Source organism: Lagenorhynchus albirostris, chromosome 9 (genome assembly GCF_949774975.1).
Source record: "Lagenorhynchus albirostris chromosome 9, mLagAlb1.1, whole genome shotgun sequence".
In the NCBI taxonomy this organism is placed as follows: domain Eukaryota; kingdom Metazoa; phylum Chordata; class Mammalia; order Artiodactyla; family Delphinidae; genus Lagenorhynchus; species Lagenorhynchus albirostris.
This window is the reverse complement of record NC_083103.1, coordinates 98,513,965-98,658,143: the sequence shown is the minus strand read 5'-3', so window position 1 is coordinate 98,658,143 and position 144,179 is coordinate 98,513,965. Positions and strand designations below refer to the sequence as shown.

Sequence of the window (144,179 nt, the reverse complement as noted above, 5' to 3'; positions counted from 1 at the left end):
TAGAGAAGTTCCTTTAGCATTTGTTGTAAAGCTGGTTTGGTGGTGCTGAACTCTCTCAGCTTTTGCTTGTCTGTAAAGGTTTTAATTTCTCCATCAAATCTGAATGAGATCCTTGCTGGGTAGAGTAATCTTGGTTGTAGCTTTTTCTCCTTCATCACTTTAAATATGTCCTGCCAGTCCCTTCTGGCTTGCAGAGTTTCTGCTGAAAGATCAGCTGTTAACATTATGAGGATTCCCTTGTTATTTGTTGTTTTTCCCTTGCTGCTTTTAATATGTTTTCTTTGTATTTAATTTTTGACAGTTTGATTAATATGTGTCTTTGCGTATTTCTCCTTGGATTTATCCTGTATGGGACTCTCTGCGCTTCCTGGACTTGATTAACTATTTCCTTTCCCGCATTAGGGAAGTTTTCAACTATAATCTCTTCAAATATTTTCTCAGTCCCTTTCTTTTTCTCTTCTTCTTCTGGAACCCCTATAATTTGAATGTTGATGCATTTAATGTCGTCCCAGAGGTCTCTGAGACTGTCCTCAGTTCTTTTCATTCTTTATTCTGCTCTGCAGTAGTTATTTCCACTATTTTATCTTCCAGGTCACTTATCCGTTCTTCTGCCTCAGTTATTCTGCTATTGATCCCATCTAGAGTATTTTTAATTTCATTTATTGTGTTGTTCATTGTTGCTTGTTTCATCTTTAGTTCTTCTAGGTCCTTGTTAAATGTTTCTTGCATTTTCTCTATTCTATTTCCAAGGTTTTGGGTCATCTTTACTATCATTATTCTGAATTCTTTTTCAGGTAGACTGCCTATTTCCTCTTCATTTGTTAGGTCTGGTGGGTTTTTATCTTGCTCCTTCATCTGCTGTGTGTTTTTCTGTCTTCTCATTTTGCTTATCTCACTGTGTTTGGGGTCTCGTTTTTGCAGGCTGCAGGTTCATAGTTCCCATTGTTTTTGGTGTCTGTCCCCAGTGGCTAAGGTTGGTTCAGTGGGTTGTGTAGGCTTCCTAGTGGAGGGGACTAGTGCCTGTGTTCTTGTGGATGAGGATGGATCTTGTCTTTCTGGTGGGAAGGTCCATGTCTGGTGGTGTGTTTTGGGGTGTCTGTGAACTTATTATGATTTTAGGCAGCCTCTCTACTAATGGGTGGGGTTGTGTTCCTGTCTTGCTAGTTGTTTGGCATAGGGTGTCCAGCACGGTAGCTTGCTGGTCATTGAGTGAAGCTGGGTGCTGGTGTTGAGATGGAGATCTCTGGGAGATTTTCACCATTTGACATTATGTGGAGCTGGGAGGTCTCTTGTGGACCAGTGTCCTGAAGTTGGTTCTCCCACCTCAGAGACACAGCACTGACTCCTGGCTGCAGCAACAAGAGCCTTTCATCCACATGGCTCAGAATAAAATGGAGAAAAAGTAGAAAGAATTTGTAGAAGAAAGAAAGAAAGGAGGGAGGGAGGGAGGGAGGAAGGAGGGAAGGAAGGAAAAAAAGAAAGAAAGAAAGAAGATAAAGTAAAATAAAATAAAGTAAGATAAAATATAAAGTTATTAAAACAAAAAATAATTATTAAGAGGAAAAAAAAAAAAAAACAGACGGATAGAACCCTAGGACAAATGGTGGAAGCAAAGCTATACAGACAAAATCTCACACAGAAGCATACACATACACACTCACAAAAAGAGGAAAAGGGGAAAAAATCATAAATCTTGCTCTCAAAGTCCACCTCCTCAATTTGGGATGATTGGTTGTCTATTCAGGTATTCCACAGATGCAGGGTACATCAAGTTGATTGTGGAGCTTTAATCCGCTGCTTCTGAGGCTGCTGGGAGAGATTTCCCTTTCTCTTCTTTGTTCTCACAGCTCCCAGGGGCTCAGCTTTGGATTTGGCCCCGCCTCTGCATGTAGGTCGCCAGAGGGCGTCTGCTCTTCGCTCAGACAGGCCTGGGTTAAAGGAGCCGCTGATTCGGGCGCTCTGGCTCACTCAGGCCGGGGGGAGGGGGGGGCACGGAGTGCGGGGCAAGCCTGCAGCGGCAGAGGCCAGCGGGACGTTGCACCAGCCTGAGGCGCAGAGGCCAGCGGGACGTTGCACCAGCCTGAGGCGCGCCGTGCGTTCTCCCAGGGAAGTTGTGCTTGGATCCCGGGACCCTGGCAGTGGCGGGCTGCACAGACTCCCCGGAAGGGGGTTGTGGATAGTGACCTGTGCTCGCACACAGGCTTCCTGGTGGCGGCAGCAGCAGCCTTAGCGTCTCATACCCGTCTTTGGGGTCCGTGATTTTAGCCGCGGCTCGCGCCCGTCTCTGGAGCTCCTTTAAGCAGCGCTCTCAATCCCCTCTCCTCGCGCACCAGGAAACAAAGAGGGAAGAAGTCTCTTGCCTCTTTGGCAGCTCCAGACCTTTTCCTGGACTCCCTCCCGGCCAGCCGTGGTGCACTAACTCCCTGCAGGCTGTGTTCACGCCGCCAACCCCAGTCCTCTCCCTGTGCTCCGACCAAAGCCCCGAGCCTCAGCTCCCAGCCCCGCCCGCCCCGGCGGGTGAGCAGACAAGCCTCTCGGGCTGGTGAGTGCCGGTCGGCACCGATCCTCTGTTAGGGAATCTCTCCGCTTTGCCCTCCGCACCTCTGTTGCTGTGCTCTCCTCCACGGCTCCGAAGCTTTCCCCCTCCGCCACCCGCAGTCTCCGCCCGCGAAGGGGCTTCCTAGTGTGTGGAAACCTTTCCTCCTTAACAGCTCCCTCCCACTGGTGCAGGTCCCATCCCTATCCTTATGTCTCTGTTTATTCTTATTTCTTTTGTCCTACCCAGGTACCTGGGGAGTTTCTTGCCTTTTGGGAGGTCTGAGGTCTTCTGCCAGCGTTCAGTAGGTGTTCTGTAGGAGTTGTTCCATGTGTAGATGTATTTCTGGTGTATCTGTGGGGAGGAAGGTGATCTCCGTGTCTTACTCTTCCACCATCTTCCCCTCGTCCCCCTAGTTTCATTCTTTTACGTGTAGCTGTCCAGTTTTCCCAGCACCACTTATTGAAGAGACTGTCCTTTCTCTATTGTATATTCTTGCCTCCTTTTTCATAGATTAATTGACCAAAGGTGCGTGGGTTTATTTCTGGGCATTCTATCCTATTCCACTGATCTATATTTCTGTTTTTGTGCCAATACCATACTGTTTTGATGACTGTAGGTTTGTAGTATAGTCTGAAATCAGGGAGCCTCAGTCCTCCAGCTCCATTTTTCTTTCTCAAGATTGCTTTGTCTATTTAGAGTCTTTTGTGTTTCCATACAAATTAAAAAATTTTTTTGTTCTAGTTCTGTGGAAAATGCATTGGTAATTTGATAGGGATTGCATTGAATCTGTGGGCTACCTACTCTTCATAGTTGAAGAGTGTGAATATATCAGGGTTACTCTGGAGGTCAGAACCGGCATCTGTGGCTGAGTTGAAGTAACAGGAAGCAATTTGGGGGCTGTCAGTTATGAAGTTATTTTCTCTAGTGCCAAACCAATTCTTTTAGACTCTGCTTTTTTTTTTTTTTTTTGCGGTACACGGACCTCTCACTGTTGTGGCCTCTCCCGTTGCGGAGCACAGGCTCCAGATGTGCAGGCCCAGCGGCCATGGCTCACGGGCCCAGCCACTCCGCAGCATGTGGGATCTTCCCGGACCGGGGCACGAACCCGTGTCCCCTGCATCGGCAGGCGGACTCCCAACCACTGTGCCACCAGGGAAGCCCCCAAGACTCTGCTTTTTGATGTAGGGCCTGGGACTCTGAAAATCATATTTCTCCTTTCCAGCTGGATCATCGTTAAGTTTGCCAGTTAGGGGGCATCAAAGGGAGCCTGGAGAGCAGGAGGAAGGATAAGGGACGTCCATGTTCTGGTTTGCTGCTACTGATAGCGTTACTCAGCAGTGGCCCTCCGCCATGACAGTGGCAATTTGTTCTAGTGTTCAGCTGTTTTTCAGCACACCCGGAGCAAATATCATTGTGGCCCTTCAGAGGTTATCAGCACTGGGTAAAACTGCCCCCTCAGGGGTCTCAGTCACAGCTCCACTGGGCTCCCCTCCAACCTCCTGAGGTCCCAGCAGTAACGAGGCAGTGCCCTTCCTCAGAGGTCTGGGTCCAGCTTTATTGGGGACTCATCTAAGCTTCTAGGCTCCAGTAGCCTCTCCCCGTCCCTTTGTGCCCCAGCCTTGGATGAGGTGACTGAAGTTATTATCTCTGTATTACCTCAGTGTCCCCTTTTAGCTTTGTCAGTTATCCAGTACCTAGTTTCTTACAGGAAATTCTCTCCATTGAAATCACTAGTATGGTTTCTGGTTTCTTCACTGGACCCTGACTTAACTACTGTCAAGAAAGTTCATTTAATACTTATATATAGCACTTACTATATAGAAGACACTGTTCTAAACACTTTGATAAATAGCTCATTTAAACCATAATCACATTCTCCTGTAGGTACTGTTATAAATCCCCCTTTCCTAGGGTGGGAAACCAAAATACAGCCTGGGTAAGTAACTTGCCCAAGATCACACAGATAATAAATTGCAAAGCCGAGGTTTGGACCAAAGATTTCTGGCTTGAGTTCCTACTTTTACCCATTTTCTCTCTGTTGCTGTTAACTAGCAGTAGTGCCCAGATTAGAGTCTAGGACAACTGACTTCATTCTAGCATTCTCCTGCTGCCATGCTGATGGTAGGGCAGGTTGCCACTCTAGGCTGGAATTCCGTTTGGTGAGCCTTCCAACACTCAGATACTAATTTATATTACCTTTTTATAAACTTCCTGTCACGTATCTCAAGAAGTTCTATGTTATATTGGTTCACCACCTATAGTTAAAAGTTCCCTAGGGCCTTGCATGGTGTCCGGCACTGTGCAGAGTAGATACACAAAGATGTATTTAAAGAGAGGCTGGGTATATAATTACTGTTAGTATTCATATTATCAGCAACACCTAATATTTATATTAAATGTTAAAAAAGTTTTTTTTTTAAGATTTAAAATATTTTTAATTGGTGTAAAATACATATAACAAATGTTACCATCTTAACCATTTTTAAGTGTACAGTGCAGTAGTGTTGAGTATATTCACAGTGTTGTACACCCAATCTCCAGAACTTTTCCATCTTATAAAACTGAATCTCTGCACCCGTGAAGCAACAACTCCCCGTTTCCCACTCCCCCCAGCCCCTGGGAAAGTAGAAGTACCATTATATTTTCTAACGGTGACTATTCTAGAAATCTCATATAATATGTAAGACCTTTCTATAGCCAACTAATTTTTACCGTCTTAATCTTATTTGATTACGACAATCTCTTTTTAAAATAAATTTATTTATTTATTTTTGGCAGCATTGCGTCTTCGTTGCTGCACGCAGGCTTTCTCTAGTTTCAGCGAGCAGGGGCTACTCTTCCTTGCGGTGTGCGGGCTTCTTATTGTGGTGGCTTCTCTTGTTTCAGAGTTCAGGCTCTAGGTGCATGGGCTCAGTAGTTGTGGCTCGTGGGTTCTAGAATGCAGGCTCAGTAGTGTGGCTTACGGGCTTAGTTGCTCCATGGCATGTGGGATCTTCCCGGACCAGGGATCGAACCCCTGTCCCCTGCATTGGCAGGCAGATTCTTAACCACTGCGCCACCAGGGAAGTCCTACAACAATAATCTTATAAGCAGGTAGGACAGAGCCTTTTAGAGTCCTGGACCATTTCCATTTTTCTTTTTTAGACTCTGAAGATATTAAGAAACCTGAAACTGAGATTTAAAAAATTGTGATATATTAACATTTTTATTACATGGAATAAATGAATACTTTAAAAAATACAATGCCATATGCTTGTCCCAGACAAAATTGTTTTAAAAAATCCTTTAGAATGTGCCACAGAAGGTGTGGTGAAGCTGTGTGACACATCAGCTTGAAAGTGGAGGATGAACATCTTTCGCTCTCATCAGTATTTCTCTGCAGTTGAATGTACACTCATTTTGAGATAATGTCAAAATGTAAATTTAGGGAGCTTCATTAATGTGAGACTCAGGTGAAATGACTCTTTCTCTCCATCAACACTTCCCATTGGGAAAGTCCATGGGGTAGATGTCATCCCCATTTTTACAAACCAGAAGGGTCTCAGCAAGCATTGTTCCTAGTTGAAGATAGGACAGCAGATTTGGTGGTGGTGTCAAGATCTGAACTCAGGTTTTTGGCTGGAAGTGTAAACACTCCAAGCACCAAGCCCTACTCACCGGGCTGTCCACCTTTGGGTTCACTGCCAACACAAGCAGAATGTTAATAAGGCTGCTGTAAAGGACACTGCTGGGTTCTGCTGAACGTGCTGATTGAAGTGGGCTGCCTCGGAGGTAGTGAGAACCCAGACTCTGGGAGCAGTCAAGAAGAGGTTTGCCGAACATGATTTGGGTTTGCTGCAGAGGAGAATCAAGAGTAGGGGGTGGGAGTGAGGAGGAGGGCGTTGCGTGAGATTATTTCTACTTTCCCTTCAGAGCCCCCAGCATGGAGCTAAGCCCAAACCATCAGCATGTCTGCTCTCTGGGGGGAGGCCGTCTGGGCTGCATGCTCATTCCCCCACCTTTTCATTTGCAGCAACCTGCCGCTGGTTGTTGGGCAGCCGCAGCTTAATTTGCGCAATTGGGCCCTGGTTTCCCTAGGAAAACAGTCCGGGTGCCTGGGCCATCCATCAGTATTCTCTTCAGTCCCCCGACAGCTGCTCACTGCGGGCTGGCTCAACCTGTGCTGACCTCATCTTCTCACACAGAACACAGGAGGGTTTGGAAAAAATTAGTTATATTAGTGACTCCCCGAAACACTCCGTTTACTTGTGATATGACAAATATTTCAGCCATTAGGATCTGTCTCTTATCATCTTAAATGCACTCACTTACATTCCAAATCACTACTTAATTTAAAAGCCTATTTGTCAAGATTGTCGCAGGCCCAGGGAAAAGGAGAGACAGACACTCAGCTCTGGCTGGAATAGAATCAGACTTGGAACCTTGATTGAATCTTTCTCCCCAAGACTTATGCTCAGTCAGGTACGATCTAAACACGCCGGAAGCAAGAGACTTAAAGGGAAACCCACACTGGAGAGATTTATAAACTCTGCTCTGAAGTGGCAGAGTGGCAAATGTCTTTATTGCTGGGTGTCCTTGTGCTCCCCAACCCCTAGACATAGTGACTCATTCAGTGAACATTTATTGTACCCCTAGGATATGCTGAGGGTATCTGAGGGTACAAAGATGAAGGGGCAAGTCCCTGTGCTCAAAGCTGTTTTCAGTTTATTATTAACAGTAAGCATTTATTGAGCACTGTTGGCCAGCTATGCTGTAAGAGCCAACCCTCCCTTGCCGGGGGTTCTGCATCCGCAGGTGTGGAGGGCCAGCTGTACTATGCCATTTTATATAAGGGACTTGAGCATCTGTGAATTTTGGTATCTGTGGGGGTCTTGGAACAAATCCCCTGCAGATGCCGAGGGATGCCTGTACATGCTTTTTTCTTTTAGTCTGCCCCATAATCTTAGGTAATACATTTTATTCCCATTTTACAAATGAGAAGACTAGTCTAATTCTTTAAAATCCATAATATTAAACACTGTGCAATACTGTCTCCCCCCAAAAAACTTCCCCTAGTGGAATTTGTAAATGAAAAGTTTCTGGAATAGACCCACGTTCTACAGACGTGTATTGCATGGTCAAGATATTGATATGCTGTCCGATCTGCAACAGGGACAGAACTGTTCTCAGCATGTGAGATGTAAGGACCAATAGAATTCATCGTGACAGCCATGTGTAGTCTGTACACATCAGACACCTTGTTATTTACATTATTAGATACTTCTCATTTTCCTTTATTTTGGTCTCTTTGGTTCCTCTTGAAGTTTGGGCAATTTTTTTTTTTCTTTTTTTAAGTTTCAGCATTTTTCAGTTGTGCTAAAGTGAAGCGAGGAAGGACACTCATCCTACCTGGGCTTGGGTTTGAAGGTTAAAAGCAGAGATAGCAGCCTCCTTGGGATACAGCATGGAGGTGATGGGAGATTTTCAACTTGGGTGACTCCTGGGCACCCGTCTGTGCCAGGAGACTTGGCCCCTCACCTCCCAGCTGGTTGATTCAGAGGTAGACTCTTGACTCAAACTTGGAGCCAAGAGACCTGGACACCAGGTTTTGGAGCAGTCATATAATGACAACTCAGACTTTGCACAACTCCTGCTGTGGAGAGCCCCTGTAGCAGTTACCTATTGCTGCATAACAAATACTCCAAAGTGTAGTGGCTTCAAATAGACATTTATGGTTTCCCATAACTCTGTGAATTGGCTGGGAAGCTCTTCTTCTGGGCCCACTCATGCAGCTGCATACAGGTGGCAGATTGACTGGGAACTGAGCCTGGGGTGGCTTTCTTTTCATGTGGTCTTGTATCCTCATGAAGTCTAGACCAGGCTTCTTCACATGCTGAGACAGTGTTCCAAGAGGGAAAAGGCAAGACACTGCAGCCCAAGTCTTCCCCGATGTTTTACCATTCAAAACCTGCTGCAAGCTAGTCTGGAGTGAAGGGGTGGAGACATAGACTCCATTTCTTTTTTTCTTTTTTTAAAATATTTATTTATTTTGGCTGTGCCGGGTCTTATTCACGGCACACGGGATCTTAGTTGTGGCATGCATGTGGGATCTAGTTCCCTGACCAGGGATCAAACCCAGGCCCCTGCATTGGGAGTGTGGAGTCTTACCCACTGGGCCACGAGGGAAGTCCCTGAGCTCCATTTCTTTTTTTTTTTTTTTTTTGCGGATGCGCAGGCTCAGCGGCCATGGCTCATGGGCCCAGCCGCTCTGCGGTATGTGGGATCTTCCCGTACCGGGACATGAACCCGTGTCCCCTGCATCAGCAGGCGGACTCTCAACCACAGTGCCACCAGGGAAGCCCTGAACTCCATTTCTTGATGGGAGGAGCTGCAAACAATTGTGGCCCAAGGATGGACTGTGGCAGATTAAAAATGGACACAAATTATTTTGTGGTCTTTCCCATTAAGGGGTGGAGTCTGTTTCCTCAACCCTGGAATCTGGGCTATTCTGGTGAGGTTCTTTGACCAACAGAACATAAGAGAAGTTACAGGCCTTACAGCTCCACTCTCACCCCCTTGAAGCATTTCCCATCACCATGTGAAGAGGCTGGTTTAGCCTCCTTGAAGATAAAAGATCAGTGGAAAGAGAGGGCCAGTCTTCACAGCCTTCCCAGCTGAGCCCAGCCCCAGTCTGTCCACCAGCTAAATGTTGTCACATGAGTGAGTCCAGGAGAAACCAACTGAAGTTATTTCTAGCCAACACATAAGGGGAATGAGAAGTAATATGCTATTATTTTAAGTCACTAAGTTTTGTGCTGGTTTGCTCTGCTGCAATAGAAAAATAAAACAGCTCCCAGCCTGTCCTACTCGAAGGGCTCTCCCCAAAGTGTGACTGGTCAGCACTTCGTTTGATCCTGTGACTATCCTGCTAATAGGTCTTTTTTCCCCTCAAGGCAGTCAGAGGCTATTTCTGTTGCTTGTAATGAATACTCAGTATAAGAGAACCCCAGGCAAAGGGAAGAAACTCCCTGTATTCTGGACCCTTTGGTCCATACCCAATCCAGGTGGAAGGTCTCTTTGCAAAATTAAAAAAAAAAAAAAAAAAGAAGAAGAAGAAATTAGGATTTATTGCATAATCTCTATTTGCCAAGATCTTTACTAGCTTTTAAAAATTTACCCTTTACATCTTTTTTCTTACATTAAAAATCTTGGTTTCTGACAACATTAGTATAATTACTTATTAGCATTGTTCTACAATACATAAAACAGTTTTTAAATAATTGCATTAATATTATTACTAACAATTGAACTACCAAATGAAGTTTAAAGTTTCTCTCCAGCTTTATTTGCCTTTAGAATACATTTCTCTATTACTGTGGTCTAACGTCACTTGGACTAATTCTTCTCTCTGAGTGTTTATTCATCAAATTGATTTATAGTTAATTTTGCTCATTTTAACTTTTATAAATTACTTTTTAACATACATACTGTCATTTTTTAATATATAAACCATTTATATGTTTCCAAAGTCAAATTGATATGTTATATTTAAAGAAATCTTGCTTCCAACTATCATCCTGCCAATCCTCCCTCACTTTTATTAGCTTTTGATCTATTTTTCAGTGTTTCTTTTTGCAAATATAAGCAAATACACATGCATATTTGCACTTGGTTCCTCCTCCCCCTTTTTACACAAAAGGTGACATTCTATATACATATATGTCCCACATCTTGCTTTTTTCACTTAGTATATCCTAGAGATCACTCTACATCAGCATATACGGGTCTATCTCATTACTTTTTACAGCTTCACTGTATCTATTGCATGCATGTACCATACATTCAACTAGACAACCATGGACGTTTGAATTGTGAATTGTTTCCGATTATTTGCAATTACACATAATGCTGCAAAGATTAACTTTATATAAGTTGTTTTGAATGTTTGCTAATGTATCTTTGGGGTAGATTCCTAGTAGTGAGATTTCTGGATCAAAGGGTTAATGCACATGTTTTTCTAGATATTTACAAATCCCCTTCTAATAGAATGATGCCTTTTTGAGTCCCCAACATCGAATGAGTGCCTATTTCCCCACCACTTCATCAATAGAATATACTCTTGAACTTTGGGATTTTTGCCAATCTGATAGATGTAAAGCAGTATCTCAATATAGTTTTATTTTGCATTGCCCTTATTATGAGTGAGGTAGTGAGTCTTCCCATGTATTGGATGACTATGTTCATTTTTCTGCCTGTTCAGATCTTTGCATGGACTTTTAAGTATTATATTGACATACAGTAATAATGTCAGAACAACCAAAGAGGTAGGGGGCTGGTATCATTACTTCCCCTTATAAAGATGAGAAAATGGCCGGTTAGAGAGGTTAAGTCATTTACCCAAGGTTACACAGCTGATATGCGGCTGAAGTCACACTCCTGACACTTAGGCCCTGTGGATTCTCTATGGATCTATTTCCAGGAGTGAAACGTGGAGCTTCAGTGTTTTGCTTTCAATAAAGGATCAGCATGTGGATGTCACATCCCTGACACAGGACTGCTTTAGGAGATTCTGCCATGACTGGGCCTAGTGGAGGGCAGGGGAACCTGTGCTTATAAACAGGAGGGTGGTACCCGACGTGTCACCTAGCAGCACCCAGCACCCTGGGGCCTTTTGAGTCTCATTGGTGGAGGACAGTGGTGAGAGACCTGCAACCTATTTAATTCTGTTAGAGAATCAGTGAGGTGCTTGATGAAGCCATTAACTGGGGTTCGTGTCTCCATTCTACTTATAAGACTCCAGGAGGGCAAATGCTGATGGAAATTTATTGATTTCTTTTTCTGCCTTTACCGAATGGGTCAAATCCATGGTATAACACTGCTGGTTCCAATTAAAATCACCTGTTAGCTTACAAAGGTTGGCCCTTTCCACCCTCCCCCTCCTCCCCCATTTAAAAAGGGTTTAAAAGATTTTCATTTAATTGATTTGCTGTAAAATGCCCTTTACAATTACCCAGATAAACTAGGCATCACCTGTGGAGTAAGAGCCAATTTGAGCTGTTTATCAAGACTTCACCTCTGGCCACTTCTCACCCTGGGGTCTTGATTCTCTGTATTGATAGTTTGCATCTGTCAACATTGGATATTTTTAGTGGGCTGCAGAAAGCTTTTAGGGAGATGGGGATGGTGGGGCTGCATCTTTGAGCAGGTGAAGAAAGCATGATGGTTTTGTGTTTTTTTTTCTATGAAGTGAGAATGCCCTATTGTGCTGAAAACAAGTTCAGAAAATCAGTCCTGGCCCCATATGCCTAAAAATAACCAGAGTGGGCCCCATTTAAAAACCAGGCAGCAGGGCTCAAGGAAATGGGAAGGCAGGCAGTGGATAAAACTGAGTAACAAAATTTGCCCAGTTTCTCCTGGTCTGGGTTTAATGTCAAGCTGTATTTTAATGTTAGGAGAAAGCTGGGGAGCTTTTATAAGAGCTGTCTGTGAAGTGACATTTGTGTTCTTTGAGCTGATGGGGGGCAGGTTATAAGTTATGGAGGATGGGAAGCAAAGAAAGCAGGACATAAGGCTATTTATTCTAGGTCTTGTGTATTTCTGAAGCTATGTTCTTGAATCCACTTAATCACAGAAACAATATCAGTCCTGGCTACAGAATTATGAAAAAAATTGATATCAGAAAGCAAAAAAATAGATAAATGTGGCAGAGGAAAGATATATTCTGCCAACTATAGACCAATAATGAAATTGATCATGGCAAAGTTATAGAATAAATCATGAAAAAGAAATGTTTTCTGCCATTTTTGAAGGAGACGTACCTTTGAAAGAAGAATGAGGTATAATTTCCATTCTGACAAGGCCATGCTCTAGACATAGGGAGTCTTGATGTAATAGGTGGTTGAAGAGAATAAATGACAGAAACTTATGGAAGTTCTTGGCACATAGTAGATGCATGATAAATACTAGTCGTTCTACTTCAGGCTTTCAATCCATCCTTGTCAAACGACTTCAGAGACTTGTCTCCTTCTGCCATCTCTCCTTCCTCCTCGCCTTCATTCTCGACTCTGCTGTGAACCCCACCTTCCACCAACACTGCTCTCTCCTTATTTCCAGTGACCAACTGGTCACTAAAGTCAATGGATATTCTCAGTTCTTATTTTGCTTGAACTCTTTGAGAATTTTGACATTGTTAATGTCTCTCTACGAACTTTTTTCTGCCCTTGGGTTCTCTGACATCACGCTCTCCTGGGTTTTCTCTATTCTATCTATAGAATAACAGAAATGCCAGCATTTCTCTGCTGTTCCTTAACCAATAGTGTTACTCGAGGAACGCTCCTAGCTTCCATTCCCCACTCTTCTTTTTTTTTTTTGGCCGCACTGCGCAGCTTGTGGGATCTTTGTTCCCCGACCAGGGATCGAACCTGAGCCCTCAGCAGTGAAAGCGCAGAGTCCTGACCACAGGACCGCTAGGGAATTCCCTCCCCACTCTTCTTGGAAGTGATTTCAAAACAATGCCTATCAAAATCTCATCAAGGTGGACAACTGAATAGCCATACAAAATAAAGAATTTAGACCCCTACTTCACACCATATACAAAAATTAACTCAAAATTGATCAAAGTTCTAAATGCAACTGCTAAAACTATAAAACTCTTAGAAGAAAACATAGGTGTAAATCTTTGTGAACTTGGATTTGGTCAGTGGTTTCTTAGATATAACACCAAAAACAAAAGCAGCAAGAGAAATATAGACAAACAGGACATCGTCAAAATTAAAAGCTTTTGCATGTTAAAATATATCATCAAGAAAGGGAAGGGGCTTCCCTGGTGGCGCAGTGGTTGAGAGTCCGCCTGCCGATGCAGGGGACACGGGTTCGTGCCCCGGTCTGGGAAGATCCCACATGCCGCGGAGCGGCTGGGCCCGTGAGCCATAGCCGCTGAGCCTGCGCGTCTGGAGCCTGTGCTCCACAACGGGAGAGGCCACAACAGTGAGAGGCCCGCGTACCGCAAAAAAAAAAAAAAAAAAAAGAAAGTGAAAGACAACCAGAACAATGGGAGAGAGATTTTATAAATCATACATATGATAAGAGATTTGTATCAAGAACTCATAAAAAGCTTTTACAGCTCAGTGATTAAAAGAAAAATAGCCCAATTTAAATATGGGGACTAGATCTGAATAGACATTTCTTCAGAGAAGATATACAGATGGCCAAGAAGCACATGGAAAGATGTTCAACACCATTAGCCATCAGAAAAATGCACCTCCAGTCCACAAGATACCATTTCATATTGACTAGGATGTTGAAAAGTTGGAACTCTTATGCACTACTGGTGTGAATGTAAAATGGTGCAGCCATTTTTGTGTGTGTGTTTGTTTGTTTGGGGCCACACCATGAAGCTTGTGAGATCTCAGTTCCCTGGCCAGGGATCAAACCCGGGCCACAGCAGTGAAAGATCCAAATCCTAGCCACTAGAATGCCAGGGAACTCCCATAAAATGGTGTGACCACTTTCGAAAACAGTCTAGCAGTTCCTCAAAAAGGTAAACACAGAGTTACTATATGACTCAGGAATTCCACTCCTACTTATATGCTCAAGAGAAATGAAAACGTATGTCTACACAAAAATCTGTACACAAATGTTCATAGCAGGATTATCGATAATAGCCAGGAAGTGTCAACAACTCAGACATCTATCAACTGATGAATAATGCATAAATAAAATGTGATATATCCATAAATGGAATATTATTCAGCCATAAAAAGGAATGAAGTACTGATACATGCTAAAACATCGATGAACCTTGAACACATTGTGCTAGGTGAAAGAAGCCAGTCACAAAAGACCACATATTATATAATTCTTTTAATGTGAAATATCCAAAATAGGCAAATCTATAGAGACAGAAAGAAGACTGGTGGTTGTCTAGGGTTGGGGGAGGGGTTTGGGGAAGAGGTTTGGGGAGAAACGTGGAATGACTGCTAAAGGGAATGGGATGACAAAAATGTTCTAAAATTGATTGTGGTGGTGGATGCACATCTCTAAAAGTCATTGAACTGTACAGTTTAAATGGGTGAACTGTGTGTATGTGAATTATATCTCAATAAAGATGTTTAAAAAATTCTCCTCTCAGGACTTCCCTGGTGGTCCAGTGGTAAAGAATCTGTCTTCCAATGCAGGGGACGCAGGTTTGATCCCTGGTCGGGGAATTAACATCCCACATGCCGTGGGGCAACTTAGCCTGCATGCCGCAACTACTGAGCCAGCGTGCCTCAACTAGAGAGCCCGCATGCGGCAAACTACAGAGCACACATGCTTTCCAGCCCACGTGCCACAACTAGAAACCATGGGCTCCCGTGCTACTAGAGAGAAAACCTGCACGCCACAACTAGAGAGAAGCCCATGTGCCGCAACAAAGATCCTGTGTGCCATAACTAAGACCCGATGCAGCCAAAAATAAATAAATATTTTAAAAAAATTCTCCTCTCATAGTGTTCATATCTTAGTGAAAAGTAAATTAATTCAGCCTACTTTCAAATCTGTCTAATTCTCTCTGTCCAGCCTGCCACCCTCTCCTATTTGGATCACCACAAAAACCTACTGACTATCCTGGCTCCAGTGTGATCCTCTGTAAATCTCCACTCTGCTGCCTTGGAAATCTTTCTAAAGGGCAAACTGGTCACATTGCCTCTCGCCTCAATCTTGTCCTGGCTTCCCATAGTTTTATTTATTTATTTTCTTTTTTTTTTCTTTCCCATAGTTTTAAAGGTATCAAGTCCAAACTCTTTAACCCAGCATAAAAGGCCCTGCATGATCTAGTCCCTGCTTATTTATCTCCCTATCCTCATTTCTCACTACTCACCACTCATAATTCCAGACAGGTTTGTGAATCTCTTTGCCCTATCTCATTTCTCTACCTTTGCAAAGGCTGGTAGTCATTTTGCTTTTGGGGTCTCAGCTTACATGTCACTTGCTGTGGAACATTTTTTTCTTAAATACTCCCCTTCTTTATGTATTTGGGTTAAATACCCCCTACCCATTTTTCCCATTTATTTTATAAAGCTAACTATGTGCCAGGCACGGTTCTAAGTGCTTTATAAAATTAACTCATTTAATTTTCACAACAACTATAGGATACAGATATAGTACTATCACCTTCATTGTACAGATGAGAAAACAGAGGCACAGAGAAGCTCAGTATCTTTCTCAAAGTCACACAGCTAGTGGTAGAACCAGGATTTCAATCCAGAAAATATAGCCCTAGAGTTTGTGTGTGATGTTACACTGCCACAATTGCTTAATACATCACAGCACCTATTATACAATTCGTAATTGACTGTTTATCTCCATGTGACGTTTAGTTCACTGAAAGTAAGGATTTATGTCAGGCTTACTCATGGTTGTATTCCCAGCGTGAGCCTTAGTCCCTAGTCCTTTAATTTTAAAAATCAATGAATGAACAAAGCAATTAATTAATTTTGATACTTACATGTGAGATGTACAAGAAGAGAGTCATGGGGTTTCTAGCTGGTGGAACGGTGATGCTCTGATAATTGTTTGATATTATGTTAAAAGATCTTTAATTTGCTGGTTACATGTCTCAAGAACTTATGTTCTGGTAAAGTACTTTATACATATCAGATGATCAATAATCTTTGTTTAGTTAGAAGGGGTTTTTTTAAATTTTTTTTTTTTTAATTTTTGGCTGAGTTGAGTCTTTGTTGCTGCACGCGGGCTTTCTTTAGTTGCAGCGAGTAGGGGCTTCTCATTGCGGTGGCTTCTCTTGTTGCAGAGGACCGGTTCTAGGTGTGTGGGCTTCAGTAGTTGTGGCCCACGGGCTCTAGAGCGCAGGCTCAGTAGTTGTGGCCCACGGGCTTAGTTGCTCCGCGGCATGTGGGATCTTCCCGGACCAGGGCTCGAACCCGTGTCCCCTGCCTTGGCAGGTGGATTCTTAACCACTGCACTGCCAGGGAAGCCCTAGAAGTTTTTTTTTCATGTCAAATTAATGTAAGACTTACAAAAATAGTAAAAAAAAATCCTATAGACTCTTTACCTACTGTCCCCAAATGTTAACATATTACATAACCGCAGTACGATGATAAAACCAGGAAATTGACATTGCAGCTATACTATTAACTAATTATACACCTTATTTGATTTTCATTAACTGTTCCACTACTGTCCTGTTTATGGTCTAGGATCCAATCTAGGATCATACATTTCATTTCTTTGTCACATCTCCTTAGTTTCTTGAAGGAAAGGTATCTCAGTTTTTCTTCATCTTTCAAGACCTTGACACTTTTGAAGAGCACTGGTCAGTTAAATTGTACACTGTTCCTCAATTTGTGTTTGTCTGAGTTTCCTGGTGATTAAATTCAGGTTGTGCATTTTGGTAAGGATTCCACCCAAGTGATGCTGTGTCCTTCTTAGCGCGTCACATCAGGAGGAACAGAGTGTCTGTATGTTTCGTTACCTTGACCACTTGCTTAAGGAGATATCTGCTGGGTTTCTTCACTGTGAAGGTATTACGTTTCTCACTGTAATTAATAAGCATCTTGTGGAGAGATACTTTGAGACTATGTAAATATCCTGTTTCCAGCCATATTTTCACAAATTTTAGCATCTAGTGATGATACTTCCTTGAAACAATTACTACTGTGGTGCTTGCAGCTGATGATTCTCCATTTCCATCATCCCTTCTACGTTTATTAATTAGAGTGCTACAGTAAGAAAGAACTTTCCCTTTTCCTCCATTTGTCTATTGATTTATTTATTCAATAATCTATTTATATCAATATAGACTCTTGAATATTGTTTTATTCTGTAGATTATAATGCCTTATTATCACTTCTTACTTTATTGCCCAAATTATCCCAGATTTCGAAGCCCCATCAAGTTAGCTTGTGTCATTTCAATACATCCCCATGATTTTTTGAGTCCTTCCTTACTTGCTGGTCCCACAAGATGTTCCATGTTCACTCTGTACTTTCCCTGCCCCAGTCATGTAATCAGCCATCTCTTGAAGTTGGCCTGATCCCTTTTTATTGGAGAATAATATTTAGAAACAAAGATCTGGACACGAGGTACTTATGGCTCCTGGGGTGTCATTGTTTCTTCACTCAGTGGGCAGAGCTAGGAAATATATGTATGTGTGACATATACACACCTCTACTTATTTTCATATCTGTCTACCTATTAAAAACATGACTTTGGGCTTCCCTGGTGGCGCAGTGGTTGAGAGTCCGCCTGCCGATGCAGGGGACACAGGTTCATGCCCCGGGCCGGGAAGATCCCACATGCCACAGAGCAGCTGGGCCCGTGAGCCATGGCCGCTGAGCCTGCGCGTCCGGAGCCTGTGCTCCACAACGGGAGAGGCCACAACAGTGAGAGGCCCGCATACTGCAAAAAATAAATAAATAAATAAATGACTTTATACTGATACCTCCCGTTTCATTCCAACACTCAGGGTTCATTCTACCCTTTCCCTTTATTTGTGATTACTTTCACTCACAGTACAAAAACCTGGTGCTTATTTTTAACAATATATTTACTTATTTGCTCAACCCTAGATTATACATAAAACAGTTTCGGAATTGCTAACCTATAACCTATTTGAAAAACAAACTTACTAATTAGAGTACAATACTGTGTACTCTTTAGCCTTAGAGTATACATTGTAAATTACTGTCTAAAGTTACTTAGGTTAATTCTTTTTTTCTTCACACCCTTTATTGTGGTTATGTTATTAACTTGTAATAAAGTCAATACATGTTTTTAAAAATGAATAGTATTTGTAAAAATATTTTGAAAAACATAGTGTATATGGACTGTTTCTCTCTCATAACCCGGAAGGCCTGGAGAAATATTCCGAGGCTAGGTACTCCTAGGGAGATCCCTGCAGGTTATTCTGTAGGGAGAGTCAAACCCTGATCACTTCCTGCCCTACTCCTTTCACCAATGCCCTTCTCTGCTCCTGTATCGCCTTTTTTTAAAATTTATTTTTTGACCGTGCCACGCGGCTTGTGGGGTCTTAGTTCCCCGACGAGGAATCAAACCCAGGTCCTCGGCAGTGAGAGTGCAGAGCCCTAACCACTGGACCGCCAGGGAATTCCCTATTTCCTGTTTCTTTAATGCTCTGAGAAGTGCTTTAAAAGTCCTGAATTTCAATCCAGCCCACCTTCACTGAACTCCCCAGTGCTTTGGCCTCAGCCCACGTAAAACCTTTTGATACCTGTCACACCACCTTCATCCATGGGGAGTTCTCCACACCCAGTATCAGTCCTACCTGGATCAACCTCTTAATTCAACCCCCCTTTCCTTTCTCTTGAGTTGAAGGAGGCCACCAGGTGGCGCCTCAGAGTCCACTGCAGTCCCATTTTAAGAGTCAGCTTCTGGAGTGGTGAGTTTGGCAGTAGGAAGTGATTGCATTCCTGAGAAGGGGGAGGGACATTCTCATTGTATTTTTAATTTAGTTAAAAAATTTCTTTCCGTTTAGGTCTTCAGCTCAGCTCTTGGCAAAACAACACAAGAACCACAATTTAGTCTCTGTCCTGTCTCTGCCTAGAAACGGTGGGTTTCTTCCCTTTTCCTTTCATTAAAACTTCCTCCAAGGAAAAACAAACGTTTATCTCTAGTTAACAGCTGTAATGGGTTTACCTGCCGGGGGCCTTCCCAATAAGTGTGACTGAGGGCCTTGGTCTGTCAGCCTCTCTGCAAAAAAATCGTAGCCAGGACATCAAGAGGCTGGAATTCATGCAGGAACTCCACCACTATCAGTGCCTCCTCAAGGGGTCACTGGGCTGTCCTGGACTTCAGTTTTCTTATGTGTAAAACGGAGGGATTACTGAACTCCGTGGTCTTAAACACAAATCCCTCAGGAGCCAGGGGTGGGGGTAGGGATAACATAAATCTAAGTAAAGCTGAATTGGAAAGTGCATGCCCTATTAAAATGCATTCATATTTAAACTTTTAAAGAACATTCAGTAGACCAAACAAAATTACATTTGGACATTGAATGTGTCCAGAAAGCCACCAGTTTGCAGTTTGTGAACTAGAGAATCTTTCATTAAGGTTTCTTTTAGGTCTGAGGTTCTGTGACTACTCTATAATTTATTCATACTCTTCTATCTGCTTGGTAGCCACAGCCATCCTTTTCCATCACCTCTGCGTGTCTAAACCCTAACTCCTTCTTACAAAACCCAGTCAAATACCACCTACTCCCAGAAGTTTTCCCTGGTTTGTCCTCTGTAAATTGGAAAACATTTTCTCTCTTCTCTGAATTCTTCTAGCTTTCTGACATACCCTCTTCATGACTCTTATTGCTTTTTTACTGCGTTGTGTTTATTTATGTGCTGGTCACCAATCTTTCCCTACATATATATTTTTAAGCTCCTTGAGGGACTCCATAAATGTTTGCTGAGTGACTGGTATTAAGCAGGAACCAGAATAATGAAAATAAGAAAGACAGTCAGCATCAAATGTGGGGGAAGACAGAGAGCAGCTCCAGTGCTGCGCTGGCCCCATAACTTTGCCCTCTAGAGTTTCCCTTCATTATCTTAACGTTGCAGGGCAAGAGGGATTTTGCAGATGTAACTAAGATTACTAATCAGCTGACCTTATGACAAAGCTTATCTGAGTGGGTTCAATTTACTCTTGAGTCCTTTAAAAGCAGAGAGTTTTCTTCAGCTGGTGGCAGAAGAGGGTATCAGAGAGATTCAGAGCCTGAGAAGGACTTGATGCGTTGGCGCAACTTTACTGGGCCTGGAATTGGCCTCTGGAAGCTGGGAGCAGCCGTCAGCTGAGAGCCAGCAAGAAAATGGGGAGCTCAGTCCTATATACCTGCAAGGAACAATTCTACCAACAACCTGAATGAGATCGGAAGCAGATTCTTCCCCAGAGCCTCCAGATAGGAGCCCAGACCAGCAGACACCTTGATTTCGGCCTTGTAAGGCCTTAAGCAGAGAACCCAGCCGAGCTTGCCTGGATTTTTGACTACAGAACTGTGAGATAATAAGTGGGTGCTGTTTTAATCCACCTAAGTGTGTGGTAATTTGCTGTGCAGCAATAAAAACCTAATACAGACGCTCAGCCAGCACTGTGGAGAGACCCTCGTGGGGCGGAGCTAAGGCCTCCAGGTAACAATCAGCGTCAGCGTCAACTTGCCACCTGGGGACGAGCCTTCAGGCGCAGCCCCAGCCAACATCCTGACTGCGGCCTCACAGGAGATCCCGAGTGGGAGCACCCAACTAGCGGCTCCCGAATTCCGGGCTTACAGAAATCATGAACTAAGAAATTATTATCATTGCTGTAAGCTACTGAGTTTGGGGGTAGTTTGTTACACAGCAAATGGAGTAAGTGCGCAGCAAATGTCTAGGGACTGCCTGGCCGCCCAAAGAATGGCCACCACGCGGGCCACCTCCGCCCCTTTATTCTCTGGCGTCCCGGAGTTCAGACGAGCAGGCAGCCTCACTCTCTCTAAAGACAGATCCTCTGGGTCTTTTGCCCAATTCCCTGCCCTTCCGCAGCCCCTCCTTGGAATTCCTACCTTGGATTCTCAGGATCTAGAGTTGCCCGAGCCGCTCTGATGAGCGAGCCTAAGAGTAAACTAAGCCAATTTTTTGATTGGGTTGTTTGGTTTTTTTAACAAAATTAATTTATTTATTTTTATTTTTGGCTGCGTTGGGTCTTTGTTGCTGCGTGCGGGCTTTCTCTAGTTGCGCTGAGCTGGGGCTACTCTTCACTGTGGTGCGCGGGCTTCTCATTGCGGTGACTTCTCTTGTTGCGGAGCACGGGCTCTAGGCACGCGGGCTTCAGTAGTTGTGGCACGCGGGCTCAGTAGTTGTGGCTCATGGGCTCTAGAGCACAGGCTCGGTAGTTGTGGCACACAGGCTTAGTTGCTCCGTGGCATGTGGGATCTTCCCAGACCAGGGCTCGAACCCATGTCTCCTGCGTTGGCAGGCGGATTCTTAACCACTGTGCCACCAGGGAAGCCCGGGTTGTTTGTTTTTTTGATATTGAACTTCTCCAAAGAAGACATACAGATGGCCAACAAACACATGAAAAGATGCTCAACTCACTAATTATTAGAGAAATGCAAATCAATACTACAATGTGGTATCACCTCATACCAGTCAGAATGGCCATCATCAAAAAATCTACAAACAGTAAATGGTGGAGAGGGTGTGGAGAAAAGGGGACCTTCATGCACTGCTGGTGGGAATGTAAATTGATGCAGCCACTATGGAGAACAGTATGGAGGTGCCTTAAAAAACTAAAATTAGAATTACCATATGACCCAGCAATCCCACTTCTGGGCATATACCTGGAGAAAACCTTAATTCAAAATGCTGGACTTCCCTGGTGGCGCAGTGGCTAAGAATCTGCCTGCCAATGCAGGGCACATGGGTTCGAGCCCTGGTCCCGGAAGATACCACAGGCTGTGGAGCAACTAAGCCCTTGCACCACAACTACTGAGCCTGCGCTCTCAAGCCACAACTACTGAACCCACGTGCCACAACTACTGAAGCCTGCATGCTTAGAGCCCGTGCACCACAACAAAGATAAGCCACTGCAATGAGAAGCCCGCGCACCACAAAAAGAGTAGCCCCCACTCGCTGCAGCTAGAGAAAACCCACACGCAACAACGAAGAACCAATGCAGCCAAAAATAAACTTTAAAAAAAAAAGACACATGCTCCCCAATGTTCATTGCAGCACTATTTACAATAGCCAGGACATGGAAGCAACCTAAATGTCCATCAACAGAGGAATGGATAAAGAAGATGTAGTACATATGTACAATGGAATATTACTCAGCCATAAAAAGGGATGAAACTGGGTTATTTGTAGAGATGTGGGATGAATCAGGAGATTGAGATTGGGAGGGGTGGGAGGATTAGGGAGATTGAGATTGACACATATACACTATTGATACTTTATATAAAAACAGATAACTAATGAGAACCTATGCTATAGCTGAGGGAGCTCTACTCAGTGTTCTGTGGTGACCTGAATGGGAAGGAAATCCAAAAGAGAGGGGATATATGTAAACGTATAGCTGATTCACTTTGCTGTACAGTAGAAACTAACACAACATTGTAAAGCAACTATACTCCAATAGAAATTAATTTTAAAAAAGAGCAAACTAAGCTTCCTTAGGAGGAAGATGAGAGAAAAATCTATTTTTTTTTAAAGTGGGAAGAAACAGATTTACTTCAGAGGCATATTGGTTTTTTTGTTTGTTTGTTTGTTTTAGATATGGACTGTGCTTTTTGTCCAATTTAGGTTATTTTATTTTTATTGAAATGTAGTTGAGTTATTGCCTTGTGTTAGTTTCAGGTGAACAGTAAAGTGATTCAGTTATATATATATAAATAATGTATATTCTTTTTTTACATTCTCTTCCATTATTATTGGTATTACATAGGTTATTACAAGATATTGAGTATAGTTCCCTGTGCTATACAGTAGGTCCTTGTCAGTTATCTATTTTACATATAGTAGTGTGTATCTGTTAATCCCAAACTCCTAATTTATTCCTCTCCCCCTTCCCCTTTGGTAACCATAAATTTGTTTTCTATGTCTGTGAGTCTATTTCTGTTTTGTAAATAAGTTCATTTGTATCCTTACACAAGCATATTGTTAATCAAGTGATAATAGTATGAAAACAAAACACTATATATAGACATCAGAAAGATAGGAAAAAAATCTCTCTATATAGATGTGGAACACTGACCAATAGTAACAGGCAACAGATCTATTTTTAAAGGAAAAGAGCAAGGTTCAGAACAATGTGTCCACTTAGCTATCACTGTTGTAAATATATACTGTGCAGGCATAGAATATCTCTGGTAACAAAGACTGACTTTGGGGAGGAGAACTGGATGGCTGGGGGCAGGGGTGGGAGGGAGCTCTCCTTTTACTATGTATCTTTTGTACTTTTTAAGTCCATGTCCCTGTATTATCTACTAAAAATAAATTCCTTTCTTGGAAAGAGATGGTAGGAGCTCACCAACAGTATACTATTCCCTACTCCCCTCCCTTAACACACTCACAACTAGAATTCTCTGCACACACACTGCTTCCTTCCACGCGTGCATTTGAACAGTTAACGTAGAGCAAATGCTCTCTCTCGTACCACAGGCCCAGCTAGGCACACGAAGGCAGCCATGCGTCTGTGGTGTGCAAGGAGTCCTCATGCATGTACCCAGCAAGAGTCCCGTGTGTGAATATGTGTGCTTTAATGTACACTTATGTATGTGCATATATGTATATGTGTATGTGTGTATATGCACATGTATATATATGCATGTGTGCCTCTGACCCAGCCCCATTACTTGCTGCCCTCACCTGTGCCTGCTCCCATGTGTGTACACCTGGATGGAGGCCTCCAATGACAAGGCAAAATAGGTTAAAGGTATCCTATTCAGAAGCACTGAAGGGCCCTAATTATAGGTGACGGTAAAAATCTAATTAGATGAGGACGCATTAGCTGCCAAACAGGGAGGAGAACCAGACCTGAAAAGACCTGAATGACAAATGCAGCCTCCCTGACAGTTAGGAGAGAGGGGCTTAAATACCCTTTGAGAAAACCAGGATGGGGTAGACAAGGAGGAGGGCAAGGCCGATAATCAGAGGAGGGGGGATCGTGCAGACAAGTCTTTCCCTGCTTGTTCCTCCAGCATCTGCCGGGAGGCCATTCCACTTGCCTTCCAGTGCTGGTGGATGAAGTAAGAGGAACTTGTGACTTGCATCCGCTCTCTCCTTCCTGCTGTCTGAGCTGCCTCTGGGCTCCCTCAGGAATCCTGGGTCCTTGGTCCCCTCCCACCCGTCTAAATCCATTCTGCGGGCTGCAAGCGTGCCTCGTGAAGATGGCTCACATTCTGATCCTGACTCAGCCACTCCCTAGCTGTGTGACCTTTGTAAGCCACTTACACTAAATGAACCTGTTTCCTCCATTGCAAAATGGACTGATAACATCTATCTTCCAGAGTTGTGAACAAGCACAGAATCGTAAACGAGAAAGTGCTACATAAACTGCAAGTTTCTACATAATTATTAGCTATTATGGACCATATCAACTGGACCACATTGGATGTTCCTGAAGGACAAGAATCATGTCTGAGTCATCTTTGCGTTCAGACTCCAGCTATGGGTATCTGATTGAATGGAAGTGAAGAGTCATTATCACTGTGGGTTCATTAGCAGACCAGAACAAATACGTCCTCTCTGCCCTGGTGTGAACAAATGGACAGAACCACTGGCAATGGGATGGAGCTCTGGTGACTGTACTTGAATTCCAATACTTATTGAGCATTTATTGTGTAGGAGGCATCATCTTAAGTTTACATGTATTTATTTATTTGATCCTCGCAATGTCCTTAAGAGGAAGCACCTTATCAGCATCATCCCAATTTTAAAGATGAAGAAATGGAGTCTCCGATTTGGGAACTTACCCAAAGCTACGCAGCTGGTAATTAGGGGAGCAGGTCTTGAACCAAGGCAGTCTGGCTCCTCAGCCCACGCTCTTTAACAATGTAGAGTTTAGGTACCAGCTAGCATGGGAATTACATTTGGGGTTTGTGACCTTTTTGATGTGCTTGGATTATAGGTAACATTTCCTGAGTAATTATAATACACCAGGTACCATGTTAAGACTTTTACATCTTATCTCCTTTAATCCTTCCAACAACACTATAAGTGCTACTGTTTATTTTCTCGATTTTACAGGTGAAGAAACTGAGGCCCAGAGAGGTGAAACGAATTACCCAAGATCACAGTAAGAGATCAAGGTACAGGTGTACCTCATTTTATTGCAATTGCAGCCGGTGTTTTTCTTCTTTTTTTTTTTCTTAACAAACTGAAGGTTTGTGGCAACCCTGTGTCAAGCAAGTTTAACGGTGCCATTTTTCCAATAGCGTTTGCTCACTTTGTGTCTCTGTGTCACATTTTGGTAATTCTTGCAATATTTCAGACTTTTCCATTATTTATTTATTTATTTATTTGGCTGTACCACACAGCTTGTGGGATCTTAGTTCCCCAACCAGGGATCGAACCTGTGGACTGTCAGGGAAGTCCTGAAACTTTTTCATTATTATTATATTTATTACGGTGATCTGTGATGAGTAATCTTTGATGTTACTATTGCAAAAAATTACAAATCACTGAAGACTCAGATGATGGTTAGCATTTAATAGCAATAATGCATTTTTAAATTGAGGTATATACAGTGTTTTTTTAGATATAATGCTATTGCACACTTAATAGACTACAGTATGGTGTAAACATAACTTTTTAAAAAATTGAAGTATAGTTGATTTACAATATTGTATTAGTTCCAGGGGTACAGCATAGTTATTCAGTTATTTTTTTTCTGATTATATTCCATTATATGGTATTACAAGATATTGAATATTATTCCCTGTGTTATACAGTAAATCTATGTTGCTTATCCATTTTATGTATAGTGGTTTGTATCTGTTAATCCCATACTCCTAATTTGTCCCTCCCCCATCCCCTTTGGTAACCTTTGTTTTCTATGTCTGTGAGTCTGTTTTTGTTTTGTACATAGATTCATTTGTATTATTTTTTAGATTCCACATATAAGTGATATAATATAGTATTTGTCTGACTTACTTCACGAAATATAATATTCTGTAGGTCTATGCATACTGCTGCAAATGGCATTACTTCATTCTTCTTTATGGCTGAGTAATATTCCATTGTATAACTCTACCGCATCTTTTTTATCGATTCATCTGTTGATGGATGTTTAGATCGCTTCCATGTCATGGTTATTGTAAATAGTGCTACTATGAACATTGGGGTGCATGTATGTTTTTGAATTAGAATTTTTGTTTTTTCTGGATGTATACCAAGCAGTGGGGTTGCTGGGTCATATGGTAGCTCTATTTTTAGTTTTTTCAGGAACTGCCATACGGTTTTTCATAATGGCTGCACCAATTTACATTCCCACCAACAGTGTAGGAGGGTTCCCTTTTCTCCGCATCCTCTTCAGCATTTATTATTTGTAGACTTTTTGGTGATGGCTTTTCTGACCAGGGTGAGGTGATACCTCATTGTAGTTTTGATTTGCATTTCTCTAATAATTAGCAGTGTTGAGCATCTTTTCATGTTCCTGTTGGCAATCTGTATGTCTTTGGAGAAATGTCTGTTTAGGTCCTCTGCCTGCCAATTGTTTTGATTGAGTTGTGTTTTTTCTGGATATTGTTTTATTAGCTTTTTGGATATTAACCCCTTTTTGGTCACATCATTTGCAAATATTTTCTCCCATTCTGTAGGTTGTCTTTTTGTTTTGTTGATAGTTTCCTTTCTTGTGCAAAAGCTTTTGATTAGATCCCATTTGTTTATTTTTGCTTTTATTTCTTTTGCCTTGAGAGACTGATTAGGAAGATATTTTTATGATTTATGTCTGAGAATGTTTTGCCTATGTTCTCTTCTAAGAGTTTTATGGTGTTACGTCTTTATTTATTTAAAAAATAAATTTATTTATTTTATTCTATTATTTATTTTTGGCTGCGTTGGGTCTTCATTGCTGCACGCAGGTATTCTCTAGTTGCGGTGAGTGGGGGCTACTCTGTTGTGGTGAGTGGGCTTCTCATTGCGGTGGCTTCTCTTGCTGGGGAGCATGGGCTCTAGGCGCACGGGCTTCAGTAGTTGTGGCATGCTGGCTCTAGAGTGCAGGCTCAGTAGTTGTGGCGCATGGACTCACTTGCTCCACAGCATGTGGGATCTTCCCAGACCAGGGCTCGAACCCATGTCCCCTGCATTGGCAGGTGGATTCTTAACCACTGCACCACCAGGGAAGCCCTCATGTCTTATATTTAGATCTTTGAAACATTTTGAGTTTATTTTTGTAGATGGTGTGAGGGAATGTTCTAATTTCATTGATTTACATGTAGCTCTCCAGCTTTCCCAACACCACTTGGAGATACTGGCTTTCCTCCATTGTATGTTCTTGCCTCCTTTATCATAAACTGATTGATGATAGGTGCATGGGTTTATTTCTGGGCTCTCTATTATGTTCCATTGATCAATATGTCTGTTTTTGTGCAGGTACCACGCTGTTTTGATTACTGTAGCCTTGTAGTATAGTCTGAAGTCTGGAAGGGTTATACCTCCAGCTTTGTTCTTTTTTCCTCAGGATCGCTTTGACAATTCTGGGTCTTTTGTGGGGTATTTTTGTTTTGGTTTTTGGTTTTTTTTGCAGTACGCAGGCCTCTCACTGTTGTGGCTTCTCCTGTTGCGGAGCACAGGCTCTGGACACGCAGGCTCAGCGGCCATGGCTCACAAGCCCAGCCGCTCCGCGGCATGTGGGATCTTCCCGTACCGGGGCACGAACCCCTGTCCCCTGCATCGGCAGGCAGACTCTCAACCACTGCACCACCAGAGAAGCCCTCTTCTGTGGTTTTTTAAATCCCGTATAAATTTTAGGATTCTTTCTTCTCGTTCTGTGAAAAGGGTCATGGGTATTTTGATAGGGATTGCATTAAATCTGTAGATTGCTTTGGGTAGTATGGCCATCTTAACAATATTAATTCTTCCAATCTAAGAGCATAGGAAATCTTTCCATTTCTTGGAATCATCTTCAACTTCCTTTATCAGTGTTTTACAGTTTTCATCATATAGGTCTTTCACCTCTTTGGTTAATAAACGTTAAGTTTTATATGTACCAGGAAACAAAAAATTCATGTGACTCACTTTATTGCAATATTCTCTTTATTGCAGTGGTCTGGAACCAAACTCACAATATCTGAGGTGTGCCTGTAGAGTTAAAGTTGGAACTTCGTTAGTCAGATGCAGAGCCTACATCCTGAACCCCACGATATTTTGCAGTGACTTTGCAAAAGCAGCCACCTCCTTTGTTGAAGCTGTAAGAGTGATTCTATGTGGACTTCTCTCCTCTTGTTCTAAGAAGAGAGAAGTCTGGTTGGGGAGGACCATTATGCATGTAGAGAAGAGACTGAGCAGGTCATGGTGCATGAGGGCAGAAGGAGGGAGAGGGAAAAAGAAAGCTGGTGACAGTGACAATGTGTCTTCTAAAAGCAAAAATATCTTGTTAGTCTCTTTGGGGTGAAAAGATGATATAGGCCTCCAGAGTATTTGTGGCCTGGAGGTGGCACAAAACTAACAGATGATTAGGCTATAAAGCTTACATGTTGAAGAGAGGTACTTTGGAGGTTCATCATGAAGAGATATGCATATGGTGGAAGGAATCAGAAAGGATAAGGAGGTATTTGACCTGGGTCTTTTTTTTTGGTTGTGTGGCATATGGGATCTTAGTTCCCCAACCAGGGATCAAACCCATGCCCCTTGCAGTGGAAGCACAGAGTCTTAACCACTGGACTGCCAGGGAAGTCCCCTTGACCTGGGTCTTGAAGGGAGGAGAGGATATCAGTGAATTAAGAGAGCTGAGAGCGCCTTTCCAGGAACTACAGCTGTGATGCCTAAACTTTCCTTTTTGCAATGGTCCCACATTTGAAAGATTGTGCTATCAAAGTACAATAGATTTATTAAGTAATACATTTTCCTATTTATAATTAAAGCAATAAAGCTGTCGATTAAAGGTCCTGATCATCACTTATTAGCCAACATTTATTCAACAAAACAGGTATTTAGCACCTTCTATGTGTATAGTGCTGTGCCTGGTACTTGAAACACATTGATAGATAAGAGACTGCCCTCCTTCAAGGGACTCACTGAGATTTCTAGTTGAAACCAAAGAAATTAGACATCTCTGTCCCATACTATCTTGGGTACATCTGTTATTAGGCCTTTTGAAATATTTGAAAAGAAAAATGATTACCATTTACTGAGAGACAGCGATCTGCCAGACATGCATTGGGCACTTTGTGTTTTTATTCATTCGTGTCTCCCCTCCACCTACACTCGAATGCAAGCTTCATGTTTTGTTCATTGCTGTGTCTCCAGTCTCACCGTGATGCCTGCCACATACTAAGTGCTCAGCAAACACTAGTCAAAGTGACCAAATTAACTCGAATCTCTCAACAATCCTGCAAGGTAGTGGTGATTTGTGTTCTTTCACTGCTGAGGAATCTAGGACTCAGAGAGACTGAATAAGTTGCTCAAGTTCACGCAACTCTCAGTGACAGGGCGGGGGTTTAAATCTTAGATCTGTCTGACTTTAAAGGTGCTCCTCTCATTCTAGTCTTCTGCCAGAGAGGCCTAAAGAGAGGGACACTAGGTTGGAAAACCCTGAGATGAGAAACGAATATGCAAAAAAGGGTTGGAGCAGGGGGGGTGGCCTGGGCGCAGGGTCAGAAGAGGAGTGGGGATGAGGCTGCCTCGCGTGTTGTGTGGAAGGCCAATGCGCTGGGCAGAGGACTTTGACTGGATTGGGAAGGCACTGTCTAATGCAAATTTCCACTTGATTGGAATTATGTTTTAGAAAGATTAGCAGCAATGCATGGGGTGGTTTGTCTTTTAGAGAGATGGGAGATGAACGGGGTCATTAATTCACCCATCGAGGGAGAGGTAATCAGTAATTGAATGGAGATGGTGACAATAGAATGGGAAGGAAGCATGATGTCAGGGCAGACTCAAATGCCCCAGTGAGGGGTCCAAGATAAAGCTCAGAGATGGATTTGCAGTGACAAGTGGGCGAGGCAGCTGGTATGAATGGTCTTCTCCCTCTTCCTAGAGTAACTCCAGGTGGATGGCAGCCTCTGTCTTAGGGCCACAGCTGTAAACAGTCATTTCGGCAGAGCCTATGGCTAGCCATTTCCTTTGCAAATATTTATGGAGCTCTTAGTGTGATCTGTTCACAGCCTCAGCATCAGCACTTTTTCGCACTTTGGGCTTAGGTCAATAACATGCATTAAGGCTGTGCTACGGTAGAGTTTGGAGATACAATGAGAGCAGACATGTGGGACTCTAGCAAGCTTCCTAGTTCAATCTGTACATAACACCTCCTTTCATGAGAGCAGACATGTGGGACTCTATCAGGCTTCCTAGTTCAATCTGTACATAACACCTCCTTTCACTTTCTTCAGCTGTAAAATAGGGATAATAATTGCACCCATCTTACAGGAGTGCTGTGAGGATTCAATGAGCTAATACAGGTTAAGCAAATAGAACGGTGCCTGATATGTACAGTAGTAAGTGATTAGTATTTGCTAATATGATGTGGAAGACAAAGTCCCTCCCCTCAAGGCCATCATCATGTAACTGTATTCATCCAGTCCAGCAAGACACTGCAATAACAGATACATATACAAGAGACAGAAAGAGTTCTAAAGGGGAGTGATTTTTTTAAAAAAATTTTATTTAAGTATAGTTGATTTACAATGTTGTGTTAGTTTCAGGTGTACAGCAAAGTGATTCAGTTATATCTACGTATCTATTTTTTTTCAGATTCTTTTCCCTTATAGGTTATTAAAAAATATTGAGTATAGTTCCCTGTGCTATATAGTAGGTCCTTGTTGATTATCTATTTTATATATAGTAGTGTATATATGTTAACCCCAAACTTCTAATTTATCTCTCCCCCGCTTTCCCCTTTGGTTTTCTATGTCTGTGGGTCTATTTCTGTTTTGTATATAAGTTCATTTGTATCTTTTTTTTTAAGATTCCACATATAAGTGATATCATATGATAGTTGTCTTTCTCTATCTGGATTATTTCACTTAGTATGATACTCTCTAGGTTCATCCATTTTGCTGCAAATGGAATTATTTCATCCTTTTTTATGGTTGGGTAGTATTCCAGTGTGTGTGTGTGTGTGTGTGTGTGCACGTGTGTGTATCACATCTTTTTCTTTTTTTATTTTAAAGAAGGAAAGGAAACTACAGCTTTATTAAGATATAATTCACATACCCTTTTTCTTTTTGGTTGTGCCGCGGGGCATGCGAGATCTTAATTCCCTGACCAGGGATTGGACCCGTGCCCCCTACAATGGAAGTGAGGAGTTTTAACCGCTGGACTGCTAGGGAAGTCCCCCACATCTTCTTTATCTAGTCATCTGTCGATGGACATTTAGGTTCCTTCCACGTCTTGGCTATTGTAAATAGTGCTGCAATGAACACTGGGGTGCATGTGTCTTTTCGAATTATGGTTTTCTCTGGATATATGCCCAGGAGTGGCATTGCAGGATCATATGGTAGCTCTATTTTTAGTTATTTAAGGAATCTCCATACTGTTCTCCATAGTGGCTGTATCAATTTACATTCCCACCAACAGTGTTGGAGGGTTCCCCTTTCTCCACACCCCCTCCAGCATTTATTATTTGTAGACTTTTTGATGATGGCCATTCTGACTGATGAGGTGATAACCTCATTCCAGTTTTGATTTGCATTTCTCTAATAATTAGCAATGTTGAGCATCTTTTCATGTGCCTTTTGGCCATCTGTATGTCTTCTTTGGAGAAATGTCTATTTAAATCTTCTGCCCATTTTTGAATTGCGTTGTTTGGTTTTTGTTTTGATATTGAAATGCATGAGCTGTTTGTATATTTTTAAAAATATTTATTTGTTTATTTTGGCTGTTAGTTGCAGCATGCAACTAACTAAATTTTTAAAAAAATTAGTTAGTTTATTTTTGGCTATGTTGGGTCTTCGTTGCTGCGCGCAGTCTTTCTTCAGTTGCATCGAGCAGGGGCTACTCTTCGTTGTGGTGCGCGGGCTTCTCATTGCGGTGGCCTCTCTTGTTGCGGAGCATGGGCTCTAGGCACGTGGGCTTCAGCAGTCGTGGCACGTGGGCTTCAGTAGTTGTGGCACACGGGCTCAGTAGTTGTGGCTCACGGACTCTAGAGCGCAGGCTCAGTAGTTGTGGCGCACGGGCCTAGTTGCTCCACAGCGTGTGGGATCTTCCCGGACCAGGGCTCTAAACCATGTCTCCTGCATTGGCAGGCAGATTCTTAGCCACTGCGCCACCAGGGAAGCCCTGTTCGTATATTTTTGAGATCAATTAAAGGAGAGTGATTCTTATGGGTGCCTGTCTATTGTTCAACCTCATCCCAACCACTGACAGCCAAGCTCTCTTTATATCTCCCCAAACTCCTCAGCAATAAAATGACTATAACTCTTTCTAAGCCTCCATGACCCTAGGACTTCCCACAAATGTTCAGGAGTCAGAGCCCCCCATACAGTTTTGGAGTTGATCTTTATCCCCCTCCAGCTCAGCAGATCTGCAGATATTAAGTCCCGGGACAAATGAGATTATGTTCCCTTTGGAGAGAAAAAGAAGACAATCATCTTCACCTCTCCCTGGACACAGATATTCATTTGCCCGATCACCTGCAAAGCAGATGAGCCTCTGAGATGCCCTTTTTCTGTTCACTTAGGGGTGAAAAATTACCAGCAAAAAACCAATTAGTATCTTCTACGAGCAAGTCCCAAGCCTTCTGGAGCCAATTCTTTTACTCCATCCTCTGCACATGAGCAGCATCTACTTTGGGATCTGGTCCTAATTGAGTCCAACCTGTGCTGTTATCATGTGTTAATTGTAGCCCCAAGAGAGAAGAGGGAGGGAGGGAGGGTGGAAGGGAAGGGGCTCTCTCCTTCCTTTGTCTCCAGCCTAGAAGAAGGCAATCAAGAAAGAGGGTGGTTGGCCAGAGGGGCAGAGGTCAGAGATGGAGGAACTACCTAGATGCCTGAGTGGCTGATTTACATGTGATGAAAAAGAATAAAAACGATTCTTTTTTGAGCACCTATTATGCACCAGGCATTATTATTATTATTATTATTATTTGGCTTTCGGGATCTTAGTTCCCTGACCAGGGATCGAACCTGGGTCCCGGCAGTGAAAGCGCTGAATCCTAACCACTGGACCACCAGGGAATTTCCACTAAGCCCTATTCTACATGCTGTGTCTGGATTAACAGATTAACAGATTACCACAACAAGTCTCCAAGTTAGGTATTGTTATTAGTTCTCATTTTAAAAAATGAGGAAAATGGGGGCACTAAAAAGTTAAGTATTTTCCCAAGGCCACGCCACTGAAATGAAGGGAAGCCAAGATTTGGGCCTTGACATTCCTGCTGCTGCCTCTGTGCTTGTACCCACTGTGCTGCACTGCTTCTCCCCTCCGCTGCCCCTTGGCTGCACTTGGAGAGCTGAGTCAGCGGCAACATGGGGGCAAAGACTCAAGTGTAGGCGCTGCCGCTGAGAATCACCAAGCCTGGGTCTCCGAGGTCTCCCAGTTATCTGCTGAGAGAGCCTGGATGAGCGCCAGGCAGCGGGTGGCGCCTGAATGTAGAGCTCTGACCTGGCTGCAGACGGGAGGTACAGAGGAAAGAGACGCAGTGTTTGGGGACACCCGGTCTATTGGGGAAACAGGATATGCAACGGATTGAGATAAGCAAAGGCAAGTGAATACCTGCCATTTGGGCCACGGCCTGAAACCTTAAGCCCAAACTCCCTAGTAAAGCATGAGCGGTCCCTCGCCCTGTGGCCTCTGCCAACCTCCCAGCCTCAGGTGTTTGCCTTGGATGAAGACTGAGAAGAGGAAACCCCTCTCTCCTGTCACAGCTTCTTCTCATTTCCACCCTACTGGCAAAGCCCAGCACCCCCGACTGCAATAGCATTGCTTGGGTTCAAATCCAGATGCCAGGCTCCAATCCTATTTCTTAGAGCACAGGGCTGCACGTTCACATGTCCTCGGGAAATAAGGGAGGTATAATCCAACAGTGAGTGAGTGGCGCTGCATGCCTTAACCTGAAGAGCGTGCATTTTGCCTGATGGCTTTCAGGATAAAAACATTTAAAAAACACTGCTGAGTAGTGCAAGGCTCTTAGCTCCCCAGGAGGAGGAGTGATGGGAGTAGACCTAGAATTTCTCCTTTCCTGTGAATTCCTAATAGTAAGGAAGCAGCACAGTGTGGTCCATCCCCACTGTAGAGGCATGGATGGACTCCGAAGGCAGGTTACGTGATTTTGATCCCGGCTCTGCTATTTATTGCCTCTGTGACCTTGGACAAGTTATACGCCTCCCTCTGCCTCAGTGTCTTCATCTGTAAGATGGGTAGAATGGTAGGACTCACCCACTTCATGAAAGCCGTTGTAGGAATTAAATGAGTTACATGTAAAGTGCTTAGAACAGTGTCCCACACGCATTTAGAGCCATATAAGTGTTAACAATTATTATATCTATAGTGCACATTTCACAAGTTCTGGATGCTGTGGACATGTAGTGACAACCTACAGTTCTGTATGCAGCCTGACAGCAAGAAGGTAATCAAGAGTTACATTTGTCATGATATCTCTAACTTCCCAGGTTCCCTGGAGTTCACCATTATCTCACTACTTATTATTTTATAATTATTAATAATAATTAGTAATAGTATTATTTATTATATAATACAATGTTTAATAATAATAAAAGTAATTAAAAGTAATAATAGTAACAGATTACATATAGAGAGAGCTTTCTGTAAGTTGGGCACCATCCTATATATGTTCTATATGTCATCTCAGTCTTCACATTAATTTTCTGTGACAAGGACTATTATTATCTCCATTTTACAGATAAGGTCCCTGAGGTTTAGAGAAGTTAACTAATTTGTTCACTTTTTAAAAGCACAAAAAATGTGCTGCCTAGATTTAATATAATCCTATGTCATTATCTGTGAATATTATGGACAAGAAATTCTGGGTGTAAGAACTATTCTTTTTTTGTTTGGCCTCGCTGTGTGGCTTGCAGGATCTTAGCTTCCCAACCAGGGATTGAACCCAGGCCTAACCACTGGACTGCTAGGGAATTCCCAGAACTATTCCTTGAAAGGAAACCCTTCTAGTGCTTATTTCCAGGTAATGACCTGTTAGGCTGGGAGGAGACTTCTTGGAGTAAAAGGAAGCAGAGAAACTCAAGACTGAAGATGTACATCTTAAACTGTGCAAATGTGAAAGTGGGAAAATGTGCACAGCACTTGGCATTTTATTAAGTGCTTTCTGGTTGCACCAGATCCTTTTTGAAACAAGGCATTGTGTAGCTAAATAAATAGTGATGTCACATTCTTTTTCTTGAAGAGTCCCCTACAACAACTGTGAGACCCTCATTTTATAAATGGGGAAACTGAGACTAAGAGGGCTTAGGTGACTTGCCTAAGTTTGGTGCAGAGCCAGGATTCAATCCTACGTCTTACAGATTTCCATCTAGCAGCCTTTCCTTACACTGTGCTGCCTAAGAGTTCGCAACACTGCTGGTGCAGTCAATCAAGCCACCATATTCATGACACTGTACTAAGCGCCATGGAGGAATCAGAGAGCATCTGGACTAGCCATTCCTTATGCTTCAAATGGAGAGGCAAGACACACGGGGAACTGAGTTAATGGTAGGAGAAATGTCCCAAAGCAGTGTAATCGGAAATAAAGGGAAAACAGTTCTCAAATGTCAAGGAGGAAGTCAGATTCTGTGCCTATAAAAGAGATTTGTGCACAAAGTATATGGAACATGCTGACCGACTAGAGGAAGCCAAAAGGGAGAGAGCCTGCTGCCCTGGTCAGCCCTCAACCCTGTCATCCAGCAGCCAGCTGGACCCTCACGCGCAGAATCCTCTACGGCCGCAAAATGGCTCTTCCTTTTCCTTTAGAGTCGCGAGCGTGTTGCCAGCGTGTTTCATCGTGGTTTTGATTGAGGACTGGAGAATTTACGCCCTGCAGCCCTTCTCCCCAGCATTCTCGTCACTTTAATTGGTGGAGCTGCCTAATTACCTAAATACTTCTGGCCCAGAAGCAGGATGGGGATGTTGAGGCCGGTGCGCCTCTCCCCTCCTCCTCCCCCAGCTGGGCCATCCCCATCTCAATTCCAAAGGCCCAGCAGTTTCCATTGAAGTGTAGCAGCTCCATTTCCCTCCAGTATTAATAATTATGACATTAGAAGGGTGATCTGCTGCAATTCAGCCTTTCTATTTGCAGGCTGGTGGCTGCATATCAATGGCATGATTAGGCAAATGAAATCAGATTGACACTGTCGTGAAATATTCACATGGCCAGAATGCATATGCTTCAATCTCATTGTTCCCATTATTAAAGCCATTTTATAATCTCATAACATTTAGACTCACACTTTGCATTTCTAATTAACTTGAGGAGTGACTTCGCTGGGAATTAATTGCAACTTGTGCATTCTTATACACACAAACTCGCCGAGCAACAAACTCCGGTTGGCAATCATGCAGTTCACCCGCAGGATGGACCCTAGGCTGACTTCTGTTCTAAACCATCCTCTCTGTCAGTTGGGAAAAGTGGCTGGGGACATTGGTTTTCATTAAAATTTGGCTACAAATTGCATGCAGGAACAGTCTGAGTGCCAGAGTCCCGTTTCCCTTTGGGGGGACTTGCGTCCACCTGAATAGCCTTTCACAAAGAAGAGGTTTGATGTGAGGCAGCGGTTTTCAGCCTTTTGGATTTCATGGATCAGTAATATCTCTAAAGTAATAATAATGAAGATTTGGGATATCTAAATAGCTGTCATATCGAGCTATTATATTGCCTTTATTGAAAATTACTTCGGGATGAAGAATGTTGTGTATCTCTCACACTTTAGTTGGTTAGTTAGCATTTGAAAATCTCTAATCAAAAGTCCATACCCTTGAAGTGGTCGCTACAAGCGCTTTAATGATCTCTGTCTCCTGTTAACATCAGAGCTTTGTTAATGCGCACAGTTGGTGTCAGAAATGTTTTTTTTTTGTTTTTTTTTTACTGGTGAAAGGAATGATGTTCAAGACATGTGGATTGGTTAGAAATATTGACGGGGCACTTTTCATGAATGAACTGTGTAGCCCGGTAGCCTGCACCCTTCAGAACAGTGCCTAGGCCCAGAATTTTGCCTGGTCGTATTTTAAGAAACGTATACAAGATCTGGCTGCCTGGCATTGCTTAAAAAGTGATCTGAAAAAGAAAAAAAAAGGTTCTGAAGAACCTAGGGGCAGGACAGGAATAAAGACATAGATGTAGAGAATGGACTTGAGGACACGGGAAGGGGGAAGGGTAAGCTGGGACCAAGTGAGAGAGTAGCATGGACCTATATACACTCCCAAATGTAAATAGATAGCTAGTGGGAAGCAGCCGCGTGGGAAGCAGCCGCATACATAGCACAGGGAGATCAGCTCCGTGCTTTGTGACCGCCTAGAGGGGTGGGATAGGGAGGGAGGGAGGGAGACGCAAGAGGGAGGGGATATGGGGATATGTGTGTATGTATAGCTGATTCACTTTGTTATACAGCAGCAACTAACACAACAATGTAAAGCAATTATACTCCAATAAAGATGTTTTTTAAAAAAAAGTGATGTGAGTCTACTGTGAGTGAAATTTGCTTTGCAAGATGCTTGATGGAGTGACTGATTCTCAGCTGCGGACAATTTTGCACCTCCTGCCCCCGACCAGGGCATTTACAATGTCTGGAGATATTTTTGTTTGTCACAATTGTGTGTGTGTGTTTTGTGGGAAGCCATTGGCATCTTGTGGGTAGAGGCCAGAGATGCTGCTAAACATGCTACAGTGCACAGGACAGTCCCCTTCCCCAACAAAGAATGACCCACCCCCAAACGTCAATAGTGCCCAGAAACCCTGGAAAAGGATAGAGCTTCAACTTCGTTGAGCCCACAGAGCTGGCTGTAGGACTGTTTTCGTAGCTAATTGCTAATGCTTGCATGTGTGGCAGAATTTAGTCTGTGCCTCTCTTTCACTGTAATTTAGGACCTGCTGGTGAAGTTGGAGGGAAGTTACCAATGTCTGTCAAAAAGAACCTAATAGGGACTTCCCTGGTGGTGCAGTGGCTGGGAATCCGCCTGCCAGTGCAGGGGACATGGGTTCAAGCCCTGGTCCAGGAAGATCCCATATGTCGTGGAGCAACTGAGCCTGTTCATCACAACTACTGAGCCTGTGCTCTAGAGCCCGCAAGCCACAGCTACCGAGCACGCATACCACAACTACTAAAGCCCAGGCACCTACATACCATGCTCCGCAACAAGAGAAGCCACCACAATGAGAAGTCGGCGCACTGCAACGAAGAGTAGCCCCTGCTCGCCGCAACTAGAGAAGCCTGAGCACAGCAATGAAGACCCAACACAGCCAAAAATAAATAAATAAATTTATGGAAAAAAAAAAGAACCTAAAAATTGTGCAAGACCAAGCTGTCTTAGGTCAGTTTGACACAACAATGTAGAGTCTCAGGGGTGTTTTTACTTTGGAAACTTTAAATTTTGTTAATTCCTGCCTTTAAAAAGAAACAACTACCATCCACTATCACCATCATATAGTAACTGAATAAAAATCTTTAATACCAAAGACATTTCTTCCCCCCCAACTTTTTTTTTTTTTTGGCTGCATTGGGTCTTTTTTGCTGTGCGCAAGCTTTCTCTAGTTGCGGTGGGCGGGCTTCTCATTGCGGTGGCTTCTCTTATTGCGGAGCACGGGCTCTAGGCGCGCAGGCGTCAGTCGTTGCGGCGCGCGGGCTCAGTAGTTGCGGTGTGCATGCTCTAGGGCATGTGGGCTTCAGTCGTTGTGGCATGCAGGCTCTAGAGCACAGGCTCAGTAGTTGTGGCGCATGGGCTTAGTTGCTCCACAGCATGTGGGATCTTCCTGGACCAGGGATTGAACTCGTGTCCCCTGCATTGGCAGGTGTATTCTTAACCACTGCGCCACCAGGGAAGAAAGACCGTTTAATACCAAATACATTTAATAAGAATGATCCTTTAAGTAAAATATGTTCAGCTTTTTAAAAAACTCACTTTTTCCCCTCAACTCATTGCATTACGATTTGCTCCAGTTTCCCCCCATACTGGCAAGAATGTGCCCAATTTAGAAGGAGATGTTGCTCTTTTTCTCTTTAAAGGGTATCTTGGATCCAAGGACCAGCCTAGAAAAGGGACCATCTTTCCCAGAGAAGATGGAGAAAATCTTCAGGCAGCCAGGCCCCTGGGACATCCTTCCTTCACAGGGCTGAAAATCCACAAATGGTACAGCCCTCCCCCAAACAAAACAAAACAAAGACCAAGTAGCATGACTCCCATTCTACAGAGGAGAAAACACGCTTCAGCCACTTGTCCAAAGTCATATGACTCGTATGTTTTCCAGTGTCTGAGCCCAGATCTCTCTGCCTCTAAGATCTCAGAAAGGAAACATCTCTTCTGGGATGTGGCCTAAGGACTGTGAGCATGTTTCCATGCAGCGTCTGATGGATCATAGGATTGAATGTTCTTTGGTGGATCATCTGGTCCAGAGATTCCCAACCTTAAACATGATAGATCCGTGAACATTTTAATTATATACTTTGATTTTTTCCAAGGAAAAATATTTTTTTTAAAAACTCCCAAACCTGACACTACTAATACCATTTCAGCAAAGAAAGGATATTTTAATGCTAGGAGAATAGGAAGGAAATAATTCATTCATTCAACAAATATTTATCAAGTGCCCATTACATACAGGTATTCTGGGTGTTGGTGAAAAAACAGAGAATGAGAATAGCAAAGTCCTTGTCCTCTTGGATCTGACGTTGCAATAACAATCTCCGTTCTTTAAGTGAAATAAATTTAACTCTATGAAAGATTCTTCCAGTGTTCTTATTGTTCTCTTTTCATCTTAATCAGTAAAATCCTTGTGTGGCAGCACTGGTCCACAGACCAGCATTTGGGAATTCTGCATCTAATGCATTTGTCTGTTTCCAGGGACAGAGCCCTGAAGTTACCTCAGACAGAAGAAAATCAAATCAAAATTTAGATGCTGTCTGGATTCTCACAGGGCTCAAATAGGAAACGGGGCATGGCTTTGTACACCACTGGGTGGCATGAGCCAGGTTTCCACGAGTGCAACTTCTGACGCTTTGGTTTTATCGGTAAAGTGGCGATGTCCGCCTCACTTTGCCTGCTTTTTCTACACCTTCACGGATAACTCTGGAAACCCTCCAAAGAATTCCAAACACCTTTCCATCTCCCAGTTCATTGAAGCTCATTAACAGCGCTGGGAGGCTAAGTTCATTTCTCAAACAGGGAAATTGAGCCCCAGGAAGAGGTCACCTGGCAAGGCAGAGATGGCTTTAGGACCAATCCCAGCTCTTCTGCTTTTCATCCATGGATCTACTCATGGGACAAGTCAGAGTTATCTCTGTTCAGAATAGAAAAGGCCAGAAGCATCTCCAGGCCTCTGTACCAACAGCCTTGTTTGTTTCTTCCCCCCAACTGTTTGGGTTCTACCTCTTCCAAATCACCCTTCCCACTCTGCCTGAAGCAGTGACCTAGGAGTTCAGGGTAACGGGTTTGCATGGCTAGTATCTCTTACTTGCTGAGCTATCCAGCAGGCTTGGAAATGGCAATAAAATTACTCAAATACTGGGACATACCTGGTGGTGCAGAGGATAAGACTCCATGCTCCCAATGCAGGGGGCCTGGGTTCAATCCCTGGTCAGGGAACTAGATCCCACATGCGTGCCACAACTAAGGAGCTGGCGAGCCACAACTAAGGAGCCCTCCTGCTGCAACTAAGACTCAGCACAACCAAATAAATTTTTTTGTTTGTTTTTTGTGGGGTTTTTTTTGTGTTTTGTTTTGTTTTTTCTGTGGTACATGGGCCTCTCACTGTTGTGGCCTCTCCCTCTGCGGAGCACAGGCTCCGGACACGCAGGCCCAGCAGCCATGGCTCATGGGCCCAGCCGCTCCGCAGCATGTGGGATCCTCCCGGACCGAGGCACGAACCCATGTCCCCTGCATCGGCAGGCGGACTCTCAACCACTGTGCCACCAGGGAAGCCCTGTTTCTTGTGTTTTTTTAAAAAATATTTATTTATTTATTTGGCTGCATCAGGTCTTAGTTATGGCATGTGGGCTCTTTCATTGCAGCACGGGCTCTCTAGTTGTGGTGCACAGGCTCAGTAGTTGCAGCGCGCAGGCTCCAGAACATGTGGGCTCTCTAGTTGTGGCACGCAGGCTCTAGAGTGCACGGGCTTAGTTACCCCATGGCAAGTGAGATCTCAGTTCCCCAATCAGGGATTGAACCCATGTCCCCTGCATTGGAAGGCAGATTCTTAATCACTGGACCACCAGGGAAATCCCAATAAATAAATAATAAAAAAAAAAAAACTCAAACACACTGAAAAAGTGTCCCTGAGAGAGGGCACAGTGAAGAGGTAGGAGCAAAGGAGGAGAAGCAGGCCTGAAAGTCTGAGGTTGGAAGGCTGTTCAAGGAGCTCCCCAGGCCACCAAAATCCTCAAGGTGGAAATAGAAGGCCGGGGTCCTTGCCAAGCTTGACAGCTGGAAAATAAACACTGAGCTTCCCCTACTCTGTGTGAGCTTGGTTAAGTTTGCTTTAGAGAAAGGAAAGTCTGGCTGGGATCTTCAAGCAGCATCCTGTCTCTCCTCTGGCCTCCAGGCAGGCCTGCGTTGCACCAGTCCTGGTGAGTGCCATTGGACTGCACTCCCCTCCCTCCAGCCAGGGCTGTGCAAGCCCTCAGCCCCCTCCATGCAAACTCCTGCTCTTCCCAGTGACCTTCCATGGAAGCTTCCTTGGCCGATGAGAGCGTGGGCCTTCACAGGCCTAACCTTGTTAACACTCATTTTACTTTCTTCTTTAAGTATGGAATTCATTCTCAGTCACTGGTGCTATTGCCACGGAGAAGGGTGACTGGGTGACCATACAAAACAGTGCCTGATACCAAGATCTTTCTGTTTGGTGCTGAGAAGTGTGAAGGAATTTTCTGAGGGAGATGCATCTCTTTTTATTTTGTTTTTTAGGCAAAGGTTAAAAGTGAATTCGTGGTTCCTGAGCCCATAACAACTGCAAATGAAATGAAGAATACCAGGAAGCATGGCTGGGATGGGAGAAACATCCTTGGAATGAATGCTTGGCCATGGATGATCTCCAACATGCACAACCAAGAGGTGATTTCTTTTGGTAGAATATTTTATTATTTTTAATTGAAATATAACTGACATGTTACGTTATATTAGTTCAGGTGTACAACATAGTGATTCCATATTTGTATATATTGCAAAATGATCACCACAAGAGGTCTAGTTAACATCCATTACCACACATAGTAACAAATTGTTTTTCTTGTGATGAGAACTTTTAAGATCTACTCTCTTAGCAACTTTCAAATGTACAAAACAATGTTATTAACTATAGACACCATGCTGAAGAGGTCACCTTTTATATATAGCGTTTATTATGCTATTTAATATATATGTCCAAACATGCGATGAGCTTAGTTTCTGCTGTCAATAAGTGTTGGATCAATTAGTTAATCAATGAGTGAATACAATCTGTATTTCTATCCAGCATTATTCAGACCACATGTGGAATATTATGTTCAATTCAAGGCAGGCTCTGTTTTAAAGTTCAGAGATCCATAGTGGTGAGAGGGCTAAAAAATGATGTGTTACAAGGAGCAGTGCAGGTTCTGGGATATTTATTCTGGGAAAGAGAATACTCGGAGAAAACAGTAGAGCTTTGGAATGTTTGTTTGTTTGTTTAATATTGGAAATGCTTCTCTGTAGCAGTGAGTTTTCTTCTATGTGATTCTGGTGGTCAGAACAGGGATCCGTAGTACAGGTGACATGGAAGTAAACTGAGCCTTCATAAGAGGGAGTCATCGAACGGTCTCGGATCTTTTAGGTGGGAGGCCTACTTTGGGTAGAGGTTGGACAAAATATCTGGTAATTCCCTTTCCTGTTATAAAATTAAACTACATATATGTATATGTGTGTGTGTAGCATATGGGTCTCCTGTACCCAGACATAGGTTTTTGTTTGTTTATTTTTATTTTTTTTTTTTGCGGTACGCAGCCCTCTCACTGCTGTGACCTCTCCCGTTGCAGAGCACAGGCTCCGGACGCGCAGGCTCAGCGGCCATGGCTCACGGGCCCAGCCGCTCCGCGGCATGTGGGATCTTCCCGGACCGGGGCACGAACCCACGTCCCCTGCATCGGCAGGCGGACTCTCAACCACTGCGCCACCAGGGAAGCCCTGTTTATTTTTATTAATGGGTAAATGTAGGTAAGACCATTTATTCTCTGAAAGTACACTATTTAAAGGAATGTGAGTATGGTCATACGTAGATATGCACGGAAAGATGCAGAAGCACATAACAGTGTTTCCTAATTTTTATTAAACACCACGTGCTGGACTCACTAACCACTTTCCATGCACTGTCTCATTTAAAGCTCCCAACCATCCTGTGAGGAGGTGGGACCATTTATTTATGTCCCCATTTTACAGATGGGACAAAGACTCTGAGAGGTCCCAGATAACATACCCAAGGGCACACAGCCAGGTAGACTTGGGTTGAACATCCAGGAGTGTCTGATGATCAGCCTCATAAAAGAGGATCATTGGGCTTCCCTGGTGGCGCAGTGGTTGAGAGTCCGCCTGCCGATGCAGGGGACACGGGCTCGTGCCCCGGTCCGGGAAGATCCCACATGCTGCGGAGCGGCTGGGCCCATGAGCCATGGCCGCTGAGCCTGTGCGTCCGGAGCCTGTGCTCCACAACGGGAGAGGCCGCAGCAGTGACCGCAAAAAAAAAAAAAAAAAAGAGGATCTGTGATTTGTATTTCAACGCAGACACACATTCTGAGGCTGTGCATTTATTACAGAGACCACATACATACCTGCTGTCGTCCTATTTAGTCATTGGCTCATGGGACAGCGGGACTGCAGAGTGGGTGGTGTAGCTTCTCTTCTGAGTGATGAGCTCTCCCCACCTCCTTCAGGATCTGCGTACCTCAACTTCAAGGAGCCCAAAGGCCCATGGCTGGGCTGGCCAGGCTGGGCCATGATGTTGGTCTGGGGTTTCCCTGCCATGGCCCATCAGAATAGAAATAACCTCAGGTTTCTTTAGTTGAAGCAAATGAAGTTTTCTGTGCCTTATTTCATTTTGGTTTTTGTGTGTTTTGTGTGCATATGTGCACATACACATGGGTTCTTGTTTTTATTTTCCTAATGGACGAAGTTGGCATGGGAGAAGCTGAGCTCTCTGCAGCAGGCAGAAGCCTCCCAATGAATGAGGATGGTTAAATGAAAGGAGACGCTTTTCATAATTTGTCTCAAACAATCACTTAATGGGCGCAGGAAATTTCTGCGAAATGGGTGAATAGCGTAGGTCCATTTTATCAGCCCCTTAATGAAGTAAAGCCCGCTGGCTTTTAAGACCCAGGCAGCAAACAAAAAGTGGTCTTTATCCTCACACACCAAATCTGTGCGTCAGTAAAGTGCAGGCCCTGACAGGAATTTCAATTATTTAATCAAAAAGAAAATGAAAGAGGTCTTAAGTGTTGTGATTCGAAGACAGCCTTTTCATAGACCAATCTAGTGTGTGCTCACATTGAATATGAAGCAAAATGGGAAGGAAATGAAGGCAGCTTCGGTTTAAATCATGTGATTGCAAATAGTAAATTAGTTTCTCGATGTTTTCATTTAAGTGTTTAAGTGGAAGGTTTTATTCCTAATGTAGTGTAGTGACACAGAACAGAACCCGCGCGGACTCCAGCCTCGCCGTCCTCGTTTGGGGATGCATTTACGCTGGGGCGGGAGAGGGGGGAAGGGAGGCCAAGATGGAGAGAGAAGGGGAAGGGGGCCTCAGTCACGTTGAGATGCTTTTGTTTCAAATTGCTACCGAAGTAGCTTTCACAGCAAACTCATTAATCGAGCAGATGAGTAACGTCTGTTGAAAATGTACTAAGCGCAATGCATTTAATTTGGAAGGGAAATCAGGAACTGCATTAGTCAGAGCATTTAAATGGCAACATTATCCATTCGCCTGTTGTTTTGTTTGATGCGGGCTCACTGAGTTTGTTCTTCAGGGATAAGGGTTGGTAAAACTGGTCGGCATTGAACTTCAGAGAAAACATGCCCCTCTGGCTTTCAAAGGCTTCTGGGTGGTTTTGCTGGGGCTCAGACGAGAGCCTGCTGTTGGCATGGGTGAGCATGTCACAGGAATCTCTCGGGTAAAGTACTAATTGGGTTGGACTGAGCTGACCTCTGGCTGATGCAACAAGTAGCTGGAGGTCATTTCTTTGCAAATGAGCATCCCTTTGTGTTTGTAATTAGCTTTGATTATTCGGCTGGGGGCTTGCAGCTGTGCGGGAGATCAGGCTCTGGGTTCACTCCATAGAACAACAGAGAGTGGACTTTTAATATCAAATTAAGCACTAGGGCTTGGCATCTCTGAGGGTTAGACCCGCCAGCGTCCCTCCTGCAGCCCACAGTGAGGAGTATTACGGTGAATGTGTCTTTAACTGGCACTGTTGGCTCTGCTAGGATTACTGACCCTCGTGTATGTTTCAGTTTCATTCACCCAAAGTCCCACCTCCCCCATAAAGTATTCCTTGCCTACCTCAGGCCAAGAGATCTTTTTTTTTCTAGACTCCTAGAAAGCTTTTGGTCCATGTTTCTGTGATGCTTTCTGGACACTTGATACCGAGCATACACTAACTTACCGTTGCCCAACTTTCTTTTTATGGTTGAATGGTATTTTTGCTCTTTCTTTTCATTATGGAAATTTTCAACAAATAGAAAAACAAAGAAAATAGTATAAGTAACTTCCAAGTACTGATCACTAAATTTTAACAATTATTAACCTCTTGTCATATTTATTTCATACCCCCTGACCCATCCCCTGCGATTTACTTACATTTCTCCATTATTCTAAAAGTAATTTTTATGATTGGTGCGTTCAAAGCAGGATCTAATCAAGGACCACACATAGTGTTTGACTTTGTGTCTTAAGTCTCCAGTCCTCACTTTATTTTTATTTTCCTTGTGGCATTGCCTTTTTGAATGAAATGGGGAATTGTCCCATGGAATCCTGGATCTCCTGGATTTCTCTCACTGCTTCTATGCAGTAGAGTTTAGCTTGCTTTTGTATCCTGCGTATTTTCTGTAACTTAAAGTTGGATCTAAGCCTGATTGGGTTCAGGTTCAACATGTGGCAGGGATACTTTACAGGCAATGACGTGTGCTTCACGTAGCATCACAACAAGGGCACGTGTGATGTCTGGTTGTCCCACCATTAGGGGTGCTAAGATGGATCACTGGATTGTAATGTTGACAGCCTGATGGCACAATATAAAGTTACATTTCCTTGTTTGTAAACAGCAAGTAATCGGAAGGGTATTACTTTGGTGCCATTAACAAAACCCAGTTTCCCTATTTCACAGCAAGTGAGAGCCAAGGATGTGCATTAGAGTTTCCTGTTTTCTACAGCACCTCATAGGAAGAGATGTAGTCATATTAAAAAATACTGGTTGAAGGTATGAATGAACGAATGGATGGACACATGAGGTTCTGAGTGAATAAAGTGAAAAACTTAACATAATGAGAAATTCTGCAAACCCACCTGTGAAATATAAAACTAAGCTAATTATGTTTACTTTGCTGTATAACTTGGAGAGAATATATTAAAGCATGTAATACAATGCCAATCACAGAGTAAATGCTAGAAGCTATTATCCTTAATAATAATTAACATTTTCATCCTGCTTGACAGTTTTGAAAGATCTTTTGCATATTTTCCTCATAAAATAGTCCTACAATAGTCCTCCGAGGTAGGTGACATTATCCCCACTTTGCAGATAGAGTAACTAAGGCCTTCAAGGGTTAAGTGACCTAGTAAACACAAGAGTATTGTCCTTAGATCAGTTGCATGAGAATCACCTGGGGCTCTCTGATGTGCTACAGAAAAAAGTATACACTGATACTATCTTTATGGGGTACAATTTGGCAAAGCCAGTGAGAATTACAAACTTGATCCAGCAATTTATCATCTAAGAATTCCTATAGACATACTTGCCTACGTGCAAAATAATATATGTGTATGGTTATTTATTGCATTTATTGCAGCATTGTTTGTAATAGCAAAAGACTGGAAACATCCTAAATATCTTATTATCATCGAAGGGGACTAGTTAAATAAAATCCTGGTCGTCCATAAATGTTATAATGTGCAACCAAAAAAAAGTTATGTAGAAAAACCAAAATGCAAAAGAATTTGTATAAAAAGAGAAAGGGGGCTTCCCTGGTGGCGCAGTGGTTGAGAGTCCACCTGCCGATGCAGGGGACATCTTCCCGGTCCGGGAAGATCCCACATGCCGCGGAGCGGCTGGGCCCGGGAGCCATGGCCGCTGAGCGTGCGCGTCTGGAGCCAGTGCTCTGCAACGGGAGAGGCCACAACAGTGAGAGGCCCACGTACCGCAAAAAAAAAAAAAAAAAAAGAGAGAAAGGATGTGTGTATGTGAAAGGAAAAAATTATATATATTACATAATATTTATATTTCACTTATACATTTATTTATTAATTCACAAAATGTATTGGGTGGCTGGAAGAATGGGATGGGAAAAATTTTCACTTTGTAACTTCTATGATTTTTCACTTTGCATTATTTGAATATATTTCCTATAGAAAAAAATGATACGTAATCTAGTTGGAAAAACAGAACCTGGCCGTAAAAAGAGACAAAACATATCAATGTAGTATTTAGCCTATTCCAAAAGCTCAATGAATAGAATATCTGCTAATTGCATGGTGATTAAATACTGTGGACCAGAGTGGTTTTCTGAGGGAAAAGGGTATGAACTGGATCTAGATTTGAATGGAAATTATCTACGTAGTTGGGAGGTGATAAGGATGATCCTTCCCAAAAGAAGACAGATGAAAGCAATTTTTAATAATCAAGTTTTGCAAGGCTAAGACCTCAGAGTACAAAGTGGAGGCCCTGTTTTAGTTTAGTTTTGAAGAGATTTCCCTACATCTGCCAGTCCGTATTTCTTTCCCCCCCCAAAATCACATGGTAGTTTTTTAAAAAGCACATGGTATTACCACACCATCTTGAGGGGCTGCCCACCTTCCAGCCAATAAGGAGGGCTCTGGTAACCTGCACTAAATTATTCTCTTACCTGGTAACTGTCAAATAATACTGCAGTCAATTATAGAAATATTTTCGTGTCAATTTTGGGGGATTCCAATACTGGAAAATATTAAAGACACAGTAGATAAAATTAAATCCATGGCTTAAAAGTGGAGGCAAGATATATACGTATGAGAAAAAGCCTCCAAATGCGCACTCCCGTTTTTATAAGGTACATGTTCAATAAATGTTTGCAGATGTAAACTGAACAAATCACAGAGCTCTTGGCTTCACTGTCTCCCAATATAATTTTCTCTCCTAGTTACAGTTGAGCCTGCATCATCTCAGTGATGAAAATATTTTGCTAATTAAGTAAAATGCACAGAGAATCTCTTGGTTGGTTGTTCGTTTTACATGTTTTTAGTTTCATGTGTTGAGGTGTGTGTGTATTTCAAGAGGAAATAAGGCTTACACTTTTCCGAAATGTCTTTGTTCCCTGCACTTCTCTACCCTATCTCTCCAAACCACCTCACAGGGAGCCTAGCAAAGGTAAGGTACCTGGTAGACACTCAGTAAGTAGTCTTTGTATGATTGGTTCTCCCCACCCTCCACCAGAAGAAAATAGACCTGGTGTGGATATCATGTTCTAATTTAATGTTTTCGAACCCTGTCTGGGGGAAAGTAGGAACACGAAGAGTGCAGCCATCCAATAAGAAGGCATCATCTTTCTCAAAATCATCTTCAAGGTATCTTCTAGAGCTAAATAGCTATTCCCCATTTGTATCCAGGAGACCACTCCCTCATAGCTTGTACTCATCACCACCTTTCCAATACATTGTTTTTTTTTTCTTGACAAGAAACTCTTCCTAAGATTACATAAGCCTGCTTTTATGTAGCGACACGGTGTTGGATTCATTATTCACTCATGTCCGTGGTAGCCCTAGGGTTCCAGTATTGATCATTTGCGCTTGCTTTTATCACCACCAGCATCACCACTACCACCGTCTCCATCACCACCTCCATCAGCACGACTGTCACCATAACCACCACCACCACCTGCAGTATCACCATCATCATCACCAGTAGCAGGGCCACTTATTAAGCATTAGCTGTGTGCCAGGCACTGAGCAAAATGCATTACATATATTACCTTTTAAAAATTGAGATGCAGGAATTCCCTGGCGGTCCTGGGGTTAGGACTTGGCGCTTTCACTGCTAGGGCCCCAGTTCCATCCCTGGTCGGTGAACTAAGATCCCACAAGCCACACGCAGCAGCGCAGCCTAAATAAATAAAATTGAGACGTAAGTGACACACAGGCATTACCTTAAATTCTCTCCAAAACTACCCTATGAGATACAACTATTGTCCCCATTTTACAATGGAGAGCAATAGAGCTTAGAGGGATTAAACAAAATTTCCACAGTCATACAGCTAGTATTCAGCAGTGATGGAGCCAGATCTCTAATCTCAGTCTGTCTGACTCTAAACCCTGTTCTATTTTCAACTGGTTATGTATACTGCCGTCAACATCTTGAAGTGTGTGTGTGTGTGTGTGTGTGTGTGTGTGTGTGTGTGTGTGTGTGTGTGTTCATATTCCAAAGTTAAAACTTTAAAACATCCTTTCTGGTTCTAGTTATTACAGGTCATGGTATGAATTTATAAATCCTCCAATGAGAAGATTTGGGGAGATTGCACTCTTAAATCAAGGGCGATAGTTTCAAGTTCCATTCCAGATGAGAAATAAGCAGCACCTATTATTGCTTTACTTGTCTATTTTTCAAAGATAATGTGGTTGGAATGAAGAGAGTATGGACACTGGGGTCAGATAAACCTGAGTTCAAATCCTAGCGTACAAAGCTGAATGATCTTGAGCTCATGACTCTACCTAAGTGATCTTCTGTTTCTTTGTATGTAATAAGGAAGAGTTGTGATACTCAAATGAGAAGGCAGAGCAAAATATATGATGTATAATATAAATGCAAGAAGTTCACCTCATTATCCATAGTGCCATCATTGAAATTGCTAAAAAACATTCTTCAAAGACTTTCCTTAAGTGATTAAATCGATATTATTCTTAATTTATGGATGAGAGTGAGGTGTGTGATCAACTTTGAAATCACGTATAGTTTATATGAAAATAAAGACTTGCAGAACTTTTACTAAGGAATAAAAGTTTCATGTCCCTTATAGGCAAATATCAATTAAAAACAACTATGTTCTAATTTGGGTCCAGTAACTTATGGAGAAAAGCTAAAATCATAATAAAAATAATGTAGTGAATTTTGATTTGAACATTTTGGGGTTAAAGTAAAATAATTCTTTTTTCTTTTATATTTTAATTTTAAAATGACTTTTGAGTAAATATTACATTCATATGATTCTTACTCAAAAGATACAAAAAGGGCAATTAGGGAAAAACCTGCTTCCCATCAAGTCCCCAGGACCTCAGTCCCTAATGGCAACTAATGCTATGAGTTTCTTTTGTATCTTTCCAGAGGTATATATAGAATATGTAATCAAATTTGTGTAGTTTCCCCCATCCTTCCCCCTTTAAAACAAATGTTAGCATACTTTGCTCTTTTCACTTAAAAATACATCCTAGAGTTCCTTTTGTTCTGGGTTTGTGTAATTTACCCATGATGTGCAAATCATATCTGTTGGATAAATTACAATGTGCATTTGTAATTTTGATATATATTACCAAATTGTTCTCAATGGAGATTGTACAAATTTGCATTCCTTGCATCAATATATGAGAGTGATTCTTTCCCCCGCAGCTTTGCCAACAGAGTGGGCAATTAGATTTAAAAAATTTTTTATTCGACAGGTTAATGATGTCTCAGTGTAATCTATTATTAGTCTTATTTTTAGTATTATTGTTAGCATCTTTTAAAATGCTTAACAGCCATTTATTTATATTTTCTTTTTGGTGAACTCTTTCAATCCTTTGCCCAGTTTTAAATTGTACTCTTGATTTTTTTTATTGATTTGTAGGAACTTTTTATATATAAGGAATTATCCTTGTGTCTGGGATATGAGTTGCAAACACTTTCTCCCAGTTTATTGTTTGTCTTTTTCCTTTGCTTATGATAACTTTTGCCATGCAGAATTTTTAAAAATTAGTTAATTTTTTAATCAATGTTTTCTTCTCTGACTTCCAGGTTTTTATATTATACACAGATCATCTACCATCTTGGTCACTGTAAGACAAATTCAATATTATTCTCTCTCTTTTTTTTTTAATGTATTTATTTATTTATTTATTTATGGCTGTGTTGGGTCTTCGTTTCTGTGCATGGGCTGTCTCCAGTTGTGGCAAGCGGGGGTCACTCTTCGTCGCGGTGCGCAAGCCTCTCACTATCGCGGCCTCTGTCGTTGCAGAGCACAGGCTCCAGATGCGCAGGCTCAGTAATTGTGGCTCACGGGCCCAGTTGCTCCACGGCATGTGGGATCTCCCCAGACCAGGGCTCGAACCCGTGTCCCCTGCATTGGCAGGCAGACTCCCAACCACTGCGCCACCAGGGAAGCCCAATATTATTCTCTTATAGTGACAACATTTGTACCTCCCATTTTTTTGGTCCACTAACTTGATTGCATTACCAATGAGAGTTTAAAGAATAAATATCATAAATATCAATCTGTTTCATGAACAGTATTCTCAAACAAAATATAAACGGCCCAGCATTTTAACAAAACATACCAAATATTTAGTTCCATGTACATAGTCCTTTTGGAAATGTTTACAAATTTCTATACCCAATAATAGAGTTTGAAAGGGTCTTACAATCTCTAACATTAGAAATTCACATTGTATTATGGTAGCAATTCATGAACTTTTATTTTTAAAACTATGCATACTAATTTTGTATTGTTTAAAGTACATTGTGCTAGTAGGTGCTAAATTTAAAATCTGACATAGAATTTGAATAGTTTGGAATGGGAGAAAAGAATACTTAAAAGACATTTTGTTAGCTTATTGGGTTTTTTTCCTCTGGTAATACACTTGGCTACTCTTCTAGGGACTCAGTGAGGAAATGGTGGAATACTAATAAGAAACCTATTCAAACATCATTCTTATTCTACTATATGCCTCTTAGAGTATTAAGAAATGATAGGTAATCTCTCGTATTTCAAACCTTTAACTTCAGGTGTCTTTTTTCTGTCACTTTTTGAAGCATGTTTTGCATTGAGATGCCAAAGGCAGCATAGAAAGCTTAAAGAAAGAAATAAAATGAAAGTTTTTTAACTCTTCAGACTGACCTTGTCCTGAACGAGCAAACCGGATAGAGTTAGTCCTCCTTATGTTAGGAATATTGTGATCTGAATACCCTATCCTTGAATGTGTTCTCATAGAATTCACATCCTAATTTTCAGTGTAAAAGCACTATTTGAAGATGCATTTGCAGGAAGCATTCAGTGACTCCTGTTCTTTTTCTAGGCATGTCATCCACTTCGGTAGTGCTTAAAATAAAGTACTCAGATAGAAGGTAAGTTGAAACAGACAACAAGCAATATAATACAAAATGTTATGAGTAAAGTGTGTTGCTCAGATCCTTCTAAAATACATTTCTCCCTTTATTTTGAAGGCCGCAGTATAGGCACCTTGGCTAATGGAATCAGTCTCTTCCTTTGATCATCAATAGGGTTATCTTTTTGGAAAACTAAGTCCCAGTTCAGATGACAGTTTTAGATGAGGCTGACATGAAAGAGAGAAGGCCTGTTTAATTATCACCTCCCTGAAAAACATGTATTTTCTCTCTTTAAATTAATAATTCTTCAGATGAAACCATAAACAGGAGCTCGATCGGGTCTTGTGGGTTGGGTGGGGGAAAATTTATTTGATCCTTAACTTTTGCTCAGAGCAGCGAAGGGGATCTGATTTGACGCGTCTGCCTTGCATACGGTTATAGCCTGCTGGCTCCAGGTGATCAATTTCGGTCAAATGAGAATGAGAAATAAATGTAACGAGATTGCATTTATTTAATCTCCTAAAGCTTGGTGAAAGCTTGCGAAGACAGGTAGTGAGTACCCTGGAAGATAGTAGATGCTCAATGAACGTTCACAATAATAGAATATAGTGGATAGATGAAGGGCAAGTATTGAGAATGTGCTAGGCTGGCTTCAGCAACTGCTTTCCATTTTTTAAAAATTTACTTATTTATTTTTGGCTGCGTTGGGTCTTCTTGCTGCACGCTGGCTTTCTCTAGTTGCGGCGAGCGGGGGCTACTCTTCATTGCAGTGTGCGTGCTTCTCATTGCGGTGGCTTCTCTTGTTGCGGAGCACGGGCTCTAGGTGCGCGGGCTCAGTAGTTGTGGCTCACGGGCTCTAGAGTGCAGGCTCAGTAGTTGTGGCACGCGGGCTTAGTTGCACTGCAGCATGTGGGATCTTCCCGGACCAGGGCTCAAACCCGTGTCCCCTGCATTGGCAGTCGGATTCTTAACCACTGTGCCACCAGGGAAGCCCTGCTTTCCGTTTTCTATGTGTGTCTACCTACATTGGAAAAGGGTAAAAGGAATTATGGCAATTTACTAGACACATGCTGTCCAATAGGTAACCATTTGCCATATGTGGTTATTGAGCGCTTGAAATGTGGCTAGTCTGAACTCCTGAACTGAGATGTGCAGTAAGTGTAAAATACACAGTGGATTTTGAAGGTTTAGTATAAAAAAAGGAATGCAAAAAAAAATCTCAATGATACTTATATCGATTATATGTTGAATAATAATATTTTTGATATATTGGAGTTAAGTGAAATACATTACTATTTCTCCTGTTTCCTCCTACTTTTTAAACGTGACTAGTAGAAAAATCTAAATGACTTATGTGGCTTGATTTATATTTTTATTAGACATCGTTGGTCTAGACTTTAGAGATAATCTAGGCAATGAAATATTTCTGCTTTTAAGGGGCAAACTGTTTGCAAGCTATATAAAAATATGACATTTACTCCTTACCTGGGCTGGCGGGAGTGGAGGGAAGAGGGAGGCCTGTTGGATCTGGAATGCCTCTTCCTTCTACCCTAAGACTTACCCGAATTGATTCTCAAGATGGGGCTGGGCACCTTGGGGGCATCCTTCACCCCACCGGGGAAGAAGGATGGGCCAGGCCAGAGCGCCAGCATCGTAGAGAAACGCGCCAGCTTTCTTCACCTCGCGATTTCCCCGAGGGTCTGGGTCGTAACTCTTAGAGGAATGTGAGGCCGGGACCCGAAAGGAACTTCTCCAGGACAAGCGCCGCGTGCACAGCCTGCCCCTTGCGCTGTGCTCAGGCCCCATAGCCCCCTTGGCGAGCCTAGCTGGGATTATCTGAGTGCGCTGGGATAAGGGGTTCTCCTTAATGGACAAGGGTGGCGACCGAGGAATCCCTGTCTCTGCCTCACTTCCGATCCCCCTGTTCCTGCCTCCGCGCCCCCAGGGGCCTGCATTGGTACGGACGGCGGGGTCGCACTCTCTCAGCCACGGAGCTTGGTTTCCCAGCATCGTTGAAAGGGGAGAGGGAAGGAAAACTCCCTTAGTCCTGGAAGTCCTTCCACTTCCCAGAGCTGTCCAGTTTCCTCCCTCCGTCTCTCACTTCCTAGGTTCCCACTGGGGCGGAGGCGGAGGCTGGAGAGCCGGACTCCCGAGGGAAAGTCTCCCTCGGCAGTGCTGGGCTCTTGGGCAGGCGGGTTCTGGCATGAGCAGAAGTAGAGAAAGGGGAGCGTGGGCAGTCGGCCCCTCCTCTCGCGCGTCTTGGCCAGCGAGCAGGGCCTGGGGAGATAGCCTTAGCTTTGGGGGACAGCAGAGAATGTGAAATAAAAGTATATGAAATAAGGGGGAGGGTAAGGACTGAGCAGGCTGTCTACCCCGCCCCTTCCCTTCCCTCCTTGGGTCCCTCGAACACTCAGGGGGACGTGTAAGGATGAATTCTGAGAAAGGGTTTGTAGCGCCTTGGCTCCAAGGTAACTGCTACCCAAAGGCGTTTTTTACTGCCCCTGGTCCCAAGGGACGTTCAGTAACCTTGTCATTTCTGTTTCTGAGGCAGGAGTTAGTCCCTGCCCCCAGAGTGAAGCTAAAATCCCACCCCCAAGGCTGGGTGCAAATCTGTGCTCGGTCTGTGTAGGGATGGAGCGCGCCGGCTCGGGAAGGCTCTCTACAGAGGCTACTTCTGGTTGTAAACCCGCCACGCCCTCAATAGCCTCTAATCCTTTAGGGTCTTAGGAGACAGGATGCCTCGGTTTCCACTCACAGGAAAGAGTAAGCGCTCGCTGGCAGCAGGGTGGATGTGGGTAAAGTGTGGACAGTCCCCTCTTCACGAGTCTCCTGGGTTTTCCTTTGGTCCTGCGGGAGATGACTGGACCAGGGCTAAGGACCAAGCAACGCCCCTGGAAGTCTTCTATGTTCCCTCTCCGTGGCCACCTGCTTTCCGGTCTTCAGTTCTTACAATTATAAACTTTAAAAAGATCACATTTCTCACTCCAGGACAAAGAGTTCTGACTTCGTTTGGAGGCTTACTTGCCGAGAGCTTATTTTAAAGTTATTTCCCCCTTCGTCCTCCTTCTTCTGGCTCTCCTCATCTGTTTACCATTTACCAGTTCATCCGTATGGAATACAACGCTCCCACTTCTTGGAGCTCTGTAGTTTGGGGCCTAATTGATTCTGGTAATTAATTTGTTCTACCTGCTAGATCAGATGGAAATCCTACCCATGCGCCCAAGGATTAGCACTTGGCTTCCTAACACCTCCTCTAATTATCTAATAGCATGGGTTGTGAGGACTCAGTCTCTATTAAAACACTTTTACTATTAGCAGTGGTGATTGGAATTGTGATGATGACCAGATTTCAACAAATTAGAGCTTAAAAATGGGGAGATGGAAGAGAAGTGGCTTCTTTTAATTTCCCTGAGTTTAACATCAATAATTAGAGCAATTTTCGGAGATGTGAGCTGAAATTACCCCTGCTGTGCTGTAGATGATCACCTTAATTTTAGCAAATTGACTCCAGGGAAATAAATGTGACAGATTTGAAAAAGACAAACATTAGAAAACAAAAGATTGGGAGGGAGGAAAATGAAAAGAAAGGCTGCAAAAGGGAATGGGAAACAAAAACACAGTACAATTATTTGGGGGGGGGGGTGCTAGGGCTGAAAAGGATAGTATAGCAGAAATAGCAGCCTATGTGAGCGGAATGAGGAGAAAGTAATGGAAATTTGAGAGGAGGTGGAGGCTGGCATTTAAGAGGTAGTTTTGGACATATTTACACAGATCAAATTAATTGACTAATGTAGGTATAACTTTCCTCACACCATCCTCTAAAACGGAGGTAAAGAATGTTATGATCATCATCAACGTTTTATTTATTTACCTCGACAATCCAGTCATCCCTCAGTCATCAACTTAAGGTGGGTCTAGCGGATATGAACTCTCTCCTCACTTCTCCTCTTCCCCCTGTGCTATCATTTCTCTAAAGTTTTAAAGCCCTGGCCCCAGTGCTGAAATAAGTGCTTTATTCCTGTTGCTTCGGGGCCCTTTAAATGCCTTCTGCTCTCTAAAGAGGAGTTTGTCCGAGGGTAGAGACTTTATCTCTTTCGTTTTCTTTAAAAAACGGCCGGGAGCTAGGCAGCTCCTGCCGTGGTGGGCAGAAACTGAGGTCGAGAAACCTGGTAGGAGCAAGGACCCGGTCCGCTCGGCTGCACTCTCCCCGGGCCTGGCCGGTCGTATTCAGCACCACGGACAGCTCCCCGCCCCGCCCCGCGCCCACCGCACCCTCCCCTCTGCCTCTGGCAGCCTTGCCATTGGCTCTCCCGACTCCCCTCTCCAAGCTGCCAATTCTCCTACACTTAGACCCAACCTACCCAAGAGCTTATCTTCTTGCCTCTCCAGCGCCGGGGGTAGCCCAGGCCGAGGAGAGAGCATCAGGGATCCGAGCCTCGAGGGTGGTTGGCTCTCGACCAGGCGTGCTGAGACGCTGCCTGCTTCCTACTCGTCGTCCCCGGCCCCCGCCCTGCGGCAGGCGCTCGGTTCAAGATGAATCTCAACTTCACCTCCCCTCTACACCCGGCGTCATCTCAGAGGCCCACGTCCTTCTTCATCGAGGACATCCTGCTGCACAAGCCCAAGCCGCTAAGGGAGGTGGCCTCTGACCACTTCACCAGCTCTCTGGCCTCCCGGGTGCCTCTGCTAGACTATGGCTACCCCCTCATGCCCACACCCACCCTCCTGGCCCCTCACCCCCATCACCCTCTACATAAGGGAGACCACCACCACCCTTATTTCCTCACCACCGCGGGTAAGTAACAGGGGTCTCAAGGTATGGGGAGAGAGAGAGAGAGCACGTCTTCCAGCATAGACCCTAAGCCTGTGACGGATGAGAGGAGAGGCCAGAGCTGGCTGGGCCTGGCTAGGCTGGGCCTCCTTCCCTAAGTGACAGTGGAAGGTTGGGGATATGGCTGAGAACACAGGGAGCTCCCTTGAGGCATGCCAATCCAGGGTCACTCCTCACTTTCTATAACGGAGGAAACGTGGCAAGCCAAGAGGTAGCTGCAGATTTTGTCGATATTCTTGATGGGCAGTGTTCAGTTTCCTTTCTCTTGGTCTTCCTGGCCACTCTGGTCCATCTCTCGGTCCCCATCCCTACCTCTCCCACTCTGAGGGAGACCCCTGACTATCCCACCCCACGGAAAGGAACTCAACTTTCCAGCCCAGAAGCTCAAAAGGCTCCAGTGGGGCCAGCTCTCTCCTCCCAGGCGCTGAGCATTTGCAGGTAGACACTGCAGGGGTTTGGAAGTGAAGGAGGGTTTGGGGATATTCTGAGGACTGAAGGTTTGCGCTGGCCCGAATAAGGGAGAGAAGGTAAGGAAAAAAGAGGGAGAGACGCGGCTGCTCATTAACCCTCTTTACTCCCAACATCTAGCATTTAATTCACAATCTTGGGCTGCGCTGCCCTCCTTTGCCCCTGTTGCTGATATCTCTGGAGCCCAGAGCCAAAGTATTTTGATTTCCCAGGCATGGCAAAGAGCGGGGACCAGCCAAGTCTGGTTGGGACAGGGAGATGCGGGGAAATACCCAGGTTCCTTTTGTGCCTCTCTCTGAAAGGCCACATTCACGCTTTCTTTTCTGGCATCTTCATTCCAGACAGAATAGAATAATTCGTTGAGTCCAGATGCAGAGCGCAGCCGGAAAAACAACCCTAGTCGGGGTGGGGGCTGGACAGACGTGAGCCAGTTTGTGAAAGGTGGGCGCTGGAATCCACGACAAAAGCTAAAGCGTTTGTGAAGCGGTAAAAACCCAGACTTCGGGGCACTGGGTTGGAGGGGCAATTGTGAAGCCTGCGTCCAAGTCCGCCCCTCTGCTTTGGCTCCATCGCCGGCCAGAGACAGTCTCTTTTGCGCTGCACCCAGGTTCCCGGCAAATAGTAGTGGCCAAAGCCAGAGATACCGGAACTACTAGTTTTCTGTTTTTGCCGCTCCCCCCCTGGGATCAGCCGATATTTACGTCTGCGGCGGTTGGTCCGCTTGGTGCGTCTCAGACATGGTAAAGCTTGCGAAGGTCAGGAAAGACACGAGAAGTCTCCTGCGGCCCGGGAAAAGCGTTTCAATCCTTCTGCGTGGGGTTGGAGGGAAAGAATGAGAACTAGATGGGTCCCCAGCGCGACCCCGAGACTGATAGGAAACGTGCGAGGCGGCAATTCCCCTTCCGTTCTCGCTCAGGAGCTGCCCCGCACGTGAGAGTGTTGGCCTGTTCCCTTTGGCCGCAGGCGGGAGAGTGGAGGCGGCTCAGGGAAGAGAACGGTGTTTTTTAGTGAGGTTGGGAAGCAGGATCACATTCATGCTTCAGCCCCAGGACATCACTGGTTGTCATCAGGGGGCTGGAGGATTGGGGGGAGGGGGGATGGTGAGGAGGAGGATAGCTGCTGGACCCTCCGACGTTTGCAAGAAAACTTCGGGAGGCGCAGCCGAGGACTCTCCGGAAGTTTCTCCAAGAAGACAGTATTTAAGGCCTCCGGATCTATTTTATAATTTTCTTTTCCGTTTTACTTACTGTTTATTGTGTGTGTGTGTAGATGGCCTTTCTGATAAAGATCTCCAAGCGCTATTCTTGCGATTTATTCCCCCTGCCCTGCGATTCCTGGGAGAAGCCCTGGAGAAGCCGTGGGGCGAGGCGGGGACCGGCGGGGGCACGAGGTGGAGCGGGTGCCGGGGACGAGGGTGGGGAGTGGAGCGGGGGTCGCCCGGGGAGGTCGGGCTCTGCCCACTTGACCGCTCTTCTCTCCGCAGGGGTGCCTGTCCCGGCGCTGTTCCCGCACCCCCAGCACCCCGAGCTGCCGGGGAAGCACTGCCGCCGCCGCAAAGCTCGCACGGTTTTCTCGGACTCGCAGCTCTCCGGCCTGGAGAAGAGATTCGAGATCCAGCGCTACCTGTCCACGCCCGAGCGGGTGGAGCTGGCCACGGCCCTCAGCCTGTCCGAGACGCAGGTGGGCCGGAGGAGGGGGAGGCCCCATCTCCGCTCGCTCCTCTCCCCCCGACTCCTAACGCCTCTGGACCGGCCGCGGAGTTCTTGCGTGCAACGACCCCGCTCCCCTTTATTCTAGGCTTCTCCGAAGACCCGTAGTAAAAGTACCGACACCTCCAATCTCTTGTCGACTCACCGAAGCAAAATCTCTCGAGCGGGTTCTGGACACGGAGGAAAAACCCCTCGAGTGATTCTGATGCTCACTCCCCGCTTGAGAACTAGCATTTCTGTGCCTCCCCACCCATTTCTGATCAGGGCAGTAACCCGGGTCACACGTAAATCGGTAAGAGATAAGAGGGTTCTTGACCCGAGAGAAGCCCACACAAGATTTTTTTTCTTCTTTAACCTCTCTCACAGCCGCGAGTCTTCATAGCCACCCCTCCCAGCACAGACACAGACAGACAGACAGACACACACACACACACACACACATACACACAGACTAATATAAGCCTCCTTTCTATTGCCCTGTCCTGAGTGGAAGGACTGTTTTCATATTCTACCAGATGCTATTCACATGCAACCTCAAAGTACCTCGCTCCACTCCCTTTCCTATTCTCTGTACCTGGAAACCCAACTTGCTGTGAAATCATAGCCCTGCCAGGCCCCAGTGATTTTTCTCTCTGATGAGAAGCAGCAAGTCTGCTTCTCATCTTGCTGTCCAGCAGTCTTGCTGGACCCGGTATTTAGATGTCACAGTCAGAGGAACGTATTCTGAACAGAAAGGAAACTTATCCACGCAGCACTTACTATTAGAAATTCTAATTAATAGCACTATTAGTATTTACTAAACACACCCTTTTGAGCCTCATCGTTATTTCAGGACAAGTACTTCTGAGAGCTAGGATGTTTGATTCTCATTCAAGCTAAGACAATAACTTGTGAGCCACTCAGGTGTGACTTAACCCAAGGTTGGGACTGTCACAACTTCTGGATAATTCATCAGTGGATTGCGGTCTATTTTCTTAAACTCCAGCAATCGCTTTTGTCTTAGCTCAGTAACCATGGGTCTGAAGGAATGACGTGATTTTCTTTGTTTCTCCCCGGAATCAGGTGAAAACGTGGTTCCAGAATCGGCGGATGAAGCATAAAAAGCAGCTGAGGAAAAGTCATGACGAGCCCAAAGCACCTGATGGGCCCGAGAGCCCTGAGGGCAGCCCCCATGGCCCCAAGGCCGCGCCCGCCGAGCCTCGGCTGGGCCTGCCCACGGGTCCCTTCGTGCTGACCGAGCCGGAGGACGAGGTGGACATTGGGGACGAGGGGGAGCTGGGCTCAGGGCCGCACGCGCTCTGAGCCGCCGGGCTGGGGAAGGCGGGGAGGACGCAGAGGGGCGGGCCACGGACATCGGCTCCGGGAAGATAAACACGACACACCTGTTAACCCTCCAACACCTGCGGGGCCTGCGCGGCGCGGCCTCCCGACCCCCTCCCCCGCCCGACCGCCAGCTCGCAGCGCCCGTGCGGGGGCGAGTGTGCGCCTGCTTGGCTCGTCCGCTCGCCCCGCGTCTTCGGCAGCGCAAACGGGAGCACGGGCTCTTGGCTCCCTAATTTGGTGGGGGACCTCTTCCCCGCCGCGACTGCAGACCCCTCGGCCCTCGCCCCTCAGCCACCTGTCCCCGCTCCGTTGGCCAGGCTCTCCACCGGACCCCTTGCCCTTCCTTGGGCAGACCGATGGGCTGCAGGTAAGGGACCGAGTGTCTGGGCCCTCCGCTCTGCGGGGATCCGGATCCGGACCTGATCCTGAACACATTCACTCCCGGACAGACTCGCGCGCCACCCGCCACTAACCTCCCACTCGCCCCCCCCATCTCTAACTAATACAAAGGCGACTCCCTCCTTCTCAGGGCGGCGCTTCCATCCTCTAGCGTCACAGTTCCCCTCAAGAGCTCGTGGTTCTGCACCCAGGAACCCTTTTTGAGCTTGTGGTCCCCCAGGCACCCGCGCTCTTTACTCTGGTTCCCTCTCCCTCCGTCCCTGTTCTGAGCGGCGCTCACGGGAGTCGAGACACTTGGGCAGAGCAAACCCACCGAGCAATTTTGCTTCCCGGCCTTGTTGCGCGCCTGTCCAGCAACTCTTCCACGTCCCACCGGTTACTGATATTTTAAAAGCGAGCGTTCCTCGGGTTGTGTGTGGAAGTGCTCATTCTCATTGCATTTTAGGGAACTCGGAGTTTTAGCAAAATGAAACCTAAAGGGGAATACGCATCCCCTTACAAGCGTGCACCTGTTTGGGGACCCTTGAGGGGCGGCAGGAGTCCTATTGGCCCTGCGCGTTGCCCCCTCCCTTTCCCCCTGGGAGGTCTCCTATTCTTTTCCCGGGTTTGCACTCTCTTTAGATAATAAAGGGCTCGCCGGGCAAAACTGGGAACAGACACGAGTTTCCGGGAATCGTTTGTTACCGCGACCTCCTACGCGCACGCTCCCTCCCCTCCGCCCTGGGCAGTTTCCTGTCCGCCGCAGGAATGAGCAGGGCTAATAACTTTTCCTTAACAGATTCCCGTCTCCCCGTCGCCGATTTTTCTGTTTTTAATCGTTTAATAGTCTAGAGTTCCACCTACGTGAAAAAGGTTTCTGCAAATAGTATTTTTTGACTCTGAAGTGCTGAAAGGACAGAGATCTCTTGATATTAGGAGTGTGAAATTATGGTAATGAATTGTGTGACGACACTACATACCCAGTACACTTATCAAGTATAGCAGCCGTGCCAGAGGCGACCTCAGTTTCCCATCTTCCTTTCGCCCTGGTTGTGTATTCAGGTAACAGAGACCAGGAAGGCCAGCAAAGAGTGTCTGTGGCTAGATAGAGGACTGACTCTTGGGTTCTAATGACTAATAGTAATTATGAAAATAACAGAGGTGTGAGCTTGGGTTACATTTAATTACACTTTTCCGTTCCTTATTTCTCTAATAAGAGGATGAATCCTAAAGATCCTTCTGGGTCAAAGTTCTATGATTCTATGATGTAGCAGCAGACTTTTTTTTTTTTCCAGTAGGCTTGTTTGAGGAAACATTAACTTAAGCAAAGATAATCGTCAGAGTGAGAACTTTATCCAATCTGCACCATTTAGGAGGCAATGCTATTGCTTTAAAAACACAAGCATTGTATATACTATTTGGGTTTGCCAAAGTGCTGTCAGTCAACAATCTGTGAGTCATGGCAAGGATTATTTTTCTCTTCATAGACAAGGAAATAGAGGCTTGGCGAGATGGAAGGATTTACCCATGAAATCAGGACTAGCTAAGAGCCAAAGCAGGACAGAAAATATCTCTTCTGACACCTTGATCACTTCTTTGCCCAAAACACTTTGCTTTCTTCTGGTAACATCGTTGGCATTTTGCTTCTAACACTTTGTAAGGACCCTTCTTGTATTTATTTAGATTGTGTAGATGTGCTACGAAAGCAAGTCTAGGTTCAGATTTCTCCTCTCTCTCCCTGTTCAGATAATGACAGTACTGTTTTAAAGCAGGCGTTTTTGGCAAATGCTTTGTGAAAGACTTAGTTATATAAAGAAAGCAATTTGTGAATAAGAACGTTCCTAGTAACCTGGGAGAGAAAGTGGATACTGTTACGCAAGGGGAACATCTCAAATACTTCTAATCCCAGGAAGAACAACTACTAAAAGGGATTTTGGGGGCGAATCTTTGAAGTGAGTAGAAATACTATGTTTTGGGAGAAATGAAAACAGTTAAATTAGACGGTTAGCACAATCCCCAAAGCACCAGGCATTTCTTTCTTTCTTCTCTTGTCTTCACAAGAAGATGGCAGGGCTTATTCTAGGTCTCAGAGTAGCAGACTAGCAACATTTTAAGACTCTCTGTCTTGAAAAGGCAGGTAAAGAGGAAACACTGTTAGCATAGGCACAGCTCTGCTTGATCAGAGGCAGGATGAATCCTGGGGCTCAGGGAATGGCTGTGTCTTTCATTTATGAGCATCAAACACAAAAAGATGCTCATTCTGCCTTGCCTTGTCTCCCTCTGTGGCTCTTCCTGAATAGATTAGTTAGGAAGGGAAGAGCTCAGATACACAGCACCTGCCACACTGACGGTGGCATCATTTTCTCATCAGACAGTATTCCCTGATTGGCGGCCAACAACTCAATAGCAAAGTTCTCCTAGTTTTTCTTTTCCTTTCCCTTTCTTTCTTCCTTCCTTCCTTTCTTTCTTTCTTCCTTTTTTAATACACAGGGAGTTAGTGATGATAGTAGAGGATAGACACAATTTAGTCTCAATTTAATGTAACATGATAGCACTTTTTGGTTTCGGCCTTCAATACTGATCAAAGCCTCCATAGGCTGAAAAGATATTTTGTCTGAATTACCCAGGCTTTTGCCTCCACTCAGTTTCAATTGGTGGTGAAGATCTGCAAAACCATGTTCATTATGGTGCATTAAAGTAAAGAAAGACATACATAGGTCTGATTCTGAAGGGGCAAAACCATCTTAAAATAGCCAAGGTGGACAAGTCATCCTACATGTAATCCCAAATGTAGTAAATAATTTGTTCGGTATTTGTTCTCAATGCTGTATCTGATGGACTTCATTTCATAGCGTCTCAGAGAGGGACTCGATAATATTTCTACTCACGTGACATAAGAACACAAGAAATCGACAACATGTCATTCAGCCCAGTATTAGCTGATAGTGGCACTAAGAAATGATTAATTGGAATCCATGACACCACTTCAAAAGACAGAGAACTGGCTTTTGTCGATGGATTTGATAACTAGAGAGAAAGAGGTGTGAAGGCACAGAGCAAGCAGAATGCTTTCTTCTGCTAAGAGAATCGTGCAATAAACATACTTAGTTGAAGCAGTGACTCCCAGGTCTTCTTGAATGGGGCTCAGTGCGTGTGCAAAAATAATGAAATATTTTATATTTATGTTATATTCTTGGCAGCACATTTTAAAGAGGATATTGACAAACTAAAATTCATCCAGGAATGAATACAGGAACCTAGATAGTAAAAGGTATAGGAAACAGAGGAGTATGAGCTTTTCAGCTTGGAGAAGCAAGGCTTTAGAGACGGTTGGGAGAGGAGATTGGCTATGTTAGCTGTATTTCAATGGCTACAGAGCAATTACGTATCGGGAGGGTATGTCTAGTCTGTCCTGCTAGAGACGGCAGAACCAGAACCAATGGATGGTTCCAGGCAAGCAGATTTTGGAACGATATTTGAGCAATTTCTATAGGCCAGGTACTGTGTTGTCCATCAGTAGAACAGGCTAAGTCCACAAAACACTAAGCACTTTTCACTAGCAAAGTTTGATCAGAAGCTGGAAGGCAAAACATTTAAAATTATTTGTCATCTTACTAAGAATAAGATTTTACTTCATACACTCTAGTTTAAATAAATAGACCAGGACTTCCCTGGTGGCGCAGTGGTTAAGGATCCACCTGCCAATGCAGGGAACACGGGTTCAAGCCCTGGTCCAGGAAGATCCCACATGCCACGGAGCAACTAAGCCCGTGCACCACAGCTACTGAGCCTGCACTCTAGAGCCCATGAACCACAACTACTGAGCCCACGTGCCACAACTACTGAAGCCTGCGCGCCTAGAGCCTGTGCTCCACAACAGGAGTAGCCACTTAAGTGAGAAGCCCGCGCACCACACGAAGAGTGGTGCAACTGGAGAAAGCCTGCATGCAGCAATGAAGACCCAACGCAGACAAAAATAAATAAATAAATAAGATCCCACATGCCACGTGGCCCGGCTGCCCCCCATAAAAGATACCTAGAAATCAACAAAAATAAATTTAAATAAATAAATAAATAGACCTATCACAATTAGAAGAGTTAACGGAAACAAGAAAAAGAAGAAAAGGATATTAACTTTAATTCATTAAAGAAGTCCCAAAACCTCATTCTAGAAAGTAAATGAAAACAAGGTGATATCCCACTGAGTTGAGGACAAAGTTATAGTCAGGAAGGAATTGTCAGCGTTAGAAGAGACATTTGACAAAAATCTAAGCCCTTCATTTTATAAACGAAGACATTAAGATCTAGATATAATGAATGTCTGGCCAATGTCAAATAGACAGTGGCAGGGGCTTCCCTGGTGGCACAGTGGTTGAGAGTCCACCTGCCGATGCAGGGGACGCCCGGTTCGTGCCACGGTCCAGGAGGATCCCACATGCCGCGGAGCGGCTGGGCCCATGAGCCATGGCCGCTGAGCCTGTGCGTCCGGAGCCTGTGCTCTGCAACGGGAGAGGCCACAACGGTGAGAGGCCCGCGTACCGCAAAAAAAAAAAAAAAGACAGTGGCAGAATTAAGACTAGAAGCCAATTTTAATTATCGTAGCTTACCACTAATTCATATTGTGATAAAGGTGGCAGTGGCGCTATTGTCATTGTATTATGTGGAGGAGAGGGTTTTGCATAGCAATTTTGGATGTAAAATTTTTAAAAATTACCTGGAAATTATCTAGCAAATTCTTAGATCAATTTATGGAAAACCTTCTAATTAAGAGCAATCTGAAACTTAAATTGACATTCCTAGGATGTACTGAATCCCTTAGCCCTGTTTTCATCCAAGCCACAGTTGAATAACCACTTGCTGGGATGTTTTCTTTATTTTTCTTTTTTTAATTGAAAATGATGTTTTATTTGAATAAGGCATAAAATAAATTTATACTATTATAATTTATGCCAATTCCTATATTATGCTTACGTTTTTTTTTTTTCTTAACTACAAACTTTTACTATGTTAATATATGTTGAGAATGATCATAGGATACATTTAACATATAGCGCTGGGATGTTTTAGAAGAGGTTCATATATCCTCTTGTAGGATAAGCTAGATGATGTCTCAGCTACTTCAAATCCCCCCACTTTTCTATTCTAAAATTTTTGGCTTAATCTCCTTTAATTACAGACAGAGCAACTTAGAGTCAGAGACTGACTTACCCAATGTCATACAGGCTATTAATTTGGTGAGTTACAAAATTAATACATGCAGAGGTCAGAGATAATTCCGATAAATATTCAGAAGTGAGATGAAAATTTGAAATGACCCTCATGTTTTCTCTTCACTCAGATTCTCCCTGTTGTATTTTCTGATTTTAATCCCACCTCCTAAAGACACGTTTCTCCTTCCCTCTCAGAATTCCTGGTGTGTACACTAGATAACCGTCCCTCCATGATTTCATTTATAATAATTCTGTGAGCTCTCTCTTATTACTCTTTATAATATTGTGGAACCACATCTGATTTGGCATCATTGCCACTGGCTAGATGGCTTAGAGACTTCAATTCTAATCTTACATTAGCTAATGATTACATTATTTCTCTTACTTGGCATCCAAAACATGAGGAGAGTACCCTATAAATCAGTTAAGAATGGGGAGGGGATGTGAGATAACAGTTATAAAAGTATATAGTGTGATATCTTGGATGAAAATTGCTAGAGAAAGATGACGAATTACAATATACATCTGAACATAGCAGTTTGTTCATTGATACCAAACTTCAGAGGACATCAACTGTAGCAGTATGGTTACCTAAAAGATGAGTATTAGTCTTGTGTGCCTTCACTATCATTACAAAGGGGATATTATGTCTCTTTCCAAGGAATTTTATTTTTTTTATAACTTCGTCTTAATTTCTCTTTGTCACTGACCTCCCGTGTGGACTGAGGGGACAAGACAGCCCTGGATGAAATAGGAGTCCGAAAGTGTCATTGAGGATGCTTTATCTGGAAAGCTCCTTTTTCTCCCCCTTACCTGTCCCAGCCCCATTCTGCCCCAGGTTTCTCTTATCCCATTTGGTAACAGACATGATGTTATATAAGGAGTCAATTTAGAAAGAATTGCCTATGATTCCAATACAGAATGTACGATGGAAATCCAGGATTTAAGCTTCCTTCTGAAGCCTTTAAGAAATTTTTTTGAGCTTAAAAAAGGCCCACCTTTTGCATATATCTCTGTAACAAGAATAAATAAAAGAGTTGTTTAGAAATATTAACTAATATAGTCCCTGGGAATTATCTGAACATTTCTAACATCTGTGCCCTCCCCAGCCTCCAGATAATGGGCTAGGGGCTGCAGATAATGGAGTAATCATGTGTGCTTGCCAATATTCTAGCCAGAAGTTAAAGAATGGCCAAATAGGGAATTCCCTGGCCATCCAGTAGTTGGGACTCCGCGCTTTCACCCGCCAAGGACGTGCGTTCCATCTCTGGTTGGGGAAACTAAGATCCCGCAAGCTGCAGGGCGGCAATCAGTACCCACGTACATACATACATATACCAGATAATCTATTCCTCTCAGTGCTTCACTTGGGAAGGGAAACAAACTATAGAAAGCAATGGGAATAAAGATAGGAGATGGCTCTTTATCCCAAGTTTAAGATGGGAATAATTTACAAGCTAAAAACAAAATAATGAATACTTCATGCTTGCTCTGCTCTTTTCTCATCTGTTTTTTTTCTCCAGTTCCTAAGTTCTCTAATTTTAATTTTAAAGATTTGAGCTTTATCATTTACCTGTGCACAGTGTTTAAAAAGTCAAAGAGTTCTACAAGGATTATTTAAAAAGGAAGCGGTCCCCTGTCCCCTTCCCTATTTTCTTCACTACAGAGGCAACCAGTTTCTGTTTTGGGCTGATTGTTTTTGTATCTTATCTACCTTCATGTTTCTAAATGACTTCACTGCATTGCTGCTTTTTGGTGTTTCTATTTCAGGAATTATCTAGTACTTCATGCTATAAAAGATGAAGATGTAGTTCTCTTTCTCCCCTGTTCCCACCACATACGTGCACCGTCTCTTATCTCTCCTCTCAAAACTGTAATTTTGCTTCGAGCATTATTACGATGTGCACGTGTAATTCTCAGCTAAGCCAGGTAGTCAGCTGCGGTTACTTTACTTTTTCTGCAAGACTTTTTGTTTTTCTTGGAATTAAGGCTCATTGTATTATTCTTAATTTTTAGTCTACTTGTGACTAATTTAACTCCAGTTCTTCACCATTTGTCACTACCTCCCTCCCAAATGTTCATGTATTTAAAAAAAATTTTTACTGGAGTAGAGTTGCTTTACAATATTGTGTTAGTTTATACTGTACAGCAAAGTGAATCAGCTATACATATACACATATCCCCTCTTTTTTTGGATTTCCTTCTCATTTAGGTCACCACAGAGCATTGAGTAGAGTTCCCTGTCCTATACAGTAGGTTCTCATTAGTTATCTATTTTATGCATAGCATCAATAGTGTATATATGTCAATCCCAAGCTCCCAATTCATCCCACCGCCCCCTTCTCCCTTGGTATCCATACGTTTGTTCTCTACGTCTGTGTCTCTATTTCTGCTTTGTAAATAAGATCGTCTATACCATTTTTTTTCAGATTCCACATATATACGTTAATATATGATATTTGTTTTTCTCTTTCTGACTTACTTCCTTCTGTATGACAGTCTCTAGGTCCATCCATGTCTCTACAAATGACCCAGTTTTGTTCCTTTTTATGGCTGAGTAATATTCCATTGTATATGTGTACCATATCTTTATCCATTCCTCTGTTGATGGACATTTCAGTTGCTTCCCTGTCCTGGCTACTGTAAATAGTGCTGCAGTGAACATTGGCATGCATGTGTCTTTTTGAATTATGGTTTTCTCTGGGTATATGCTCAGGAGTGGGATTGCTGGGTCATATGGTAGTTCTATGTTTAGTTTTTTAAGGAATCTCTGTTCTGTTCTCCATAGTGGCTGTACCAATTCACATTCCCACCAACAGTGCAAGAGGGTTCCCTTTTCTCCACACCCTCTCCAGCATTTATTGTTTGTAGATTTTGTGATAATGGCCATTCTGACCGGTGTAAGGTGATACCTCATTGTAGTTTTGACTTGCATTTCTCTAATAATTAGTGATGTTGAGCATTTTTTCATGTGTTTGTTGACCATCTGTATGTCTTCTTTGGTGAAATGTCTATTTAGGTCTTCTGCCCATTTTTGGATTGGGTTGTTTGTTTTTTTGATAGCGAGCTGCATGAGCTGCTTGTATATTTTGTTAATCCTTTGTCAGTTGCTTCATTTGTAAATGTTTTCTCCCATTCTGAGGGTTGTTTTTTCATCTTGTTTATGGTTTCCTTTGCTGTGCATGTACTCTTAACATTTTGATTTCCTGAACAGATTTCTCCCAGAGCCCCCTGGTCTGCTCCCCTATGGATTCTGGGTCAATGCATCTTCCTTCCTCTTCATCTCAGGCATTCCTTTCATTTTACTCTTGTTTCCTCTATCTTTCTTTTTCTTGGTTTACTCTCTCATTTTGGTGGAGCACACGGTCCTGTAGTTTCCTTATTGGTGTATGAAAAGTCAGTGTTTTGAGATCATTCTTGTATAAAAACATCTTTATTCTAGTTTCATGCTTTATTAGTATTTTGTCTAAGTATAGAATTCTCAATTGGAAATCATTTTGAATAATTTTGAAGGCATCTTTCAATTGCTTTTTAGCTTCCAATTGCTGCTGTGAAGTCTAATGCCATTTTGATTCTTGATTCTTGATATATCTTGTTTTATTTATTCATTTGTTTTCCTTTTTGGAAGCTTGTAGGGTACTCTCTTTGGAGCCAGTGTACTGAAATTTTGCAGTGATATGCCTGAGTTGGAGGTCTGTTTTCACCCACTCTTTTGGATACTCAATAGACCCTTTCAGTCTGAAAACTCATTTTTTTCAGTTATGGGAAAATTTCTTGAATTAATTCTTTGATGATTTCTGTTCCTTTTTTTCTATGTTCTTTACGGAACTCCTATTTTGATTTTTTTCAGCCTCCTGGATTTATCCTCTAAATTTATTCCTTTCTCTCCTATTGTCTATATTTTTGCCTTTTCGCTCTGCTTTCTGAAAAAATTCTGAATGTTATTTTTTAACCTTTGGATTTTTTATTTCAGCAATCATGTTTCTAATTCCAAAGATCTCTTTAATTTCCTCCTCCTCCTTTTTAATGGTATCGCATATAATATCCTCAGATGTTTGGAAATCCTTGATTGTGTGCTCATATTTAAGTAGGAGAAATAAAAAGCTCATAGGAAGCTCTGAATGCCCAGTGCAACCTGCTGACTGTGAACTTTCCTATAGGGTAACATGGTTGAGTTCTTCAGTTGGAGAACCTCTGAAATCAGAACTTTTAGCTCTTTTCTTTTAGGCTGGTCAGATTCCCCAGAGAAGAGTTTTCCAAATTCCTGCTTATAGGATGAAGGCCTAACATTCTGGGGACCAAGTGTCAGAGGAGGACCAGAGGTCTCTGTATTTAGAACACCTGTGCTCACTGTTGTCTCTGTTCTCAGGATGGTGCCTCCTAACAGCCCGTTGTTTCTCACTCCTGAGACTCTGTAGAGGGTCAAGCAGCCTTTTACCAGGGTGGTGGAGGGAAGTCATCCTTCATTTAACCCCCTCACCCTCTTCCCCCCCTACTTCCAGCAGTAATTGACACCATCAGTTCCAGAGCATTTTGGGCATTCTGTAGTGTATATCAGATTGATTCTTGGATTTCCCCATTGCCTGGTTACAATTTAGTGTTTTTGGAGGCTTCCAATTATTATTATTATTATTTTGCAATTTAGTCATCTGCTTTCCAGTTTTTAAAAAGTTGCTACTGGTATCCCTCTTCCTGTTCTCCCTGTTCTTATATGTTTATGCCTTTAAAAAAACCCGTTACTGTGATTTTAGCGGGGGCTTGCCAAGGGAGGGAAACAGATGCGTGTGTGCGTGTGCATGTGTGTGTGGGTGCTCAATCTACCATATTTATCCAGATGTCTCATAATTTGAATCTAAGATTATTTTATTCTGGCTTTTACAATGAGTGATGGAGGTATTGATCTTTTACCTTGATGTTTCTTTTATGTAACTGAATTTGTTAAGTTCGAGAGAGTTGCATTATCATTAGAACATATTAAAAGGCTGACTTCATTACCAAAGCTCAGGATAGCCCTTCTTACCTCATATTCAGTGATGTACTACCACCGGCTTGGGATCTATCCATTTGAAAGCATTGGAGGTTAGTTAGTCCTTAAGAATCTTTGTCTGTGAAAGGTCCTGAATAGTTTTGCAGGATATTCGTAGAAATTTCAAGGTGAGGGAATTTATGTTATTTCATTTTCCTTGGTCTCAGATTAATTTAAAACCTGGGTCCGTAATTCTCTGAGAATCAGAAAAGATAAACAGAGAAAGCAAAACAGAGCCACACAGAAATACACACACACATGCACGCGAGCGCTTATAAAGAGAATGATGCAAACAGGACAAGGAGAATTGGAAGGTGATCAGTTAAGACATTAAGTGTTTTGTGACGCACGGACGCGTCTGCATTTTGCCCTGATAACAGGCCATCAGCTCGTTTTCAGAGGGCTGCTGCCTTCTTCAGCTCAATCCGCAGATCAAAGCAAAACTGTCTGCTTGCATTTTGCAGTCAGAATGGGGATGCTAATTTATACTCCTTAATGTGTGAGGGTAAGAGACTCCTTCAATTAACTGAATTCTATAGCTGGCAAAATAAAAGGTATACCAAGAGGCGCAGGCTGGAAGAGCCGAAATTCCCATTAAATCAAAAGGTCCAGTATTCATTACCTCGTGCATCTGAGGCTAAACACTAAAATATGGGGATCATCAAAGGAGGTTTAATGGGTTAAATTGAGAATATAATCTAATTAAAACATTAGACACGGCAAATAGTTCTTTGATATTCATCTAAAGGTTTCATTAAAAATGGGTACTTGAGGTTTGTATGATAGATTATCAATTTTAAGTAGAGGCAGCATCCTTGGTACTGATTCAAAGTGTCACCATTGTGTGGAAGCAGGGGAAATGGGAAAAGACATCACTGCCAGGTGACAGGTTAGAGATACAAGGTAAGGCCAACCAGGATTCATGATAGTGATTTTGATCACTGTCTGCCTGACAAAAAAGAAAGCGTAAGGATTAATTTAGGAGACACATTTGCCACAGAGGAAAGAGTCCATTTGGGGCCCAAATTATTTGGTGTAGAGATCTACAGTGGTTTTTTTCACTGGACATTCATTCTGTTCTCTACTTCCTTCTCCTGTATAGACAGCTTCCCAAAGGATAACTGATTATACTTCGTGGGTTTTAAATTTCGGAAGGTTATTTCTCCCAGTGTCAAATTTGCACCATAAGCATATCTAATATTTAAGCATCTCTTCTCTTGCAAAAGCTTGGGACTCTAGCCATAAGAGGTACTCTCAGAAGCCAGTCTGGCAGCCCCGGTATCAGGTCTGGTCTCTACGAGCTGTCAACTCAGTAAAGAAAGTCTGTGAAATCTTATCAGATATTTCCAGGGTTGCACTAAATTTATTTGCCTGAAATGCTCATATCATTGTAATCCTCTCGACCTGTTAGAGCTGTTTAATAGTGGAAGACCATTTATTCAGCTTATTGAAAATTAATTACTTATATTGCCCAGGTTTGCAAGGGGACAATGAAAAGGCAGTGGAGGGGCAGCAAGGGAGATAAACCTTGCCCACCAAATTCTTTTTTCTTCTCTTCATTTTACCCAAAGAGGCCCTATACTGAGTGGTAGGGAGAGCTGAAAAATCTGTTCATTTTGCATCTTATTGCATCTCTCACTGTGATGTTTTCATAACCTTTTGGGAAAGCCCCAACTTTTCAGTTATTCCACTGAACCAAAATTAAGTAACCAAACATGAAGAATGGGAATCTTTAAGATGAGAGAATAAAATGAATGAACGAATTAATGGATGAGTGAATGAATGAAAAAAACCCTGCCATCCAAAACCTTTTGCTTTCCATTGAATGGATGTTTGCTTAGGAAATTGAGACATTTTGTATTTTCTCTGTACCTTTGTGAGAAAGATGTGTGGCTTTGCTTAATGAAGTTGAGAGGGGGAGCAGAAACAAATACTGTACTTAGTCTGGAGGCAGTGAGTTGTGGGGACAGTTCTGAATATCAGATTTTAGCTATTCTGAGATCCTACTTCAGTGTATTTTAAAAAGTGGAATAAATAGCTAAATAAAATTTTGTTAGAATACATAATTCTCCTTTTTTGCCTTTATAATACAGAAATTTTGTCTGACAATATAGACCATTTCTTATAATGAGGGATACAGAGGGAAGAGATACTGGATAGACAAAATCCACAATAATGAAAAACAGACTTTGTGCTACTGTTTAAATCCTGTCTCACTGGGAAAACAACTAAAGAGGCAATGCAGCATTTATGTGTCCTTTCGTCTTTCACCCATTAGGAATAAAAGTTATGAAAACTCATTTAGCATTAGGGAGAAGCCCTATAGTCACATCCTGTAGAATACTTGCGTGTTAGAGGAAATGTGTATTATTCAAGATTTATTCTTACTCTGATTCAAGATTCCTATTCTTACTCTGATAGGAAAAGATGATCTTTAAAAAGGCACATTTAGGGGCCTCCCTGGTGGCGCAGTGGTTGAGAGTCCGCCTGCCGATGCAGGAAACGCATCGTGCAGGACCGGGTTCGTGCCCCGGTCTGGGAAGATCCCACATGCCGCGGAGCGGCTGGGCCTGTGAGCCATGGCCGCTGGGCCTGCGCGTCCGGAGCCTGTGCTCCGCAACGGGAGACGCCACAGCAGTGAGAGGCCTGCGTACTGCAAAAAAAAAAAAAAAAAAAAAAAAAGGCACGTTTAGGAAAGCAACCTTAATTTTTCCTTAAGAACTTTATATTTTCAAGTGCAACTTCTAATATAATGGTAATATCTGTTTTGAAGCACATGTTAGAGTTAGTTAAACTTGTCCTGGTATGTGCAGACTATCACCCAAATTCAATTCATTTTATGCAATTTTTCAATAAGTAATTAAAAAAGAATCCCTCCTGAGTTTATCCAGTCTGATATTGTAGACCATTTGCTATCAATTCAAAGTTCTCAATTAGCTCCAGTGTTGTTCTAATTACTGGATGTGTTTTCAAGCAACTCCCAGCTAATAACTGTTGGGATGAAGAGTCATTTTCTCGCTCTAGACTAGACTGTGCACGCTCATGCTTACTGTGATGTTTTGACAATGATTCATTAACCAATAATAAGGCCCCAATTGGAACAATTAGACATCGATGCCTTTGCTAGGCTGACCTTTTATTTTGTTCCTCAATATTGTCTTTTCTTCAGTTGGTTTCTAGATAACTCCCAAGAGACTCCTTACTATACAAAGCAATATCATGAAGACAGCTGTCATTAAATTCAGCTACTTGTACAAAAGCTGCCTCTAGGAGGATGCTCTTGTTGGAAACTCAAGATGGAAAAACATCATAAAAGGAGTCTATAATAAGAGAATACATGATTTAAAGGTCCTTTATACCAGTTCATAGAGATTAGGGAGTTAGGCACTATGTCTTTCAATGGCTTGTATAACATCTGGTCAAATCCAGGCCCTCCATCATTACGTCACTCAAGTTTATGGTTCCTTGTCTTCTAATAGGCAGATTATTTTTATTTCCTAAATATCTGAAACAGAAATATGATAAAAATTGATCACTGATCCACTCAGGTCTATAAAAGATCAATGTTATTGTTAATATAGTACAATTGCTTTTAAAGGAGGAGCCAGACAAGCGTTTGTCATTTACTGCTTTTGCAGAACCTCTACCCTGTCTTAGTATCATGGTGCCTTAGTGACATTCTGCTGGATCTTACCATTGTGGGATGACTTGGGGCCGGATGAAGCCTATTTTGATCTATTCTTTGATTTCAACCCCAAGCTCTCAGCAAGTATGTTCCATTTCTTTAGTCAAACTCATTTTAGATGCTGCCTGTCACTTTCCGTGTTTGTGTACAAAGAATTTTGATTGCTCTAGGGTCATATATACTGGATGGTAAAGCTTTGCCTTGAGTGTAAAGTTCCTGTGAAATGTTGTCTGATATCAACTGGATCACTGAACCTGCTTCAGCTGGGTGTGGGTTCTTAATAGGAGGTGTGAAAGTGCCTGAAGGATTTAATGCTTAGGCTGAGAGAAATGGTTAGGGAGAGGTTTTTAAATGTTCTGAAAAAAAAATTGAAATAGTGTCTCTTTTATTGGTCAGCATTTGAGTTGCACTGTAGATGTCTCTTACAACCTCATCAATGTAGTAATAAAGTTGCCAGACTGTACATGTTAAAAATGCAAGGTAGATAGTAATGCATATTTCTAAAAATGGAACTTAAATGTTGGAAGTTCATGTCCCAAATTGAAATATATAATTACATCCTCCTTGCCCACACAGAAAAACAAGAACTCTCTTCCCACAAACAAATAATCAAACAGTGCTCTCCTTGCTGTTGAAAGATTGGAGTTTAGACCTGGCTAGTCTCCCATTGTAGGACTGAAGGACTTCAGAGTCCCTTATCCTTTCTTGATCTCCATTTCCTCTTCTGAAAGATTGGCACTTGAACAAGATAAACCCCTTCCAAGCTCTAAATTCCTTTAAGATAATTTAGTAGAAATGGAATGTTTAAAAAATTTACCCTGTCCCTTTAAAAATGAAAATATGGTAATGTCTCTTATGCATTATTTTTAGCTTCCAGAACAAGTTTTAAAATATAGGGAAGTTTTAAAATATAGGGGAAAAAATCATTCTATCTCATGTTTCTAGAAAAGTCTTTAAACATGTACCTTGAAGGGTCCTCTTCTTTTACAGATACATTTTAGGAGCAGCTTGGGCTGTGATTTTCCTGAACTAACTCCTCATATATGCTATGATTTTCCAAATACTACTGAAACATGATTCTCCAGTTTACTGTTTATGTTCAGATACTTGTTATCTTTCCAAACTTTCAAGGCTGTTTCCAGTATTAAGAAAAAGTTTTGTACAGGCAGCTTTTCTACCACATTGTGGTATATGTAAAATTTATACAATATAGGAATAAACCTCCAAAGCCAGTCCTTATGCCACCTGTATAGAGACACAGATTTTCCCTAAATTATTGTTAAATGTGTCCATTTCTGGATGTAGCCATCTAAGAATGCAATGCCCATCTAGTACAAGCAAGTAAGTAAAATTTAAATCCTAATTTAATAGGATTTAAAATAGTCCCAGGGACTATTTTAAGACCTGGGAATTTCACAATGTTTATGCAGTTTCAAAAGATTCTTTAAAAGGGAAAAAATATTCATTAATATTGACATTCAGTAGGATGTTTCTGTGGGATGTTTTTGTCTTACCTAATGTTTTTGTGTGGAAGCACACATTTGATGATATTTTAAGATATTTTTGATGGCAAGATGTTCAGCAAATTTATGTACTTGGAGTCAGCAGCTTTGAGCAAGTGTCTCTCTCAGAGGTGCCCGAGTTGAGTGCTTTTGGACTTGGTGGATTTCTAATTAATATCTTGATGCTCTGTTAGAACAACATTGAGATTTGTTTTACTTGAGTAGCACATCTAGAAGCACTTTCATTTTTTAAATTTTACATATAAACCCTTGGCTAAATTTAGAGATATCTGAAATATTTTGGAAATGATATTGCAAAATTTACCGGTGTTTAGTCCAAGTTGAGTTCTTTTCAATAGAAACTGAAGTGCTTATAGTTTTTTTTAAATCAGAAAAATGAGAAAGAAACACAAGTAGATACATTTATTTCTGGGTAACTTTAAGAGTTTCATTATGCTAAGAAAGGGTAGCGATCATTTAAGAAATTAAAAGAGCCAATATAAAGCCAAAAAGAAATCAAAGGATCCAGGATAAAACCAAAAGGCTTTATTCCCTAGTTCTATTCAGCCCCAATATTAACTGATTTGAAAATAAATAATTAAAATAGTTTTTCTTCCTGGAAAGTAAAATATGGCGCCGTAATGCAATAGGGCCCCATATTTTAAATCCTGTACGAAGCAAACGTGGACTGCAGTTAGGTGACGATGCTAGGTCATCACTCTCAATGCAGAGCAGTGGGTTGGAGTTTCTCTTCTCCAAGTCCATCCCCTGGGCATCTCTGGTCATCTCTTGTCTATACAATATGAAGGGCTTTAAAAGCAGCCACAGCCTGTTTTTCCCTTTCGTGTCTGTTCTGCAGTACTTCCAGCAGTGAGATTTCAGGTAAAATGTCTCCGTTTCCAGCATGGGTTGGATTTTTCTTTTCCTTTGAGGCTTGACCACTCAGATTTGCAGGTTTGGGTTTGGGGATGGTCTTAGCATATTCCAAAGCCTAAAAGCATAAAGATAAAATTTTATTTGAGATGGGAAGTGAACCCTGGATTCCTTAAATTAAATCTAGTCTTAGGAAAGGTTTATTGATAATATAATTGGAGACTATTGCTACAATAATGTACTAAGGGATGGATGGAAATGGAGACCAAATGGAAAATACAAATAATGCAATATAATGCACAGTTTAAACAAAATCAATTAGCCACATAACAAAATGCTGTGGAAAAAGAGTTGAAGAATGATATGTACGGTTGTGACGCTGGACGTTTTCTTTATAAAACTGAGTTTTATTCAAGTGCTTGAAAATAGATTTCTTATGTGTTTGATCTGTTTAGCTTCTGGCAGTCTTATTAAAACCAAACTTTTATTGAGGAGATATTAACTGACCTTTCCATCCAAAGAGGACTTGTTACAGCTTGAGACCAAAGACATCACTGTAGTTGAGATAAAACTGAGTCTCCATTATTACACCAACTATTCTTGTTTCTGGGTTCTTGCAACTCTTGCAAGTATTTATTAGAGGTTGAAAATTATTTTTTCCTTTTCTTTAGCATATCTATAGATACCTGGATACTAAAAAAAGGCAGTCTTTTTTTCAGTGATGTCAGTTCTGACAGGCATTACAATAAAAATGAGATTACTGAATATGATTTCTAAATCTGCCTTTATATGTTTTACTTTTCTAAAATTAACCATGTTTAAAAATTGAAGTATAGTTAATTTACAATGTTGTGTTAGTTTCAGGTGTACAGCAAAGTGATTCAGTTATATATGTGTGTATATGTATATATATATACTTTTTCAGAGTCTTTTCCATTACAGGTTATATTACAAGATATTGGATATAGTTTCCTGTGCTATACAGTAGGTCCTTGTTGTTTATCTATTTCATATATAGTAGTGTTATATGTTAATCCCAAACTCCTAATTTATCTCTCCCCACCCCCAGTTTTACAGTTTAATAAGGGTTTCTTGAGAGCTAAAATGGGAATGGATAATATATGTAGGTCCTAGAAGGGGAAAAATCTCTAAAACAGAAAAACTCCAGACTTCTCAGTGTGTGTAGTTGACTTCTATTGGAATTTCTAGTTATAGACTTGTTGCCTTGAATCTCTTCATGAACAAATAATGGATTGGAGAAAAAAAGAAAAAGTGGCATCATGGAAACTCAATCAAGTGGATTGAGGTCTTCAAGGTCTGAGGAAGAAAGGCAATAGATAGAAAATATGAGAGTCTGTGAAAGAGAACACGAAGTACAAATTCCTAAAAGCACCAAAGGGTCACTTGTCCCTCGTGCAAAGGGTCCCACGTCCTTACTGGGACTGAGGCAGAGACTTGTACTGCAAAGCTCGGTGTCTCCATAGAACGTATTTCATTCACATCACAACTTAGAGTTGGATGACTTCTGAGAGGGAGAACATCCTGTATTTATCATTTTTATTGGGTAGAGGAACCTATATAGTACCATTCCTTAGGAGAAATATAGGGAATGAACTTGAGAGAAACAGTGAAGGACTTTCCTCTGACACAAGCACCCGGACATGGCAAGAAGATGCTAATTTCTTAAAACTTATTTAATGGTAGAGAAGGAAATTGATGGTTAATCAGGATCATTAGTTTTTTTCTATGAAATCACCTAACCATTGAATTTTTGTGTGAGAAACTCAAAATACTATACTTGGAGGAAAACATGTGGAAGACTAAAGATAACAGTGAACTTCAGGGGAAAAAAGAGGCTAACCTTCCAGCATCATATGTGTGTATATCATTTTTACATCAATATCTGTGAATGATGGGGAGCCGCAGGAACAGTAGTAGCTAAAACATCCTCTATTCAAATAATGTGGGGAATTCATTGTCGTGAGGTCACAGAGGTTTCCTTTTAATTCTAATTAAAAAGACAACTGCCTTGGTGAGAATTTCTTACCTTCTGCCGAGGGACAGCAGATTTATTTTCAGTCTTTGCTAGTTGTGGCTTTGACGGGATGGATAGTGCCTTCATGTTGTATTCCTTTACTTGTTTTGCATATTCCTTTTGCTGTATTAATTTCTGCATCTGTTCAGAGAAACAAAGTGAGGGTGACTCACAGGTCCTGCTAGATCGCTCTGTTCTCTATCTAAATTGACACTAATTTTAGTGAGCTGGGCACGGGGGAAATGGGATCACCGCGTGTAAGGTGACAGCAGTGAAATGGTTAAGTTAATGTCTCTCCTAGAAATAGTTTCTCTTGAGGGGCGGAATGTCACTGCAATAGCACACCCGGTGTTCACTTAACAGTGGCTAAATCACATTCAGCCTCTTCTTTGTTGCGTTTACCCAATTTATTTTCACTTTTGCTTCCAACTTTGAACTCTACTCTCTTTCTATGCCTTGAGTGCAGCTGCAGTTAAAACACATTAAATGAAGATCTCCTTTCACCAGAGGAAAGAGAATAAAGTGGATGTGCTTTCCATGGCTTGGGAAACTCTTACCCTGGGTGTCTCCTCTGTAACCACGCCTCAATATTATCAAGATAACTCTATTGGGAAAGACCAACGACCACAGAACACACACATCTCTTTTCATGTGCATGTGTCCCACTTTTCTGTTTGGGCCTTCAAAACTAACTAAAAGGTGGATACATAAAACAACATTGGCTGAGTAACTTTTATTTTATGGTAGAAGTAGTGCCCGGGGCTTGTTACCAATGCTACTTCAGAAGGGTCTCTATTCAGAGCGAGACATTTGAATTAGAACTTGGTTCTGGGGGTATCTTTTTTTTTTTTTCAGGTCCATACCTTTGTTTTTATTTATTTATTTATTTTTTACATCTTTATTGGAGTATAATTGCTTTACAATGGTGTGTTCGTTTCTGCTTTATAACAAAGTGAATCAGTTATTCTTATGTTCCCATATCCCCTCCCTCTTGCGTCTCCCTCCCTCCCACCCTCCCTATCTCACCCCTCCAGGCGTTGCGGAACCGATCTCCCTGTGCTATGGGGCTGCTTCCCACTAGCTATCTACCTTACGTTTGGTAGTGTATATGTGTCCATGCCTCTCTCTCGCTTTGTCACAGCTCACCCTACCCCTCGTTTCTGGGGGTATCTTTATACAGTTTTGCTGGAAGACAAATGGCAAATCCAATCCTGGAATTGCTGTAGGTACATCACACTCACTTTGTCTCTGATGGACTCAAGGTCAGGTCCGAGGCCTCCAAGCTTCATGTCTCTGTTCTGATAAGCTTTCAGCTTGGAACTCTAAAAATACAATCAAAGAGACAGTTTCTTTTAAAGACTTGTATGTCCCCCACCCTCGAGTTGTCATGGCCACATAAGAAAGGGAAGAAGCAAAATGAAGAATGGCAGCCTGTGTGGACCATGGGAGAGTGGGTGTGTTTCCCAACAATTCTTCCATTTTAGTGGTCGTCATTGATAACAGTTTCCTTGGTAATTTGTAGCTGGTGAGCTAACATGTTTGGACTTTTCCACTTCTGCAATAAAAAACATTGAAATTCTGAAAATTATAAATAAAAAATTTCAAGTGAGTGAAGTGCTGCTTTGTTATTAACATTTTTATCATAACGGATCCATTACTAATTTGCTGCTGCTGCTATGAGTAGTATGTCTAGTTTTGTACCGTTCACTGAACCAACTGATTTCCCTGGAAGAGGCGATCTAAGCGAATCAGGTAAGCACACTGCTTCGAAGAGAGAGCACCCTGTCTAATGTCATAATATTCAAAAGAAAGGAAACATTTAAGGGTTAAGAGTCTAAGCAAGACCCACTGAGAAGCTCATTTTATTCAGTGTGATTTTGGATATTTTGAAAGGTACAAATAATTTTACACGATAATGCTTATTACTATTGCATATTTAAAGGGACAGAGTATGGGCTTCCCTGGTGGCGCAGTGGTTGGGGGTCCGCCTGCCGATGCAGGGGAGGCGGGTTCGTTCCCCGGTCCGGGAGGATCCCGCATGCCCGGAGCGGCTGGGCCCGTGGGCCATGGCCGCTGAGCCTGCGCGTCCGGAGCCTGTGCTCCGCAACGGGAGAGGCCACAACAGTGAGAGGCCCGCGTGCCGCAAAAGAAAAAACAAAAAAAATAAAATAAAATAAAGGGACAGATTAACAGACCGAGGCTATTTAATTACTAAATTATGTCAGTTGAGCACAGTAACAGGCAGGAAAAATACTAACGTGCTCCTGACTATAGGATAGGTTAAGATACTCCCCAAACTCCCACTTTTGACATGAAATCTGACTTGCTACTTGCAGCAGATACCCTTGTGGGGAAACAAAGGCCTCTTTTCTTTGCATTTGTGAGTTCATTGAGTTGTCTTCCGTGGGAAGGGCAGGAAGGACAATACCAAAGAGATGGTTTGGGTGACGGCAGTGATCTTAGGGTGCCTCAAAATTGGTGCTTAGGGTAAACAGCCATACCGCAGAGGCAGCAGTTCTGAGCTAACCGTGTATGGTGCCACCTGTCTATATGCTAATGGCAAGGCATGGTATTTTTCTAAATTTGGAAAGTCCCTGTTAATTATTAAGTCCTAAAATATACAATATATCTGACGTGCCCTTTCCTAAGAGAGAATTTGGCAGAGATAGTCCAGAGACTTTAAAAACAGAACATTTCATCATATAGAGAGTTACTGCATATAATTCTCAAATCTTAACAATGAACTTACGTAGACACTTATATCAACTGTTACTGCTCACAGGGCCTATTGACCGACTACCTGGAGGTGAGACCACTTAGCTTCTCCATTGCCATTTCCCAGACTCAGAGCCAAAAGCTCTTTCCTCCAGACCCCAGCACTGAACTCTGGCCCATGAGATATGAATGAAGGTTTGCTGGCATAGACAAAGGGTGCATCTTGGAAAACCTTTAATTGGATTGGCACAGCCCCTCCCCCTTTCCCTTTATCTTGCCTTGAATGTGGATGTGATTTCTGGAGATACAGCAGCAATCTTGTAGCCAGGAAAGAAAAAAAGAACAAGAGAATTGTACAAATACTGGTTCTGATGTTTTGAGCTATAGAACCACCGGTGCTAGCAACTACCTACTTGTGGATTAACTGTATGTAAGAATGAACCCTTATTTTTGAAATTGCTGTAAAGAGTAGTTCTGTGGCTTGTAGCTGAAGGCAGTATTTCTAAGGTCCTACAAAATTTTTATAGTACATAGCGCTTCACAGGGCCAAAATCATGTGTCATTTAGGCAACACTTCTACACTGCAAGGATTAAAAGTTCTGTAAACAGAATTTGCCTGATTAGTATGTTAAATATTTGTAGTCAAAACTCTTTCAGTGCATCTAATTCTAAAAGGTCGAAGAAGATCCTTTCTTAAGTCTTTGGACTAAAATAATTAAAATATAGTATACAGAAGAATATAATATATAGAAGAAGTACATAGAAGAAATATTGTTCATTGAAGGCATTTCAAAATCATAAATCTCCTTTAAGAGAATAGACTCATCACCCAGCAAAACCACTACAGCTGCTTCCTGCCCTTTAGATGTATCCGTTCATACTTTTATAAAATTGTCCCTATGCTACAAATTATTTTGTTATTTTTTTTGCTGAGAAGGTTACCATTACACTGTATTTCCCTGTCACTACATGTTTTCTGAAAATGTGATTTTTATGTATAACATTCTATTGTCTAGTTATAGTTGAATTATTTAGCGATTCTTCTAAATGTTGAACATTTAAGATGTCCTAGGGATGAGCATTGTTTGTGGGCTACTCTGATTATTTCTTTGAGATAAATTAAGAGAAGTGAGATTATTGAGACAGAATCATGAACACATTCAGGGCCATTCATGAACACTTCTGTTAACAAGGTAGAAGAATGCTCTTTTTGTCCAAACCTCGATGACACTGGGTATTATCACATTTTAAAACCTCTGCTAATTTTTAATAGGTGAATGAACTCAGATATCCTATACTTTGCGATTGCAAATCTGTTCTTTATCTGGCATATGCCATCTCCGCCATTGTTTTGAAATCACTAAGTTACCATTTGCCAAAGTAAACCAGTAATGAAAAAGGAGAGAACCCCACTCACATCCAAGTCATAAATCCAGTTTGTCCAAAACTGATGAGACAGAAATGATCAGTGCCCAGAAATCGCATCCTTAGTCTGAAGCAGCTTAGCTTTAATCATTCCACCAACTCACAAAAGATGTAATGTAAAGCATGAATAATTGCTTATTGCATCCCCGTTGAAGTTCTTACTATCACCTCGAATAAACATCGTGGCTGTCACAGAAAAACAGAGCCGACGGTCTAGCACTGCAGACTGACACGAAGGAAAGAGTGTGGCCCGAAGGGGTCATCTCCAAATGCCACTGACTCCTTGACAGGCTGAGCTGCTTCCAGTGAAGAGATGTTTCTCAAGGGAGAGCGATGGCTCCTAACAGAGTTTGTTCTGGGTGACTGGCAACGAAAAATCCTGGATTGTTAGCTTCAAGTAATCTTGATTGGTTCCCAGTGCTGTAATTTTGTTTGATCTCTTCCCATCAAAATTCTTTTTCACAGCTTTATTGAGATAAAATTCACACACCACCAAATTCACCCATTTGAAGTTGTACAGTTCAGTGGTTTTTAGTATATAGTCATCAAGTTGTGCGAAAGTCACCACAATCCAATTTTAGAACATTTTCATTGACATAAAAAGAAACCCCGTACCCATTAGCAGTCCCTTCCCTCCCCCCACCTCCAGCCCTAGGCAACCACTAAGCTACTTTCTGTCTCTTCAAAAGGCTTTCATAGTCAAATAATCCCTAGAATTTAGTTTGATTTACCTCTCTTTGGCTGTTACAAGACCAAAAGGTCACAATAGCACCATGCCACCCCCCATTTTAAAAAATTAAATCAACAATAATAGTCTCATTAGGTCTCCAAACACGGGGAAAATAAAAGCATGTTTTCAAAAAATCCCCGGCGGGGTTTGCTGCTACTCTTTGCGTGAGATGCACACAGGGTGACATCAGCCAACCCTGGCTCTAGCTGACGGCTGACCAGACCAGATCTACCCCTTGGAATTGGTGTCCACTGGTCGTGGCTTTGGCAGAGTCTGGCATAGGATCTCCTGGTGGAAGGTTTCTGCCGGCCATCAATCACGTCTTCTCAAGCCGGAAGAGTGACTTTGATTGTAAACGGGGCGGGGGGGGCAAAAGGTGCCTGACTTGGAAATGACATTGACTGTCCCGGGAGGACTTGTTTCAACTCTGAGAGGTTGTGCCCCGCTGTGGGGGACACTGCGGGGCTTTCCTCCAGAACATTCCTCAGATGTGTAAGGGTGAGAAAGTTACTCAGAGACGGGACGGAAAACAATGCCTCAAATACTGCGGAACAGCAAGTGAAGGAAATTTGCTCTGCGGTTGCTAAACTTAATCCAAATAAACCTCGTCTTAGAAGCAGTCAAGCAGCAATACCCGGATTGTCTGTGACAACAAACACACGGGTTAATTACTGCAGCTCAGCTCGACACAGCTGTCAGAGAACTCCTTAAGCAGTTCCTTTGTGGCCGGTTGCAGTAGATATTTTTATTACTGTTGGTCATCACTTGTGCTGTGTTACTCTCTCACTGCCTGATGTCTGCATTCAGTGGCGTGGACAATGCTGAATGTTCGTAAACTGGTCACAACAGAACTGCCAGGAGAAGAGGAACGGTGCTTGGGCCTATTATCTTGACAAATCCTCAGATTTTTAATGTGATTCGAGTCGATTCCCTTGGCAACCATGAGATTTGCTTTGACTAGGAAATGGGCATGACCTGGGGAATGAGTCCCTCTGTCTGGGGCCCCGGCTACCTGCTGTCCTATACAAATAGCTCGGTTCTAAATCATTTTAGCTTCTGGAATGGCTTCCCGGACAAAGAGTGCTTCTGTGTCTTTGTCGGATGTAGGCTGAAAGTCTTGGATGGAGAAAATGGATACGTGTGGATTGCAACATCTCTGAGAGAAAGCAGGAAGGCAGGGATTTCCCAAGTTGGAAAGAGGGCTTGGGAAGTGGGAAGTGGAAGTTCTCTTTCTTCCTCTTCCCTTCCCTCCCCGATCTTAGATGTGTCATGATCCACATCATCACTGGGTACTGTCCTCTGCCTTCCCTCGGTAAAACACAGATTCGAACCACCAAAAGGAGAAGGAAGGGAAAGGAAACTAACATTTAGTTGATGTCTATTCTTTGCTAGGCACTAAGCTAAGTTTTTTTTTTTTAATTTATTTATGCATTTATTTATTTTTGGCTGCGTTGGGTCTTCATTGCTGCGCGCGGCGAGCAGGGGGCTACTCTTCGTTGCGGTGTGCGGGATTCTCGTTGCGGTGGCTTCTCTTGTTGTGGAGCACAGGCTCTAGGTGTGCAGCCTTCAGTTGTTGTGGCAGTGGGCTCAGTAGTTGTGGCGCACGGGCTTAGTTGCTCCGCAGCATGTGGGATCTTCCCGGACCAGTGCTCGAACCCGTGTCCCCTGCATTGGCAGGTGGATTCTTAACCACTGCGCCACCAGGGAAGCCTAAGCTAAGGTTTAAATACATTGTTGCACTTAACTGTCAAACCAAATCTACAAAAAGAACAATTCTGATTGTGCGTATGAGGAAATAGGGGCTCAGGTGAATTAATAACTTGTCCGAGTCACAGAGAGGTTAGGTGATGAGAATTTAGAAATGGCTGAGTGCGTGACTTCCACTAAACCCTGCTCATTAGGAATTGTTAAAAGCTTGCATTGTCAACAATAATCCACAGTTGGCAAGAACCCTAACCCAGAAGGTTCTCTTCCGAGGTAGTGAGTTTGAGCTCTTTTTTAGGCCCTGGTAACTCGTAAATTCCAGGGTGACAGCACGCCCTCACCTTGAGAATGTGTTGGTTCCTGAGCTCTGAATACATTTCCCTATAGAAATAATAATACGCACAGTGTCTGGCTTCCTAGTCCAGCCTACAAACCCTATTCTATTTATGAAGTACTTGAAAACAGTGCTAATCATAGCTCAGATTAGGTACGATTAACTGTCAAGTAATAATGTTTTGGTGGAAAAATAAGTTACTTATGAAGCCAGGAACATATTTCTTCTTATTTACTGTGAAACTGGGGATCATCCCAGCTCTAAACAACCAGTAGTGGTTTCCACAGCCTGGGCAAGAATTAGGTACCCCGGCAGGACGGAGGATGTGAGGGAGGGTCACGTGAGGAGCTCAAGAAGCCCTCAGGTCAGCATGTGGGAAGGGGCAGAGGGAAGGACCCCGGGGCTGTGAGTGAGCTGAAGGCCTAGGCTCGCAGGTGGCGGCAGTGGGCTGGGGCATTTCATGTGCACCAGCCTCTGAGGTTCTATCTCAGGAGGACACACCAAGCTGGTCCTCCTTTTCTTCTCTGCAATAGGACCCACTGTCATTCTAGTCCAGCTTTCCCTTCTTCTCTTCAAGGCCACCCTTTCCTTTTTTTCTGAGGCTCACTCTGTGGGTGTCCACTGACTTCACGATCCCCTATTCCTGGAGTGCCCTGCACCTGCCCTGCACACCACAGCCAGAGCAGTCTTTCTAAAACATTAATCTAACTGTGGTGAAAATTCTTCCATGCCCCCCGCCAACCCCCCGCCCCAACACCAGCTGAGGGATTAGAGCCCTCCTTCTTCCAATGACGAGCAAGATCCTCGAAGACCCGGTCCCTGACCTACTTCTCCACTGTCACCTCTCAACACTCAGCACCTCCCAGTTTGAGTGACAGCAGACCTAAAATGCATCAGTTCCCAGCATGCTTTGTGTTCTCTCAAGCTTCAGAACATTCACTTACACTGGTCCCCCTGCCTAAAATGCTTTCAGTCTTCCTTCTTTTGCTAACTCTCAATCATCCTCTAAGATGCCTCACGATCACCTCCTGAAGCTCTGCTTGGCTCGCAGGTGGGGATGTGTCCCCCTCTGTGCTCCTCTGTGTTCACTGTGCATCTCTCTCTCTCTTATTTCAACATGATACTGCTGGGGAAAGGGCATGGCTCGTTTGCTGTGCATCCCAGCACCTGACACAGTTCCTGGTAGGAATTCAACACATATATGTTGAGTTGAACTAAGGATGGCTCCCTAAATCTGCCTTACAGTGGACGCCCCATGGGTGTCCACTGGTTCCCCGGCTGCTGGGAGTGTTGTCTGCTACGGCTCACAGTCGAGTCCCTCCCTAAGAACTGACCTCAGTCAGATGGAGCGGCTGTGCCCAAAGTTACAACCCTCCCCCAGAGACAGTCAATAGCCAATGGCTGATCCATGTGGGGGAACAGCTGGGTTCCTTGCCTCTGAAGGGCCATCCCAACTTCAGAACCCTCATGGGCTTGGCGGAGGCGTCCTTTGCACCAGCCTCAAAGCCGCCCCTTCTCCCTCACCCGGCCCTGCCCTCTCCCTCCCCGACAGGGGTGGTTCCCCGGTAACTCTCTTGCTCACAAATCTCCATTTCAGAGTCTGTTCCTGGCGGGGCCCATCCACCACAGGACTATTGCTTCCAGCCAGTAAACTGGGCAACTACTTCCCTGTTGCCCAGTAAAGCAGAATGCATTTTCCAGCCTTTTCCTTACGATTTGACACTAGAAACAAGTGATCTTTCCTGAGGGGTTTTTATTGTTTGTAACAGTAGAGAAACACAAAGGACATAAAAAGACTCCTTCAACGCTCCTTCATTTCTTCCTGGAAACCTTCCTCTTTGCCTCCCATCCCCATTTCCCTTATTTAACAAAGCAGACTCGATGGGAAAGACCTAAGTACACAAAGGTGCTAGTCATGGTGAATCTTAGGTAAACACAGAACTCAGTAAAGCAAACATTTCAGAAGAAAGCTCAGTCATTGGCTGTCCTGGGTGTTTTACTGCAGGAGCTGAGGTGAGATGAAGGCTGAGAAGGGGTGGGGACTAGAGGAAGAAGGAGGGGCAGCAGCACCCCTATTCCAGGCCTGTGATAAGGAGAATGAAAATCAAGGTCCCTGTGTATTATCAAAATAAAAGGTTAAGTAAGTAAGATGCTTTTATTACCTTAATGCTGCTTCTTTTCCCATGCTTCTTCCCCTTTTCCAGTTGAAACAGATAGCCTTCAGAATTGCTACGGCTAATTTTCACTTGGTTTCTTTGGCTTCTCTCTGAACTGAGTTGGGATTCACTTTCCACCCTTGACGGTATGGGTGGAAGCGTGACGCCGGGTAAGGCCCCTTCGTGGGGATGCACCTCAGTCAGATGCATTAGCGCTTGCTGATGCTGCTCCGTTGTCTGGGTGAGCCGGGAGTCTGGAGAGGCGCTAGCAGGTGGGCTCTCAGAGGAAGAATGGAACTTCCTTAAAGGAAAAAAAAAAAGCACAAATCTGTTAATGAAACCTAGATACATAAGACTTATAGCATAGAAGTCTTTATGAACCATTAATTTGATGTATTTATCACTCCCCCAATCAAATTAATGTTCTTTAGCTTAATCTTTTCATAAATACATTAATTTCTTAATATCCTCTATTTTTTCTTTAGGATATTCTAGCTCTTACTTAGAACTTTCATTTAGTGCATTCAGAATAGAAAAAACATCATTCTGAAAAATCAAAGGCATTCCCACCACAAAATACCTGGACAGGTTGGATTAAATTAAACAAATGTCCTTTTAGTTAGATAGTTGGATTTGTAAGAGAGACAGGGAGTCTTCAGAGACCACAAACTAAACAGAAACTAAAACTAAAGCAGATTTAGATAAGATGAAGCTATGGCTTTCTTTGAGGGAGTTGGGGGACCTAAGTGCTTGAGTTTCACCATTCAACACTGGTATGGGATATGTGAGATCTTGGCTCTGTGTCGGGCAGAGAATCAGAACTGAGATGCCTGCGTGAAGGCTGTATGTAACCCTTGAAGAGCTACACCCTCAATAAAAAGGCAAATTAGTGAAAAACTCATTCACCAGCCTTGGGAAACAACAAAGCAAGACTATCTGTCTTAATGTAGGCTCTGAGCTGGGAAAAAAATTCCCTGTGAATATCTACGGGACAACATTTGGGGTTCAAATTTACCTTCCCCACATAATCATGGAAATCCAACACCAAGAAATTAACATAAAGCGATCCTAGAGGAAGGATACCTCTGTAGTATCTGGCAGAAGCAAGTTCTCTGGAAGGAAACATTCCCACCCAAGCCTGCCTAGGTGTCTACAGAGAAGATGATAAACATTAAGTTCACAATCCAAAATCCTAGAACATGTGAGTAAATAACCTACCAAGTATGAGAATGAGCAGATACACACACAAAGCAGTAGTAGATTTCTAAGAACTTAAGGTAATTGAATATTAGACAGCATTCATAAGGAAGCATGTTTATAATGATTAAAGACATGAAGGAAGAAATCAAAACCCCGAGAAATATATTCTGAAAAAATAACAGGAAGGTTTTAATCAGAACCATGTAGAACTCCTAGACATGAAAAACACCATTACTGAAATTTACAACTCAGTGGATACACCAAAGAGCATATTGGGGCTGAAGAGACTTAGAAACTTAGAGGAAATTTCTCAGAAAGAGGCATAGAGGGATAAGAGATGGAAATAAGAAACAGTTAAAAAGACACAGAGTCTAGAATAAGAGAATCAAATATACATCTACTTGGTGTTCCTGAAGGAATATGAGAGCAAATTTGGGAGACATAATATTCAAAGGAAAAATGGGTGATAATTTTCCAGAATTTATGAAAGAAAGGAACACTCAGATTTAGGAATCCCAGAAAAATCACAAGCAGGATTACAAATTTCAAACCTAGATACATCACAGCAAAGCTTCAGAACACCAAAAACAGAGACCTCAAAACCAAGAAGAGAAAAAAAGACAAAGACAAAAAGAATGATAATTACATTGATAAAAGACTTTTCGAAGAAATAGAGAAGCCAGGAAATAGAAAAACAATGTTTTCAAAGAGGTTAATTCTTTATCAAGTTAAACATAATTTAAGATAGAGAGGAAAGTAAAGGAATTTCCAGTAAATTTACCAGTGAAATGTACTTGCTGAAAGAACTTCTAAAGGATCTACTTCAGGAAGAAAGAGTAAAATGGAAAAAAGAATGGGAGGCAAAGACGATAATAAACAACTGGTTAAATCTAAAACAGCACTGACTCTATACAACAGTAATAAAACAATGATTAGTTTTAGAGCTATAAGATGCTGGATAAAAATAATATGTATGACACAAAGGGTGATTGGATTACAACAATCCAATGATTTGAATATGTCTGCAGGAAAATAGAAATTTTAACACTAGACTAGTTAATAATGTAAGTTTAAAAAAAAAAAGAGAATAGAAAGAGAATATGCATTTCCAAATCAGTAGAGGGAAGAAGTAGCAGAAAGTTCTATCAGTTCAACAGACAGTATTAAAAAAATAAAGACAATATGTATTGGAAAAAGTAGGGTGGCTAGGACAAATTAACATAGTAGAAATTAATACAAATATATGAGTATCACAAAAAAAGTAAGTAGTTTAAAGTTTAATATCTGCCCACAAATAACAACAAAAGAAAAGCCAAACAAAAAAAACACATGAGAACTAAATAGTTTTACTGGAAAATTCTATGAAATCTTCAAGAAGCAGTTCCAGTTGTACATGAAGTCTCCCAGAGGATATAAAATGGGGGAATTATTTTAAGGCTGGTATAATCTTGATAACACATCCAGGCGGGGGCCAATGGCAGATTGGAGAATTTTAAGCCAGTTTCACTTCCTGCATGTGAATGTTAAATCCTAAACAGTGTTAACAAATCAAATCAAGCAATATATTAAAATCGTGTGACAAGTTGGGTTAGTCCTAGGAATAAAAGGACGATGGAATGTTAGAAAATCTGTTAACACATTTAGCCACATAAAGGATTCAAGGAGAAAATTTTTCAATTGATGCAGAGAATTTGATAACATTAAATATCTATTTATGATAGAAGTTCTTTGCAGGAAGAAAATAGGAATAGGAGGTCATTTCCTATTTATCTCCCTAACTACTAAAAATTAAATATTTTTAATGGCAAAAATGTTAGACTCACTCCCTCTAAAGTCAGGAAAAAAAGATGAGAATGCCTGCTATCTATCTATCACTATCTCTTCTAGGAAGCAAATTCTGAATCTTATTAATTGTACATTCCATACCTCCAAGTGGAGCACTTAAATGTCTTCTCATTAATTCATGTGTGTCAAACTGTCTCCCTACTTTGAAAATAAGCTCCTTGAAGGTTCCCATGCATCATACTACTTTTGTGTCTTTTATAGCTTTTTAGTCCTATATTCATCCATATCAGGTATGTAATAAACACATTTGACTGAATGATATCAAGAAATACCCCGAGTTTAAAAATAGCTTTTCTTTCTTCTAATTATAGAAGTAATGCATCTACACTGTAGGGAACTTGGACAACTCAGAAAATATAAAGAAGAAATTAAAAATAATCCCAATCTCTCTTGCCAGAAATAACCACTATTGACATTTTGGTGCATTTTTCGTCTTCTCTGCACATTTTGACAGAGTAGATAGAGCTCATACTCCTTAGGTGTAATTTTTGCACTGTACTATTTTCTCTTTATAGAAGAATTTCCTCATAAACATGGTTTTTAATGGTTACATGATATTAAATATTATAATTAATCTAAACATTTCCTTATTCAATTATTGTTGTCATTTCTGTAAATGATATATATATATTTTTTATTGAAGTGTAGCTGATGTACAATGCTGTGACAATCTCTGCTATACAGCAAAGTGACTCAGTTATCCACATATAGACATTCTTTTTTTGTATTCTTTTCCATTGTGGTTTATCACAGGATACTGAATACAGTTCCCTGTGCTATACAGTAGGACCTGTTGTTTATCCATCCTAAGTGTAATAGTTTGCATCTACCAACCCCGAATTCCCGGTCCATCCCTCTCCCTCCCCGTCCTCCCCCTTGGTAACCACAAGTCTGTTCTCTATGTCCGTGATTCTGTTTCTGTTTTGTAGATAGGGTCATTTGTGCCATATTTTAGATTTCTCATATAAGTAATATCATATGGTTGTAAATGATATTTTTATACCCAAGTGTTTTTTTCCTGTATTTTAGATTATTTTCTTAGGATAGACCATTACAGAGTTGGAGAGAATTTGTTCCCTCTGAACATTACTTGCGACCCTCAAAATATACTGATCTTTTTTGACTGGGTCCCTCTGCCCTTCTCCCTCCAACCTCTGGTTTAACAACAGTGAAAAAAGTAGAGGAGACAGGGAAGAAGAAATACATCAAAAGTGGACTATTTTCTGCAGAAATCAAAGGCAAGAACGTCGTTAGGAGAATTTTTCCTCTTGCCTGACCATCGCCATGAACAGCCCCCGCCCCTCCACCCCGTCCTCCCCGTCCTGTCTTTCTCTAGCAGCCTCTCATTACTCTAGAAAACCACTTGAGAACAGGAAATTCTTACCATAATATTTCTAAGTTCTTTGTTTCTGTATAAGTCCGTTTGGGTTGCTTCCTATTTTCAGTTGATCCATTATCATTCATGTTAGAAACAGACTGAGAGCCTTTCTGGCTAAGGGATGCATGCTTCTTATTCAGTTCATGAAGATAGTTCAAGTCCATATTGGAAAGAGTGTCGATGTGTAGCTGCTGATTTGAAAACCTTTTCTCTTCTTGGTCTTTGCGTCCTCTTTCTGTATGAACATTCATCATTGAGTGACACCTGGTAGAATTTTTATATAATACCTTGTCAGAAGCCTGGTGTGGTGGAGCAAATTTATTGGAGGTTACTTTGGGTTCCTGGCTTCTCGGTATACCTGAGTATTGTAAATCATTGTTCGGGACATTCATAACCACGACTGTTTCCTGTTTCACTGCAGTAGGTATAGGCTTAGTTGGGGTTTGCTGCTGTCTGGAAGCGTTATTCTGGTTTCCTTGACTGACAGCCAGCTCTTCAGTCGCCAAAGACTTTGGGCCATGCCGGTGTTCATGCTGTTTTTGAATCTTGTGCTTGGCTGGTCTTCTGGAAGGTTGCTGGCCATTGGTTGTTTCTGAAGATTGACCTCTGGGTCCATTGCTTGATTTTGCATTTTCAAATTGAGACCAGTGTTCCTGGTAATCCTGAAAAGATATTTTTAGTTAATATAAAGTTAAAAGATTGACACTCTTCACCAATTTTAGTGTTTCTCAAACTGGGAGTTAAGACTTCTAGGAAGGTGACCACAGAATTGAAAAGAGCTAAAGAAGGAGAACAGAGGGTCCTTTCCTCATTTCGGGCAATGAGAGGGTGATTAGCTGAGTGGTTCCTCCTGGCAGTTTCAGGTTATGAATTTTCTAGAAAGAAATAGCTTAGAATGGGCATTATATTAAGGGCAAGTCTTTGACTTAAAATGTTGTAAAATGAAGTATTACCAAATGGGGGAAAAAAGCAGCTTTACCTCTAAAGAGCTGCATACGAAGGAAGGGCAAATCAACATCAAAATATGCAAGTTTATCTTAACTAAGATGAATATTTTTAAAAATATTATCCAGAAAGAACATCAACGATTTGCTTTGCCCACCAAGTACAAGTTTAATATGAAATACAATTCAGATTATCAGATCTTCTTACTCACATAGGTCAGAAGCTAGAAATGATCTCTTCACCAGATGAAACAAATTAGATTTTATTCAGAGGATTATAAAAGAGTCTGTGCGGTGATAGGACATCTGTGAAACCACAAGGGTTGTTTTGCTTCTGTTCCTTAATATAGCCTGTACTTAGGCAATCAAACATCTGGGGGAAATATTTCAATTTCAGAGCAGTCTTTATGCTTTCCAAAGTCTTGTAACAACAAAATGTACTCCTGGTATAATAGATGCACTATGTAACTATATTGTGCTAAGCCATTTAGACATATTTCCCGAGGAATAAAGCGCTCATTACTTTGTGAAAAACTAGCTGAGTTAAGAGGCCTTTGGAAAGAATGATTAAATGCTTACTGAAAACAGTCCGAGGACCATATGCCTCAGTGTGTTATATAACTGCAACATAATTCTTCCTTGCTGAACACACGTATAAAAAGCCTCTGTGGCCTGTATCTGTGCAACGTTAATCGAAAAATGCAAGTTACCCAGATCCTTTGAGAAAAAAACTTGAATAAATCATGTTTTTGCTCAAATTGTTTTAAGGATAAGTTCAACTTTTATTTCACTTTTCTGATATAATTGCTAAGGCTCATCCTGCTCCTGTATAATATTTACTGGTATTCTACTTCTCATGAAATCTCATTATAACGATAAGGTTGAGATTATTCGATTTAAAACAGTAATACACAATATGACTTCTTATATCAGATTTTCAAGTAAGAATGACTTATAATTCAAAATGTAGAGTAAGTTCTCCTTAGAATTTGAACTTTTTGGAGGATTGGCCAGGTTCTTAGTAGCTCCTCTACACGTTAAGTTTTTACCTGCGGTGCTCCAGAAAAGAAAATACTTCCTTTTCTGTCTGTATTTCAATCAAGAAGGGTCCTTCTTTTCATGCAGTATATTGAGCTGCATGGGGGAAATGTGGGCAAGGCGGCGCTGCCAACAGACAGCCCAAGAGCATCCTTCCTCGTAGTGGATCCAGAAGAACACTGTTATCTACACTCTCGTAGGTGTGTCCATGAAACACAGCGGCTCTTTTCATGGCTGTCATCGCTGTTCCTGAAGGTCAAAAAAGATCCCTCTTTGCTATGACCTAGAGATATGTATTAACGCTGATAATGTCATTCTTTTCAATATTTGTTCAGCCTTCTTTTAAATCGAAGGATAGTTGATTTACAATGTTGTGTTAATTTCTGTTGTACAGACAAGTGACTCAGTTTAACACATATATACATTCTTTTTGTCTATTCTTTTCCGTTATGGTGTATCACAGGATGTTGAATATAGCTCCCTGTGCTATACAGTAGGACCTTGTTATCTATCCATCCTATATATAATGGTTTGCATCTGCTCATCCCAAACTCCCAGTTCATCCCTCCCCCACTTCTCCTTCCCGTTGGCAACCACAGTCTGTTCTCTATGTCTTTGGGTCTGTTTCTCTTTCGTGCATAAGTTCACTTGTGTTGTATTTTAGATTCCACATATAAGTGATATCATGTGGTATCTATCTTTCTCTTTCTGACTTATTTCACTTAGTATGATCATCTCTAAGTCCAACCATGCCTGTTCAGCCTTTTAATTGCTAGAAAAATAAGTGACCAGGAACTCTTTTTCTGCTGCCATATGACTGTACTTGTCCAGCTCTGTCTCTCTCATTTCCACCAAGAAAACCTATCAAGAGTGTTCTTTCCTGGGGTACCAGACCCAAAATCTTGGGTTACCGCTTGGTCTTAATCCTGTTATACATTTGCAGCTGACAATTCAGATGACAGTAGTGCTCTTCACAGGGTGCTTTGTCAACAAGGCCAAGGACTCATCATTTCATGAGAAACTTCATTTGCCTCGAGTGTTAAATCCACTGTTCACGTAAATGTAAGTGCCCAGAGACGGCATTTCAGTCTCCAGAAAGAAAGACGTTTATGGGCTTGATGCGATCCCTCTCACCTTCCGAGCAGCCTACTTGAGATCTGAGGTTTACTAAAGGTTTATTACCTACAATTGAGGCATCAGGTGTCACTCTTTAGGTGGCAAGACCCTAGTTCCCTGAAGTTAATATACAAAGCCATTCTCAGGCTATTTAATCTCCGTCAGCACCGAAATCCTCTATTTCATCCCCCTCTCACTGGGGTTCTTTTGTTACCAACACTCACAATCAGTCCGGACCAAGCACTCAGAATAACTGCTTAATGGCAGTAGGTTTTCCCAGCACACACAAAGCAGAGTCCTTTGGCTGCAGCGTTAGCACCGGGGGCTCCTGATGCCTAATGCTGGGATGGTAATTTCTCAGTAAGATCTGTGCTCAGTTATTAATGCTCCTTCATACTGTGCCATCCAAGGGAAGTCTGCCCCCAACCCTGAGACAGGCAGCATCTGGCTATTTCTCTTTCACGACTTTTTCCGTTTACATGACCTAAGCAGAGGGGAGAATGCATGCTTTGATGTCAGCCAAAATGTTAATCTGCTTTAAAACAAAAGCCGTTCCTGTTCTTAGTCACCCTGATCGACCCTGGAGTCCTGAGGTTGTGCCTGGGCTCCAAGATTAGCTCTGAAGTTTCTTTTGTGTTTACTAACAACAAAACACACATTCTCTGAGTCTGGGTTATACATTCCATTCGATAATATTAATAAAATTTAGAGAACACAGTAGCTCTAATATTCAGTGCTAGTATAGAAGGACTCTGTGCTCAGGTGAATAAAAGCGGCATAGCTCTGTTGATAGTGCTGGAGGAAAACCAAATGAATAGCTCTTTGAAAAGGTGGGAAGATCACTTAGGATGTGGTCACAAGGATGCTGACATAGATAAGTCAAAGACGCTGCATATCTTTTGCGCTATCGTTTCTTTTCCTTGTCTAGAGAGGCAAGAGTTATTTTATTTAGAGGCAAGAAAGGAAACATCCTGTTTCATCCTTTTAAAGACTCATGTATTTGGGGAACTTTCTTCTTTCCCACTGACAGCATGCTCCTTTCCTGGGAAGGATCTTCTGCTGGTGGGAGTGTACCCTCTTGCACTGGCCAGCAAGGGTCTGACCCTTAGCTCAGTACTGTGTCTGGTTCGGAGCACACAGTGGAAATGGGATTTGGAAAATCTGTGAAGATTCACAGGAGAGCACAAAGCGATTCAGGGCAAGACCTGTGTGGACAGGTAAAGTGACGACGGATTGCTTGGCTTGAAGAAAGGATCTTAGGCATGTGTACGGCACTTAAATAGAAAATGATGAGGATGACCATCAATTCTCAGTATTTTTTAAAAATAGATCTTTATGGGAGTATAATTACTTCACAATACTGTGTTCGTTTCTGTTGTACAACAAAGCGAATCAGCCACATGCATACACATATCCCCATATCCCCTCCCTCTTGAGCCTCCCTCCCACCCTCCCTATCCCACCCGTCTAGGTCATCGCAAAGCACCGAGCCAATCTCCCTGTGCTATGCTGCTGCTTCCCACCAGCCAACTGTTTTACATTCGGTAGTGTATGTATGTCGATGCTACTCTCACTTCGCCCCAGCTTCACCCTCCCATCCCACATCATCAAGTCCATTTTCTATGTCTATCTCTTTATTCCTGCCCTGCAACTAGGTTCATCAGTACCATTTTTTTTTTCAGATTCCATATATATGTGTTAGCATACGGTATTTGTTTTTCTCTTTTTGACTGACTTCACTCTGTATGACAGACTCTAGGTCCTTCTTCCTCACTTACAAATAACTCAATTTCGTTTCTTTTTATGGCTGAGTAATATTGCATTGTATATATGTGCCACATCTTCTTTATCCATTCATCTGTTGATGGACACTTAGGTTGCTTCCATGTCCTGGCTATTGTAAATAGTGCTGCAATAAACACTGTGGTGCATGTTTCTTTTTGAATTATGGTTTTCTCAGGGTATATGCCCAGTAGTGGGATTGCTGGGTCGTCTGGTAGTTCTATTTTTAGTTTTTTAGGGAACCTCCATTCTGTTTTCCATAGTGGTTGTATCAATTTACATTCCCACCAACAGTGCAGGAGGGTTCCCTTTTCACCACACCCTTTCCAGCATTTATTCTTTCTAGATTTTTTGATAATGGCCATTCTGACTGGCGTGCCATTCTGACCAGCGTGAGGTGACACGTCATTGTAGTTTTGATTTGCATTTCTCTAATAATTAGTGATGTTGAGCATCTTTTCATGTGCCTCTTGGCCATCTGTATGTCTTCCTTGGTGAAATGTCTATTTAGGTCTTCCGCCCATTTTTTAAAAATCAATTTATTTATTTATTTATTTATTTTTGGCTGTGTTGGGTCTCCGTTTCTGTGTGAGGGCTTTCTCTAGTTGCGGCAAGTGGGGGCCACTCTTCATCGCAGTGCGCGGGCCGCTCACTGTCGCGGCCTCTCTTGTTGCAGAGCACAGGCTACAGACGCGCAGGCTCTGTAGTTGTGGCTCACGGGCCTAGTTGCTCCGCGGCATGTGGGATCTTCCCAGACCAGGGCTCGAACCCATGTCCCCTGCATTGGCAGGCAGATTCTCAACCACTGCGCCACCAGGGAAACCCTTCTGCACAATTTTTAACTGGATTGTTTGTTTTTTTAATATTGAGCTCCATGAGCTGTTTGTATTTTTTGGAGATTAATCCTTTGTCTGTTGTTTCATTTGCAAATATTTTCTCCCATTCTGAAGGTTGTCTTTTTGTCTCGTTTATGGTTTCCTTTGCTGTGCAAAAGCTTTTAAGTTTAATTAAGTCCTATTTGTTTATTTTTGTTTTTATTTCCATTACTCGAGGAGGTGGGTCAAAAAAAGATCTTGCTGTGGTTTATGTAAGAGTGTTTTTCCTGTGTTTTCCTCCATTTGTAGTTTATTTTTGTGTATAGTGTTAGGTAGTGTTCTAATTTCATTCTTTTACTTGTAGCTGTCCAGTTTTCCCAGCACTGCTTATTGAAGAGGCTTTCTTTTCTCCATTGTATGTTCTTGCCTCCTTTGCCATAAATTAGGTGACCATATGTGCGTGGGTTTATCTCTGGGCTTTCTGTCCTGTTCCATTGATCTATATTTCTGTTTTTGTGCCAGTACCATACTGTCTTGATTACTGTAGCTTTGTGGTATAGTTTGAAGTCAGGGAGCCTGACTCCTCCAGCTCCATTTTTCTTTCTCAAGATTGCTTTAGCTATTTGGGGTCTTTTTTGTTTCCATACGAATTGTAAAATTTTTTGTTCTAATTCTGTGAAGAATGCCATTGGTAGTTTGTTAGGGGTTGCATTAAATCTATAGATTGCTTTGGGTAGTATGGTCATCTTCACGATATTGATTCTTGCAATCCAAGAACATGGTATATTTCTCCACCTGTTTATGTCGTCTTTGATTTCTTCCATCAGTGTTTTATAGTTTTCTGAGTACAAGTCTTTCACCTCCTTAGGCAGGTTTATTCCTAGGTATTTTATTCTTTTTGTTACAATGGTAAATGGGAGTGTTTCCTTAATTTCTCTTTCTGATTTTTCGTTGTTGGTGTATAGGACCGCCAGAGACTTCTGTGCATTAATTTTGTATCCTGCAACCTTACCAAATTCATTGATTAGTTCTAGTAGTTTTCTGGTGGCATCTTTAGGATTTTCTATGTATAGTATCATGTCATCAGTAAACAGTGACAGTTTTACTTCTTCTTTTCCAATTTGTATTCCTTTTATTTATTTTTCTTCTCTGATTGCCATGGCTAGGACTTCCAAAACTATGTTGAATAAGAGTGGTGAGAGTGGACATCCTTGTCTTGTTCCTGATCTTAGTGGAAATGCTTTCAGTTTTTCACCATTGAGTATGATGCTTGCTGTGGGTTTGTCACATATGGCCTTTATTATGTTAAGGTAGGTTCCCTCTATGCCCATTTTCTGGAGCTTTTTTTAATATCATAAATGGGTATTGAATTTTGTTGAAAGCTTTTTCTGCATCTATTGAGATGATCGTATGGTTTTTATTCCTTAATTTGTTAATGTGATGTATCACATTGATTGATTTGCATATATTGAAGAATCCTTGCATCCCTGGATAAATCCTACTTGATCATGGTGTATGATCCTTTTAATGTGCTGTTGGATTCTGTTTGCTAGTATTTTGTTCAGGATTTTTGCATCTATGTTCATCAGTGATATTGGTCTATAATTTTCTTTTTTTGTGATATCTTTTTCTGGTTTTGGTATCAGGGTGATGGTGGCTGCGTAGAATGAATTTGGGAGTGTTTCTCCCTCTGTAATTTTTTGGAAGAGTTTGAGAAGGATCGGTCTTAACTCTTCTCTAAATGTTTGATAGAATTCACCTGCAAAGCCATCTGGTCCTGGACTTTTGTTTGCTGGAAGATTTTTAATAACAGTTTCAATTTCATTTTGTGATAGGTCTGTTTATATTTTTTAATTCTTCCTAGTTCAGTCTTGGAAAATTGTACCCTTCCAAGAATTTTTCCATTTCTTCATGGTTGTCCATTTTATTGGCATATAGTTGTTTGTAGTAGTCTCTTATAATCCTTTGTACTTCTGCAGTGTCAGTTGTGATTTCTCCTTTTTCATTTCTAATTTTATTGATTTGTGTCCTCTCCCTTTTTTTCTTGATGAGTCTGGGTAAGGGTTTATCAATTTTGTTTATCTTCTCAAAGAACCAGTTTTTAGTTTTATTGATCTTTGCTATTGTTTTCTTTGTTTCTGTTTCATTTACTTCTGCTCTGATCTTTATGATTTCTTTCCTTCTACTGACTTTGGGTTTTCTTTGTTCTTCTTTCTCTATTTTTTTTTTAAACATTGTTTTACATGTCTTTATTTATTTATTTATTTATTTTTTGCGGTACGCGGGCCTCTCACCGCTGCGGCCTCTCCCGCTGCGGAGCGCAGGCTCCGGACGCGCAGGCTTAGCAGCCATGGCTCACGGGCCCAGCCACTCCACGGCATGTGGGATCCTCCCGGACCGGGGCACGAACCCGTGTCCCCTGCATCGGCAGGCAGACTCCCAACCACTGCGCCATCAGGGAAACCCCTCTATTGTTTTAAGTGTAGGGTTAGATTGTTTATTTGAGAATTTTCTTGTTTCTTGAGGTGAGATTGTATTGCTATAAACTTCCCTCTTAGAACTGCTTTTGCTGCGTCCCATAGGTTTTGGGTCATCATGTTTTCATTGTCATTTGTTTCTATGTATTTTTTAATTTCTTCTTTGATTTCTTCAGTGATCTCTTGGTTATTTAGTAGCACACTGTTTAGCTTCCATGTATTTGTGTTTTTTACAGTTTTTTTTCCTGTAATTGATTTCCAATCTCATAGTGTTGTTGTGGTCAGAAAAGATGCTTGATACAATTTCAGTTTTCTTAAATTTTCTGAGGCTTGATTTGTGACCCAAGATGTGATCTATCCTGGAGAATGTTCCATGTGCACTTGAGAAGAAAGTGTATTCTGCCACTTTTGGGTGGAATGTTCTATAAATATCAATTAGATATATCTGGTATATTGTGTCATTTAAAGCTTGTGCTTCCTTATTTATTTTCTGTTTGCATGATCTGTCCATTGGTGTAAGTGGGGTGTTAAAGTCCCCTACTATTATTGTATTATTGTCGATTTCTCCTTTCATGGTTGTTAGTATTTGCCTTATGTTTTGAGGTGCTCCTATGTTGGGTGCATAAACATTTATAATTGTTATATCTTCTTCTTGGATTTGACCCTTTGATCACTATGTAGTGTCCCTCCTTATCTCTGGTAACAGTCTTTATGTTAAATTCTATTTTATCTGATATGAGTAATGCTATTCCAGCTTTCTTTTGATTTCCATTTGCATGGAATATCTTTTTCCATCCCTTCACTTTCAGTCTGTATGTGTCCCTAGGTCTGAAGTGGGTCTCTTGAAGACAGCATAATATGGTCTTGTTTTTGTATCCATTCAGCCAGTCTTTGTCTTTTGGTTGGGGCATTTAATCCATTTACATTCAAGGTTATTATTGATATGTATGTTCCTATTAACATTTTCTTAATTGTTTTGGGGTTTTTTTGGTGGGTCTTTTTCTTCTCTTGGGTTTCCTGCTTAGAGGAGTTTCTTTAGCATTTGTTGTAAAGGTGTTTTTGTGGTGCTGAATTCTCTTAGCTTTTGCTTCTCTGAAAAGCTTTTGACTTCTCCATTGAATCTGAATGAGATCCTTGCTTGGTAGAGTAATTTTGGTTGTAGGTTTTTTTTCTTTTATTGCTTTAAGTATATCCTGCCACTCCCTTCTGGCCTGCAGAGTTTCCACTGAAAAATCAGATGATAACCTTATGGGGATTCCTTTGTATGTTATTTTTTGGTTTTCCCTTGCTGCTTTTAATATTTTTTCTTTGAATTTAATTTTTGTTCGTTTGATTAATATGTGTCTTGGTGTGTTTTTCCTAGGGTTTATCCTATATGGGACTCTCTATGCTTCCTAGACTTGGGTGACTGTTTCCTTTCCCATGTTAGGGAAGTTTTCAACTATAATCTTTTCAAATATTTTCTCAGTCCCTTTCTTTTTCTCTTCTTCTTCTGGGACCCCTATAATTTGAATGTTGGTGCACTTAGTGTTGCCCCAGAGGTCTCTGAGATTGTCTTCAGCTCTTTTCATTCTTTTTTCTTTATTCTGCTCCTTGGCAGTTATTTCCACCATTTTGTCTTCCAGCTCACTTATTCCTTCTTCTGCCTCAGTTATTCTGTTCTTGATTCCTTCTAGTGTATTTTTCATTTCAGTTATTGTGCTGTTCATCTCTGTTTCTTCTTTAGTTCTTCTAGATCTTTGTTAAACATTTCTTGTATTTTCTCAGTCCGTGCCTCCATTCTGTTTCTGAGATTCTGGATCATCTTTACTATCATTGCTCTGAATTCTTTTTCAGGTAGATTGCCTATTTCCTCTTCATTTATTTGGTCTTGTAGGTTTTTACCTTGCTCCTTCATCTGTGACATATTTTTTTTGCAGTCTCTTTTTTTTTTTTTAATGAGTGTGATTGTGTTCCTGTCTTACTGGTTGTTTGGCCTGAGGCTTCCAACATGGGGGTTTGTAGGCTATTGCATAGAGCTGAGTCTTGGTGCTGAGATGAGGAACTCCGTCAGACCTCACTCCGATGAATATTCCCTGGGGTCTAAGTTTCTCTGTTAGTTCAGTGGCTCATAAGAGGGAGGCCTGGGAGATCAGGAGGGGCAGGTGGGAGGGGCCCTCCGGGAGGAGCTGAGCAGGAGAGAAGCAGAGGGCAATTGCCCAGCCCACTCGGGCCTGGGGAGCCTGCTGACCTCCCAGGCCAATCCCCTGCCCTCCAAAGCCCTCTCCAGGCTGCATAGCTCCTTGCGGGCATAGGAGGGGGGACAGGGAGATCAGGAGAGGCAGGCAGGAGGGGCCCTCCCAGACGGAGGAGCAGGAGAGGAGAGGAGGGCGTTTGCCCTGCCCATTCAAGCCCAGGAAGCCTGCTAGGCTCCCAGGTGAGGTCCCCTGCCCTCTGAGACCAGGGGTGGAGGGCACCCTGGGCCCCTTCTGTTCCTTGAGCCTAAGCCCCACCCTCCACAGCCCCCAGGGCCTTTTTCAGCCCTGTGGGTCCTGAGCATTTTGCCCCACCCACTGCCCAAACCTCACCCTTTCTTAGGCCCCACCCTCCACAGCCAGGGCCTTCCCCCCCACCCTTTTTTTTTTTTTTTTTTCTCTTCTTCTTTTTTACTATTGTGATATTGTTGTACCTTCCGGTCGTTGATTCATCTTTATTTTTATATTCTTCCTAACATATCTGTTCGTTTCCTAGTGTAATTTTATTTTTTACTTTGTTATTTATTTTATTTTTTTTTTTTTGGCTGCCCCAGGAGGCTCGTGGGATCTTGGTTCATGAACCCAGGGTTGGGCTGAAGCTCCTGCGGTGGGAGCTCTGAATTCTCAGTATTTTTAAAGTGAAAACACACAGGCTTAAATGGTCCAGGGACCTTGTTTCCAGCATATCACCCTTTCTTTTCTTGTCCTCTATCTCCAGTTTCTGATCCTTTCAGCATATAAATATGTTTAAACCTCTTCTATTAAAAAAAAAATGAAACAATCCCTTACTTGATCTCATTCTCTGGTTAAACCTCATCTCTTAATCCACAGCCAGGCATCTTAAAATGTAGGCTGGTCTTCATTTCCCCAGCTCTCATCCTGACCTCTGTACCCTGCAGGAGAGCCCTTATTCTCACTGAAACTGCTTTGCTCAGGCCACCAATGACCTTTTAGTGCTAAATCCTATGGTACCATCTTCTTTAACTTTCTATTTTTTCAAACTTACACAATTATTTCAAACTTACAGAAGAATGGCAAGAATAGCACAGAGAACCCCCAAATATCCTCACTGATCCACCACTTTTTAACATTTAGCCGCATTTCTTCATTCTCTCTCTTTCTGTAGATCTCCCACTCTCCATTCGTAGAGAAACAGATCTACATTCTATCATTTATAGTATTATTGCTTGTATCATCATTACTTAGTTTGTCTGAATCATTTGCAACTTGCATATATGAGTTGCATACATCACTCCCTTTTCGTGGCACCTTTTTACTTGTCTTCTCTGCAGAGTTGAACCCTGTTCACTGATTTCCCTTCCTTGAAGTTTTCATGTCTCAGGTTCCATGACACTGTTTTATCCTGGCCAGCTTTCTGCCTCTCTGGCAATCCCTTTGTAATCTTTTACCTTCTCTACCCTGCTCTCCCTTAAAATATTCTTACCGATTTCTCCAGGGCCCTGTTCTTGACCTTCTTTTCTTCTCCCACTACCTACAATTCCTGGGGCAGCTCAGCAATTCCCATGGCTGCAACCCACCAGGGAATTCTTATGATGCAAATGTATACAGGCTAACTCAGATGTCTCTCCTGAGTTCTAGGTCCTCCTCCCTACAGACACCTCCTAACTCAACGTCAGGCGCACTGCTGGCCTCACGCAGCCCTCTTTCATTCCCAGAACCAAAGCCCTCCTTTTCTTGCTCAGTGGTGTTGGTGCTGCTAATCAGACACTCAGAAACTATTCTCTTTCTCTCTCCCACATTCACCTTGTATTTAAGCAATTGCTAAGTTTGTTCATTCCACTTCCTGACCACCTCAAGGCAGGGGCTGAGGGGGATCAGGTGCTGTCCTAACCTGACAGGAGTTCAGTCCAGCCAGTGGAAAAAGATATACCCACCGTCCGGCAAAGTGAACTGATGGCATGTGGAGTGTGGGGCAAACAGAGCAAATGCTGCCACCTTTCCAGTTCTCTCATCATCTCTTGCAGAAATTACAGCAGAAGTCGCCTGACTGGTTTCGCTGTCTCTGCAACCTTTATTATTCTCTTCCAATCTATTCTTCAGACCTTGGCAGTGTGTTAACATGCAAGCCCAATGATGTCATTAACCTGCTTACAATTTGCCAATGGCTTCCTGCTCTCCGTAGGATAAAATTGAAAATCTTTTGATCGGCATAAAAAGCCTTTCATGGCCCCTCGCTGACCTGGCCAGCCCTGTGTCCCTCATGCTTTGCCCTTTAGCTACTGAACTCCAGGTAATACTCAGGACACACTAGATTGCCCTGCATTTTTACACCTCTGCTCCCATTCGTCTGCTTGGCGTATTTTGACTCATCCTTCTCGGGGCAGCTCAGGTGCTCTCTCTTTTCAGGAAGCTTTTCCTGTCTTTTTAGGGCAGAATTAGGTGCTCTTTTAGTTACACTAAAAGAAAGAATTAAATTATACCTACTTTTATATCACTGCATTATAACGATTACATAACTGTCTTCCCACTACCAAAAGTTTTAAGCTCCTTGAGGGTAGGAATCTTTTTTTTTTTTAAAAAGGATCTTTTGTCAAGCTTTATTTACTTTTCTGAAGAGTTTTTTTTAAAAAAAAACATGTCTTTTGGGCTAGTCACCTAAAAGCTGGTGGTTGGAATATAGTAGGTACTCAATAAATATTTGTTGTCTGAATTCTTTTGATTTCACGTAAAGGTATCTCTTAGTAGTGAGTTACTCATTGTTAGAGTAAGTTTACTGACGGATATGCAGATTCTTTGAAAATCATCTTTCAAGAAAAAGATTTCAAATGAGGCCCATTTTCACTTGAGATTCACTAAATGACCTTTAAATGGTTTTTTAATCAACCATTAAATATTGAGATCAGCTTTGGGTAAAGCAATGTGCTAGGAGGTGGAGAGGAATACAGTGCTAAGGTTCAAGGAGCTTATCGTGTAGTTGGTACAAAAGAAACACAGGCAACAGCTAATGAGACAATGGCCGAATAGGATTAAACCCCGGCGGAGTGGTTCCAGCCACAGGCACACCAGGACAGGGGTGGGAGAGGCAGGAGGGGGACCACAGAGAAGCCACCCGAGGTGGGTAGTTGAAGAGGAGAAAAAAAGTCAGCCTGGAGGTGTGTATACTGAGTGACCCGCCAGCATGCAAGATGCGCAGCGAACACCTAACAAATCCTTTCCGAATAAAGAAAGGGAAACATCCCTTGGGCTGCTCGGTCTTGCTGTCATTTAGATGCAACAATCTTAAGATGCTTTGCTCCTTATTGCCTTTACTCAGGAGTGGGTTAGAAACAAGTGAGTCTTGTACCCTCAGAGATGAAACAGTATCCTTTTTGCTTTCTTCTGATTTTCTTCTGTACAAAGTTTTTTACAGTCTCTGCCTAGGGCCATGCCATGCGTTAAGCACCGTGATTTGACCTTGATTATTTTATCATTGGCCGAGACTCCTAGTGACAAGTGTGAAAGCTAGCGTTTGCAAGAATCCTACATGCTTCAACTGTGTTTCCTATAGTAATTTAAGTAACTAGAGATAAAGGATCATAGATTTATAGCATTTTGCAGCTGGGATGGACCTTGTAGTTCATTTCGGCCAATGCTTCATTTAAGAAAAAAGAAACTTAAGGCTCGGGGGAAGCTGAGATTTGCCCAAGTCACGCATTGAGTAAATGGCAGGTCGGGGCCCAGAGCTCCCTGTCTTCTGACCCAGTCCTTTACCCACAACACGTAACAAGCCTTAAGGCGTTTCCTTTGTCCCCTCGATCCTGTTGGCCGAGCTGCCTAGGCTCTCCATCAGGTCTGGTAGGAGACCCTGTCCTCTGGGTCCACTTCTAGGAGACATTTGTCCCCATCCTCCCAACTTCTGGGTGTGGCCTCCCTGGCATCAGCTTTCAGGAAGCTTCAGGTGAATGGCTGTTTTCATTTCTTTCTGTGTTTTTTTTTTTTTTTTGGCAACTCTAAGAGTAGCCTGGAGGCTACAGCAGAGGCAAAAAGATGATTTGAGCTGTCCCTCTTTTCTAACTTTTCTGAAACTGGAATGAATTTTCTTCTTCTTCTTCTTACTTTTCTGCTGTACATAGTTTTAACTAATGACGTCAACAGGCCCTACAGGCTGGGTGATTTCAAAGGGCTTTATCCCTTATGAAGCAGGTATAAAACCCGGTACAAGAGCAACCGCCCATGTAACACTATACACTGGATTAAGAAGACATCAGCTGCTAGAACTTCTCTTGATTCTTCTAGAAAAACAATCAGTGGGGACGGTTTCATAAAAATCTTCCCTGAAACCATACTGTGATTTCAAAGTAGTAAACCCATGGCCAAAAAAAGGGATGTCATCACGCTAAATTACTAGGTAGTAGGCGTTTATGTTCTGCAAACGAGGGCTCAGGGAGGCTCTGGGGATTCCCACCCATTTTTAGGGACCATATCCCCATCACCTAGGGATGCTGTATGACTGATAACTCCAAAAGGAGACAGACTTGGGAGCAGCACAGTATTGGACAATATTTTGGAACTGTGATTTTTTTTTTCCTGCCTGTATTTTCTCCATGCCATTCCTCTGAATGTTTGAAGAGTGATATGATGATTTTTCTCTAGGAAATAGAACGTTGGGAAAGTGGGTAGGGTTGGCTCGCTGAGCAAGTAGTGACCCATCTGGGCAGAGGGCAGTCTTTTACCCATCAGAAGGTAGGTAGCTATTCTCAGGCATAAGAATAAACCCTTAAGTGATAAGATGTCAGTCACAAACATCACTTAGATCCAGCAGTAACCCTTGAAACACACTTAAAATTCAATCTAGCAGGTGACCTTTAGCTGTTGGGCTTTTTGATGCCATTTGTCTTCAGGGTCGATAGTGACATTTCCAATCTCGCTGGTGTTCTGAATAGACGTCTTGTCAGTTACTCTGACGGGGTAGGAGATCTAAGGGGGTAAAACATATACGGCACGTTAACTGGATTCATTTTAGTCTTATGGCCATAGGGCTCGAGTCTGTACTCTAGAAAGAGGTCCTGCAGGGTTACATTTTATTTATAGTTCATTTCAAGGATTCATCTCAGTCCTTAGGTATCTGGATTATTCCCAAGGAAAATGGGAATAAACAATGTTTTCTCTTGCAGGGATGATGTGAGAATTGGTGTCTTGAGATCAAACTACTAATTATTGGGTTGGCCAAAAAATTCGTTCCGTAAGATTATGGGAAAAACCCGAATGAATTTTTTGGCCAACCCAATACTTTAAATGCTCAATACATACTCAGGGGACCTGATTTTAGAACAGTTATCTGAGCCGGATGCTGCAACTCATGTTTAAGTATGCCAAACAAATTATGAAATAACACTATACCCCAAGATGATGATAAGAACAACAAAAATAACTAATATACATTGAATGCTCATCATAGCTGTCCTAAGCACTTCGTATACATTAGTTAATTCTCACAACAGTCTTACCAGGTATGTACCTTTTATTATCCCCTTTTTGCAAATGACAAAACTGAGGAACAGAGAGGTTAAGTAACTTGCCCAGAATCAACAGCTAGTAAACAGAGGAGCCAGGCAGTCTAACTCCAGAGACTGTACATTTAAGCGATTTTGCTAAATTAACTCACTTATTGGAAATATCATCTTTGACTTGCAGAATTTGTAGTTTTGACACCCCATAAATTGGAATGATGTAGGTTAGTGGTGCTCAACTTTAGATAGATATTAGAATAACCTAGGAAGCTTTTAAAAATTAACGTTAGGGTCCCATCCCAGATCAATTAAATCAGAAGCTCTGGGAGTGGCCCCAGATATAAGTCTCGTACTTTAAAAGCTCCCCAGGTGGGTCTAACCTGAAGACAGGTTTGGGAGTCAGTGATGAAGGCAGCTGTGTGGGATTTCAGTCCCCAAATTATTGATGGATTTAGGTCCCCAAATTATTGATGGATTTAGGTCCTCAAATTATTGATGGATTTAGGTCCTCAAATTATTGATGGATTTAGGTTCCCAAATTATGGAGGCTCTCATTAGCTACCTGTTTTAAGTCAAGGAATTAGATTGTCTTCTGTGCTATAGGGAATTCTAGCCACCAGGTAGCATTTCAGAAACAAACTTAAAGTTCTGCGATAGTAATGTTGGCAAAGATTCTGGCGGTAATTATCCAATACACCCTCTATCAACAACGTCTATCCAGTACACCTGGTAGACGTTCCTCCCCTCACTGCCTAATCACTTGCCCCTTCTCCAGGCAGGAGTTATCTGCTTGTCACTATTCGTATAGGTTTAAAGATCTTGACGGAGAAAGAAGGAACAAGGTGGCTTGTGAACAGTTCCTTTCTGTGGGAGACCTGGTCCTTTCAAACACTCCCTGGAGTAAAATGTTAGACCTTTGAATCTCTGTTGTATCAGTGATAAACATTATTTTCCATCCTCCAGAAACCTAAATGCTATAAGGCTCTTCCTTATAAGAGCAGTGATAGATCTGTCTGTAATTTCTATCCCTCTGCCCTTTGAAATAACGTAGAATAAGTCAATCCCTCTGTCGGAAAACAGCCCTAAACTGGTAGAACCTAAGATGCCTTCCCCAAGCCTTCTCTTATATAGAAGACTTCTCAAGATGTCTTTGTCATTCCTCCTGGGAAAGATTATTCATATGGGGTCCTGTGGCCACCCTGCTTTGTCACCTGCAAGATGCTGGTCTCCCCATTTCTAAACTGATGTCCTTAATTTTAAAATTTAGATTCAGGATTTGATACTTGTTTTGTTATATTTCCCCTGGTGGACTGTGTGGTGTGAGAAGTAGCAAGGTGGAACGCTGGAAAGAGTATGGGGTTTAGAATCTGTTATGGCTGCGTTTAAATTCTCCCTCTGCTGCTGACTTTTTATGCAGACTAGTATTCAATGCAGAAAGAGGCAAAAATACTTGTTAAATATTAACTAGTAAGCAGGCATTTGACAGTGAAGATAACCTCATTCTTTACCACTCAAGGTGGCTTCTCTGACACAAGAAAGACTATTTGTTCCTTTTGTTTTGGGTGTAACCCCCTCTCTCCCTGAATGCCTCCCTATCACAACTGCCCTACTAATATATACAAATAAGGGAAATAGTGTGAAAGTTTCAGTACTTAAAGGATCTGAAAATGGGAAAAAATGAAAATATAACTTTTTCCATGTTTGAATTCTCACCGCTAATACAAGGTACAAAATGTACTATTGGATCATGGCAATTTTTAAATGACAAACGGAAGTAATGAACAGGTTTTGAGTGATTACCTACTCTGCAAATGGAAAACTTCACAATACTGTGGAACAGTTTAACTTGTGCTGAGATGGAAAGTTTGGAGTTGTAAATGCTATAAATGCCCAAGGTCAGGAACCACTTCTCATGTTTCCATCTCTCAGTCCCTCACTGGTTCCAGAAACATGGGATGACAGTAAAAGTATTAGATTTCACAGCTTCTGTCATCGTTTGCTCAAAGGCTTCAGTCCCTTACTGCCATGACGTTAAACAGATACACAACTCATTTAAAAGAAAAATCAACTCCATCCTGGAGGAGAAATGAAGGTCGGGGCAGGAAAAAAAAATCTAAATAGGCTGCCTAAGCAGGCGAGGAAATCATCCTTTTTTAAACCTCAAACACGCAATGTCTTGGACAAGCTGGAGCCTGGGAGAAGTTGGGTTTATTCCTAGATCTGCCACTAGGGGGTCTGATTCCGGCTTTTGTAAAGGGGACTTAGTTAATTTGGTTTTTCACTGGTGATATTAATTGTTTGATTAACAACGATGGGATCCCTTATGGAGCGCTGATAAAAATTTTACAAATGAAAAATACATTGTCCTACGCTTCCTTCCCCAGAGAACATAGGATGTATAATATTTCCATCCACAGGCTGTTTTGGTAGAACTTGGTGTCTGAATCCCTCCACTGAGTCTCTGAGTGAGTAAAACATACTTCTACATTATCTCTTTGAAAGTGGAATGGGACACAACCTCTGCTAGCTATTTATTTTTTTCCTTGGTGAACCATTCTATTAATACCAATCAAATCGAGAAAATGATCAAATGAAATTGCATTTTGAGCATCATAAGCTGTGTAATGTCTATTCTGTTAAATTGGGGCCATAATTGCTTCTCCACTGAAAAGATACAACAAAGACAGCAATCATGGCATGTCATTATCCCAGACTAGAAAACCGGCCTTTCCTTGGAGGACTTCAAAGGCTTGTGGTTCTCGAATTGCATTTGCTGCTATTGTCGGAGCGCAGGCAATCTTGATTAGGTGTTTACACTGAGGTAAGGCGCAGAGCAGAGCGCCTGAGTGCCTGGGTCTAGAGCCATTAAAAAATTGTACATTATGTCCCTGGCTTTGAAGTGAGGGTTTATATGTAGGAGAGCAACTCAGATCGAGTACAGCTGAGCTAGATTGGGCAGCTACTTCTCTCTCAAAGAAACTCATCAGGTTCTTGGAGAATCAGCGCCACAAAAAAAGTTGATGCTTTTCCAAGAGCTGTATGTGAATCACTGTGTGTCCGCAGAGACACACACTGAAACATGTTTAAATAGAATATCACTGTGTGGTCCTGCAGTCGCGGGAGGTTCGGGTCCTTTTTTCCCCTCTATTGTTTTCTGTTAATAACCTTGTGTTTAGATGTCCTGGGGAGTCTCGCATTAATTTATTAGGTTCCTTGTTGTTCTCATTCCTTGATGGTGTTAACAACGAACGTATATCCCAGTTAAAACAGGCCAGAGAGTCCTAATTTTCTAAATGTGGCATTTGCTTGCCATCATTCCAACACAGCTGTTATTGAATCCCTCTCTTTGGGGCGTAATCAGCGGACTCAGTTGATGTTTCTTTGTTAACTTGGCTAATGAGTGATCTGCAGTTTTAACTGTACTATTTCTAATACACTTTGCTGTGTCAGTCTGCACCTGCTAAGATCAATGGTACTGCCCCCTGTATTGACAAACGGCCAGCAGAAGAGGTGGAGGCATGGCAACACACAGAGCCTGCCACGGTCAGGCTCCAACACCGGGATTTAGGACAGCTGTTTGAATTACCTGGGGATTTGTATTAATTATTCAGCTATTTAGAGACAAAACACCTGAAACCTGAAAGGTTTTGGCTCTGCCTGGCCACCTTCTCCATCCTGTAGAACGCTTCATAATGTATCAGTATTTAGCACGTATGGGCTAAGGAAGAAATTGATGACACTGACACCTCTGGATATATTATTTTTACATTCATTTTCCAGATAAGATACTTGAGCTTTTAACAACCCCAGACTAATTATGCCAGTCCCCTACTTTAAAATCCTTTGATGCTTTTCCATTGCCCTTACCTTTCAAGGTTTATAAGGCCCTACATCCTCTATTCTTCAGCCTCCCCTCCCTGCTCTCTTTAGACTGTACTTTTTCAGGTCTGCTGTTGGGCCACATGCTCTGGGTCCACACACACAGGGCCATTCTTTGACTGGAAAGTCCCCTTTACCTCACTTATTCTGACCAATCCCATTCGCTGTTCTAGCCTTGGCTGAAATATAGTTAGCCTTCCCTGATACCCCGGAGGAGGTTATAACAGATGCACCTGAGCTCACGGCCTTAGTGCTCCGTCCTTTCCCTTGTGTGACAAGTTTCATCCTGGTCATTATGTTTGTCTCGCCTCTAGATGTTAAGTCCCACGAGGGCAGGAAAAGTAGGGACTCCGTGCTGGACTGTTCGGCCCCGGAGGCGCTACTCCCATGAGCTCCGTGGTGGTTCTGGATGTGCCTGGTGCATATGTGCTCAATAAATGTTACTGAGTGAGAAGATCAATCTACATCGCTCACTGGACGCTCCCGTTACATCAGAACAATCTAATCTAGCGTTTATCTGGCTAGATCTGTGGTTTATATTAAAGCCTGGAGGCTGTCGGCAAAACAAGGTGGAAGCTAGGATCCCATCTCTGTTCTTTCCCTCGCTGGTTCGGCCCCAGGCCCAATGGCCCTTCAGCACTTCAGCCCTCGGCATTTGCTGTTCCCTTTTCCAAGGAAGCCCTTTCTTCAAATATTTGCCTGGCGGTTTCTCCCACCTCCTCTGTGATCTGTTTACAGTTGTGACCCCGCTCCCAGCATCCCCTCTCCCTCTGCTGCGCTTCATTTCTCTCCTCACCATTACATCACCTACTAGTACGCTGATGATCTGTTTCGTCTATTGTCTGTCTCCTCCTAATAGAAAGTTAGCCCCACAAAGGCTGGGATTTTTGTCTGCTTTGTTCACGGATGCGTTCCAAGTACTTAGGACAATTCCTGACACATAATAAGCTCTTAATTATATGCAAAGGAACGAAGCAATCAGCTGTCTTCAAGAACGCGAAAGAGATTTTTAGGAATGTGTCTGAACTTCCCGTTAACACAACTCAGAATATTGTAGGTGTGACCTCTGGTTGGTCACAGGATTCAAACTCCTCCATTACTAAAATCCTTCAGCGATTCCATGTCATGTAGAGGAAAGGCCTAACTCTCCAGCACAGTAGGCTAAAACTTGAGCATGTATCAGAATCAGTTAGAGGGCTTGTTGAAACACAGAGGTGAAGGCGTCACCCCAGAGTTTCTGACTCAGGAGATCTGGGCTGGGGCCCGAGAATTTTCATTTCTAATGAGTTACCAGGCGGTTCTGATGCTGCTGGTCCGGGGACCACATCCTGAGAGCCCCCGCTTTAAAATGACACACAGGGGCCTACATGAAAGGCCCATGCCCATTTCTCTAGCCTAAATACGCACACGCCCATCCTCATGATCTAGTCATGCACGACACGGAAGTTCTGCTTAACTAACTTGCTAGATTAAGTAACACTCTCCGGTCCTTTCTTAAGATAGTGGGCCAAATGCTCATGGCTGGTCAGCTACTCTGTGGTATGCCTTGGTACGTCTATTTCCACTAGTTGAGTTATATATTTACCAGGAGTCTTTTATGAGTGTTCTCAAACCTGTCTATTCCTATTGTATGTGTTGTTAAAATTATGAACTTTCTTTTTAAAAGTTAGATCATCTGGAGAAATCTGAGTGTGAATAGAGAGTTGTTTCCATGAAAAAATAAGTTAAATAATTTAGAATGACCCAATAAAGCAAATGGAAAGATAACTGGGGAGGGGTGTCTGTGAAAGACTAGGGGAAGAGTCACAAAAATCTAGAAAGATTATGATCTTAGCTCGTTTCTAAACACTTTTTAAGTTTTTACGTTGCTTTCAAGAAATCGGGGGCTTCCCTGGTGGCACAGTGGTTGAGAGTCCGCCTGCCGATGCAGGGGACACGGGTTCGTGCCCTGGTCTGGGAAGATCCCACATGCCGCGGAGCGGCTGGGCCCGTGAGCCATGGCCGCTGAGCCTGCGCATCCGGAGCCTGTGCTCCGCAACGGGAGAGGCCACAACAGTGAGAGGCCCGCGTACTGCAAAAAAAGACAAAGAAATCGGAAGTGAACACCATAGATGTTTCAAACTGACGTGAGAAAGATAATACAAATCTGTAGTCCATTGAATATACACCGGCAGGAAGGCCCAGCCCCTCAGTAAAAGGTTGGTGAATTAATGCGTATTTATATACTTTAAGTGAAAGTAAAGTACTTAAGGTCGTCGTTTGCCACATCTGCTTTAACCGCTTTACTTGATTAACTGACCAACTGCCAGGTCATGACCAGCACCAAAGTGCTTCCCCCTGTACCCACAGGTCTCTACTTAAACAGTGTCCTTTCTCACCCTCATGCCATCCCATATGCTCTCTCTGCCTGTAGTAACTTTGCTGTCCACCTCCACCTGTTACTTTCTACTTCTCCCTAAAGAATCAGTTCAGTGACTGCCTCTTCCGTGAAGCCCTCTCTGACTTCCCCCGACAGACTTGGATACTTCTTCTTCTGGGTTCCTTTGGGGCCAGACATGTATCCAGGACAGCAGTTATCACTTGGTTCTGACTGTTTACATGTCTGCTTCCCACTTGGCCAGAAGCTCCTGAAGAGCATATACACTGACAGCAGTTTATAAAATGACCACAGGATCGTAGCATCTGGGGGAATTTGGTAAAGAGGCAAAGGATGGTTCCCATCACCATAGCTCTCGACTTTACTGCACAACAGTGCACTATGGCCTGGGTTAGAGAGCACAGAATTATCAGGTTCTCCAGGCACACTTTGGACACCTATCCTTAGACAGGATTAATTCTGTTCAAGTTCTGGTTTTTGAAAGGGCGTGCTTCAGTTATGGGGAAAGTTTTCTTTCCATGGATCCCTCCTCAGTGATGTCGAATTAGTGAAGTGTCACTCCACAGATCAGATAAATAAGTGCCGAATAGTGCATACAAGAAAGATGCCTTAAGAAACTTCTTGTACTGAAAAACCATAAAGTTCAGTTTAAATTATGCTGTCATAAGTAAGTGTTCTTGTTGTGGTTGCACAGGGCAAAATAAAAAACAAAAGGTCAATCAATGAACATACCCAGAGTACCTACTCTGTAGAAGCATATTTTTAATGAGTATAATATGAGATATGGGACTCAAAAACACCATCAGACTAGAGGAATTCTATAAAAAAGAATTCTGTGTTTCTAACCAAACATAATTAGAAAAAGATCATAATTTAAATAAAGGTAAAGTTTAATTTTATAGACAACCAAAAGTTTCACAAACCATGAAATTTAAAACCATGGAAAAGGAGAGTGTCACATCACTTCGATACTAATCTTATCCAATGGGAGGCTAAATTCAAATCAAATGTTCAATAATAAATATATTTATACAGGGCTATATGATTATGCAAAGTGTTCACATACGGCATCTTATTTGGGCATCTAAATAATCCTGGGTCTGTAGAAGAAGGCAAACATTTGTAACCTCACTCTGATGGGGAAAAACAAAGCTCAGCAAGGTTTTTTTGTATTTACCAAAGGTAATAATTGGCTCTAATAATAACGGGGCTCAAATCTGGTCTTTCAATGCCAAATTCCATTATTCAAGTCAAGAGCACAAGCTCGCTAGTCTTTTTTATTTTTTCATTTTGAAAGTGGTAAAATTCTGAACCCCCCCAAAACTATATAAAAATCACATTCCTTCATAAAAGATGTAGAAAGTGCTTACTGTATGCCAGGCTCTTGGAGTTCAGAGATGAGCCTTTAGGAGCTCAGAGTCATGTAAAGACGTACAGACACATACAGTAAATAGTGCAGTGTGGTGTTACGGATTCTACGGTGGATGTTCAAGGATGAGGGAGGAACTCAGAGAGTCTTCATAAAGATAGGGGATTTTGAGTTGAATCTCAGAAGGAGGCTGAGATTTTCCCAAGCAAACAAGACAGGGAAAAGTAATCCATCAGCCTGGACAGAGGCCCAGGGGAAATACTGGGTTCTGGGAGCTGTGAGTTCCCAGAGTACGACTGGAGCATAGGATGCAAGGGAGGAGTGACAAAGGATGAGGCTAAAATGGCAGGAAGGAGCCAGGTCACAAAGGGCCTCGAGTACCACTCTGAGAGTCAGAATTTTATCTTGAAATCAACAGGGACTCTCATTAAGCAGGAGATTGATATCAGATTTGTATCTAAGAAGATCATTTGTGAAGGCAGTGGAGAAGATAGATTTGAAAGAGTTATGATGTGAAATTGCACTTCAAAGTGTCAAATATTCATATGTTCCTTATCACCAAGTGTAAATATTTGAAATACAACTGAGACCAAAGGCAACTATTAAAGAAATATTGCCAACAAGTTGGGTACAAGACTGTAGGGTCCTATAATCCATGGGGCAGTGTTTGATTGACTGGGGACCCTCAGGAGACAGCATGGTGAGTGTGAGGTGTGTCCACCCCCGTTGTGTACAGTCTTTTGGGAGTCACATCATAGAATGAGCTGCAAGAGCCTACAGATGTTATTCTTTTGACAACACTTTGTTCTTATTCTACCTGCAGTCACGTCCCTTTCATTTTGAGACATTGTAGCCTGAAAAAAAAAAAAGCTGTTTAGGAGAACCTATTCCCGGGGTGGATTCCTTTCTCGTGGCTTAAGGAATGACCAGTGGTAATAACAGCTTCCCTTCACTGAGTGTCTGCCACGTGTCAGGAGCTTTGTATAAGCTCTTCCAGTAGCCCTCTAAGGCAGAAATGGACCCCATACAATAGACGAAGAAGATAAGGTTTGAAGAGTCACTTGCTCAAATATCTAGTTGGTGGTACCACCTAGTACACGGAAAAGCCAGCATTTAACCCATGATAGTCTGACTCCCAAACCAGTGTTCTGTTTCAATTTCATCTCTTCTCCCACTATATTGTGTTGCCCCTAGGAGAGAATGCTGCTTCCAAGGCTGAGGTCCCAGAGCTTACACAGTCTTTTCTTTTTCGTCCATTCACGTTTCAACTCGAATGATATCTCCTCAGAGAGCCCTTCCCCAAGTACCTCGCTAAACATCCCAGTTACACCCTGCTCATTACTTTATTAAAGAAAGTTGATTCAGTATCCTTTGAGATGTTTATCCCTTCCTGAAGTTGTTACATGTTTCCTGTCACCTGACTGGATGTAAGTCCCTTGCAGGCCGGGCTCTGCATGTCTTGTTTTCTGTTACGTCCCTAGCACTAAGAAGAGTACCTAGCACACACTGTTGCTCAATAAATGCTTGTTGGCTGAGTTACCTGCTACCTCAGCAACAGTCTCAAAGATGTGCTGATGCTCAGAATGGGTAGTGGACTCTATACAGGACTTTACATTGTTTAGAAGGCCATAGCTAATTGAATAACCTTTCTATATGCACACTGCAAAGTATCTGTAATTTCTTTAAGAAATTTCAAGGAAAAAACCAGAATAACATGTATGAAGCACTTACTGCTCCTTTCTGAGCCTGTACTAAATTTCGCCTTCATCAGCCTTCAAAGTCACATTAGAATCAAGATAGAAAGGTAGCTCAGGACTTCCCTGGTGGCGCAGTGGATAAGAATCTGCCTGCCAATGCAGGGGACACAGGTTCGAGCCCTGGTCCAGGAAGATCCCATGTGCCGTGGAGCAACTAAGCCCATGCGCCACAACTACTGAGCCTGTGCTCTAGAGCCACGAACCACAACTATTGAGACCACGTGCCACAACTACTGAAGCCCGCATGCCTAGAGCCCGTACTCTGCAACAAGAGAAGCCACCGCAATGAGAAGCCCGCGCACCGCAATGAAGAGTTGCCCCCACTCACCACAACTAGAGAAAGCCTGCACGCAGCAACGAAGGCCCAAACGCAGCCAAAAACAACAACAAAAAAAGGTAGCTCATTGTTGAAGAGACAATTTCCTTTAATGGTAGATCATAAATTGACTCAAATTCTAGTGAGTTTCAGACAAATACTTATGGTTATGAAACAAATCATAAATAAAAGTAAGCACTGAATATTCACCAGCGAAGTTATTGGCTGACTGTGATACTTAGCTGCCGTCTAGCGTGTGTTGGTTTTTACATCAGTTCCTTGCCTCACACATCATGTGACTAAGATCTTGCAATGTATTCAAACGTGATTTTTCCAGTGCATTTTAATGTGAGATTAACAGATCTATGAAAAATGGTGAAATGATTGTGGAGAAATTGAATTTAAAAATTAGTGGTTCTACTCTGAGCCATTATTTTCAAGCAAGAGTGCAATTCAGGTGACCCTGAGCAATCAGGGGGGTGTGAAGTTACCAGGGTTCCTACAAAACACTGTATATTCTAAACACATAGGCATGGTTCAAAAATAAGAGATATGGAAAGGTATAAAGTGAAAAGTTTTGCTCCCACCCTACTCCCCCTCCAGCCTCTTACAATTAACCACCTATGTATCTTTTCTCACTTTTTTTTTTTTTTTGTGGTACACGGGCCTCTCACTGTTGGGGTCTCTCCCGTTGCGGAGCACAGGCTCCGGAGGTGCAGGCTCAGCGGCCATGGCTCACGGGCCTAGCCGCTCCGCGGCATGTGGAATCTTCCCAGACCGGGGCACGAACCTGTGTCCTCTGCATCAGCAGGTGGACTCTCAACCACTGCGCCACCAGGGAAGCCCTACTAGAGCCATCTTACAGAAAAAAACAGAACAAACCTTTTGGCCAATCCAATAGTTCCCTGTGCTATACAGTAGGACCTTGTTGTTTATTTTATATATAGTAGTTGGTATTTGCTAATCCTAAACTCCTAATTTATCCCTCTCCCACCCCCTTTCCCCTTTGGTAACCATAAGTTTGTTTGCTGTGTCTGTGAGTCTGTTTCCGTAAATAAGTTCATTTGTGTCACATTTTAGATTTCACATATAAGTGATATCATATGGTATTTGTCTTTCTCTTTCTGGCTTACTTCACTTAGTATGATAATCTCTAGTTGCATCATGTTGCTGCAAATGTGGCATTATTTTGTTCTTTTTTATGGCTGAGCAGTATTTCATTGTATATATGTATTACCTCTTCCTTATCCATTCATCTGTCGATGAAGATTGTTTCCATGTCTTGGCTATTGTGAATAGTGCTGCTGTGAAAGTAGGGGTGCATGTATCTTTTTGAATTATAGTTTTGTCTGGATATATGCCCAGGAGTGGGATTGCTGGAACATATGGTAATTCTGTTTTAGTTTTCTGAGGAACCTCCATACTGTTTTCCACAGTGGCTGCACCAACTTACATTCCCACCAAAAGTGTAGGAGGGTTCCCTTTTCTCCACACTCTCTCTAGCATTTGCTATTTGTAGACTTTTTAGTGATGGCCATTCTGACCAGGGTGAGGTGGTACCTCACTGCAGTTTTTTTTTTTTTTTTGCGGTACGTGGGCCTCTCACTGCTGTGGCCTCTCCCGTTGCGGAGCACAGGCTCCGGATGTGCAGGCTCAGCAGCCATGGCTCACGGGCCCAGCCACTCCGCAGCATGTGGGATCTTCCCGGACCGGGGCACGAACCCGTGTCCCCTACATCGGCAGGTGGACTCTCAACCACTGGGCCACCAGGGAAGCCCCTGTATACACTTTTATACAACTTTAGCTTCTCTTTTAGTAATAATAAATCCTGATAGGTTGTCCATCCATAATGGTTGATGAAGAACATCTCTTTTTTTTTAATAGCTACAGTGTACTCTGTTATATGAATATACTATAATTTATTACACATTTCCCAAATGATAGACATCTGGGTACTTTCTAATCTTTTGCTATTAGAAATGAGGACAAAATAAATGATTTTGTTCAAGGGTTATTTCAAAACTGCACACATAACTAGGATACATTCCTGGGAGTGGAAGATGTTGGGTCAATTTAAAAAATAATAATTACTAACACGTATATAGTGCTCGCTATAAGCCAGGCATTGATTTAAGCACTCTCCATATATTAACTCATTTAATCTTCTTAATAATCCTTTGAGGAAGGTACTAGTATTATCTCCATTTTAAAGATGAGGTTACTGAGGCACAGAGAGGTTAAGCAACCTGCCCAAGGTCAGATGGCTAGCAGGTGTCAGTGTCAACCAACCTGGCTTGAAAGCCTATACCCTTGGCCATTATGCTTTGCTTTCTCAAGGAGTGTATGTAGTATTTGTATTTTAAGTAGATATTAACAAATTGTCCCCTATAGTAGTTAATCCAATTTATTCTCTCATCAGCTTGACTATACTTTTTTGCCCAGAGGTAAACTGGGCAAAACTTGGGAATTTTGTTGGTTTAATTATAGATGAAAATGGAATCCCAATGTAGTATTAATTTGGATTTCTCTTATAATGACCAAAGTTGGATATCTTTTTGTATGTTTAATAGCCATATGTATTAACTTTTCTGTGAATTATCTATTCATATCTTTTGTGAATTTTTATATTGGGATATTGGTCTTTTTCTTATTGATTTCTAGGAGCTCTTTATATATTAGAGCTGTTAGTGTTTTGGCTGTGATATGAATTAGAAATATTTTTTTCTAGTTCTTTATATTTTGGCTTTCTTATGCCTTTTTTCTTGCAGAAGCTTTTGATATTTATGTATAGTTGACCCTCAAACAAAGTGGGGGTTAGGGGCACTGACCCTCCATGCAGTTGAAAATCTATGTATAACTTTACAGTCAGCCCTCCATATCTGTAGTTCTGTATTTGTGAATTCAACCGACTAAAGATCGTGTAGTACTGTAGTATGTATTTTTTAAATAATCCACAAATAAGTGGACCTGTACAGATCAAACCCATGTTGTCCAAGGGTCAACTGTAGTCAAATCTATCAGTCTTTTGTAGATTTTGGACCTCAAATCGGGTCCTACCTTTATCAAATCACAATATCAGATCATATATTCTCACACTAATTTGGTTCTATTTCTAGACTTTCTATTCTGTTCTATTTTTCTGTCTGTTTATGCATTAAATATTACCCTACTATTTAATTACTGAGGCTTAAAATATACTCTATTATCTAGTGGGGCTAGATTCTCTCATGACTCTTAATTTCCAGAGCTTGCTTTATCATTCTTTTTTTTAAAAATTTATTTTATTTATTTTTGGCTGCATTGGGTCTTCATTTCTGCACGTGGGCTTTCTCTAGTTGCAGCGAGCGGGGGTTACTCTTCCTTGTGGTGTGCAGGTTTCTCATTGCAGTGGCTTCTCTTGTTGTAGAGCACGGGCTCTAGGCCAGCGGGCTTCAGTAGTTGTGGCATGTGGGCTCAGCAGTTGTGGCATGCGGGCTCAGTAGTTGTGGCATGCAGGCTCAGTAGTTGTGACTCACAGACTCTAGAGCCCAGGCTTAGTAGTTGTGGCATATGGGCTTAGTTGCCCCGCAGCATGTGGGATCTTCCCGGACCAGGGCTCGAACCCATGTCCCCTGCATTAGCAGGCAGATTCTTAACCATTGCGCCACCAGGGAAATCCCTGCTTTATTATTCTTGCCTGTTTTTTTTAATGTGAACTTTTCAAGTTTTATTTTTTTTAAAAGGTTCACATTTTTTACCGGGATGTTGTGAACTTCTTAGACTTTCAAATCTTCCCAAATACAATACACTGCTTAAGACCCTGTCTGATTCAACTGGGCATGGAGGCTTGCAACAAAATGATATATTAAAAAGCTGGGTTTTCTTGGCCATGTAATGGTAATTGACATTTATTCATTTATTGAACAACAGAAGTCATTTATCCTTTCAGTATTTCTAGTTTTAAGGTATTTGTCATCTCTTTCAAAGAAATGAGTCGGGGAAAACAGACTTTCAAATATGAAAACCTTCCAGGTGGATGCTGCTTAATATAAAACAGCCTCCAAACCTGCCACCCCAACTTCTTACCTCACACCCCCCAAATCAACACAATAATCTGATCAGCCATTGCAAACATCAAGGGTCAATGGATACTGACTTACACAGTTGTTACTGTAGGTTTCTGAAAAACCCTTTATGTTCTTTCTGTGTGGTCCAAGCACCAACAGCCTTGGCATCACCTGGGAGCTTGATAGAAATGCAGACTCTTGAGTCTCACCCCAGATTTACTGGATCAAAATCCGTATTTTAACGAGATCCTCAGGGCGTTCATGAGTATCTTAAAGTTTGAGGGAAAAAAGGATCAGTGGTTCTTAAAGTGTTGGCCTGGTAGCAGAAGTGGCGTCCCCTGGAACCATGTAGAAAATTCAAATCCCTGGGCCCTACCCTACCCCTACTGAATCAGAAATCCTTGGGTTAGGTCCAGGAACATGCCCTCCCGATGATTCTGATGTTTGAGAATCACTGCTCTAGATCAGTCTTAATGAAACACGAGGAATACCTGGGGAGCTTTGAAAGCTCCCCATGATTACAGTGTACCCCAGATGACTTAAATTAGAGTTTCAGGGCTGCAGGCCAAGGAACCAGTATTCTTTTCATTTTCCAGGTGATTCCAATGTGAAGCCAAGGACAAAAGCCACTGCTCTAGTCTGGAGCAATGCTTCTCAAACCTGGCTTCATGTTAGAACCACTTGAGGATCTTTAAAAAAAAATACTGATGCTCGGGATGTCACCCAGATATGTAAACTGGTCTGGGTAGAGCTGAGAATCACTTTGGGTTTTTTTCTCTGATGAATCTAATATCCAGCCAGAATTTCAAACCACTGCTCTAGAAATACCGTTTCTCCCACATAAACTTCAAATCACAGTAAAGAGAAGGAGATGGTAAATAGTTTGGAGGTGACGGAAGACAGATGCGTTGCATTTCCCATGTACTTACTGAGCCCTTACAATGTGTTAGGCTAATTACCATGAAGATTAAAAATAAATACAATGCATAGTTCTTGCCCATCAGGGGACGTATAATCTGCACTGGTAGAAAAACCTGCACATACTGCATATATAAATAATGATTTGAAAGGAACACATTCCACGCTACTGACTATAATTCAATAAACAAGTTATACCTATCATTCTATCATTGTAAGGTCAAACTAATTTGTATTCTTTTTTAAAGGAATAGGAGTAAAATGAAGGAAATATAGGTTGGAAAATGGTGAAGAAACAATTTTGAATATAATTAGCAATCAGCCCTTAAACATTTGAACCTGGAGAAAGTGGTGGACAAGGTCAATGGCCACTTCAAAGAATAATCCACAAGCTTAAAGACTGGGCAAGCCTAAAATGCTTTAAAGTTTCCTCCTTGGCATAATGAGAAGAAAATTATGCTATGGAATCACTGGCAACACACCATGATATTGTTTGTAAATTAAGTTATAACTATTAAGAAAAATTAGCAATTACAAAATCAATTAAAGAGTTTATAGTAAATCTTTTTTCACTTTTATTATTAGAGATATAACTAATTTTTTTGGCCTCACTATTTGCCTCTTCTCTTTTGAGAACACATTTAAAAATAAAGGAAAAATATTGCCCTAGTCTAGGAGAAATTATTGGCTATAAACATTTTTCACAGAATTTATATTTTAAAATGAGCAACCAAGCAAAATTCAAAATTTCACAGAAGTTTTATGGAAAAGTACATTAACAACTAAAACTGAGTCAAAAATGTTAAAAATTCTGTTTGAAGTCAGCTAAGTATTCATTTTGATAATCAACTAAATATACACACCCATTCCTTTGTTTTATTATTAGTTACAAAGGCAAGGATGTGACATAATCTTTTAAGACCATATAAGGAGTTTCTCAGTTAAGAAGAAAAAATCACAAATGTTCACCCACCTCACCCCTCTTGTTCTATCAGGAAATACTTACAGGTTAGAACAGGTGAGAGTACTCTACACAGCATCAGTTTGAATTTGGGGGAGGTCTAAGGGCATGCCTATTTAATGTAATAACCTCTCCTTCATATTTGAAAATGATCCCACATTAGTGGGTGATGAATTTCAAGTTGTCTCCTCAATAAGGGTGGTGGATGCACTGATCCAGCCAGTTTTCCCATGTTCACGAACATGTCAACTAGGAAGTGGGCAGATGTGATCTTTATGTGCACCCATGAAATAGAACTAGGTTTACTGGCTCCAACAGGCTTTTTTTTTTCTTCTGTTTTTTGGCCGTGCCGCACAGCATGCAGGATCTTAGTTCCCCCACCAGGGATCGAACCTGTGCCCCCTGCAGTGGAAGCGGGGTGTCTTAACCACTGGACCACCAGGGAAGTCCTCCAACAGGTTTTTTTTGTTTTGTTTTGTTTTGTTTTTGAGTTTTTTTTTTTGCGGTAGGCGGGCCTCTTACTGGTGTGGCTTTTCCCGTTGAGGAGCACAGGCTCCGGACGCGCAGACTCAGCGGCCATGTCTCACGGGCCCAGCCGCTCCGCGGCATGTGGGAACTTCCCAGACCGGGGCACGAACCCGTGTCCCCTGCATCGGCAGGCGAACTCTCAACCACTGTGCCACCAGGGAAGCCCCCTTCCAACAGGTTTTGAATCCATCATCTGGGATAGAATATACCCTCAAAACGATCAGATGAGAAAGGGACGGCACTTATTATTATTCCAATTTTATAGATGGGGAGACTAAAGTTTGTAATGGTATCACATCATTTGCACAGGATAAAAGACGGTACAGTGATTATCAATGGAAGTTGGAAAGATAATAGAAAGATAACAGGATCGACTGGATAATAAAAGAAAAATACTCATGTTGTATCCTGCCCTCCTTGCACCACCACCCAATATGTACACAGACTCTAAGTTGAGAATCACTCCTGTAAGTGAGCTGCTGTTATTGATATGAGTGTGTCATTGCACCTCCAATGTACTGGAGGAATTTAATAGGGTTGAAAACCAGTGCCTTAGTGGGAACAAGGCAACCAACATAGGGAATCAAACTCTCAGCCCTGTATTTTATCTAATGGAGCATACAGTTAAAAAGAAAATTCTACGGTTCCTTGAATAGAAACATTTTGAATATAATAATTGAATTACAGCACTGTAAGCCATTGATGGCTTTTATTTTGCTCTTAAGACTTTGTGGGATAATTCCCTTGATTCTTCAAAGAGGGGCGAGGGACACGGAGTTCATTTTACTCAGCCAGGTGGTTACAATGACGTCACCATCCCAGAGGAAGTGATACCTAGCCGTTTCAAACAAAGGCAAATTCCAGTCTAGTGCTCAGAAGGGATTTTTAGGTAGCTGCTACATACCTGTTCTGGGTGAGTTTCCCGCCTTTTTTTATTGTGAAGTTGAAGATAGGAGTCCGTTTTCGGAGTGCGTAATCCCAAAGTCAGTTTGTTTTTTTCCACAAAATACTGTTTGGACTTCCTTCGCCGAGGGCCGTGTGATCCCGGCAGGAATACCTCACTCTGTGAACTTGAACTCTTCAAGTACTGAGAGAGGTTGCTGGACTTCTCCTCCGCGTCACTGCTGCTCAGCACTGAAAATGGCCCGCTGCGATGGGCACCAGGCTCGTAGTTTGGGTTTAAAAATTCACTCCCAAGTAAGGAGGCTGTGCTCGGTGGGCTCTTCTTCTGTTCACCTTTCCCCCCTGAGAGTTCCATCGAAGTCTCCTTGGAAGGGTAAAGTGGATTCAAAGTCAGATTTTCTGCAGAGCTGTCCACAGACTCTGGCAGTGCTTCCACAGCCAACAACTTCCCCTCCTCTTTTTTCCTCTTCCAATTTGGGTCATAGCGCAGGTCTGAGTATTTGTCTTCTATGGGTTGTTGACTGCCCAAAGCAGAAAAGAAATGTCAAGTCCTTTATCCAAACAGATTTACTCGTTCTCTTTAGCTGATCATCTTATTCAAAATCAATCTCCATCTTTCTCCTACAATTTTCCTTTTACTATCTACATGGGAAAGACACATCCCAGGCTCAAATTAGACCTACACACTACACATAAGGGCAAAAAGTCATAATTAGCTAAGTTCATTGAAATATGGAATAAAAATGGAGGATGGGGACTTCCTTGGTGGTGCAGTGGTTATGAATCTGCCTGCCAATGCAGGGGACACGGGTTCGAGTCCTGGTCCGGGAAGATCCCACGTGCTGCAGCGCAACTAAGCCTGTGCGCCACAACTACTGAGCCTGTGCTCTAGAGCCCGCGAGCCATGACTACTGAGCCCGCATGCCTAAAGCCCGTGCCCCACAACAAGAGAAGCCACCGCAATGAGAAGCCCGTGCACCCTAATGAAGAGTAACCCCCACTGGCTGCAACTAGACAAAGCCTGTGCACAGCAACGAAGATCCAACGCAGCCAAAAATAAATAAATAAATTTATTTTTAAAAATTTAAAAAATCAAGTGTACAATTCAGTGATTTTAAAAAAATGGGGGATGGTTGATTTATATATGCTGGAAAACAAATGTCTATAATGTTAAACCAGTAAATGGCCTTGATGCAAAGAATGCTGTTACTTAAGACACACCATAAGTTGAATAAGTACCAAGCTGCTGAAGATAGAATGGATTTCACACTTAGCTAGTGATCTACACATTTAGCTGTTTATCTGGGAAGGGAAATTCGACTGTTGCCTGAACAATGACTCAGTCTGAGCCATTCGTGGGAGGAAAGCAAGACTTATCCCAACTGAATACCTACATAGGTTCATCCTCCCTGTATCAGTGATTTTTACTTGTGACTTCATTTCGTCTTTGTAGATTTTATCAAATGTGCTACAGAAAGATCCCTAACTTTTGGAACCAGATGGTGCCTCTGAAAGCTCTCAGTTTGTACTCTCTTGGTCAAGTCTATGTACACAAAACTCAGTAGACAGGTCAGTGTGAGCTTTAAGCTGTAGACAGCCCTATCTGAATAAAAGGTTAAGCACAGGGTCCAGCCCGAGGGGAGTGAACTGGTCTGTCATCAGTACATATGACTCCAAATAAAGTCCTCCCTTTTCTCTATGACGATCTCAATTTGCAAAGTACCTCCTAGTCTTAACCAAAAAGGAAAAAAAAAATGCTGGTAATATGGCATATTTAATGGCTGCTTTGATCTTCAAAAGCTAAATGGGAGAGATTTTCCTTCCTTGGTACAGTAGATGCAATCCTCTAATCAAAAAGAAAATGTAAATCATCTGGGCTTTTTATGCTATTTGATATTCCCGTTTATAGAGGACATAATTTTATGCTGGGTAAACAAACTAATGGTGCCCCTAATGTTAATTTCGTCTTCTTAATGTGGACCTAGAGTTCTTTCATTTGATGTAAAGCAAAAACTAGAGCAGAAAGCCCCAACTCCTGTGTCTTGCTTAATTGTCACTTTGAATTTTTAGTGTCTTTTTTTTTTTTGGCTGCGCTGCGAGGCTTGCGGGATGGGATCTTAGTTCCCCGACTGGGGATTGAACCCGGGCCACGGCAGTGAAAGCGCTGAGTCCTAACCGCTGGACTGCCAGGGAATTCCCCTTGTCACTTTGAATTTTTAGTTTGCATATTAAGACAGAAAACTTCTTGGGATAGGCTTCTCTTCCTTTTCCACCAAGGGAAGAAAAATGATATTCTCCTCCAGCAAAGTGCCTGAATGGAGATGGTCCACGTTTGTCAGGAAATTGACATCAAACCGTGCAACTCCCCGCTCCCGAAACTCCACAGGGCTGCCTGCCTCTGAGGCTTTGAGGAGGTTTCTCCATGTGATGTCCCCTCATGTGAACTTACAGGAGTTTTGGGCCCTGCCTTTCACTTGGCTCCAAGGGTCACTGGGCATGTAGTGTCCCAGGGGCAGGGAGGGGGCCAGCAGGGCATAATCTAGATTTGGGACTGAACAGACCTGGGCTTAAGTTCTGGGTTTGCCACTACCTATCTGTGCATCAGCTGGCAAATCATGTCACCTCCGAGCTGGTTTCTGTCATCTGTAAGTAGGGATCAATTATATTTGTTCTGTTTATTTCTCAAGGTTGCATAAAATCAAAATGAGACAATATAGCTTACTTCATGTTCTGTATTTGTGCTTATTTCACTTCTCACTATGGCAACCGCATCTTCTCACCTGGTTAAGGTCCTGGGCAGTAGGGACAGAGGGTTATCCTTCCTTCCCTAACCTCTACCCTGCACTATGGGCAGAAGAGGCAACAAGTGATGCTTCCATCAATAACTGGGCATTAGATATTTATTTTATTTTATTTTTATTTAGATATTAAAAAAAAACCAACAACAGTAAATTAGAATCTAAACATGCAGAAAAACTTCCTGCATTGGACCAAATCAGTGAATGATTTTAGGGCTTATCTTGTGCTGCATTAAGTATAAGGTTCAGCAGTGGTTGTTTAGATGGGGAAGAAAAGATGAAAGTACATCTTCAAGTAAATAAAGATATAAAGATTTTTTGAAATGAAGAAACATGCCATTTCCCATATCTATGATATACTGAAAGGAAAAAGTGAGCCTAATTCTCCTCGTTCATTCGTTCACTTGATTCGACAGAATTTAACTTTCCTCATGCATTTGCTCGTTCGCTGATTCTATATTTATTGAGCACATACTAAGTTAGGGGGATACGGTGGTGAGCCCACAGCCTAGTGGGGGATACAGACCAGGAAATGAGCTATTTGTGATTAGAGTGATGAGTGGCCATCAGGGCTCAGGAGGGACATCCAATCCCATCTTGGGGGAAAGGGCAGCTTTCTGAAGGAAGTGATGGCTTAGCTGAGACCGAAGGCTAAGAAGGGCAGGAAGTGTAAGCCAGGCTGAGGAAACAACACGTAAAAAGGAATGGAGGGGAGAGAGAACGTGGGACTTTCCAAGAACAAATTCTACGTGGATAGAAGGGAAGGTGGGAGGATTAGAACTCAGGGTTGAGCAGAGGTGAAATCTTGAAGGGCTTTGTAAACTCTGTGAAGGGTTTGGCTTAACTACATTAACCTGAGAGTTTGGATTTATTTAATTAAGTAAAAATCATTTAATTAGCAAAGATGTTATAGTGAGACAAACACTTTTGGATAGGCAAAGTGATGTTTTTGGAAAGGATTATGTACAGAGGCCATATGGTTTTTTGGGGCAAAGTTTTAGAACAGGTAGCCCTGTACTCTGCACTATTTAGAGCAGGGGTTGGCAACCTTTAAAAGTAACACACGTTATTGGAGCCCACTGTCTTGCTGCTTTGCTGGGTGGGTTGTAGAGTGCTGGCTTTGGGAAGATAGCACATAGCACACACTACTTACTACGTGCTGATCTAGGGAAAGCTTACAGAGAATCTCTAGTTTTCTCCTTATGGCAACCCTATGGGGAGGTGCTATTATTATGCCCATTTAATAGATGAAGAAACAGGCTTCTGTCACTTTTCCAAGGTCACAGAGCTAATACGTGGTGCAGCCAGGATACAGACCCTGGCAGTTGGCCCTGGGATCTGGCTCCTGTCCAGTAACTCGCCCTGTATCACACAGCCAATCCCAGAGGTGGTGGTGAAGCAGGTGTTGTTGCAGGGCCTGCCTTAGGGGAGTTAGTGAATCGGTCGGTCAGTCAGTTGGCCAGTCAACAAATATGTACTGAGTGGCTCCCCAAGTCCTAGGCACTGGAGATGAGCGGTGAGGGAAACAGAAACAGGCGGATGGACTGGCTGCTGAGTGAGGAAGACAGGCAGACGGATCTTATGCACCAACAGTACAGAAGTACAGAATGTTATGGGCATTTAAACTAGGAGGACAGACCTTGTTTATCAATGAAAATATGTTGACCTCTTATTTCCAGATCCAATTGCTAGATGATATCTCAAAGTTCATTGCAACTCTCTCGTTCTGTGATCCTATGATGAACTCACAAGAGTCAATAAGCGAGGAATGCCCACGCTTTTTAACAACTAGGTAGTCTTTGATGATGGAAGGAAATGGAGTCTCTGACTTCCATCTCTGCAGTTATACTAAGAAGACTGGCACTCACACTGGTCACCAGACTTAACTAGCATTAGTTGATGATGGCATGATGTCCACAGTCAGGGCTATAGACACCCCTCAGTCTCATGGAATAAATGATATGGAATATTTTGGTTCTGAGAAATGGTACCGTAGAAAGTCAAAGGACGAGGGTCCTAGAATCAGACTGCCTGCGCTCAATTCCTGGTGCCACCAGTTACCGTGGGAGTGTGGGCAAGTTATTGTTCTTTTCTGTGCTTCAGCTCCTCATCAATAAAATGAGGATAATAATAGTACCTACCTAAAAAAAAAATCATAGTGCCGACCTCATAGTCGTTGAGAGTATTAAGCACATTTATATACGTATATGTGTTTAGAACTATGTTCTTGGCATGGAGTAAGGAAGGTCCCAGGAAGGGCTGGTTATAAAAGCACATGCCAACGAGCTCCATCACTGGTCTTTGCTTGCTGTGTGTTGTGTTCTGTCACCAGGACACAACACTGGTGTGTACTATGCTTCCTCCTGATGGATCTCAAGGGATTCTTCTCTCCCCAGGGCTTAAGTTATTTCCAGGACACAAAGTTGTCTCGTGACGCACTAAGTGGGACCTTAGTGGCCTGAAAGAATGAACACTTATCTTTAAAAATCCAATTTTTTTTTTTTTACCACGACCTAGGCAGCATGGAGAATCTGTTTGAACTATAATTTAGGAAATGGGATTAAGAAATGTCAGTGTTTCCACATGATGAGATATTTTAAGAACTGCTGGAAGATGATGAGGAAGATAAAACTGGGAGAATTCAATTACTTTAGACCTTCAGAAAGAGCCGTAATTTCCAGCCTCGACAAATTGCCATGCTTAGATGCCCACGGAAGCAATCTCACACGCCCTGGGGAAGACGGACATTTTAAGTGAAACCTGGAAAATACAGAAGGGTTTGAAACAAATCAGACATAATGAGCTGCTCTGGCTGCGAAAGATGCTTTTGAACCAATCGTTTGAAGAGACACTCTAATAATGTGTATTTACAAGATGAGAATCGGAAAGTGTGGCTCTTCTAAGAGCTTTAATGACACTGTACCGTGTACACCTGCCATGATTATCTTAAAACATCCCCCTTTCTTCCCTTTCTGATGGAAACCATGTGTTGAGACAAATGGGAGTTTATGTTTTGCAAACTATCGAGCATGGAAAGCTGTAATACTCCACAGAAACAAATCTAATGGTTGAAATAGAACATGATACTAAAGAACCCCATTGTTCTGAGCTTGTGTGCGGAGAAGCTCAATTGTGTTGTGTGGTCCAGGTCAACACACTGAAACAAAATGAGTGTGAAGTGCTCCTTCATCAGTAATCTTGTGCACACAAAACACATACCTCATTTCCTCCCCATTTGATAGGAAGGTTATACAGACAATGAGTATACAATGCTTTTGTTGCTGTTCAGACAACAGATGCCAGGTCTGCCCTTCAGATGCCCAGGTTAGAAATGGATGCAGAGAGGAAGGGGAGGGTGGTCTCATAAGCATATGCCATCCTATCTGCTGGCTCTAATGGACCATATTTGAGCATGACTGTGACAACTTCAGTCCAAATAAAATCAAATCTCCATTTGACGAAGAGCCTCATATTCAGTTTAGTATTCAATCAAAAAATTACTAAAATTAGAGCATGTTTCTAGTACAATGAACATCCTTTGCACTCACAGGAAAATATTCAATAACTGGCCATTTTGCCTGTCGAGGAGGTGAATAAAAGCATTGCTATTAATCATTTAGTAGTTATTTATTTGCCACTTTAAGTAGGCAGTTAAATTGAAACTGCACATGTTATTATTGATTTAGGTTTAATTTAATCCTTTTAAACAGAACAATTATTCCCAATTTATATGCCATTAAATCTTTTATGCATATGAACAGCAAATTCAATTTCTGTTTAAGTGTAAAGTGTTTTTTGTGTTTTTTGTGTTTTTTTTTGTAAGTGTAAAGTTTTTAATGCTTCTTTAAGGAGCTATAAAACTGACGAGTGTTTCCGAGGATTTCTGAGTTCTGTGTTCATCTTAATCTTTTTATCAACAGCTTTTAAGTAAATAAATCCAAAGGATTAAAAAATCACTTTTGCAAGTATGAAATAAAATGGTTCCACAAGTATACTGAAATGCTTTGGGGAGGCTATTTAGAACCCAGAAAATTTCATTTAATGCAGGCATTTATTCTGCTAAAAATATTAAACATCTTAATAGAAGAAAGGTAGTTTAATGAACCGAAGGCCAAAGACTGTCTTTAGAAACACACTCAAGTGAAGGGACTCGATTGTTAGCTGGTGAATTTTATTTACCGCAATTATAGAGTTTAGATAATTCCAACTAAAGTCCCTTTTTTTTTCTTTTTGACAACAGCTTTATGGCTGCAAAATAACCAGATATTTGCCCCAAGTTCTTATTAGTGCCAGTCTTGATTCAAGGACAATCTGAGTGTTAAATGAAAATAAATTATCTTAAGAGGGCGTGTTAGTAATTGCAATGTAAAATTCTAGTACCTCGTTTCTAATTAAGATTGTCTTATGTGAAACAAAGGCTGCATCTTCACAAGGGAAATGCTGTATGGCACAGAACCTATTTAGGAACATAATTCCCCTCGTTCAGTGAGAATTTACAGTGCTCAAGCCAGACATTTTCTGTGGAAGGCTTGGATATTCTTTTCATTCTCCAGAAACAATGGCTAAAAGCCAGGGACCCAGATTTACAACATCTCCAGGTGCATACACTGTCTTTAGATAGAGTCTCTTGTATTTTAAATGCCAGATATTTACAGCAACAGAATTTCCAGGTAGCTGTGACTTCATGGGAAAAAGCACTAGACAGGTCTTGACACCTGGGTCCTGGTCCAGATTTTGCCACTGTGTGAACTTGGGTGAATTTGTTATCCACTCCAGGCCTCAGGTTTCTCCTTTTACAATAAGGAATAGACTGACCTTGAAGAGTCCTAACAGCTCTCAGAATTCACTAATTTTCAAACTGAATTGGGCCTATCATGCGAAACTCAGCAATGTATGTAAGTGTTGGGAAAAAAAACATTTATTTTAAATTCAATCCATTAAAAAATTATAGTAACCAAAGATTTCTACGTTTCTACATTTGTCAGGGAGTAGAAACAGGTGAATACAGTGGAGGTCGTGAATTAAACTATCTCCTTAGTTACTTGGTTACAACCTTCCTAATCCTCTTGATAAACCTGCAGGATTGCAGGTGATGTAAATTTAAATTACACTTTTTGAGGTTTCAAACTCACTATTTATTTACTTAATTTTAACACAGTAATGCATCCCCATTTGGAAATAAGCTAGAAAGGAACTCGTGGTCATCTTCGAGGGCAATAAAATCCCAGGAGTCACAGTGGCTTTAGCATTTCTGGTGGGGACTGTGCCTCTGGGAGACACAGTTCATGCCCAGGCACACGCCTTACTCCCTCCTCTGCTTGTCTGTCACGATGGCACCGTGCCTGCTCTGAGGAGTGCATCAGGGTTTGACTGCTGCACAGTTTGTGAGCAAGTGAGCATAAAACAGCAATGATGGGACTTCCCTGGTGGCGCAGTGGTTAAGAATCTGTCTGCCAATGCAGGGGACAAGGGTTCGAGCCCTGGTCTGGGAAGATCCCACATGCCACAGAGCAACTAAGCCTGTGCGCCACAACTACTGAGCCTGTGCTCTAGAGACCGCGAGCCACAACTACTGAAGCCTGTGCACCACAACTACCGAGCCTGCACACCTACAGCCCATGCCACAGCTACTGAGCCCGCGTGCCACGACTACTGAGCCTGTGTGCCACAACTACTGAAGCCACCACAGTGAGAAGCCTGGGCACGTCAACGAAGAGTAGCCCCCGCTCGCCACAACTAGAGAAAGCCCGCACACAGGAACGAAGACCCAATGCAGCCAAAAATAAATAAATTTATATAAAAAAAGACAGCAAGACAAGTCACCTCTCTGCTATGACTATACCCATGTGATCAGAAATAAATTACCAAAATGCTAGTAGCTATCCCCAAATACCTAGAATTCGGTATATAGTAGAATGTGTTTGAAAGAGGTTGGCCAGCCAATGGCCTTAAATTGAAAATCTACCTAATCAAGACAGTATAAATCAACATGGATGAATGCTGCTAGAAACTAACAGGAATGAGAGTTGACTCCTGGAAGCTCTCAGAATGTTCTTGGTTATACTAGAATATTAGATCTAGCCTCAAGTGTCACATTTACTCTCCCAACCAGAGCAACAAAACAAAACAAAACTCTACAACACTTATGAGAGGAAGTAATCTCCCCTCAGCTTAAATATATCCAATGTGTCCTACAAAACAGTCGGGGAAATTAAAATACTGAGTTTTAGTTTTTACTAAGTCTCCCTTTACCCACTTTCTGTTTTGCTTATCCCATACTGCTACTGAAGTCCTAGAAATCATCATTCAATATTTCACTTGATTCTTGTATTATTAAGCGGAAACAACATACAGTGGCCCCTCGGTATCTGCGAGCGACTGGGTCCAGGACAGGCAGGGGATACCAAATTCCACAGGTGCTCAAGTCCCAGAGCCGGCCCTCTGTATCCACGGTTCCACATCCGCTAATTCAACCAATTGTGGATTTTCTACTACTGCAGTACTATTTATTGAAAGACACCCTTCTATGAGTGAACCCGCTCAGTTCAAATCCATTTTGTTCAAGAGTCAACTATATATGAAAGTGTTTGAGAGGAAAAATTATATACCACCATAAAAATGAAGATGATTATTCCTGAGTCCTTTTCTTACCTTCAGACAATTCTGAAATTCAGTTCAACTAAGAATACCTTACCGTGCCTGTCTCCCACCCAGTAATTTCTAGCACATGGTGGTTTATGAGACAGAACGTGGGATCTTTTGTGGAGGCTACACTTCCCAGGTGATGAGAGCGATCTCAATGAATGAAAACATTCCGTTTCCCAGGAGAGCGGCTGAGGAATACAGGCTCTATGACCTTACTGCCCAAAGTAAAATGCCATTAATATTTATAGTATTCTGAGGGCACAGGATCCTTTATAAATTTGTATTACTTTACTAAAATTTATAATTTTACATGCATATTTTAATCTGGCCTCAGTTTAGTCCATATTGACGTCGTTACACCTTTCATTTTTGCTAGAGAGCAAAACTGAATCCTTTATCAGATCAGCCCTTGATCACCTATCTAGATACTTATAATTAGAGGCTCAGATCTTGATGTTAAAAGAGAGTTCATTCAGTTAAATTTCTGGCTCTGCCACTTAGTGGCTACGTACACCTACACAACTTTCAGAGCCTTGGTTCCTAATCTGCAAAATGGGGATAATAATGTCGATATCTAAGAGCCTCTTGTGAGGATAAATGAGATAATATATATCAAGCAAATAGTCCTACAAATGGTAGCTAATTATATTGAAGTATTTTTGTAAATAAGACCTTATCAAACACATATACTAGTTACTGTACTGCTGCTTTCTGGGTTTTTTTTTCTTTAACATATGAGGTTTCAGAAGGCCCCAGAGCTGAAGAGGTTATCTCTAATGCTCTAGGAATTACATTGATCTCTTTCTTCTGAGTGCCGAGTGTCATGGGGCTAGTTCTGGAGTGGGGTTTAAGGATTATCATATGAAGATCCTCTTTCCACTCTTGATTCATTCACTGCAGTCAATGCTGCTCCAATTTCCATTAAGTAAAAGGTTTTCTCTAATCCATATACATCGAACTGTGGCTTGACTTTGCTGAGGAACAAGGGAGTAATTGCTTTGAGGAGCTTCTAGTAACATCAAAACACAAGAGTAGGGCTCAAGTGATTTTGTCAGGCAGCTTTTAAAACGGTTGCCCATAAAAGCAAGAAGAAAGAGATCTTCTTCCGTCTTAAGGCAAGGCTTTGACTAATTATTTTGAACTACAATTCCCAGAATGCCATCTACCTGACAGAAATGAAAGTCTTCTTGAATTTCATACTGAGAGCCTGAGATCAATTTGTCTATTTCATGGCTAGTAAACTACTCAGATCCAAGTAACAATACACCTAAGAAAGGTTTCCAAGGCTAAAGTGAGGCAGAGAAAAGGGGCCAGTAACAAAACACTCGCCTGAAGGATATTTTTGAGGCATTACTTGGCTACATGCTTCAGTTCAGCTTTCCTTTGTAGTACGGAACTGGTCCTGTAAATGTTCAATGTATGAAGCACTGTACAGCCAAGCAATGACTAGGGCTGTAACCCATTCTAACCCTGGGGATTATAGTCTATCATTAAGGATTTCCAAGGCAAATCCGTCCAAGGAAAATACCATTATTTAAGGATCTCTGAATCAGAAGGCCAAGGCCCTAATGATGCTTTTGACTTTGTAAGTATGGTTTTTTTATTTTGAAATATACTGAGTGGTATTTACATTGTCCTTGGGTCAAAAGCAAGGTTAAAGTCAGGTCTCTGAGCCCCACTCAAAGAGGAAAAACTCGACATTGGAGAAATGAGGTCACGTAATGGATCCTTGCCTTGGTTTCTTCATTGTAAAAGTACAGACAAGAATACCTATCCACCACAAAAGATATTTCTTTTCCGATGCCCCTCCCACCCCCGTAGTAACTAAAAGTACCATTTATTACCTAGGAGACTATGACTTTCCTAGATTAGAGCTACAATACAAACATGGTTTAAAGGTCCCCAGCCTTTTTGGCACCAGGGACCGGTTTTGTGGAAGACAACTTTTCCATGGACGGGGGTGGGGGTTGGGGAGGGGTGTGGTTCAGGCGGTAATGCGAGTCATGGGGAGCGATGGGGGGCAGCAGATGAAGCTTCATTCGCTGGCCCGCCGCTCACCTCCTGCTGTACGGCCCCGGGGTTGGGGACCCCTGGTTTAAAGCATAGAGTCAGACTGCAGGAGTTTTCTGTTCCACCACCCACCCGGTGAAATAAATGGGTATAACATAACTGGTTTCTTTAAGCCTCATTTGCAGTCTACAAGATGGGAGCATTATAGTGTCCACCTGTTGAGGCTGCCGTAAGGATTAAATGAGATGATACATGTAAAGCGTTTGGCACAGGGATGGGCTCGGGACGAGCATTCTATAAATGCTATTGTTGTTAGAACCTTAAAGTAATCTGTGCCTTTTCTTGTTCCTTCCAACCCCAGTTCTAAACTGTCACCAAGTCCTATCAGTTCTTTATAAACATAAAGAATTACCTATGAAGTAATTAATTCATAAATTACCTATGAAGTAAATGAATAAAAGATTGCTACGAAGGATATACACTCATATAAGAGTATATGTGGGTTGGGACTTCCCTGGCAGTCCAGTGATTAAGACTCTGTGCTTCCACTGCAGGGGGCGAGGGTTTGATCCCTGGTCGGGGAACTAAGATCCCCCATAACGTGGGGCACAGCCAAAAAAAAAAAAAAAAAGAGTATGTATTGATGTATTGGTTATCTCTGAGAGGAAGACGGGGACGGATTTGAGAAGGGGAACCAGGAAACTATCTAGCATTTTATGTTTTAAAATATATATCTGAAACAAACATGGCAATAAGGGTGAGATGGTATTTTTCTCTGTACTTTTCTGTAGGTTAGAATTTTTTCTTGATTAAAAAAACTCAGGGAGTTTCCTGGCGGTCCAGTGCTTAGGACTCGGCGCTTTTGTGCTTTCACTGCTGTGGCTCAGGTTCAATCCCTGGTCGGGGAACTAAGATCCTGCAAGCCGCACGGCACAGCCAAAATACATAAATAAAATAAGAAGTATTTTAAAAAACACCTCAACATCAATAACAAAGCACTCTGACGTTGGGTGACTTTATCTCTGCCAGCTTCATCTTCCTAATCTGTAAAATGGGAATAGCAGCACTTTCTTGCAGGATTACAATGAAGAATTGAGTGAAATTCTTCAAAAGAGATGGCCTTTCGAAAGAGACGTCATTACTGTTATTGTTGTCATTGTAATTATTACCATCTGGTAGTCTCTTTGTCCACTGTGTTTTTACCCTCTAATCCATAACGCACCAGCTTGCAGAATAATCTTCCTTGAACGCTGCTTCATCTCACTGCCCTCCCCAAGGACCTGCGTTTTCTCCTCCAGCTCTGCCCAACCCAGTCCAGTCAGGGGCGGCTGGCTGGTTAAAGCCTCCCTAAGCCCCTCTTTTGCCCCCCAGCTCTATGGCTGCACCTCAGTTATAGCATTTATCACTTATACAGTGGACATACGAAGAGCGCGTTCGTTAAGTCCAATTTGTTAAGTCCAACAAAGTTAGCCTAGGTGCCCAACTAACACAATCGGCTGTAGAGTACTGTACTGTAATAGGGTTATGATACATTCGCATCCTTGAAAGTTTGCAACTTGAAGGTTCGTATGTAGGGGATTTACTGTACTGTGCTGTGAGATCCCCTAAGAAGCAAATGAGCTCGATTCAACTTGACATTTCCAGTGAAAGAGAGAAAGAGGGAAAGACGAAGAAAAAGACTCAGGGCTGGGCTCTCATTCTGGCTCCACACAAGTCTTCGCTGTGACTGCATTCTTGGGACACGTCATCTGAGTTCTGTGTTCCACGTCCTACCCGCGGCATGGGCTGGGGGCAGTCCACGACAGTCCCCGTCAGCAGGCCCCTCCTCTGTCTACTTTCCCTACACTCAGAACAAATCCTCTGCCATCAAGTGGGGCTCAATGTGCCACACACATTCATACTAATTCTATTCTTCTTTTCCCAAATCTTACCTAGTCTCCAAAACCCTGCCTGCCCAAGTTCTAGGCCTTCCAATAAACTTTCCTCAATTTACTTTAACCCTAATTAAAAAAACATCTAACACATATAGAACTTACAGTCACTGTTTGAAGCACTTTTTATATATGTATACATAGACTTATTTTAGCCTCACTGTAAGTCTGTGAGGTAACTATTATTACTATCCCATTTTTACTGAGGAGGAACTGAGGCACAGAGAGTTTAATCGGGCTTGGCCAAGGTCACACAGCTAGTCAGTGGCACAGTTTCAACCCATATGGTCTGCTTCAGGTGCTCTGTACTTTACCACCATCCCAAGACCCCTGTCTAATCAATAGCCTTTAACTTCAGTACTCTAGCATATCATTTATATTTTCATTAAAACTGAGTAATATTGTACTCATTTAAATCCTCTTAGATGTTTTGGTGGCTTCTAGCCTAAAGTTAATACCCCATAAGTACTGATTATTAGAAATTAAATCTTTATGTGATTATATAAGCCCAGGAAGGTAGACCTCTCCTGGCTCAGGTAGGCTTCTACCCCCAGAACGTACTTTACTGACAGTGATGGCAATCCTGTGAGAGAAGCAGGCTGGCTCGTTTGACAGATGACAAAGACTGAAGGGACTTATTTCAAATTATACACTAAACGGCAGTGCCTGGACCAACTCGAGACCACCTGGCTCCAAGTCATGGTATTTGCTAGACCAGGCTTTCGGGGATTTCTCCAGGGTGAGGTCACAGCAGTGGGGATACTTGGAATATGGACAGGAAATGAGCATAAGAAAGGCACATGCCCTTATTATTAATAACTATTCTCGTCTTATGCGTTTTTTTAAAAAATAGAAATGAATGTGACGAAAATCTTGGCTCCGAGCTGTCGTTAGCTGCTTGGAGACCTGTGTCACACACACTACAAAGGTGCTCATTCCAACAGCCTGTCCAGAAACAGACTCACAGACTTAAAAAATAAACTTCTGGTTATCAAAGGGGAAAGGCTGGGGAGAGGGATAAATTAGGAGATTGCGATTAACATGTACACACTACTATGTTTAAAACATAATCAACAAGGACCTACTTACTGTACAGGGAACACTACTCAATATTCTGTAATAACCTATATGAGAAAAGAATCTGAAAAAGAACAGATATATGTATAACTGAATCACTTGGTTGTACACCTGAAACTAACACAACATTGTAAATCAACTATACTCCAATATAAAAACAAAAAACAAAAAACGAAAACCGAGAGCCTGTCCTAACTTTCACTTGGGACAGTACCAGTAATTATGTAACAATGCCTTTCAGAACCCACTGTTTTCTGACACAAGCCAATTCCTTACCTGTTCTTCGCACCAGCATCTTGGGTATGGAGGTTTCTCTGAGCTGCTTTTCTGCTTGCTTCCTCTTCCGTCTCACTCAAGTTCTCCTCCTCTAAGCTGTCAGGCTCCATGTCGTTGTCCTGAATTTGGTCTTCAAGTTTAGACTGGGACTTGATCTCTTGAGTGACGCTTTCTGAATCAGATTCCAAGGAGTCTCTTGAAATCAAATGTAAGTCTTCTTTCTTAAAAGGTGGCTCTGTGGACTGGACCTTTAAGTTGGTGTGATGAACAGGAGACAGAATAGAGCGCTTGGGAATTAATTTACGATGAATCATCTTGAGAAAATACAAAAATGAACAGGGATACTCTTGTGGATGGCAGCAGCTGGCTGAATGTTTAAAGTCGTGGTTCGCAAAAGAATTTGCCTAAAAAAATTATATTTATGTTACTCTGTGACTACTGAAATCTCTTTAATTCCAATGTTAATCAAAAAATTAAGTAAGAGAAACTTGTTATTACCTGCAGGCTTTTGTATGCCCCCTTTTGTGTGTATGAGAAAGGTCTATTGGAAAAACTATTATGTTTTTCTCTCTACAGAAACACATCTGATGTAGAGCTCATAAACAGTCTGAGTAATCAAATGCAGCTTTATTGAGAAAATTAAATGACTGGATTCCTTTTTTGAGCTTCCAAGGGCCTGTTACAGATAAGCCCGGACAAAGCGAAATGGCTAATTAGGGACAGTACTTCAATGCCTTATTTCCAAGACCCAGGGCACTGATATAAATATGCCATGTTCAGTAGAGTAAAACAGGTTCAGCGTCTGCCTTTTGGAAAATAAAGGAGGGGGAGAGAAGTAGAGTATGGTTTCCACAGTTGGAACTGTAAAACTGATGGAAGCTGTTTTGCTCCTAAACCTATATTGGCTGACTCTATCATTTGGAAGATTTTTTGATACCCAGATTGCTGTTAGGTAGGAATGTGTAATTTAGGTGGACATTACATAGAGATCAACCTCAGCTCAGAGGAAAAAACAAAAAACCCATGATAATGATTAAAACTGTTCAACAAAAGATTTGGTGGCCTTGTGAATTCTGCCATTCAGTGATTCATAGCAGAGGCTGGGTGTCCACCTACCTGAATGGAATGCAGTTCTGGGGAATGCTGGGTGGGTGAAAGATTGGCCTGAATAACAGCTCGGGGCCCTTGTAACTAGCTTAAGAGTATGATTCCAAGTGAGCCCTCCCTGTCTCAAAGGGCTGTCATAAAGACCCACGAGATGGTTTACGGAAAGGATGCTTTGAGTTCAGATACGATTGAAAGGAAATGATGTTTTTGGATGTGCTTCCTTTCATCTCTACTTGGCATTTCTATTTGCTCTGTCTTCCATCTCACTGCCTTTATGCTGTTTTTGTTGTTGTTGTTTTTCTGTAGGTCAGGTAACAGAAACAACCTTTCTCATCAGAGATTACTGTAAAATTTGTTTCAATGGCTTGCTCTTGTTCTTTGGGCAAATCCTCTCTTTAATTAAATAACACGACCTTCTTCCTAGTCCTAGTTGACCTTGTTGCTAATATTTCCAAGGAACATCCTCAACTCCTTGGAGGAAAGCACCTTAACAAACAAAACAGACCAAAGGTAACATTCATACTTCAATACATCTGATATTTAAATATCTATGGTTTTCTTTTTAATTCAAAGTTCCCCCTGTTGGTAGACTAACATATTATTGTCAAACTGCACAGACCAGTTTGCTGTATTAATTCTCTTATTTTAAAAATACGAATTTCATTCTACCGTATTATTTTAATTTTGATAAGCAGATCAACTGTTGCTTTTAGGATAGTTTTAGAAAGTGTCAAATCCCTCAAATACTAACACATTTTAACTGAAACAGTTTGTAATAAACACCAGTCTTACTTTAAGAGTTCAAGTCACTGTACTTGGGATCTTAAAGAAAACTTAAAATAATCATTATATTTCAATTTGGAATTGCTCCTTCATGAAATAATTCAGTCCCTTCAATTTCTGTTTTAAATACATGGACTAGGATTTCTTGGAGTTAATCAATTAAAAATGTCCATAGAAGAAGATATAATTTTTGTCATTAATGAAGTTTGGGAGATTATGAAGAGAGCAAAGGCAGATACCATCCAAGTTGGGTCATCTGTGGAAGGTGGGATTTTATGAAAGCATGGGATTAAAGTAGGAAAAGCTGATAGCTGAAATAAATTAGAAGTGGGCCTTTTAAATGTAGCGAATGTGACTGCCTAGTGGCACAAAGTTTCTCACTGAAATTTCTGACCAAGAGGGGCTGACGCATCTCCTAAATAAGAAAGACAGGGATAAACCGGTGGCACTAAGAAACGGCTAATTCCCTAGGGGTCCCTTCAAGACCTTGGGCCTAGCCCATCAGTACTGGGAGAAACACATTTCCTTCTGTAGGTGAAAAGGAGCCCTGCTTTAAGGACTCACCTACCAAGATGAGTGGTAGAGGAAAAGGTGCCCTGTTTGGGAACAAGCCCGAAGCTGCCCAAAGGGGAGTTGGGTTTATTTTCTCCACCCCTCTTTTCTCCGATGGACAAGACTGGGCAACCAGGAGCATTTTAAGGCCCAGGAAGTGATGGGTACGGTGGGTCTGATGCCCTGGACCGGTCTAATCAACCCACGCTAGGGCTGTTCTGGGAGTCTGGGCGCCAAAGTCTTTCCAGATCCCGGCCACCTGGGCCCCGTCCCTGCCTCGGCCACCGTCTGCCCTTCCCGCCTGGGTCCCAAGTGCTCCCCGGCGCGGGCTCCTTTGAGTTCGCCCCGTCCAGATCCAGTTTCCTCGAGAGGTTTCCTGCCGTCCCCACTCCGAGTCCCACCCCTCCCAATCCCCTCCTCTGGCGCACCGCCCACCCCGCCTGTCACCTGCCCGGCGCTCCTGGCTGCCGCGACCCCGGCGGGCCCTCATCCTCAGCGCCTCCGCAGCCCGGCTGCCCGGCGCCTCCCAGTCCCGCCCCGCGTCGCCCGGTGCTGCCCTGGAGACCGGGGCCAACAGGACCCACCCCGCGCGGCTCGGCCAGCACGGCCGTGGGTGGGGCCGCACCGGGGGGCGGGGCCGGTGCGGTCCAGGCTCCAGCCTCCCGATCACTCGGTGCCCTGTCTTGTCCTGGTGGAGACGGTGGGAACGGTTGTGATGAGGATGGCCAGGGGAGAGCTCCCAGGACCCCGGGAGCTCTCGAAGAAGCTGC

The 144,179-nt window shown here is 42.3% G+C and overlaps 2 protein-coding genes across 3 annotated transcripts; one reads left to right on the top strand and one right to left on the bottom strand.

The window, feature by feature from the left end:
- Positions 1 to 57,326: 57,326 nt before the first annotated feature.
- BSX (brain specific homeobox) lies at positions 57,327 to 61,103 on the top strand. 2 transcript variants are annotated; one of them, XM_060157987.1, is made up of 3 exons: positions 57,327 to 57,588; positions 59,576 to 59,772; positions 60,864 to 61,103. In XM_060157987.1, exons 1-3 carry the CDS (start codon positions 57,327 to 57,329, stop codon positions 61,101 to 61,103), a joined length of 699 nt encoding a protein of 232 aa, XP_060013970.1. The 2 variants fall into 2 exon arrangements, 1 of the variants encoding a protein (XP_060013970.1); XR_009542236.1 differs by lacking the exons at positions 57,327 to 57,588; positions 59,576 to 59,772 and adding an exon at positions 59,998 to 60,093 and having other exon boundaries at positions 60,864 to 60,929.
- A 16,615-nt stretch (positions 61,104 to 77,718) lies between these two features.
- JHY (junctional cadherin complex regulator) lies at positions 77,719 to 143,944 on the bottom strand. The gene is made up of 9 exons (XM_060157986.1): positions 143,857 to 143,944; positions 140,968 to 141,371; positions 126,232 to 126,751; positions 108,530 to 108,643; positions 93,327 to 93,982; positions 88,904 to 89,198; positions 81,075 to 81,155; positions 79,846 to 79,974; positions 77,719 to 77,916 (listed from the first exon to the last, which is right to left on the bottom strand). The coding sequence occupies exons 2-9, from the start codon at positions 141,279 to 141,281 to the stop codon at positions 77,719 to 77,721; spliced, it is 2,307 nt and encodes a 768-aa protein (XP_060013969.1). The 5' UTR covers positions 141,282 to 141,371; positions 143,857 to 143,944.
- Positions 143,945 to 144,179: the final 235 nt, after the last annotated feature.

Bases quoted from the DNA above. Each gene is read 5' to 3' on its own strand.
- JHY (XM_060157986.1), bottom strand. From the start codon at position 141,281: ATGATTCATCGTAAATTAATTCCCAAGCGCTCTATTCTGTCTCCTGTT. The intron at 89,199-93,326 runs GTAAGAATTTCC...TTTTCCTTTAAG, and splicing joins AAGAACTTAGAAATATTATG to GAAGTTCCATTCTTCCTCTG. The intron at 77,917-79,845 runs GTAAGAAATTCT...TTATGCTTTTAG, and splicing joins CTGCTGTCCCTCGGCAGAAG to GCTTTGGAATATGCTAAGAC.
- BSX (XM_060157987.1), top strand. From the start codon at position 57,327: ATGAATCTCAACTTCACCTCCCCTCTACACCCGGCGTCATCTCAGAGG. The intron at 57,589-59,575 runs GTAAGTAACAGG...TTCTCTCCGCAG, and splicing joins TTATTTCCTCACCACCGCGG to GGGTGCCTGTCCCGGCGCTG. The intron at 59,773-60,863 runs GTGGGCCGGAGG...CCCCGGAATCAG, and splicing joins TCAGCCTGTCCGAGACGCAG to GTGAAAACGTGGTTCCAGAA.